Source organism: Dromaius novaehollandiae, chromosome 1 (genome assembly GCF_036370855.1).
Source record: "Dromaius novaehollandiae isolate bDroNov1 chromosome 1, bDroNov1.hap1, whole genome shotgun sequence".
NCBI lineage: Eukaryota > Metazoa > Chordata > Aves > Casuariiformes > Dromaiidae > Dromaius > Dromaius novaehollandiae.
In genome coordinates this window covers 46,676,546-46,820,724 of record NC_088098.1, presented here as the reverse complement: position 1 = coordinate 46,820,724, position 144,179 = coordinate 46,676,546, and the positions used below count along the sequence as shown (strand labels likewise).

General features: G+C 43.3%; 1 protein-coding gene across 2 annotated transcripts; it reads right to left on the bottom strand.

Moving 5' to 3' along the window:
* Positions 1 to 52,263: 52,263 nt before the first annotated feature.
* Positions 52,264 to 135,573, bottom strand: CRADD (CASP2 and RIPK1 domain containing adaptor with death domain). 2 transcript variants are annotated; one of them, XM_026123210.2, is made up of 3 exons: positions 135,448 to 135,573; positions 131,783 to 132,088; positions 52,264 to 52,768 (listed from the first exon to the last, which is right to left on the bottom strand). In XM_026123210.2, exons 2-3 carry the CDS (start codon positions 132,078 to 132,080, stop codon positions 52,473 to 52,475), a joined length of 594 nt encoding a protein of 197 aa, XP_025978995.2. In that variant the 5' UTR covers positions 132,081 to 132,088; positions 135,448 to 135,573; the 3' UTR covers positions 52,264 to 52,472. The 2 variants fall into 2 exon arrangements, with proteins under 2 accessions (XP_025978995.2, XP_025978996.2); XM_026123211.2 differs by lacking the exon at positions 135,448 to 135,573 and adding an exon at positions 134,832 to 135,125.
* Positions 135,574 to 144,179: the final 8,606 nt, after the last annotated feature.

The window sequence follows — 144,179 nt, the reverse complement described above, 5'->3', positions numbered from 1 at the left end:
CTAAAAATTATACACAATTACCTTTTTCCTGACAATTTTTAGTTGTAAAATATTTGCAATAACAAACAGTACTCTGTGTATATATATATGTGTGTGTATATATATATGTATATACACACACACACACACATATATATAATGTATGTGAGTATATAAAACATACAGTAATACACATATAAATGCGTGTTGGCCCTTTCACACAGAAAACCACAAATTATGCTTTGAAAAGGAGAACAGAAAAAGCAGCAAACTTTTTCCAGGCACTGGGTGAGCAATGGAGCACAGCAGAAGGAGGTGAAGAGCAGCAATGATGTTCGAAAACAGCAGTAAAGCAAATAATCAATCCTGTAAAATGTCAAGGAAAAAAATTAAACATGCAAGCTAAAGAGCGTTTCACAAGGAAGGATCTTTCCCTGCTACATACTGAGCCTGAGGAAAAGTCTCCAGATGTCAATTTTTTTTGGTAGTAATTTATTTAATCTGTTCCTGGATTTAGTCCATTTTAGGCTACTCTTACAAAAACTGCAAGTGTGTGTGTGTGTGTGTTTAACTTTCATATGTATGCACACATTCATTTATCTATATATCTTTGAGCACAATACTTTTTCACAGACAATATGCCTTTATAATTTAAGGGTAAACCAAACCATGTTTGTATTTAGAAAAGTCCAAGAATGTTGTTTTATTTTACACTCCAGCGCTGTTTTCCAGGGCAATATACCTTAAACACAATTGTTGAAGCTTGTGGCAGGTGAGCCAAGTTGTTGGTTACCTTGGGAAGAAAGAAAAAAAATCCCAGATGCTCCATGAAAGCCAAGCTAGTGTGCAAGTGAGAGGAAAAAGAAGTGCAGAAGACCAACAGAGCACTAAAAAAAAGGGAAGGTATAATTCCCTGACGCCATTTGATTGCACTCGTACAGCCCATTCTTGCTCAGCTCTCCGTGTACTTCAGGAGTTGTCCTTACGTGGTCCATTAGCTGCAGCAAGTCCCGAGGCTGCGATACGACCGAGATGTTTCTAGAGGATCGTTGTCAGTGACGGGGAGGAGCAGTTTTTCCAGGTCCTGAGGGTGGGCTTTGATTATAGCCGGAGGCTTTTCTTATTTAAAATAAATGCATTTTAATGTTTTTAGATTAAATACGTTTAATGACTTATCATGACCTATGTTAACTCCTAATCTTAAGAGATTAAAAATCTTTAAATTATGTAAGGAGAACTATTTCGGCTGTGTATATTTGCTTAAGCAGAATTCTTATAGAAAATCAATTAACTGATGAAATAACTAGCTGAGCTCTGGCAACAGAGTTTTCTCAAGTGTTAAATTTCTTTTTGGCAATCTGATGTCTCTTCTGCTGGGAGGATATTTTCTTCATATCAGATTCATTCACTTCAGTAACGTAATAGAATTTGAGAAACCAAGTGGGATTTGAAAAAAGCAGAAAAGCCAGGTTTTCTCTTCCAATTTATTTATAAAAATGAGGTGTGAGAGGCTAGCATCTAGCAGTGCTAAAATCCCGAAGAAGGCGGTGATGAGAATCCATCAGCTCTATGAATTAACTCTGAATAATGCTTTCTTTGTTTAATGTATCACTTCGTTCTAAATATGTACCATGTTCTAATTAATTTTTTTCTTCTGCATTCTGAACAAGAATTGTATTTTTAAGCTACGTACTTAATATGTGTATCATATATCATCTTGGCTACCAAAAAGGAAATACCAGTTTTCGTTATGGGCTACTTTTAGTAACAAACCAGCATATTTTAATAGCTACCAGCCAGTGAGAATTAATCTGGCTGTAGGAAAATAAATCTAAAATCCAAACACACATAGAAGTTCAAAATCGAATTTAGCTCGATTATTTGATTTAGGAATAAAATTAAGCCATTCCAAATCGTCATACACTGTGGCATCGTATGCGGGCACTGAAAGCACAGGCCTTCTGCTGGCTGCGAGCCCCTGAACCGGTTCAGGGAGAACCAGCGTACTCTGCAGCGGGCTGAGGGCTGAGGAGGGGAAGGTATTGCCTGTCTGTGGCTGCGGTTTGCTGGCTGCACATGCTGGCCAGCAACATTTTTGACTCCTTCTGTATAGCCTGTGCTGGTTTGAAATATCCAGAAGATAGAAAAACTGTCAAGTTAAGAGCTGTATTAAAGATTCCATAGCTTTTAAAGACACTTAGGTATTAGAAAGGTTAGCTGAGGACTTCGCTTTGGAAAAAATACATTTAAGATATAAATTATATTTTAAGGCCTATTAGACTTTACATTGTTTTCAGAAGAGTAAGTTGTTAAATTTTACTACAGGCAGCTAACGACAGAGTCACGGGTTTGAGGGCCAAAGAAACCAGCAGATGCCTAACTCTGTCCTCCCGTCTACTGTGAGCACTTTTATTCTGCCCCGCAGCTCGCTTTTTTGGAGTTCTCCAGTTTGTACTCGATTAAAAGATACAGTCTTCAAAGCCTTCCAGTTCTGCTATGAAGACATCAAGGGGTGAGAGCTTCACCCCTGGCCATGACAGCCTGTTCCACTGTTAAACAACCTCACTGGTCAGCATTTAAATATTATTTCCCATTTGAATTTATATGGCTTCAGCTTCCAGCCAGTGATCTCGCTGCGCCTTTTCCCACTGGAGTTGAGAGCACTTTTGTAGCTAGTATTTCCATCTCATGGAAGCACTTATATGTTATAATCAATTATTTACACGTTTGCCAGCCTAATTGTCTTTCTAGTAGAAGCTCTGCAACAGCAGTCAGGTCAGACGCTGACACTTCTGTACCTCCGACGGGGATGCAAACCCACACTTTCATCCACGGATTAGAAGCCAGATTGCTCTTGATAAAAGAACAAACCTTGACTATATGAAAGAGCACAACTCTCAAATATTATTTTCTGTGTTCAGATGGAGAGATGGATGAATCAGCTGGGTTGTGGCAGGCATCAAGCCACTTTGCTTTACTCTAGAAACGCTGCCGTTTACCAACCTTTTGGGATCGTGTGGAAATGTCCCCCTCGAAGGGGAGGTCTTGCCATCTCCTCACCCCAGAGGGGAGCCCGGGCACTGCTGGGGCAGGTGCCGTGCCCAGGATGCCTGCTGCAGCTGCCTTGCCTCCAAACGCCCTGCTTTTCCCTTCTTTTCTGATGCCATAGATAAGAAACCTGTTCAGACTGGATTGCCATAGTTTATGTATTGCACTTTACTACACTTACCCCCTTTAAGCTCTCTAAACAAAGAGGCATTTCATAGAAAAACTGTACTGGGTCCTCAGTCGGACGTTTTGACCTTTCACAGCTCTGTTATGTTTTAAGAGCATTTTCTGGGCCTGACGATCTCCCACAGGATCCTGACCATGGACCCACAGATCCCAGGGAATAGCCCTGCTCCTGCAGGGAGCCCGGGCAGCCCTTGCTTTTCCACTCTCTGCCCTCTGATTGAATTGGGAGCAGTTTGGTTGCTCTGATAAGTTCTCCAGAGAGCAATTCATTCTGCAAAGCCACCTAAATTAGCACTGAGCATGCACAAGTGACACCCATCGGCACCGCAGCAGTTTAAGGAAATGCATTTTGGGGCAGGGTGGGACCCCATCAGAGGGCAGACCCGGAGGTGAGGAGAGCCGTGGTGGGGCAGTCCAGCTCGGTGCCGTGGTGGCAGGCGCGGACGATGGTTGCTCCTTGCTGTTGGCTGCAGGCGCTTCGGGAGAGCATGCAAGCCCAGTTATCCTCAGCGCAGCATGTCCTGGTACTCCTCAGCAGCCACGATTGCCATATCAGCGCTGTTATACAGTACGTCCCTGCCTGTTCTCTTCAGCAGCCGTTTATGGACCTGATGCCCATGAATTTGTCTAATCCCTTTTTGAAGCTTGCTGGAACTGTCTCTCTCCATGCTTCACTGTGGCAAAATAATTCAGAAATTCACTGCCTGCTGTGTAAAAAAAAAAAAAAAGAAGAAGAAAAAAAAAGGAACCTACTTTTATCTGGCTTTAAACCAGCCCTCTATTAGTTCCTGCAAGTGCCCCCCAGTTGTAGTACTGTGGGACTGCCTTATCCGTCACCTAGATGATTTGGTAAATCTTGATCATCTCCACGCTCAGCCCTTCTCCCTCAGTCCATCCTCCTAAGGCAGCTGCTCCATCCCCTTAATCATTCACGTTGCCCTGCTCTCACTCCATTATGTCTTTTCAGGCAGGGAATGTTTTCAAATCTATTTAGAAGGAAGGTGTTTCAGTACACTCTCGCTGACATCTGCCACGGAGGCTTTTAGTTTTCCTTACGGGTAGCTAATTGCTTGAAAATGAATAGGGTAGTCTTTATACCATGTGCTTTCAAATTACTGTTTTTCTATTTCCCTGCAGCAGCTCCTTGATTCTAGCCACGTCCATGATCTTGTCTAATGTATTGATTTTGGTAGCATCCCTGAGTACAGTGTGTCCAAACTAAGCACAGGGGTAAGTGGCATACAGAACACTCTTTCAGCAGTGAATCACCAAATAAAAAGTTGTCTTGGCCACCTTGTTATCAAGGTAATGACAGTCCTGCCTTTTTCAGTGCAAGCTACCTTGCTCTTAATTACTCAGGTTCCTGGACAGTATGTTAATGCCCCTTGGATAGAGAGGAGAGCCAGTACTCATGATTTGCAAGGAATTGATTATACCAATCAATTACAAGCTCTCGGAGCCCCTACTGATTATTTACAAAGAATGCAATATTTTATGCAAAGCCTATTTCTGTAAACACCATAAAAACAAATAGCTGGCGGTTCCCTTGCTCCCAATTGCCAAGACTACTCTTCCAGGGAGGACACGCTCTGTGTATGCTTTCTCTTGAGGACATGACAATGTCTGTCATTAGTTGTTGGCTTTCTCTCGCTTGCTGCAACTTTTTCATGTGACATAACTGATGCATCCTGGGCTTGCAGTCAGTTTTTAGGGAAATCTCTGAGCTTCTGGTTGAGTCTTAGCTACTGCTCAGGCTTTGCAGTAATGGCTAGCCATTTCCTTGGGCAGTGGCTTCAGCTGTCTTTACGTTGATAGATGTTTAATCATCCCCTCTTATGGCCTGAGTAAAGGCATCAGTGCATCTAGTACATCCACTGATTTTTTTCAAGTCTGTGGTGAGTAATTGCTACTATCTGCCGCAGTGGTATTGTCAGAAGTCTGACACACAGCACAGTGACATTTGTTTAACTGCATAAAAACTCATGGCTGCAAGCTGCAGTAACGCTTTCATCCCATGTTCATTTCTCTTTATTGGATTAATGTAAAACTCCATTGTCACAATATATCTTAAAAACCGAAGCCAGGAGGGGGCCAGGTTTTCAAACCCCATTATCACCAAGGAGGGATTTGTTGCTGTCATGTCTAGACAAGCAAAATCACTCGTGCAGCTGCATTCAGTAATCCCAGCTCTGGGCTGGGAGCAGGAAGTCTTTACGTATTGCACATGCAATTTCTTTGAGAAGGAGCTTCAATCTGTGATTTAAACATTTTCCAGGAAATTGAGACATGGCACTGTGCTTCGAATGTAGTTAATGACTTATTGGAAGCTTACTGAGGTATGGAAAGAGTCATTAAAGACAGAGTTCATCCTGCCTAATTTAGATTCCTCTGGTGCAGCTATCCACATCTGAGAGAGCTGCTTGAGGAAATCATGCTCGAGGAAGTATTATTCATCTGGCCTTCTTGAGATGTTCCTTTAGTATGGTGCAAGTATATAGCCTGGAAGTTTATGCAAAATGGCCATCAGCTATCACAGGAGTGTAGATCCTGGTGTGGATGGTTAACATCCACATCAGAGGGGTCCACATCTGGTCAGACAAATCCCACTTTATCCAGTTGGCCAGATGAGAGTGATTAGGTCAGGCATCATTAGCATCTCCAAAGCATCTCCAGCAGTGCTTTGAAGGGTGGAAGATCCAGATCTTTTCCACCTCAATTAATGAAAGATAAAGAAAGGGGTGAGGAGTTAAACTCAAATAATTTCCAGACTCGGACCTCAACTACCAAAATGGCTGGTAGGGTTTGTTGCTTCCCAGGCCTAGGCTCTCTTACTTGAACATGGTCTGAGGAAACAGGACTGAGTGAGAAAAGGAGTTGCTGGCCCAGATGGGGTGGCCGTGGCAAGGTGCATCTCCTGCCCTGGGGAGGTGGGTCTGAGAGGTGGCAGTGCAGCAGTCTGGAGGAAACAAGGTCATGCAGTGGTCCTGACCAGGTCCCTGGGTTGTGCCAAAGTGGCAGCATGCACCTGGGCTGTGAGGGCCACTCTGGGACTCCCTGTAAATAAGGCCTGCTCCTCTCCTGTGCTGTTCTCTGCTGCTGCTGCTGCACAGCTTTTATGACAGTAGCCTGGCATTGAAATCGAGTATTAAACTAGCACAAAACTACTGGAGTGGAATGAGGAATCACGATTTCACATTTTAACAAATACAGTTAGTCCAAGAGCTGAAGTGTGGGTTTCAGATTTGAAGCTCTTGGCCTTAGGTTTTGTGTATGCTTTGCTGCTGCACAAGTGTAGGATTGATGTCTCTCTAGCTAGTATATTGACCAAGCACAGCAAAACTGTTTGACTTTGGGTACACTGTACAAAATAAGCCAAGCAGAGAAAGCACCTTTCTGGCTACGCTCTTTGCTGCTGAACAGGTCCCACCTCTTCTCATGCCCTGCTGCCACCACCGTCTGGAGGAACGGAAAGAGAGAAAGGATAAAAAAGTGAAGAGGAGAATAGCAGCCGCAGCGTCGGTACATGACTTCCCCCAGCCAGCTCCTGGGAGGAAGAGGGGAATGCACATTGCGAGACTGTTCCCTTAGGAGAGGACTGCAACTGCCTCCCGATTTCTTTGAGGCTCCCGGAGCCAGAGCACTAGTCGTTTCTGCTCCCTTTGCACCCTGAGTCTGACTGCTCCTTCTGAGCACAGGAAACCGGCACTTAGGCAATACGAAACCTCAAGCAAGATTTGGAGGCAGCATCCTCAGTTATTGTTTGTTCCTTTCTTTCTATTAAAGCTGGTCTGTCTGCTCCTCTGCCTGGCCTCTGTGCCACCGCGTCCCAAAGCCTGCTATGCCCGCTGTCTCCCAGGCTCTGCCACCTCCGAAATGAGGGTGGCAGCACAGGATCACTCAGCCTCTGCAGAGTCTGCCAGGGAGCAGGTATGGGGCCAGGACCATGGGGTTAATATGGGAACAAGCTTGTGTGTCCTGGAAGCTCATGGTAACGTCACGTATGTAGCAGGACCTTAACCTGAAGGTGTCTCAAGGCCTACAGAAGCAGAGGAAGGTGCCTGGAGTGTGTGGCAGTGCAAGACCGTGTCCCAGATGTGGCTGGGGGGATGAAGGGATGAGAAGGGTGGCGGGACAGGCCCATGGCAGCCGCTCAGCCAGTTTGTGCCCCAGGCCAGCCCCCAACAGTCGGATACCAAAGAAAGTCTTCGCTGGCTTCAGCGGTTTTGTTGCCTGAGGTGAGGAACGTCTCTCCCGGGATGTACTGCCAGCTTCCAAGAATGGCGTTACATGCTACCACGAGTGCTCTGGCATAGGAGAATATCATCGTGCTCTAGGGTAATTATAATTGACATTTGAATAAAAAAAACCCTCTGTTCCTCACCCCACTGATCCCTTTGCTATTTGATTCCAGTGTGTACTTCTAAAATTAGGCCTTTAAAAGTACTTCATGACAGGGCTTGTAAATGGTATATTTTCCTAAGCCTGCTTCTCCAGAGGCTTATGCTTTGCCATCTTATGACTTGGACTATGTCTGGCATTGCATCTGTGCAAATTCGGTACACGACGGCTCAGCAACACTCTGTGACTTCAATAGCAGATGAGCTGAGAGAATTCCATTCAAGTGCATCAGGTTCATTTAAAATAAATAACATTATCATTTAACCCTTAGAACTGCTCTAGTGAGAAAGCTGGAAATAAACCCCTAGCAATCCAGGATTTACCTGACTTTCAGTATAGCGTCATGCTCTGCTGAGGTTTCTTTGAGACAGCAGCTGTGACATTTAGACACATGCCATATTAGCTAGCTCAATTCAGAGCCGCATGGATGTAGCAGGACCTGCTGACACTATGTGTGCTGGAGAGGGAGAAAAGGCATTCTTTTTCACTGATAACTGTCTGAGCACCCTAGTCAGCCATCATTTTCGCAATGCATTAGTTAATTTTTCTGTGCAATCATTTTTTAATGACCACTGACTCCATGAAAGTGAAAAAAAAGTAGTCTACTAAACCACCTGCACAAATACGACAGCTTTTGTGTACTCAGAGATTTGGCCTCAAATCACACTTCATTGGGGCATTCCCTGAAGGGTATTTCAAAATAAGACTAATCTATTAAAAGAAAGAGAGTTTTATTTTTTTAACAGGCTTTCTAATTTTAGGTGTAAGTCCTCACTGCTGTCCCCAGACTTCTGTGAGTTTTGGACAAAGCAACGGATGATGCTAGAGGGTGAGATTCTCCCATGCAGTCTGTCTCCTTTAGCTCAGAGCTTGTTTACTTGGAGCAGTTAGTAAGGGATATGCTATGGGTGAACGTATGGGGCAGCAGCAGTCGCTCCTCAGTCGTTCTGGAAGTGTCTGACACACATGCCTTTGTGCAGTTTATGCTAATCTCTTTGAAAGTGGATTACCACAAACTGTGAAAAGGCACTTGCAGTGAGAAGAGTGAGATACACTTGCTCTTTTTGATTCCCTAGTTATACTGCCGTCTGTCCTCAGTCCTGCTTTTCTTCTGGCGTCAAGGTAACACCACTGTCATTTAATCTGTAGTGCACAGCACACAACAATATTCTCTGAGATGCTATACTAGCTCTCTCCAAACCTGCCTTTTTAGGGCTTCGCTCTGCTCCCTGCATTCTAGCTGCGCTTTACTGTGGCACCATTCTTTTCATTCCTTCTGATATTTTTGTCTTTGAGTCTCTCCACATCCTGTCATTAAGTGATTTCTTGAAGCCACACTATGCACCCCTGTTATTTTCTTTCCCTCTAAGTGCTTGTATTTGTCTACCATCTCAGCTAAGATAACCAGGATAATAATTTGATGTTTACAATAACTAAAAAAAGTGAAGACTGTAGAGGATTTAGGCATACCAGTGCCATGATTTCACTACCAAATCATTGATGGAAACAGCATGGCCCAAAGGACATGACATTGGACTGAAGGTAAGACATTTACCCTCATGTTGTTCTGAGTCCTGGAGAACTGGTGCAAAGCTTTGTGGAGAACATCACGCCAGTGGTTGTCACACAAACAAGAAAGAGAAGATCATTTAGAAGCACTAAAATAGTCCAAAAACAACTCTTTCCTCACCCTGCCCTAGCTCAGCTTGCCCTTGGAAGGAGGCCTGCTGAGCTGGGGAAGTCAGAGCTCCCCTCCTGTCATGGGATGCCCATGTGCAAAAACCCTTCTGTGGTTTCCCCACTGATGTAGAGCACTCCACGTCTTCTGGGGTGGTCCAACGTGCTCCTGCTGCAGCAGACTTCTGAGCCCAGCTTTCTCAGACCTGCCAACAGTGGGACATGCTTAGAGTGGGACTCCCACAAATGATCTCCTTGCTGCCCACACTAAGGCTATACCCATCTCTTTGGTGGCATAGAGCTGCCATAGCCCCTCTTCTAGCCCAGGATCCCATGTGCTAGACCCTGCCAGGGGGGTGATCGGGCTTTATTAGCCACTTGCCCTGCTCATGGTGCAGGCTACCTCAAAGCTGCTCTGCACTGTGGGCTGTGGGACAGGGAAGTTTGTTGAGATTTTTTGTCTTTCCTGGATACGTTGAACTTATTACATGTGCACCAAATGATGTTTATGCTCTGACTGGGCTGTTTGATATCTGGCCAAATTTCCCTTTTCCCATCTGGACAAGATTTTCAGGCAGAAGAGGCTGTTTGATTGAAACCCTTGATATATGGGCAGTCTTGGGCTGGGGAACGAGCCATGTGCCGCATGGGCCTGCAGGAAGAAATGCCAGGAGACAGTGCTGTGGGAGGAGGTGAGCAGACTTTGTAGCATCTGGGAGGATGAACAGGAGGAGGTTTACAGGGCCTTCACAGAGATCCTGCAGAGCCAGAATCCCAAGCCCGATGTTGCAAGCAAGGAAAGACAGCTAGAGACAACCCTCAGAGGGGTGGGGGATGGAAGCTCACAAGATGGGGAAGGCTGGAAACTAGTCATTTGGGGCATCCTGTGTAAGGCTCCTTCTTGGCTTGCAGTTCTGCAGTTACAGAATTGGTGCAGTGCCCTAGGAACCGGGGGAGGACATCCTCCCTTCAAGGAAGCACCATGGCCAGCTGGCCTTTAACCAGCCGAGAAGGAAAGGAGATAATTGCTGGAGACACCCTGCTGTGGGGGACAGACACTCCCATCTGCTGACCTCACCTGCTGTCTAGGTTTGCTAGGTTTTCTAGGGGCTTGGAGCCAGGATGTTGCAGAGACATGGCCGAGGCTTGTCTGGCTCTCAGACTGTTATCCCACTGCTCTTCCATGAGGGCACCAACGTTACTGCCAGGGGAGGCAAGCATATCGGGAGGGACTGCATGGATTTAGGGATGCTGGCTAATGATGTGGGAGTCCAGACAGTGTCTCCTCAGTCCTTCTGGGGAAGGGAACTACAACATGATCAGAATAACTGAGAGACATTGGACAGCTCACATGACTGGAGTGCTGTGATGGGCAGATACCAGCTCTTCAGGAGAGACAGGCAGGGCAGATGAGGAGGGAAGGTAGTCATATACATGAAGGAGCAACTCTGATGTATGGAGCTCCTCTATGGGATGGACAATAGGCTGGGCGAGAGCTTGCAGGTCAGGATCAGAGGAGAGGCCAGTAAGGGTGCCGTTGTGGTGGGAGTGTTATTACAAACTGCTCAGTCAGGGTGAGGATGTGAATAAGTCTTTTGTAAACAACTTGAGGAAGTTTCTGGATCACAGACCCTGGCTTTTATGGGGAACTTTCACCTCTCTGACATCTCCTCAAGAGTACCACGGCAGGATGCCGGCAACCTAGGAGGTTTCTGGGGGGTCTCAGGGAAAACTGCCTGACAGGCACTGGATGAGCCAACCTGGAGTTTGCTATTCGCAAACAAGGAAGAACTGGTTCGGGAAGTGATAATCAATGACAGCCTTGGATGTGGAGACCCTGAAATAACGGACTTCAAGATACTGAAGGGAATGAGGAAGACGAGTAGCACTATATAGACCCTGGACTTCAGGAGAGCAGATTTCGGCTTGTTCAGGGAATAAGTAGGTGAGTAGGTGGGAAACCCATGGAAGGCAGCTCAGAAGAGCAAAGAAGCTCTGGAAAGCTGGTAGGCCTTTAAGAACATCCTCCTGCAAGCATAAAAACATCCCAGTACTCAGGAAAATAGAGAGACATATCAGGAAATAGCTTGACTAAAGAGGGAACTCATGACTGAGGTATGACGCAAGAAGTATGCATCAACAAGCTGCAAAGGAAGAATTGTTTGGGCATGTAAAGATGGCATTAGGAAAGCCGAAGCTCACCTACAGTCAAAACTGGCAAGGGGTGTCATGGGCAACAAGAAGCACTCATATCATTACATCAGTATTAAAAGGCATATGAGGAAAAATGTGGACCTCTTGCTGAATGGGATGGGTGGTTTGGTGACAGTTGACACACGTAAAGATGCATACTCAATGGTTCTTTGCCTCAGTCTTCACCAGCACTGTCTCATTGGTCTCTGTGCTTAGAGACAGGGTTCATGGAGAAGAACCACCAGTGGTGGATGAGGGTTGGGTCAGGGATTGCCTCAGAGAACACAACTCACACACAAGTCCAGGGACCCAACGGGCTTCACCGAAGGATGCTCAGAGAGTGGCCAGTATCATTGCAAAGATGATATTATCTTTGGAAGGTCTTGGAGACCGTGGGAGGACCCTGATGACTAAAAGACTAACGGAAACCACAGTTCAGCCAGCCTCCCTTCGGTGCCTGGGAAAAAATCATGGAGCAAGTCCTTTTGAAGCACATTTCTAGGCACATGAATGTGAGGAAGGTGACTGGGAACAGTCAGCATGAATTTACCAAGCGTAGGTCATGTCTGACCAACGTGATTGCATCCTATGGTAAAATGAAAGGGTTTGTGGATGAGGGGAGAGTAGTGGATGTCATTTACCTTGAATGTAGCAAGGCTTTTTAAACTGTCCTCCACAATATTCTTGTATTCGGGCTAGTACATTGTGATCCTGATGGGCAGACAACCAGATGGGTATAAAACAGGTTGGATGGTTGGGCTCAGAAGGTAGTGGTCTATCTGGAGGCCTCTGACAAGTGGAGCACCACAGGGTCTGTCCTGGGATATGCCCTGTTTAACATCATTGTCAATGACCTGGAGGAGGAGAGCGAGTGCATGCTCACCAGGTTTGCAGATGACACCAAACTGGGGGGGATCAGTCAGTACACTCAGGCACAAGGCTGCTGTTCAGAGGGACCTGGACAGGCTGGAGCAATAGACCAACAGGAACCTTGTAAAGTTCAACAAGGACACATGCGAAGTCCTGCACCTGGGAAGGAAGAATGCCTTGCAACCGGACAGGCTGGGCCTGACTGGCTGGGGAGCAGCTCTGCTGAGAAGGACCTTGCGGGGGTCATGTTAGACACCAAGCTGAACATGAGCCACTGGTGTGCCCTGGCAGCAAGGAAAAGCAACAGCATCTTGGGCTGTACTAACAGGAGCAGAGCCAGGAGATCGAGGGAAGTGATTCTCCCTCTGTACTCAGCACTTGTGAGACCACATCTAGATCCTGTGGCCAGTTTTGCCCACCACCAGCACAGGAAAGACCTCAGTAAATTGAAGCAGGTTCATCGAAGGGCCACCAAGACGATTGGGCTGAGGCATCTGCCTGTGACGCCTGAGTGGCTGAGGTTTCGGGGCTGGTTCAGCTTGGAGCATGGATGGCTTCAGGGGGACCTAACAGCAGCCCCTCCATGCCTACAAGGAGGGTATCAAGGAGAGGGAGCTGGGCTCTTCACAGCAGTGCATGGTGGGATGATGAGAAACAGCTGGCATAAGTTGAAACAAAAGAGATTATAACTGGATGTAAGGAAAATAATTTTTCCCATGAAGACAGTCAAGCAGTGGAGCAGGTTGCCCAGAAAGGCTGTGCAGTTCCTGAAGGTTTCAAGACCCAATTGGATGAAGCCTGGGCAGCCTGGTATGATCTCATAGCTGATCCTACTTTGAGCAGGAGATTGGACTAGAGACCTCCTGAGGTCCCTTCTGACCTGAATGATGCTGTGATTACATAAAATAGGTAACAAAGTAAGACTATATCTGATTCTCCCTTCTTTTTCACCAACGTCAACACATCTGTTGAAGCCCAGAGAATTACCTCTAAATGTGAGCCTGAGATTTTCTTTTTAGCCCTTTCTATATGCTTTCAGCAAGGTAGCAGTTCTGGAAATGAAAGTTTTGATGTTGCAGATACTAATAACTGCCAGAAAAGTCCTGGAGTGACATATGTATCTATCAGTATACATCTACTCAGTCTCTGTCTTTGTACAGAAGTAGTTGTAAGCCCTACCCATAGCTTTAATGGAACAGTTAAAGTGACATTTTGGTTTAAAAACAAAGATTCATGACATCACTGATGTTATGAAGAGAAATCAAGCAAGGCTTTTATTACTGCCCTCAGCTTTCTGTGTTGAAAATCAGATCCTCTTTTTCCAAGAACAGCCCTACATGGTATTGTGAGATTTTATTTGTTTTTCAAGGATGATGGAGTAAAATTTCATATCAGTTCAATCTTTTTAATATTTGGAGATCAGCTTATCTTATTGGGCAGGCTGCCAAAGTGATTATAACTGCAGAAACTCTACATTTGAACAGGGATTTTATCAAATCACTCATATCTGGAAAAAGGCCAAGAAAAACAGTGGCTGGAGAGAGTGGAAACCATGCTTCAAAAATGGGATGAGAAGCTCTGGAATAATTACTCAAAAGCTATGTGAATTTAAATGAACATCTGCCAGGTGACCAAAATTGCCATCTGAATAAGGCATTATCCGTAGTCCAACCAGATTTAGCTAAACAAGCCATTCCACAAGAAATAATTTCACATTTTCCATCCTTAGAGTTTGTCTATGAAGTTCAGATACCCCAAGTGCACTATAAATTCACACCCTATCTTAATGCACACTAGCTTCCCCTTGTAGACAAGCCCTTAGAAACAGGGGCACCTCCACCAGCGTGAATAGAATAACGCTTGTTCAAAGGTACAAGATGAGGAAGCAAGCCAGTGATCGCTGCAAACAAAAGTGGGCAATTATGTTGCTGGGTATTGGAACAGACCTTAAATGAAGAAGGCATGCATTACATTTGTTTAGCCAGAAACACAAACATATGTCCATATGTGTCCACTTCATGTATCAATGTGTTTGTGCCCTTCACAGTCTGTGACTACACCATGTGCAGAAGTAATCTCTCAAGTATTTCTGAAGGCTCTTTTTCCACTAATGTGAGAAAAGTGGGGAAAGGAGACAAGACTTTTTCCATCCCGGTTGTGTTCCACAAAACAGCTGTCAACAGTCATAATCCTTAGGCACCCAGAATACCTGGGCTTTTCCAGGATGCATTAATCATGGCCAGTCGGCAGGAGAGGCCTTTGAACACCGGCGTCGGGAGGACGGGCTCTGTGCATGGGGCTGCTGGAGCGCTCTCTGAAGGTGCAGTGAAACGGCTGCTCCGCTTGCTTTTGGCTCGTGCTCCAGGAGGAAGTCCGCGCCAGCCAGAGCTCCTCCAAGGATTCGGGGGCAGCAAGGACTTTAAAAAACATCCTAGTTGGTTGCAGGCCATAATCTGCATCTGCATAGCAAGATGCTGGTTGCACATGTGTAAATTCAGGATCTTCACTGCCTTTGCTGCTTTGAGTGTAGCCTGTGAGTTCACAGAGTGAACCTTAAATGCAGATGTAGCTGGAAAAGAGTGAACACTTCTCTTTTGTTAATTCCTTCTGCAGTGTATTGCCTGAAGTAAAGAGTATACAAGTGCCAGGCTTTCAATTAGTTTGGCCTGCATCGTAAATGATAAATTAGAGATGAACCTCATGGGCAGCTCATCTAGTTTATCTGCTGGCATAAAGTTTCACAAAGAGAGGCTATAGGCTGCTTTTTAATTGCTTATTCGCTCAAAGCAGTGTACGTCATTTGCAGAAAAATAATTTCTGCAAATAATTTTGGTGTCACTTGAGCCACTCTGGACTGTCATAGATATACAAAATGGGAGCATGGGTGCATGCGTGTGTGTCTGTGTACAGACGTGTATGTATGTGTAACAGGAGAAAGAATCACAGAGAGGGAGAAAAACAAAACTGTGTGCTTCATATGCGTAAGGCATGTCTATGCAGATGGGTACAGACAGATGTGATCTCCTCTGCAGGGCATGATAGCTTGGGCGCAGAGCTGCAGGAACACGGCTCGATGGTTTCCGGACCAGAGCTGGCTCCTGTTCGACCAGCTCAGAGCATGGCAGAGGAGCATATTTGTCTGGGCCCATCTACGTAGACATGCCCAGACTCACCTCCAGACTTTCAAAATAACCCTGGAATGGAAAGGAGATTTTCCAGTTAGGACCTAAAATAAATGTTTTCTGGGATAACATGCATACTTGCTACAGCATTTGAAATGGGGAAAGACAAAAATGACAGTTGAAACCAAAATTAGATGATGATGAAACACCATTTCCTGGGTTGTTTAAGCAGGATTCACTAATCATGAAACCATGGCAGATCTCCAGCTGAGTGTCAGGTATTTATATCAGAAAACAAAGAGGGACATGAAATGTAAGGAATAACATTTGGCAGAGTTCAAAGGAGAAGAGTGCAAAAGGAGAAAAGGCAAAAATGAGTTCCCTTTATGAAGTTTACAGACTTTGCTTTCCCTCAGGCTCCTTGGGTGCCACTGACTGTGTTTCTCTCCTTTTCAGCTCTCTGGCTTTTGGGGAAAAAAGAAGTGTTAAATCATCATGGACACAAACATCATTAATCTGATCTAGCTTTAGCCATGTAATTTAAGTCATGGGTCCAAGCTCTGTCTGAAGTGAAGAGGAAAGTTACTTTCAGAGGCTATGTCTTAGGGTGAGAAGATAGAAATTTAGGATAAGGGGGATGAGCTACCCCCCCATCTGGGGTTGTTGTCTCTCTCCTTGTGTTGACTGCAGGAGATGAGTAGCTTAGTCTAAATCACCTAAAGTCAGAGGAGATGAATCCCAACCTAAAGAGCGTAACAGAAAGAAGAAAAGTAAATGACATTCACAGACTGTGCGCACACTGGGGCCAAATTTGCCTCTGATCTAAGCGTAAATGTGACCTAGTATCTCAGAGATCAATGAAGTTCAAAGTATGCAAATTTTGTAGCTGAAGGAAAGGCCTTAAATGAATAACCTCAAATAAAATAGGAACAGATAGAAACCTGGAGGTATCACTGCCAAAAGAGGCAGGCTCACTTTTGACCAGCTCCCCATTTGCAATCCACATTCCGTGCCTAAGTATGTATCTCAATCTATTGAGGTACTTCAAAGGCACAATTTCTTTTTATGCTGGTGCTAACACTTAGAGGCTTAATAGGAAATTGCAACTTGTATCATGTGTTTCCTCTGTTTATACAGATATCATCAGGTCAAATTGCAAAAAAACCCACCTCTCTTACTCTGCTTAAGAGTCTTAATGTAGGCTTTTTCCATTACCCAGTTTAGTAATGATTAAAGGTCAGATTCACCTCCAGGCTTCCTATAACAAACGCAATCTGCCCATGAAGCAATTGGACACGCTGCGGTATTTGTAATACAGCATATTCTAAAAATTCTTGATAAACTTTCTTGTTTTCTATTTCTTACCATTAACCCAACCAAATCTGACCGAAGCAGTGGCAGATGTAGTGGCATCCTTGACTATCCATAGGAAGGCTCTGGGCAAGCAATGGGCCCAAGTATTTAACATTTACAGCACGTGATGATCAGTGCACACCACACATCTGTTTGCCTCAGTGCTGTTCTTGCTGGTCCAACAAATGAACTCCTTATGTTAGAGAACGGGAGCAATAAGAAGTGTGCTTTAATAACACGGTAGAGAGGCTGTCCTTTCCCCTTTGGCCCATAGGCGAGATAAGAAAGTCCATGCTGTAATCCCCTTTCAGGTAAGAAAGAACCAGTGAGATTTTCATTGCCACCACTTGGTAAAGAGTCTAGCACGGAGAAGATGGACATTTGCCACATACTGTAGAAATGCTGAGTGTTAAAATACCTGGCTGAAAAAGACCATATGGCATGGTCAGTGCAACAAAGGGAAATCCCATCCGAGCAGCGGCTGCTTATGCTACTTGGAAGGCATCGCTGTGCCAGGGGGACGATCAGCCCAGACCCGTGTTATGGCTAGTGGTCTGTAAAGACCAGTCCTTTTCCATGAGCCTAACTGAAATCTGCCACAGTGCTCTTCGGGAAAGCAACAAACATTCAGCAATGAACCATCTCGCCACAGCAGACCGCATTGGCCTCCCACCTCACTCCCAGAGCAACTTCTGCGAAAAGTCACAGAAACATCAACATCATGGCACCAGGAATATTTTAGATGGAGAACATCTGTGATTAAGAGACGGCTATCATCTGAAAATTCATAATTATTACTAGAATAACTAATGTTAATGTATTCCACTTGGGTAGACCATCCGTGCCAGAGATTATTGCAACTTAAAAAAAACCAAAAAAACATAAAATGAGAAGCCTGAAGCAGTTGTGTTTCTCTAGGATTTTTTTTTTTTAATGAGTGTTTCATTTATAAAGTCCAGATTTTAGTATCCTACACAGTCACAAGACGACTAGGCCTACCTCAAACTGATCAAAATGGAATTTTTCCATTGGGTTCAGTGTTCAGTTGACTATCCAAACATCTGTTTTGTGGTTCATTCAACCTTATATGTCAATATGATGTTAATCTCCTTTATACACAAAAGCTGAAGCAGTGCCAATGATTTAACTTCCTAGGAAGATGGAAGATCCTTTCTCAAGCTGTAAATCCTTCTGGCCTATTCCCAAGGAGAAAAATGTAAATCAGCAGAGTGGAAATATGGCAAACACAATTTTCTGTCTAAACAAGGGCAGGCTTAACTTTGGAAATTACTCAGAGAAATCTGTCTTAGAAACACCTATAATGACAAAGAAGACACATCTCCCAGAAAGTTACTTGGGAAATTAATCAGGCTCTTTCTTGCGCATATTTTCCAGTAATTTTCTGCGAGATTTGTCTTCACTGCTATTATAGGTGTTTCTAAGTCAGGAAAAATATGTTCTTCAAGAACAGAGCCAGCAAAAGCATTTTTCTTTATGCATAGCAAGCTTTCTTTCTCTACACAGTTTTCTAAATATTTCTGTTCTTCCCTTTCCCTGAAACCAAAGTGCAAGTCGGTGCAGAGGTGGACTTACTGAGGGCGTAGAGGCAAGGGGATTTATTCCCACGTGCACAGTTGGCATTGCCCAGGGTGCACTCACAATTCTGCTTAGAAAACAGCCACCTGCACCTAGATCCAGCCAGTTACTCCCTGTGGGATAAAGAGCCTATTTTTAAAAAAAGAGATGAAGAACCTACTGAGAATAATGCCATCGTAACATCTTTATTTAGATGCTTAAAAACTCATCATTCACTTTTAAGCCTATTAAAATGTGCTTTAGAAAACTGCAGTCCTTTCCTTTCTACTGCTCCTTGGTGCATGGCTTGTGGGCTCCTTACACTACAGTGCAATTCCTAATTAACAATCAAGTTTAACCACCCGTGCACACTCCTTGCTTCCACCTTACTTGCAATTTTCTCCAATAAAACAAGCTAGGAAAGCCCCAGCTTCCCTTGACACAGATTTATTCACCTCTTGAAATCTGGGAAGCATCACAAGCAAGTTCTGTCACTTAGGACACAATGCGACTCCAAAGCTAACGGACAGCAGAGTTTGGGAGCACACATCACAAGACCAGCGGGAAAGGAAAGTCCAGAGGGACCTTGAAAATGCAGCAAGACTTCTGCAGAGTTTTGGAGGGATATTGGGGTGCATCGGGCAAGGAGCAATGGCAGCATATGCAAGGTGGAGGTGCAGAACAAGGCTAGAGGGAAGGGACAGAGGAAGGGAATAAACAGAGAGCTGTGGAAACGAGGAAGGATCTGAACGACAGGGGGAGGTGGGAGCACAGGGAAGACGTGGCTGCGGAGGAAGGGAATGTGGGGAGCACATGATGCCGTAAAACTGCCGTTTCTGCCGAAGGGCTCACGAGTCCAGAAGGGCAAGCCGAAGTCAATGAGTGACACGGGAAGTGGGATTGGGAGTGAAAAAGTTTGGAAACTGCTGCCAAAAAGTAATTGAAGTTTAAGAAGAGGAAAGCCGTGCCTGCTCTGATCCAGTCTGGCACCCTTGCCAGGCCGTCCATAAATTGTGGCAACAGAGGCTTCAGGGGAAGGTGTCAGAGCTGCATGTGGATTCAGAGGTAAATGCAGCTGTGGCCAGGCTGGAACAGCTGGACGGCATTGCCCTGATAGCTACTAGTGGTGGTGTCAGCAATGTACACCACATGAGCCAGAGCCAGCTCAGGGCTCGGAAACCTTAGTTACTGCAGAAGAAATGTCCACCTCAGGAAGGTGAGCACCTTTATCATCTCTTAAGCCACCTTGGCCTGCTACTGTTAGAAACTGGTGTGGGTTTTGGAGAACAATATTTAGTATCCTTTTTCGAAGCTGTTTTCGGTACACATTCTGTCTGTAAATGTACTCTATCCACCTCCATGCCCCATGTGGCTTTCTCAATCTTACATTTCAACTAAAAAGAGTTCCCATGGCAATGAATGGTCTAATGATAAGTCTGTGAAAAAACGCTTCCTTTTATCTGTCTCAAATTTCTTGTCTTTTATGTGTCAGTGGCCTATTATTAGAAAAGAGAAAGAAGTACCCACATCTACCTAACATAAACAATCCCGATCTCCCTTGTACTTTCACAGCCACAAAGTCCCAGAGTAAATGCAAAAGGAGAGGATTTACATGGGTATGAGAACAGCAGGATTTTACAATACCAGGAAAATCAGATGAATGCAAATTTTCTCAGCAGCTAACAGAACCATACAAAACACAAGACTTGATATTAATAAGAACGCCTACAGAAGCATTCACAAGAGGAATAACAAGATATAAGCTGTTCAGCAGGATCTTAGCATGTCTTGTGGGCAATGTCGTTGATAGAGAGGGTGGGGAAAGCAACTAGAAGAGAGGATCTTCTACTTCTTAGAAAAACCAGGAAGAGAAAAAAATCAAAATAAAGAGAATGACTTCAGAAAAGGAGTCCTGAAAATACTTAGAGAACTGGTAGGCAAAATCAATACAGAAAATAAGTCTAAGAGAGAAAGGACTGGGGGAAAGTTTGCTGTTCTTTAAGATTACAGTAATGGCATAAACGTGAGCTAGCCCTGTGAAGAGAAAGGTTTGAATTGGATGTCAGAAGCAAACTTGGATAAATCATGAGCCTTTCAATGACTTTAAAAAAGAGGTCAATACAGTTCTCATCTTTAATGGGGGCTGGAGGAAGTGGGGAATTACAGGGCAATCAGCTTTTCTTCAATTTGTAGGAAAATGCTGGGAGAAATAAAGAATTCTGGGTACTTGGAAGATAATAAGCAGATAAACAACACTCAGCATGAATCTGTCACATCAAACCAGTATAATTTACTTTCTGTGGTAATGCAACAATTTGATTAGGAGGAAGCAGCATATCTTTATTTTATCAAGACTTTCATCATCCTTGCATGACATTCCCATAAGTAAGCATGGAAAAAAAGGAGTAGATGAAAATAATGTTAGGAAGTCCTATAACTTGTTGAGAACCTGTACTCAGAGAGTAGTGGTCAGTGGCTCATTCTCAAAATAACAAAAAGAACCTGCTGAGGCTCAGCAGTGTCAGAACTTTGTCTTGCATTATTCAGGATTGTCAACAATTTTTTGGGTGGAAGAGCAGAGCACATGCTTTTTAACTATATGGATGACACCAACTTGGGGGATTCTGTAAGGATGACAGAGGACAAGATGGGAATGTGGAATAATCTTGAAAAATTGAAGAAATGACTCAGAAGAAATAGCATGTAACTGAAACAGGATAAATGAAAAGTTTTATATTCAAACAGGAACAGTAAACTCTAGAAACATAGGAGGGGAATGAATAACTACACGAAGTGCTGCAGATCACATGTACAGTCCACTGCAAATTCACTGATAGTCAAGAACTCAGACACAGAAAAGGCAAGAGCTGTATTATAACAGGTAAAAACGAGTAGTCCATTAAATATGATGCAGTTATTTTGCTCTGTGCAGTGCTGGTAAGGTTGCATAGGAGAATGTGTCCCATCTGGGTCACAGTGATTCAAGAAGGGTTTGGCCTCCAGGGGTGGGTAGTGAGAAGGGTTGGAGGAGTTTGGCTTAATCTAAGACGAGACTCCAGTGAGAGATGACAAGTCCTTAAATATCTCATAATAATTCCTTAAATGTGCGTAAGTCACTGAGCATGTAATTCCTTAAACGTGCAAAAGATAAATTATAGGAAATATACCGAGGAGAGCTCTCCTCAGTGTCTGCTGGAAACTGGGTAAAGAGTGATGACTGAAATTACAGCAAAGACAACAGGTTACTTGCCAGGAAAATTGCTCCAGTAGTAGGAATCGTGCAGCACTGGAACAGACTGATGAAGGGAGACTGTGAAATCTTCATCACTGGAGCATCTAAAAAAATGGATTGGGCAAGCATCAGTCAGAAGAACGATATGTATTTAATTAATCTTTCTCTACTTCCTCCTCTGAATCATGCATAACTTTTGTTACAACCCACCCTGGTTTCCAGATCTTTGATAAACATAGTGACTAACATGGGCTCCAGGACAGGATCTTCCGCTTTTCACCATTTTGTCATGATGAAAATAAATCTTTAGTCATACTCATCTGCACAATGTTTGGCTCATGACAGTGCTCCAGCTCTCACTTTTTCACTACTTAGGTGGTGGGACAAGGCTGACCTCATCTCTGTAGAAATCAAAACAAATTATTCTGGTGGCTTTTTGTCACTGGTGCTTTGGAAAAACTTTAAAGGTTTAGTGATTACACCCAGCAGAAACCATGCTGGCTCAGCCTTATCAAATCCTAATTTTCCAGATATCTCATTGCTCTAGTTTCACTGACGGTTTCAACCTGTTCTGAAGTACAAATGCAATGATTAGTGATCATCAGCAGATTTTTTCCCTGTGTGGGGGTTAATACTAGATGAGCTTGCCACTTGAAATCCTCAGGCACACAAAAAGCCTACTTTTTCCAGCCCATTAAGGCGCCTTCATGACTGGAGTGCCTTCCCAGTCTTGGATGTACTATCTGAACCTAGCAATATATAACTTTTCCAGTTTGTTCCAACATCTCAGTTGTTATAATCCCTCAGCAGCTTCAGCTGATCTTTAGGAGCTGGATCAACATCAGTGGAAAAGATTTAGACCAAAAGACAATTTAACTTCTGAAAAATACCCTTGTCTTCCTTCAGTGCCTGGTGCTCTCACAGTCCCCTGGACTCTTTTGTATGATTACCACCTCTGACTGAGTTAAAAAAAACCTTTTTATCTTCACTCTTTTAGTTATATTCCTTTGAAACTCATGTTGATCCTTCTGATTTCCTGGTAATTTATCACCTACCATAATTTATAATCCTGTTTATTGCCCTCAGTAAGGTCATATTTCTGAATACTGAAGGACTGGCTCAAATTACCTCTTAAATCTTGCCACTTGGCATTCCTCTGCCCCTGTCTGGTTCACTTTTATTCAACCCTGTGCATATCGTTTGACGCTATGTAACTGTGTTTTGAGTGGGTGACTTTCTAGGTATTTTATTTTACTTTTGAATTTAAAGTCTTTTAAGCTAATCTGTTCCTCTTAATTTCTAAAGCTCACCAGAACCATGACACTTTCTGGTGTTTTATTTTCCCTTAGTGAGTCTAATTATATGGTTATCTTTAATTATTTAGCGTCTCAATTACTGTCATTTTTTTTAAAACTAACTCCTGTGCTTTAATTAAGACTGAATGAGGAATAGCTTTCTCTCTGATGTGCAAGCTCTTGGCCTACTTATCCTCAAAACCAACAGCAGTATCTGAGAAATGGTCTCTCTAGACTTGGTGCAAGCTGTCCAGGCTGCAGGTAGGCTGCTGCACCTCCCCACCATTGCCTGGTTTCATTTTGCTGCGCACTTGTTTTCCTTCCTTTGATCCAGGGATGAGCAGCTTAGCCAAGGTCTTCCTATCAGTCCAGTGAAAAAATACCATGATTCTAGCGATACCATTTTTATTCACGTTCATGAGGATGCTAGAAGCTTTCCCTTCCTCTGTGGAGTTTGCACAGATCTGGGTCTTGCTCAGGTTGGCAATGTGTCCGTAACCTAGTGAGCTGTGTCCGTGTGGTCCTTGCTGTCACTTGCCCTGCTGGTGCCGGAGCCCACAGACTGCTGTCAGCGAGGATGAGCAGGCCGGGACATGTGGTTGGGCGGAGGGGACCCCACGTGTCCGCGGGTGCTCCGCACGTCAGGTGAGCAAACAGCAGGCGGATAATTAATAATAAAGTCGGGAAACACTCCCATTTCCCGTATGTGCCTTGCAGAGACCAGGGCAGCTGGAGGCCCGCAGGTACAAAGGCGTCTGAGGCGGGGCCTGGCCCTCGAACGGGGCAGCAAGGAAGGACCACGGCTCCTCTCAAGACTTTTCACCTGGACGAGAAGAAGTTCTCCAGGAGAACAATTTCCTGCTCTCGGTGGCTCAGAGGCCACTTGGGCTGAGGCATCTCTATTCCATTCCCCAGCAGATGATTTATCTCATAAAGGGGAGAATACAGGCAACTATTTATACACTTCTGTTGGAAGAGTTCTCATTTGGGGAATTAACCTCATTAAGCGCATCTGCACAGCCCGGGCAGTTACAAACATCTGCTCAACGGACTGCAGCGACGAGAGGATCACTGCTTTCTGCTCAGCTGCCACCAGCACAGCCTCAGGGCCACGCGCTGTCCCACACATATGGTCGGTGACACATGTCCATCTATCTTTGGCCAGAACATACTGCACAGTGTTAGAGGCTAATCAGGAGAACGCGCGGGCGCACGGACACCTAAACCCTCCCGGTGTCAGGTTACGTGTTACACAGCTGTTCAAATTGTTGGGAGGTTTTCTCTTGGTAGCTATTTTATACGGTGTGAAGGGGAGCATTATTCTTGAAGGGACTGAAAGATCTTGGCCCGGTGTGCCTGTGGTCTTTAAAGATCCCATGACACTTCTCACAAGAGCTGCAGAATTAATCTCGCTGCGCTGCTTAAATTTCAATAGAGAGAATTATGTTTTGCCTTTCTGTCATTTCTCTTTCTGTGCTCTGCTTTGTAGATTCAGGCATTATTCATGCCTTTTATAGCGTTTTAAATGTGCGCTGTGTGTGGCACCGTGAATGGAAAGCTGAGGGGTTAAACTGAAAGGAAAGCTGGGTCCTGGATGTTTTATACGGCTGGGAGAAACCCACAGTAACGGGCAACAGACAGCACTGCCAGCTAACATATGGACAGGGTGTATATTGAATTAGGTAGTATCCCATGTTGATCTACTACTACGGCAAGAAAGGCGGCCGGGTACTGATTTTCCCTGGTTGCCACAGCATGCTGCGGAGGGCGGGAGGTAGACCGGGAATTCAAAGCAAATGTTCCCCTTCTTGTATTTGCTCGTGCGAAGAGCATGCACGGCGCTAGGCGCATGATTCTGGAAAAGGTTTCCCGGGTGGAAGTGCCGAGCAGAGGCAGATTCCTGTTGGATTTTAGCACATCTGCGTCCTGAAACGGTAGGTGCAGGCGGCCAGCGCATCCTGCCAGCTTGGTCCAGGGCTGTTCCTTGGCCTCCAGCACGGGCCACGTGCACGGCTGAGGCTCTGGCACTGGCCGGCCCCACTCCCCTGTGGCAACCACCGCAGTCACCACATTTTGTGAACAACGTGTACGGCCTCGCTTTAAAAAAACACACAAAGCATGAGAACATGGGAGGCACATTTATATAGAAACCCGCATGCCAAGTGATGGTGCCCAGCTACACTTGAGGTATAAGTATGGTCAGCACCATAAAGGATTTTTTTAAAGGCACTAGCAAAGAGCCTGAAATTCAAATTGCATGTTCTCTCCACTTCAGGAAAGATAGTTGTAGGATCAGGGAGGTGGAATGCCAGAAACGTTACTACTTCATGTCTAATAGGCAATAAATGGATTTTATTGTTTGCCTTACATCATAACCCCTATGGTAGCTTTCAGAGCTGATGCAATCTGAAGTAGCCAATATATTATGTTGTGTCATTGGGGAAATATACGGCTTCCTGATGTTTAACCTGTCAAATCACACCCAAACACTATTGTTTGAAAATTGCATCAGGGTAATAACTGCAGCAGATGACATGGAGAAGATATGTCAAAGGGCTGTAGTCAAATATCATCAAGTAGTTGTAGTCACACGGTGGGGTCATTCTGATTTAACAGAAGCTGGAAATTAAGCTTGAGGTTGCATATTCTTAGTTCTCTTTGATTTAACATGGGCCATGACACATTTCATGAGCTTCTCTTCCAGACTGTGTGTATTAGAGGAAAGCCTTCATTCAATCTAGTCAGCTGAATAAAAACCTAATATGATGCGGAAAAACAGAAGCTTTTAACTGAAGAAACCTATAGTTGGGCACGGTTTTCAGGCTAAAGGCTGTTATGCATTCATAATCCAAACACACAAGACAACTATTCGAATATTTATTATGCAGATGGGGGTAACACCGAGAGGCGACGCAGGTTGCTCAGGCTGACACAGGACCTGGGAAGGGAGTTGCACCTGTAGCTTCAAAACCGTACTTTCCCACAGGAACCAGGCTGTCTTGAGAAACATTTAAAGATATGATTGTTTGCAGATTTTGCTTTGCATCTCAAACTTCTTGATGCACACATTTGACACAGAGTAAGAGGTATACACTTGGCAGGCACGTGAAGGAGGGGAGCAGGGCTCGCTGCAGACTCCAACGGAGCTTCTTTGTCTAATACGAGGGCATTTCCACTCAGAATGAAAGAGAAAAAGTATCAGTTCCCAAGAACCAGAAAGGAAATGAGAGATTATTCCAATGTTTAGGAAACTTCCTTAGTTCACTGGAAAGATTTCACGACTATAAACCCAACACCTTCCCTGAGTCTTGCAAAGCTCATAAGCCTTTCCTCCGCGCAGAGGGGCCAACTCGCGCTCCTGCAGAAAGCCAGCTTGTGAGCGAGGGTGCTGCTGCGGCTCCCCCAGCAGCAGCCTTGTCACAATGTAAAAAATAAAAAGAATTTCTGGATACTCATCAGCAGATTTTTCTCTAGCTTTATTCTAAACAATTAAAACATTACTGATTCCTCCAGCGTTTCCGGCAGAAGATGAGAGAGACATCTCTCAAAACAGGCTCAGGCCTTGCATTCAGTCTCTCCAATTTATGTGTCATCCATTTGATTTTCCTAAATGCATTTTCAAGTAAATGCTAAATACCATTAATATTCATTTTCTCACAAGCACAGCAGATACACACAGCTGAGGGTTTGTAACCTTTCTATGATTTACAAACCAGAGACAGTTAAAACCTTATTATCGTGCATTTCGAAGATCCTAGTCTTCCAAAAATTTCATTTTTTGAGACATTTACCCACAGCTGCTTTTAACAAAACTTGATTTGTGCATTTGAACAGTGTTTTCCCCAAATGACTATAAATGAAATGTAACTGTGAGGAGGAAATGTGTGCTCGCACGTCCTCTCTCTCTTTCATACCCATACACACACACACAGAATTAGGAAACTTTCTGAGGAGCCAGTTTGCTGTTAAATTGTTTCATTTGCATTTCCTTGAGGCTGAAGCATGTAAAAACGTGAATGCTGATAGCAAGTGTGCAAATTATCATACAAGAAAAATTAAGTTCATAATTATGGCAACCCTCCCAAAATACTCAGAATGCTAAAAATACTATGCATTGCTTTTCATACCCTGTGCTTTGCAATTGGAGAAAATAGCTAAGCTTTGTAGTTTTGATATGCAATACGGAAAGCATTGGAGTATCTGCTGCCAGTTATCCCTGTGCTAATCCAGCATAATTCTATTACATGCAGTTGTTTCATATTTGCTCCAGAACGTGGCCGTTAATTTTGCCATCAGGGAAGCTTACTGTCCTACGGGAATTTAATTTATGTTAGCATGGCCTTTACCACACCAGGCTGCACATCAGCGCAAGGGAGGAAAATAAGGCGCTCCAACCGCAGAGGACTGGGAAGAGCCCATGCAATGAAATAGTTTTGCATCAGAAAGCACCTGAAGCACCGATGGCAAAAATTGTTATATATCCTAAGGTTTCTTTATTGATTGAAACGAATGATCTCAGTGCGATTCGAAACAAAACTCGAAACGCAGTCTCTGCGGTAAGCAGCAATTTGCTGCAGCCCCTGCCCAGCGTGCTGCCGCAGCCGTTCGGTGCTCGGGAGCGAGCGGGTGCCGCGTGCGCCGGGGGGCTGGTGGCTGTCCACAGCCCATCGAGAGAGCAGCAGTGGCACGACTTGCTTTCTGCAAGTCGGACACATCCGAGGCAGAAGGTGGCATCTGGCGAGTCAAAACCTCCTTAGAAAGGAAAAAAGAAAAAAATCCCCTTCCAATACAGAGCACTGCACCAGACTGCAGCAACCCGGTGACCTGAGGGCAGGATCAGCAACAGGGGCTGATTTAACTAATTCATTAAAAGGCCTTTCGAGCAGCAGGTCACCTGTCTGCCTCAGCTCAGACACCTCTGCACGTAAAAAGCCGCCACCTTCCTCCGGCCCTGTCCTGCCTTGCAGGTACATTAATGGTTCTGCAGTTAATATGGCCAAAGGGCTTAACGATGAAAAGCGATTAGTGTTACTCAAGCCTCTTCCAGGCCTGGCTGACCCAATAACCTGAAGGGAGAATTAAATTACAGAGGGTTTTTACTACTTCGGCTACCGTGCGGTGGGGGTCTTGGGTTATTTTGACTCAGCTTGTTTTAAAAGCAGACCTCTGAGCTTTCACGGCGCCTGCCCCGTCCGCTGCCAGCCCTTCTGCCGCCCGCCATCGAAGCGACTTGCCTCCCCACGTGACGCTCATCTTCGCAGGCTCTCGCAGGGAGACGTCACCCCACTGGATTTTTTACGGCAAAAATTCGGAGCTTTGCTTGTAATCTGCTCCGCGCCCCACCACTTCCCAAATCTGCTGCTGCATTTTGCAGAACCTTTCATGAGGGGATGACAGTGAGCCATGCACTAAGGGCGCCATAAAGAAATGATGATTAAGGGCAATGTTTTTACCAGAACGCTTGTCTTAGCGATTTGTCACAGCTCAGGGCCAGCTGCCCCTCCTGACGCACTCTGGTTTCACGCTATCAGTATTGCAGCCTTAACGCTTTACCTCTGCGGGCTGCAGCGCTGCTGCTTGCAGGGGATGTCAGAGCTTTCGAGTTAGCTCCAAATCCGCCGCAGAGCCTAAGAGCCATTTTCAAAAATCGCTTCACTGCTTAAAGCCTTTCTGCCTGCATATTCCTGGTGGATTTTCAGCTTTCTCCCCCGCCTGTGAAGACGGGAGCAACACCTGCATCCGAGATCCAGGGCTGCATCTCCGAAACGTAGATTTTCAGTAACCAGCCTTAAGCTGGTAATTGCAGCAAAGCCCTAGACTCCATATAGTTATACTGATATCCAAGCGCTTAAAATAGACTATTTCACTGCAGTGCGAACGAATCTAAGGTATACCAACACAACTCTGTTCCTGCCAAAGCTTTTGCTGACATGAATATATATGAGGAGAGGGAAATCAAAGCCGCAAGAGGTGCAATTATATCCCAGAGGCCTGTATTTCTTAAGGAATTCAGGTGTGCAATCTCTTTCGAAACAGATGAATATTAAAGGCATGTAGATGCCCACCTCTTACAGGTTTGAAAGCATATTAGACACCTGCATATCTTCAAAGAGCTGGTTCTAGGGTTATTTTCAGGACTGCAGCGCTTCTGAGGATTTCACTCCAGCCTCTCTGCTCCCTGGCAAAAATCGGCATGCCTCTTCCGGCCTCGGCTGCCCTGTGTCTGGGCCGCTTGGAGTGAAAACAGCATTACATTTGCTGTTGGTGCTATCTGTTGTATTGGATTGCCAAAACCCGAACGTGTTCACAGTCAGCATGAATTAGAAAGATGAGGTCTCGGGCGACAGATGCAATCCATGAAATCCAGCCTCGCTGCTTCTCTCTGCTGTCCACAACACAGCACCGGCCTGGTTTAAGGCCGGAGCTGGGTTCGGAGGCGGTTAGATACTTCTCCTTGCTTTGCACGAGATGGGGATAGACTGTAAAGGTGATCGCTGCAGGAGTGCACAGGGTGAGCGTACAGCATCAAGTGCCTGGACCCGCTCTGGAGCCCGTGTCTGTCCTGTCGGGCCCCGGAGGGAGCAGCGGGGCAGGAACTGGGCAGGATTGCACCCCAGGCTGGAAACAACTCATTTTTTCTGGGAAAGGAGGCAGCAGGGGTGGCTGCTGCTTCGGGCAGCTGCCTCCTGCGCCCGGCTAGCACTGACGTTGGATGAGAGGAGCTTGTGTGGTGAAAGCAGCAATTTTTACCAGCTTCCTAAAGGGAAAAGAGTTTCTCGCAGTTTTGCATAACTGATGGTGTTATCTCAGAGGATAATTGTTGGGTGTGATGGAAAACATTCCTGTCCTCCGCGCAGCCGGCAGGTTTGGGGGAATGAATAGGGGATTCTTGTTCAAGCAGATACCACCGATGTGCTGCAGGTCCTTCTCTGCGGCGCGGCCCACTGCATGCTGTGTGACCCGGAGATGACTGCGCCTAGCAAAAGCAGCGTCTGTTTGGAGAATTTCTCAAAAAAACAGAAAGCCTGCGAGGCAGTGGGTTTGGCCCACACTCCTTCTCTGAACGCTTATGTGATATGATTCCCCCCCGCTTTGCTCTATGTTTTTTTAATCAGTAAGGATTATTTACTTTGTTGTGGCGAGGGGCGCTGTGAGGGCGAGCTACAGGACAGTCAGCGATGGTTTGGGGTTTTTTTCCAAAAAAACCCCTCAGGTGGCCCCTCAGGCCCTCTCTCGGCCCTCGCCACCCCCATACGCACAACCAGGGGGTGGCACTTGGCTACCATCATTCTGAATTAATCCAGGTTGGGCGACAGCGTGTGCCGAGGGAAGGTAAATAGTCATGGAGCAGTCATGGAGCGAGAGAGCAGGTCTGCTCGCGGGCAAACAGAGCGTATGTGAGGTTGCACACCTTTTCCAGCATGCGTGTGTCCGATGAGCAGGTGCAGACAGACTCCTGCTCCTCCTCCGGGCCGGCGCCAGCTCAGGATCGATACTGCGTTAGCGGCGCTGGCCGCAGCGCATGAAGCCGGCGGGGGCGCAGCGACGCGCTATGGTGGTAGCATGGCTTTTGGACAAGAGCTTCCCTGCACGCGCTGGCGCCCGACTGTGAAGACATGCCCTTGGGCTGCCACTTTGGCAGTCGGACTTGGCTTTCCTAAGATTTCCTGCTCCCTCCCGGTCGCTGTTTCCTGATGACTTTCACTGAAGCCCTGCGGATTTCCCCTGTCCGCCCGTGGCCTTCGGCAGGTGTGGGCAGCATGCCGGCTGGCTCACCTGCTTGTTATTTTTTCCACGAGCTACCCTTTTTCCCCAGCACCCTTATCAGAGCTGAATGGGAGCACAGACATTCAGGTTCCTGTTCGATAAAGGCGCTTGTGTTTCCTCCCCGATGAAGAGGAGGACAGGCGGGCTCCTGGCCAAGTGCGTGGGGGGACAGGCGCTAGCATAAAAAGCCTTTGTGCAGGGCAGCTTCACGTCTTCGCCGCCGCTGATAAACACCGGCCTAAATTTATCGGCAGTTCGGGTGTCTGCGGAGTTGATGCAGGACCCCCAAAAGGGGAAAGGCCCCTGGGTAAGCGCTTTGGTTTTGCAAAGTTGCTGCAGCCTACAGTTTACCCTGGGAAAGAGGCTAGAAAGGGTTGGTAATTGCAGATGTAAGTGAGCAAACAGGCAGCTAGAGCCCAGGATGTGTCGCTGCATGGCCTGTATGGCCTCTTTGTATATAGGACCGGGAGCACAGAAGATGCAGCCTCTTCTTAACAGGAGGCAGAGAGTCATTTGAGCAGCAAGTCTGCAAAAACTTCCTACTCTCCCTCTATTTGACAAGTCTTGTTTGCTAAGGGAGCAGCAACTGCATTTTCCTCGTGTGTTGTCTTGTGTCTATCTTGGCTTCATTTCTCTTAATCAATAACAAAGCAAATAAAGATTTCATTGTGCTGTATTCACTGTGCTGGGTACCTCTCTCAGGGAGTGAAGGAATGGATTTTGTAATTCAAGGATAATTAAGTGGCTACTCAAAGAGTGTGAGCAATAAACGAGAGAAACGTGAGAACCTATCAGTCAGGACTTGAGCACGAGAGAGAGGGGAGGGGACCGGTATGTTGGCTGTCAGTAATTTGAAATGGGAAGATGCTACCTTCTAGGGCTACTAAATATAAAAATCTCAAGGGATGGAAATACAGAAAAAAGACGAGTATTTTTCAGATAGGGTGTTTGTGATTTTGTGTGCTCATTTGTGGTACAATCTGTGCATATGCACACTCTTGTTAATAACATAATTTACACGACAGATCACTCTGCATGGTAATTCATTCCTCCAAAAAGCACACGGCAATGGCCTCAGGAGCTCAGGAGTTGCCTCCAACGGTGATCTCAGCTCAGTATCTTCTGCATCAGGCAGGAGCCTGCTGGGGTAGATGGAGGGGTCAGGAGGAGACCCAGCCCCATGGGCAATGTGCCTGGACATCCTGTCCTCTGTCTGCCAGAGGCATCAGTGCTGGTGCCGCGTAGCTATGATGGAGAGGGAGAGCATGGAGACAGGACGGGGAAGACATAGAGGGCCAGGATGTGGCTTTCGGGCGACGGTGGACAGGGAGCTCTTCTCCAGGAGTGTCCACAGCATGGAGGGGAGAAGACAGGCGGGTGGCCAACGGTGCGGTGGCCACAAGCCTGCACGGTGTGCGGCGCTAGCCATCCATGCTAGCTGAGAAATGGCATCGCAGCATCTGCTCTGGCCCTGACTCACCCTCCTGCGGCACCTCTGCAGCTCCCCCAGCACTGGCAGTTAAGCTAACGCTTAACCAGGGACTATAAAGCACAGTGGCAGCTTGAAACCTCTGTCCAAGATTTTATCCCAGAAGCCTCCTGCAAGAACCTGCTCTCACTGCAAACTCAAACCTCATTCAAATGAGCTTCGAGTCTGAAGCACTTCTTTTTCTCATTGACAGTGTTTGAATATCTCTGGTTTTAGGCCAAGCTTGTTTTAAAAACACCTTTTTGTTATTAGCACATCTCTGCAGTTCTTTCTAAGATACTTCAAACAGAAAACACTTATATGAGTGTATCAGAAGACAACTGAGTCTCAGAATTACTCTTTCAGCTCACCACAAAAAAAAGCTGAGAGAGGAAGAAAATCAGGAAGACAAAAATGAACAACCATTATATGAGCGGGCATGAGGTTACCATTCTTCCTACAGTTCTTAGCTCTTACATGAGCCCAGTATCTTCTGTGGAGCATCTTCAAGCCAAGCATTATTTGATTAGGAAGCTCGAATTAAGTGGCTACTACTTAAGAAGTAGAATACCAAACTAAACTCTGGGATTTTAATTAAGGCACTTTTTAAGAGGAACAGTTAGGTATCTGAATGACATTGGGAACAGGAGCTGTTAGTGCTTTAGCTCCCACACCAGGGCCAGCTGTCTGAAGGAGCATCTGCTGGAGGTCGCATGGGCTCGCCCTCTGCCCACCGGGACGCTTCACAGGCAGCCCGAGAGAGCCTGCCCATGGGGCGCTCCTCTGCTGCGCCTGCCACTGAAGCAGGCATGCTCTGGAGGAGCCCTGGCCACAGCTGGTGCTGCTCTTGCTGGTTCACATCCTGCAGCATGGGCAAGCCTGGTCTTGAGGCCAGCCCTGTGGCTGCTCGTCCCAGCCAGTGTAGGCACAACTATGATGGCCCAGAAAGGATCGTCTGTGCAGGGGAAAGCGTCCTCTCTAACAGAAGCAAGGAAAACTGCTGGAGTGGATGAAGAGGACCTCTTTGAGGCACTGTGGGCCCAGAGGGCTCCATGAACATCATGGTTGGTACAAAAGAGAAAAGCAAAAAGTTGTATTCATGGTCTATAAGATAGGGAGTGCAGGTAATTTGTTATCAATCACAGCTAGGCAGAGAAGTTTGGAAAATATTAAACTGTGCTAACAGGAGGTGAACAGGTAAATAGTCGTCTGATTCAGCAGCAGGGTCTACGTGCAATTACTGCTTGGTGGGAAGGAGACGCGGAGTGGAAGATTAGTGGTAGGGACTTTGAAGCCAAACACAACTGTTGCAGATGCAGCAGAGCGGAGGGCACGCAGCTCCCTGGGAACCAGTGTTCTGTGCCCCTTCCTTCCCCCACCTTCATCCCGTTATGCCAAAGTAACTCCAGTTCCTGTTTTCAAGCTCCCGTGACTGTCCCCTGCTACGAGACTTTCACTTCCTCTAGTGTCTCCTAGATCCCTCGCTCCCTTACACTCTTATCCCCATCTGCACCAACTCCTTTCCATGTCCCTTAGTTTGACAGAGGCCAGCATGTGCTGCACTGTACAGAGCTATGCAAGCTAGATCAGATAGCTGTTGCAGTTAAATGGAAGCTTTTCTTCCAGAAAGGTCACAAACCGGGGTCTCTTTCCTCTCCACCACTCTCTGTGATGACAAGACTTGCAGGATCTTCATCTCTTTGAGATTTCAACATCACTGTCAGATATGGTGGAACCTAGTCAAGCTGGTCAAATCTATGAAGACAGGACTGACAGACAGATAGGGACAGCACAACCGCATAAATAAAATTTCCTTGGGAAATCAGTCTATGAAAGAGGCTCACTACTAGACATAAAACGAAATGAAATGAAATAAGGAGCTTGTTTTCATTTGCAAAGCATTTGCGATCTGGCATTTGTGGTTTTCTGCAGGGAAGACTGATAAAGGTTAGAATTCCAGTCAGGGGTGTAGGCAGAATAAACGAATTAGTCTCTTCCTTTAACTGATGGGAAAAAATCAAACTGGCTAACCCAGCAGATTTCTACGAGCAAACAATTTTCACAGCTGTGCTCAAATAGTAATGACCCAGTCCATATTTCTGTAGTAAACATCAGTCAAGGATCTCAAAGTGCCTTAGAGCTTCTTGGACACTCCTACCTCCTGTTGAAATGCACCATCTTTTGAGAGGCATGCAATAGCTGTTTTGCACAAGAGCTAGCAGGAAATGGGGAAGACATCCATGTTACAGCTTTCCTAAATGGTGATGGTCAACATGCCGAGAGTAACGTGTTGTAGAGTCACTAAGTCAAGACAAAGAGTTGGGACATGGGTGTTACGCTTTGTGGGTTGCCTCTTCTGACCCAGCCAACTCTGCCTACGCATCATTTGCACCGGGTACAGAACAATCCCACAGAGCCCATGAGGATTTGGCAACATCACGTCACCAGATAGCAGGATCTGGGACTGAAAGCCAAGATTGGTTGGTGGACCAAAAGTTTGTCTGCCAGAATGGCTGTTTCTTCACCCGTGGGACATGAGCTGCTGATGTCAGTGCAGTTCTTAGTGAGCAGGTGATCAAATTACCAAAGCTGTCACCAAGGTCAGAGCAATTAGCTTCCTTGCTGGCTGCTTCAGAAACGGGCCCAAGGGGTGAATCTTGAGCCATCTCCCACTTAAAATCTCTTTGGCTTAAATTAAACCAGACCGAAACCTGGAGAGTCCCGGGGAGTGGATCTTCCTGCACCCTTAGGAAACAGCTGCTGAAAGATGTTTTAAGTACAGTAGTAAGCAGGGATAGAAAAGCTGCGAGTGCTGATTTTCACCAGCTGTGTTCACTCCGTCCAGGCGCAGCCTCACTCGAGCTGTACCTGAGCAGTCGCATCTCGTGCTCTCACAGCTGCCTCTGCCTCGCGCTCCCCCTTGCGCGCGCGGCGCAGAGCTGTGGGTCTGCCCCGCTTGGACATACCCCAGCAGGGCCAGACACAGCCTCCTGGCTCGCGCCTGGCCCGGAGGATCGCAGAGGGCTGCGGAGCTGGGCTGCCCCGAGGCCGAGCCAAGGTCGCGTGCCAGCACACTCCTGGCATTGGCCTTTAGGCACGTGTGCTGCCTCGTTACATGATCCAGTGTGCTGTGGGCGCCCAATAGCTACTACACCACCTTTCCCAGCCCCTTTTGGTGGTAGTAAAAAGGTGCGTGGGCAGTTTTCATCAAAAATGAGCACAGGGCTGTTCGTGTACTCATGGGTTAAGCTGCTGGTCTTCAGGTTTGCTCAGGCTGTTGCAAGGGAACTGTGCTATTATTCTCGAGGAAAGCTTCCAATAATAGCTTAATTTCGTACTCGTGACTGTGGCACAGGCATGGCAGCCTCCACAACGAATTGCATTTGCTTTGCAAGCTTTATTAAGCTTTGCATCCACTGAAAGGCTTTGTTTCTCTTTGTCATTGGGACAGGCATGTCGACAGTTGTCTTAATATTACTGCAATGGATCCATACACCTCGCAGCACCAATGCTTCCAGAGATACATTATTACCGTTACGTGGCACTTTTAGGTTTTCATTTGTATACTTCTAGCCCGGCAACTACAGCTGGTTTCCAGACTGCTCTAAGCTCCTGGCTATGCCCTTCCAAAATTTATGCCAGTCCGCAGTGCCATGTGCAAACCTCTGTATTATCCAAATAGCATCTGCAGTTGCTGCTCCAAAGGCAGCCTGAGCACTCGGTGTTTGGTGCTTGCAAGCGATCTGCTTTATTCCGTGTCCAGCTTAAACTGCTTGCACATAACAACTAAAAAGCTCCACCGTGTCTCACCTGGGCTGCCTGTCTGGGACAGCTGGCCTTCAAAACTGCAGTCCGCTATGCTGCAAGGCTGTTCATTAATACCGTTGCTAGTGCAACGAGAGTGCAGCTCTGTGGGGGGCAAAACGTGGGAACAGGAAGACTGAAAATCTCCCTGTGTTTGAAAGAAGGTCCCTGGGGTCTAACTCGCACGCCTCCCTGGCCCTCCAGCTATTCGACCCTCACCTGCATGTATTCAAGCTCAAGGCTGATCTCCAGTCCCCAGCGGACAGCCAGCAACCCTGTGCCAGGGTGAAGGGCTGGGGGGAGGCTCAGAGCCTGCTACGACGGACTGCACCGGTACCTACAGCGACTCCTCCTTGCTAATAAAACCGAGAAGTGCTAAAAGCAGCCCGTGCTGGCAGGCACCACGGCAGGCGAAGTCGAGTCACCCAGAGGGAGACACTGTACATCACACATTAGCCTGATGGCACTGCTCCCTCCGCTGCCGGTCCCCTCTGCCTTGGGCTGAGAGTGTCGGCATCTCATGTGGACTTGGCACGAAGCTCGGGGGCTCTTCGGAGCGGCTACAGCCAATTGCGAATGATGCGATCGGCTGGTATGAAGTGAATAATTCCTGCAAGCGGCATGGTGCGCCTGCCTGCTTGCCGCATTAGTCAGACACACGCTTCGGCTCGGCAAAGCCCTGCCAGAAACTCTGACCACACCCAGGAGGAAACATGAAAATATTCCTCCCAGGAAAACAGAAAGCTTATTTTAGTTAATTTTTGAAAGGAGATGGTGGCCAGCTAACTGGACCCTACACAGAAAGGGAAAAAAAGCAGTATAGCCTTCCTTCCTCACAAAGGAGTTGTAAATCAGTCAAAGGGTTTTTTTAATCACTGGGCCATTACAAAAATGCCGACAATTGCTGGATGTGTCAGAGCATGTACAAGTGCATGCGTGACTTTAGGGGCAAATGTGTCCATGTGCATAGATCCCATACAAGTGCACTACATATCACTGATGCCCCCTTTGAGGGTTTAAGAATATAAGAACATTAAAAAAAAAAATCCACATTAGGTCAAACACAGGCCCAGCCAGCCTGGCATCCTGACTGTGTGTGTGGCTGGTAACAGATGCTTAGAAAGGAATATAAGGAAACAAGCAAATAGACAGTGATCCTAAACTTTTGACAGTCAATCAGGGGCTGCAGGGACTGTCTAAGTTGGAGGCTACATCTGGACAACAATTTTTAATAGCTGCAGAGATGCCTATTGCTCAGGTGGTCTAGCTGCTCGCTGGTGAGCCTCACCTTGCAAAAAATGACTCAGAAAGCACTGGAGATGGCATTCGACTGTTGCAGAAAGAGCTACCACCTGCCTTGCACTCCTTTGCCCCCACTTCTCAAGTGAGCCCTCACTTTGGGGCATATTCAGTCCTTGGTGCCTTTGCTGAGACAGCCAACAAAAATGGCAATTGATACAAACTGTGGTGATGGACTCCCTAATTCTGTTAGGCTACACATACAAATGCAGCCACTACTGATCTGGGCTGGTTTGAATTAATGACCCAGAAATGAAAGATTTTATATCCTATTAACAACCTGCCAAGCCGTGCCAGCTCCCATTATTCTGGTTTATTTGTAACTGGTCACGAAGAACCCAATGTAAATTCAGATCTGGAGTCAATCCAGAATAACTCCAAATTGCAGCTACACTCTCTCTCACGTCATGGAGCAGAGTCTGGCCAGTTTTACTTGGCATGTGGCAGTGGGGCAATATTTATTTCTGTGGATTTTTGCTCACCCAGATACGTGTTGGAGGATGACGGAGGAAAGGGAGTGGTGAGACCTGAAGATGGGCTTGGACCTTCCAAAAGCCTTCTGCAGCAGAGGCACCGCATGTCATGTGTAAATATGAGAAAATGAGCCGAATTTGTAACTTGGGTGGCTCCAGTTTGCAGCCCACTGGTTCCAGTTAGCAAAAGAGCAGTGGATTGGGCAGTGGCAAAGAAACAGGCCCGCAGCGTGCCCTCTTGGTGACAAGCCCCAGTAGGTATCTTGTGTAGCCTCTGACTTTCCAAACTGTCCCCTGCCAGTTGGTCAGAGCCGGTGGGATTCTCCTGGGACTGGGCCACCGCAACCAGCCCGGGTGCAACACGACTCTCTCAGTGCTCATTTCAACCCTGCTCCCCACCCTGCTGCCCACGCGTGGCCCTACGTGGCACTTATTGCTGCGCGGAGCGAAACCTAGGTAACAAAGCAAACAACTTCAGGTTATCATGCTAATTTTAGCAATAAAACGATAAGGTAATACCAAGAATAACAAGCTGGGAACAAGTTGCAATCACTGGGGCCTGTTCTTGGAAGCTGATGCTACTCTTAGCCTATAGGACAGCCTAGGCACATCAGCGCAAGCAGGGCTGACGTCCTGGTCTCTCACAGCATGGTAGGCTTTCCTAGTTGCTTATGTGCGCAGACTGAAAATTTAGGACTAACATGCTAGTTGAATCGATTTGCAACAAATTGCACCTTCCCTCTCTATTGTTTTTCTCTGATGTGCAAGACTTGTAAAAGGCAACATGGAGAAAATGTTGCCCTCCGTCCGAGCGCTCCCAGCCTCTGTCCCTGAAACAGCAGCTGCAAAGGCATCCTGCGTCTCGGCATCTAACTATAGCCCTCGATCCAGTCCGGGCTTTCTGCAGATCCCTACTGGAAGGAAGCCATTTTTCTTGAGTGTATTTCCAAGAAACAGATGACAGGCTTGGCACGGCTATTCCTGGAAATGTTCAATAGGTCATCTTCTGGAAGAGAGCGCTGACTGATGGAATTGAACAGACCTTGTTCGGAGCTCCGCGCACCGCTCACCTGCCGCATCGCTATTCCTCGCTGTTCCCATTTGCCAGGCGTCTGGGATGCCCTCTGGGAGCAGGGCCCCACCGCACCGGGGCCTCAGCAGAGCCCCCAAGGGCCAGGCTGCACCAGCCTTATGCAGAACGGGCTCTGCACCGAGCTGGCCGCTGCGTCCAGCGTACTTCAGGTCTTATTTCCCTCCTGGCAGCGCAGCCCCAGTTGCTCTGCAACGCCAGAACAATTGCTGCTAAATGAAGATGACCAGCCCTAGACTATGAATTACAGCGCTGCCCGTTTGCACGCACAGGCACACAAGCCGGTGCGGTGGAAATCCTGCGCACGCACACGCACACACGCACAGCTGCAGCAGGGAGCACGGCGACGCGGGCAGGACACGCCGTTGTACCGCGCCGCCCCTGCTTGCCCGTGCCGAGCCCTCCGAGCCAAGGCATGCCCCGGGGACGGGTTTTAGCTTTTGCAGCACGTTGCTGTTTGACAGCAGCGAGAAAGCACGGGGGTGAAGTGAGGCCATGAGAAAGTGGCTCACGGTGAGGAATGCTAATGAGGAAAAAACCCCAAAGCCAAGACCCACGTTGGGTGGCTCCTTCAGTGCGTCTCATGCCTTTGACCCGTTGCTGGCTGTAATCACCCTGGCGAGAGGGCTCCTTCGCTGATTTGGGGGCGGATCCTGGCCTCTCCTGCTAACTGAGCAAAGGGTCTTGGCCGGTGGTGCCGGCCCAGCCTTCGCCAGGGCACGGGCAGCGAAGGGCAGAGGCGACGGTCGGCGAGTGGAGGGACACATCCAGCCTCCCTCATGGCTATTTCTTAGCCCCCGCATCTGCAAGGTGCCAGCAGCTGCACCAGCCCGGGAGGGGATTGCTGCCTCTATCCCTGTCCTAGGCAGCACCTTGCCGCCTTAAAAGCTCTCCGCTTGCGTAGCAGCACGGCTCAGCAGGTGCAACCAGCAGCCACCTAACGCTCCCTGTCTGCATCCCAAAACAGGAGCGAAGCGGCGGTTTTCTCCATGCCCCTCCGCAGCAGCGCGAGGGGGATGAGGAGCAGCAGGGACGGCCCAGGCGCTTGGCTAGGCCCCGGTGCCAAGGACCTGCCAGCCATCCCCCGGCGCCTGGGTGCAGGTTGAAGGCTGGTTTTGCCCTCCTCCCCGTGAGCTTTCGCTTTCTCTTTCTCTTCTGCAGTGTGCAAATGCAGCTGCTCGCTAAAATCAGTCTTAAATAAAGTTCTGCAGGTTCTGTGTTGTCTCTCTGCGTCTCCGTCCACAAAAAACACGCTTGCTCTCTGCCAGGAATTTAATTTCATCCATATCTGTAAAAAACATCAAGACAAAACACACTCAGCTCAAGTGGTTGCCAGAGCTGGCACCAGACCTGCCGGGTCCCCAGGCAGAGGCTCGGAGAAGCCTTCTCTTCCCCTCTCCTACGTAGCGGCCAAAATGCCCGTGGCTTGATTTACTCCCTTTCCAAAAATTCAAAGCACTTTATTTTGGAGCATGGTGGTCCTACTTCTGTATTTCTCCAGCTTGAGCACACTGCGCTGTGCACCTGCTTGGTAACATTGATAAAGCTGGGTTTTCTTTTATCGAATCTTTGTCCTCTAGACCGTTTTGGCTGCATAATAAACACCTCGAATCGTCGTCTTCTTACCGGCTTAGTCGCCAGTTCGGATGGCTCGGCAGGTCTTTCATCCAGCTGGCAGTGGGAAGAGCCCCGTCACGTGCAGTACAGAAGAGCTGCTCTCCAAAAAAAGTCCCTCAAATAAAAAGGCAGCCGTTCGTAAGGACACTTTGGGGGCACATGCCTTCTGATGGGTTGAGACGAAGAAAAAGCCGTGCAAAAATCTTTTTCCTTGCATTCGTTCGTTCTTTCCGAAAAGGCTCCTCAGGGCTTTCGTGTGATTTGGGCGGCTCGGGGAGGCCGGGGAGGCCAGCGGCTGGGCTCTCCGCGGCAGGGCGGTGCGAGGCCGCCGGGGCTGGTGCGTCCCGCCGAGGAATACGCCGGTCACCTCGTCTTCACAAGACCGCTTTCTTTAGCGTGAGCCGAGCTCTAAGCCTGCAGAAAATGCAGTTTAGGGCTGCAATGCAAGTAGGTAAGAGTAAGGAAAGGGGATTAGTTCTGTTTTTTTGGGTAGCTGCAGGACAACTCATCCTCCTCTGGCCGAGCGAGAAATCCCAGCTTACAGTTTTGGATGGGATTCATGTGTAATATTTATCTTTTAAATTGCACAGTATTTATCTGTAGAATGTGCCCTCCTTCCCCAAAGCTGAATTCCAGATAACTCGGTGTCTTTCCATGTTCAGCCGGCAGCCAGTGTTGCTTTGTCATTTTGGTTCAGAGCTGGGTTTTTTTTTAGAAGCTATTTAGCAATGTCTCTTCCATTTTCCTTTCCTGTATATCTCCCTGCTATCTGGCCAGCTTGTGGCTGATAATCCTCAGTGACTCACAGATAAAACCCATTAAAAAAAAACCCCAAGCTGTGACACACCAGATGTGCAGTGAAATTTTAAAAACATGCTATGACTTTTTAGGAATACATGCAATTAATACTAACCAGATGCCTGAAGTTTCCTGCGCAGCTGTTTCTCTGTTACGTGTGATGACTTTTAATGGCACTGAGGTGAGAGACACAGACATGAGGAAACGCGAGACTATTCCAAATTCAAGCTTTTAAAATTCTTGCAACAAAGAGGAAAAAAAAGCCACCAAACTTTTCACAAGGAGCAAAATGGAACATTTTTGATGTAGTGCTTCACAAAGCAGACAGTGCGGTGTCTCTGCAAAGGTAAGGTATAGGATATCTACTGCTTGGTAGTTTGTCACCTTTGTTAGACACCTTCATCTTTATTGGCGTCCTCGAAAATATTTATTTTTACAGCAGAGATCCACTCCGTGTTTATACACAGCGAGGGCTTGAACGGGATTGTCAGGCTGTGCTTTGTTCCAGAATCTCTCTCGCTGTGTGTGAACTGTTTATACAAACCAAGTAGGTCTTTTTCCAGGGAAGCTTGTCTACCAAGTTTCAATTTCCTTTTATTGGATACATGAGCCATTTATTACCCCCTGAAAGGCCTCCCTGAAGCTCATATTGTGGAGGCCTCCGCGGACCTCCATGGCTGGTGAGGTGGCAAAGTGCTGCAGGGGCCATCGGCGTTGGCAGCCCAAACTGCCAGATTTCAGCTCCTATTGGATCACGTTGCCTCAAGACTTTGGGTGGGATTCATTTAATCTGACATGAGGAATGGGATTCATCCGAATAAACATACACATCTACAGCTGAGCCAGGCATCAGTTACAGTCCCTGGGGTGTGATTCATCTCGTCCTAGCAAGCACATACGAATAGGGAGATGAATTGCACCCAAAAGATGCCTGTTTCTCTCCCTCGACTATAAAGGGATGTGATGGTGATCAGCTCTGATGTAGCCATCTGCACTGTAGATGCCTAAAGTTAGATGAATTCTTCCCTAGCTTTTTGAAGTTAAGTCAAAGCCAACTCATCTAAGTTCCCGTGATAGTGGAAAAGACATCCCACTAGGAAAAGTCATCCACATCTATCTTAAAGGTGGGCTGAGTTGCCCTCTAACAGTGCCCATCCTCATTTCGCTGTCAGTATGAGAAATGTAGACTGAGTGCCTGATTTTCAGATGGTAAAAGTTAGATGGGATGAAGCCAGGTCTTAATCTCATAGGGTTAGTTTGCTCCTGGAGCACACCCTCGCCATGACCTCATTAAGGCCCAGCTTGTCTTTTGGCTGGCATGGCCCAAATGTACCGCTGCTTCCACATTTCCTGGGATATCTTGTTGGGCACCAGGGTGAAGCGGTCAAAGTGACACGGGAAAGTCTCTGGATGCGAAGCAGCTCCATCCTGCGAAAGAGCCTTTGCCGTAGGGTGCGGGTTCTCCCTCCTGCCCGCTTGATAACCGGCCGTATGGTCCTGCCGAAGTCCCTGTCTCCCCTTCTCAAGGTGAGCTCCTGGGGTCCCTCCTGCAGCAGCTGCTGTCGTTCCCTGCCTGCCCCTTTGGAGGCTCCTACCAGCTGTGATATTTGCCCTCTTGCTGTTCCTTGTGCCTTTTGTGGGGAGGCACAGCCAGTTTATCAGCTACCAGGAGCATGCTCCGTGGGCTGAAAAGCAATTTCCTTTTCTCCGCTTATTGCAGGAGCCTAAGAAGGGTTTGATTTATGCCATCAGGTTCAGATTTAAAAATCTTCAGCTTCAGCTAGGTACATTTCATGGAGATCGGCAATGCTTCGTACAGTACACATTTAGTAATGCTTAACGGATGAGCAATTCTGTTATGCCATATGATCATCTCTCCTAAGCTATCTCTGGGTTTTTGCTACAGTATTAGCTATAGCCAATGTCAAACGGTGCTGTTCATCTTCTTTCCTTCTCTCACCAAGCTTTATCTCCAGGGGAGTGCCTGACACTTGACTGGCAACCCTTCATTGCTGCTTCGGATGAGCTGCGCATCTGGCTTACTTTTGTGCAACACTCCCATTTTGTTGCTGTAATGGCCCTTGAAAACATGAGCATTTGCCAGCATGCTCACATATGGGAGAAATGTTGGCTTTTTAATGAAAAACGCTGTTGTTTGCCAGGGGAAGTGGTGTTTACCAGCATGTGGATAACTCAAACTCAAAAGGCCAGCCTCATCGTTACGGGATTTCTGCTGGGCTCGTCAGAAGTAGGCTGCGGAGGAGTTTCCTCTGGCCGTGCTGGTGATGGTACCTTGGTGAGGAGCGGTTCTCCTGCATGCTCCCCGGCAGCACCGGCGTGTGAGACCTGCCCTCAGCAACCCGTTTTCGTACCGTTAAAATCAGCAAAGCTCAGGGTGCCCCCAGAGCCCGGCTGTCCCCGCAGCCAGCCCTGTTTGAATCCTCTTCTCCACGCTCCGGACACTTGTAACACGCAAGAGAGCAACCTGCATTTATAAGACGAGACACTTGAGAGAGGTTTGGGAATGTTTCTGTTGACTTCTCATTTAGTCTCCCGAGGACCTGGCTGTTTTGACTGTCAGCTTCTCCAACACGGTGACATATTAACTCGCGGCCCCGTACTGGTGCCAGGCAGGGAGATGTCCTCCTCTGGGGGAGCCTGCTCTCAACGGGATGGTTAAATGCATCTCCAAAACAGGGCCCAAAAGGCAGCAGAAGGCACCGTCCCGAGCGTCCGGGCCGTGCGGCCACGGGCCGGGCGATGCTGGCCAGGCACTCGCGTCCTCGGCGGCGGTGGCCGGGTACCCCTGCGCAGCTGCTAGGTGGGCGGCAGCCGCGGCCAGAAGCGCTTGCCGTCGGCCGCGCTTGGCCGGGGGCCTGCTGGCGTTTCTGCAGGATGACGGCTTCGCTGCAGTCGCTCATGGCTTGTCACCTCGCCAGGACGCACGCCTCGCGGGATTAACTTTTTGGAAATCGCAGCTGCTTGCCCTGTGAGCAGTCCCTTCTAGGAAAGCGTGTTAAACCTGGACCCGGGGGCTGCACAGCCTGTCAGTTGAATTTCAGGGTGAAATCTCACTTGTTGGTTGTGACTGCCTGGTAAAGAAAAAACAAAACAAAAAAACCCCTCTTACCTGCCTGGGCATCTGCTGGCATCAGAGGGCACGTGGCTGCAGGCGGGGCCGGGGAAGGCAGTGGGCAGGGAGCGAGTCCTGGCTCTGGAGCTCGTTGTCCCCCTCTGCTGCTGCCCTGATTTTTGTCCCCCCTGCTCCTTGTCCCCTACCTACCCTCACACGCATGTGTCCCTCTCTCCCTTGTTTGCCTTCTCCCCTGCCTCTAAAAGGAGCCGCTGGCACTGGCTGACTCACCAGAGCACCGAGCAGGTACCAAGCTGGAATGAAAGCAGGGAGTCGGATAACCTATGCCACAGAGCCCAGGCTGCATCTAAACTAGGGGGAAAAAAAAGAAAAAAAAATCACAGTTCTCAAATTCAAAATGAAATGGTCAGCCAGGCTCGGGTTTCCTTTCTGGTTTGGTTTTCTCCAGCTCTTCACTACTATTCTTGTGTGTTTTTCTGGAGCAACTTTTGCGTTAGATCGTAGACAGCTCCGGTTAATTCTGTTCAGATCCTGTGTGGCCCAAATACTCAGTGCTGGGCAAGAAAAGCAGCACGTATCACAGGGAGAAAAACCCTCTCTTCTGCCACTGCAAGATTTTGCACTGATGTGCTTTGCACAATAGCTGGAAAGCAAGCCTGCTGGCCGTGCTACTTCTCAGAGTCCGATTTTTCGGAGGTTTCTGCATTCCAGCCTGCTCGCAGCGCTGCGGCTGCTTAGTCAGACAGCAAACCCCAAACATCTATTAAGTAAATACTCTAGGATTTGCTACGCTCTCATCAAACTCTTTTAATAGGAAGGGCACATCGTTGTACGAGTTGCAGCCTGAAGTGGTTTCTCAGATTTTGCTAAGTCAGGAGCAGCAATGGACAGGAAGAATATTTAATTATTGAGGCTCATTTCACATGCAGGCACCAGACCCAACGGCAAAGAGCGCCCAGCGAGAGGCAAGTAAAATGCCAGGAGAAGGCTCGATTTCCCAGGTCCCTGTGTGGCTTGTTTGTTAATCCGGAGATTTTCTCAGAAGTCCGCATTATCGAGAAGAGGGGTGTGTGCTCAACGCACATTGCTTCTTGGAACTTACTGGGAGGCAACTCACTGGGTGGTAACTCGAGATGGGAATCTGAACAAAAGGTGTTGCTCAAGCATTTTAAAGAACGACCGAGCACTTGCTTTACAGTTTGTTTAATAACCTGAAAGAAGGATCCTTATCAGAGGTCCCCACGTTCTGGTTATTCACTTGCTTTCGTGTTTAAATAGAGCCCAACAAATGTGTCCATAAAAATAAAATTACCTCGTAAAAGACGGTATCGCTGAGGTCTGCCCACTCAGGTAATTGAAAGTTTTATTTCTCCTTTAATATGTCTTTATATGCTTTTTTACAGGGCTGTTGGATGCCCGCTGGGCTTCCGAGGGCAAAGACTGCGCTGTGTGCACCCAGGGCTGCTTCTTTTTGGGTACCACATAGCTACATGTGGTTACTGGCTTCTCCCTCCCAGCCTCAGCCGAGCGGGGACATGTGCAGCCCCGTCCTGGAGCTCACATATAGCGTCTGGGCGGATTAGCTAGGAAGCATCAAGTTGCCGGTAAGGAAAGTATTGCTCAAAAATCAAAATGAACGTCAGAGAAATGTAAGCATCTTGGAGCGTCTGTTTTCGAGGGAAGGGTGGGCAGGGTATGCAAAAAACAACCAGCCTGGTTTGCAGGAATAATGGAATGATTCCCTTAAAAAATAATCCAAAATTAACAGTGCAAAGGTGGAAGACTAGAGTGGGTAATAATCGTATAGATTATGATTTAAATCACAATTAGCCACACCAGGCAGATGCCCTAGGTGCTAGGAGAGTGCATAGATTTTTAAAGCCAGCAGGGCCCGTGCTGAGGGCCACGTCTGAGCTGTACCCCCTGGTGCAGGCTGGCCTACAGCGACCCAATGACAGTGTGCTAGAGCCCTTGTCCCAGGACAAAATCCACTCCACTAGCACAGTAAGCAAAATAGGAAAAAAGTGATAGATCGGCTCTGAACCAGGGGGAAAAAAAGGGCACCGTTAATCAGAAAGCTGACTCTGGAGACATACCTTAAACTAAAAACATGACTGCTAGGATCTGCACTGTGAGGAGCGCTGCCAGCTGAGGCATCGTCCTGCCCTGCCTCAAGCCCTCTGCTCTGAGACGATTCTGTCATGCAGAAACGGAGTTTGGGGCAGTTACATATTGTGTCTAGCTGCAGATTCCCAGGGAAGGGTTATTGCAGCAGTGACGAGAGAGGTCGGCAGCCCCGTGCATCTGCTGCAAGGCGCAGGTAAGGCAATTCCCATGAGCCTGCTCAGAGTGAGCAAGTTTACTGGGGGGGGTGGAGGGGTGGCATCCTGGGAGGATGCACACCAAACATAGCAAAGGCCACAGCAATGCGCATTTTCTACTTCGCCCTTGCAGGATATTTTGGGTCTAACAGGGTTTTCCCGCTTCTGGGCAGAGGGCAGTTCGAGCACTGACTCCTTCAAGCCTTCATGCCTCGTCTGAGTCCGACAGCATGGGCTGGCGTTGGGCAGGGCAGCCGAGCTCGTCGTGGAGATGGAAGGAGGAAAATGCTCCACCCGCTTTGCACAGGCTGCTACGCGGTTGTGTTTGTTCTGGGCCAACAGTGGGTTTGGAGCTTTGATTTTGAGGTGACAAACCCTACTAGGAATCCCCTGGGCCATCAAAGCCTGTCTTTGAGGGGATTATTCGCATTTCAGAACTCAAAATGATATTAATGGCTTTGAAGGCATACTGATATGCCTTGGGCCCTCTCGGTATTCGCTGGGTGGCTCCGCTCCTCCATGCTTTTCCTCCACCGTGACACGTCCTTTGAAGTGAACAGTGCGAAGTAGCACTTGGGGCTGTGAAAAGAGCCCCGCCGCCAACCCAGAGTGCTTGCTTCACCCACAAAACCCCCTTTGCTTTCTGTTGCCAAAAATCCATAAAGGCTCCTTTTCAAAGTGAGGTAGTAAAAGCACCACGCTTCAGCAGGTTCTCATTAAAGAGGCCTAATCCGAAGCGCATTGAAGTCAAGGAGAGATTTTTTTTTTTTCTATTTGCTTTGGGGGCTTGGGTCAGCCACCAGTGACAGAAGTGGCAGTGGCCACACGTGCAGAGGGCTCAGTGCAGTCACTGCTGCAGAAGGGACACAGCCCTTCCTGTGCCACTAGCTACGCAGCAGCTGTTCGAGCACGCTTCTCCCATCACTCAACCCCTCACAACAGCTTCAAAGAAGAATTGCCAATCCATCTTCTTCGCAAATAAAATGTGAGGTTCAGGAGGGAATGCTGCTAACACAGACACTTTTTCTTTTTAATCTGGGAAGACAGATTGAAAGATTATTTCTGTTTCTGGCAAATTGTTGTTCTTTCTCAGGAACACAGTTAAAAAGACATTGTATTCAGGCCAAAAAAGTCAAACCGCCAGCTTTATTCCTAGGTCTACTGTCCAGGTGACAGAAAGGCACCTTGAAAGTCAAAAATTTTTCATTCAGTGAAATCTGGACGAAACTTTTGAGTGTTCATTGTAAATCCACAAACCTTTTAGGAACTCGCTTTCCAGCTCTATTTCTACTATGTCTTAAGATCAGTTAGTCTATGGTTATCGAGAATATGGAAGCTTATAAATAGATGAGCACTCAGAGATTGTTTTTATTTCCAGTAAGAAACAAAAGTGGCAGCACGACCATATTTAGAATCAGGTCAGTGTGCCTTTTATATTCTCTGGATATAATACGACTTTGTTTATTTTTCCAGACTTTTGCAAAATGTTTTATTCCATAGATCAGTGACTGTCATAACAAATGACTCAAGATGGAAATTTTCTTCGCTTTATCTGGGAGAAGCAGCTCATAGATGATTGCATTGGAGTTTTACTGTACAGTGCAGACACTGCTTAAAGCAGTGCAAAGCCTCATTGACATCGTTCTGCCCCGAGGAGATCCCGTCTTTGTGATGATTCACATTGCTTTATACAGGTGGGAAGTGGTGGTCTTAGTCATGAGCTATTGCTATGGTAAGAGCCCACCTGTACTTTGCAGAGTATAAAGGAATTTTTACAAAGCCCACTGACCACTTAAGGAAGCTAAACAAGACCTCAAAGTCTCCATTATAGACCAAGAAAGGAAAACAATGACTAGTTTTCCCAAGGGCTAGAAGTTAAATGGTCCTCTTCTGTGGAAGGGCCAGCGGGGCCACCTTCACATTCTCTTCTCTCGGGGCTACTAAATGCTGCCACAAATGAGTAAATCGCAATAAAAAGATTTTCACTAGACAGGCTTTCTTGGCTTCAGTTAAGAAACCCAAATGCACTGGAAAATAGCTGTTGCTGGCTAAACTTTGCCCCTGACTCCAAGCCTGAGTGAGAAGACCAAAGAGGCCACAGGTGGGTAGTGGCAGAGGGCAGGGCAGCTGCCACCATCCTGCGTTGGCAGATGAACTTGGACGAAGCCTTGCAGGGGTGGCTGCCCCCATGCGACCACCGGGGGCTGAGCTGCCCAAAGAGCCCGGCACAAAACCCCAAACCTCTCGCCATTTTCCCGAGTTACCCAGCCCCATCTGACCCCATTTGGGTTTAAGCGGTATTTCCAGCCCTGACCACCATGCACAGACAAAGGGTCAGGTTACTGCTTATGCTCCTCCTCTGTGGTGAAGACGTAAACCCAAGCCACCGGGAGACCCCGGAGCAGGGAGCCTGCAGTCCGGCTCTCAGCCTTCCAGAAAGGGCTGACGGATGAAGGAAATCAATGCCATGAAGGATAAACCACAGTTTACCCACATGTCGTAGCTCTTCGCTGCAGGAGATCTGCCACTCTGAAGGGCCCCCCGTCCAACCCCGGAGTTACTCTGTGCTTTGGGAAGGGGCACAAAGGTGGCAGTGATGCTGCACGGGAGCACAAGGACTGGCTGTCCCAGGGACGGGAAAATTGGCTTACTCCTGAACAATACTCCAGTCCCGGGCTTGCCCGTGAGTGACATTTAAATAAATAGCATTTGGTCTCAAATTAGCCGGAGAAGAATAAAAATTTTAAGACCTTTTGGCTGTCCTAAGAGAGAATGAGAGGCCTATACATCTGAAGAACTAAATTGTCTTAATTGCATCCTTGTGTAAAATAAAGCATGACATATGGAAGAAAAATATTTTTAAGTGGATGGAAAAATCCACTGGGTTAAAGGAATACTACTGTCAAGTTAAATGTGTCCCTGTACTGTCAAGTTAAATGTGTCTTGTGTGGTGCAAGAATGAGGTTTAACAAAACTGAAGAGTCTAATAGGAACATTTCCATGAATTTAAAAATAACAGCAATGGAAACAGTCTCATAAAATAACTAAACCTCTCCCTTCAATACTTGCAGCTCAAGTATTACAGCATTAATTTAGGGCCTGGGAATGTGAAAGTAACTATAAATGAGGAATGAAGTGCTCTCTTCCACAATGCAAAGGGCCAGGTTTTAAATTCCTTGTCTAGCCATGGCTCCTGGGATGCAGAATTTAGCCCATTTAAGGAACAATTTAAAGACTATGCAGAAATTGCCTGATATGATAGTGATCCCTCAAGTTTCCGGTGACCCATACTAGATACAGAGAAGGATACCTGACCTATAAGGCTTCTGCCTATCCTCAAAAATTCTTATTTGGCATGAGGTTCTATAATTACCCCCAGTTGTGTTTTTTAAATCTTCATTAAAAATGCTCTGAATGTATTTGTTATGGGCAACCTGACATTGATGTTACAAATGCAGAACATCATAAAATGCAAAGTTTGTACAGAGAAGAAAGTAAGAGGGGTTTGTACCCCCTGTGCACTGCTCTCAGGCTAGGTTAAGTGGGGAGAACTCCCTTTGAACCCAAGTCTATGTTAAGGCTTGGTCTATTCTGGGTTAGAACAAGATAGGGTGCTTGCGTTTATGTGACTGAGAGCTAGCTTCTTCCTGTAAATCATGTTTTTAGTAGGCTCTCCTGCCCCCCATCTCCAGCTTTTGCTCCTCCAAAGTGCTGCAATGGACACGGCTTTGCTCCTTTTCTCTAACTCGCAGATGACACTGCTGTTTATCTCACTGAGAGAAATGGTTCAGAGTCTTCACACTTTCTACTTTAGGCCATGTTTTTCAGAATTTGCCAAATGTCTGGATACCTATACAACCCCATCTGCGCTCAGATGGCTTTCAAACAGAAAGAATATGCTGGCATTAAAGCATTGTGAAACAGTAAAACTAATAAATCCCCAGGCCTAAATTGATTTACATTGTTTATTTGGGACTTGTTGATAGACTTAAACTCTGTAAGTAGCCATAACAGGATATAATCAATTAAGATTTGAGTGAGGTATAACAGGATCATGATTTACTGAAGGTCAGAACTGTATTATAGAAGACTAAAAATAAAACACCACCGGATTGCTTCAGGGCCTGTAGGAGTTGATCCTGCCCAGATATATTCTCTGTTACCATGCTTCTGAAAAAACAGGAAAAGCAGGGCAGATGGGGTGTCCTTAAAATTTCTTTGTCCTTCCTAATTTCCCAGATGTTTCTGAAAATCTGGCTAGAGGAAGAATTTACACAGAGACAGTAAAGCTCATTCTTGCCTCCATAAAGACATCAGACAAGGCTGTGAAGCTATTAAATTAGATGGGGCAGATCCTGGAGGACAGGAAGTTATTTGGCAATGACTGTAGATGAAATGCTCTACTGGAACTCAACCTGGAAACCCTGCATCCAAACTTTGCTCCTCATTTACTGCGGAGTAAACCATCCAGAAAGGACTAAACTGTATTCTGCCTCTTATTGTCAGGTCCCAGAGAGCAGCTGGTCATTTCTGTCTTTGGACACCTACCCTGGGGACTGATACCCCTTTACCGGCTCAGCAAAAAGCTTAGTGGTTTCTTCCAGCAGGAAAAAAAACTCTTTGGCAGGAGGGAAGGAGGAGAAAAGCCCAAGCTTTACTATTCTTCTGGGTAAAATCTAACCATTACAGTGATATAGTCACAGCTGGCAGAGAAATGGGGACAGGAATAGTGAAGCTGCCCCAGTTAGATGCAGAAAAACAGGTGGGAAGCAAACGAACACGGGGGCTGGCACAAGCTGGAAGGAGAGCGGCAGGGATTGCTCTGTCGTCTCGGACAGAGAGGCTCTGCGAGCTTGGGCACACGCTTGGCACGCCAGGGGTTGAGACCGGTGCCAATGACACCACACCGAGCAGTCAAACTGCTCCTGTGGAACAAGACTGCCTGGATCCAGAGCACAGGAGTACAAAGCCTCAAGAGACACCAGCATTTCTCACAGTTTATTAGCTGAGGCAAAGTGAGACAAATACGGAGGGCTTAGAAGTTGTCTCACCTTTTAGGCGCCTTCTTGCTCTGTTTGCCAGTTCCTGCCTATCCTCTGCTCGCTTGCATATTGTGTATCTGCCCTGGGAATTCCCTACCCCTGCTACGCCTAGAGACGGCATATATACACCATGCCTGTCTCCTTGCACAAACCTACACCAATTAAATAATGATGGGAAAAACCCTCAGTGACATGCTAAGTTCCTATTACTTCCACTTACGGCCAGTTTCAGAGGTAAGCTAAGGTGGCAGCCATCTATCCTAGCAAGAAACTGTATGTGCTAAATCTTTTATACATGTGAAATTAGCCACCTGCAATAACAGTGGTAAAATTGTTAAATCAGTAACTGTGATTATTCTAATTTCTTAGTGGGATATCAGGGACTAGGAGTGAACAGCAGTAAAAAAAGCCTCTTACATAGTCCAGAAAATACGTTAAACCAAGTGTCGCTCCCATAATGAAACGTGAAACCTTGCTCAACTCACTGCATGCCTTCCTGCTTTCAAAGACTTTAAATTTCACCGTATATCCCCACTGGAATAGTACAAAAGTGAACAGGAAAGAGTGATCCATTTTTTTTTAATGCTTGCTAAAAATTCATCTGGCATGAAAAGTTAAAAGATGCCACAGAAAACTGGAATGTATAAGATTAATAAAATCACAGTTCTCAACTCTATTTTCTCCAGCTTGAGCAACCAGATCTATACACAGTTCAGTGAATCCACTTTAATTTAGCAAAGTACTTGAATGCTCCCAATCGATAGCACAGCTTCACTCAAGCATATACTGTATCACAGAAGGATCTGCTTCTTCGGCTATCAGAGTGGCTTGCAGACTTTGGACTGTTGCTTTTTTCCCGAAGCGCTGTCTCCACAGGACAAACGCAGCTACGATCTGTGACTGCACGTTGTGAGGGTGATTGACCTTACATCGATAGACGTCAGTATGTGACAAACCCAAGCACAGAACAATATGCTCCCATTCAGGCCCCAATTTCCTCGCAAGCTTGTTGATCTGCTGATCTGTTGGTGAACTCTTCAAAATACATGGTGCAATTTCTGTTACATCTGTAAAAAAGAAAGAAAATGCATAGACATGTCACTAGGCAATGCTGCAAATATTAATGTAAAACTTTGGCAAAAAAGAGAATAAGCAAATTTGAGGTGAAAAAAATAATTAACTTAAGAAACAGAATGCATCCTCAACCAGAAAAATGAATTACATAATCAACCAGAAAATTAATTACAGGAAAACTAATGCTGAATTAATCTTATTAGGAAGCTTTGAGCTTCTCGTTGTCAATAATTCAGATATCAGAATTCTACTCAGAAGCCAAGACTTCCAAAAGCAATTACAGCTTTTGAGGTAGAGAACAGGAGTGGTTTTAAAGGAACATGTTTCCAGCAGTCAGCACCCTCCGAAAATCAATCTGGTTACACAAGTTTGAAGTAGTGACAAACGCAGGGCCAATAATACCTATCACTCCTATTCTGTGACTCTCTGTTTATTTACATACCTCAAAAGTAGCTTTGATTCCTTAGCTATCAGGTGTTACTCCACTTTTTTTTTCTGATAGCTATTCACAAGAAATCGCTCTCTCCTAAGATGCTACTTACCAGATTATAGTCCCTATAGTGCCTTATCATACATGGAGGGGACCAGCTTTGGGGGCTTTTCTTCCATTTGGATGAACCAATATGCATGGTTCAGGTCAACCCAGACGAACAGGCCATCAACTCTTTTTGCCACTAACACTGTCCCGTAGCACAGAGCTCATCTTGCCTCATTTGCCATTCAGCCACTCTTGTGGCTTATCTGCAAACGTTACAATTTCTGCCAGACCACTGACAAAGCTCTGGACTAGCCCTGGGCCAAGAGAGATCTCTGATCAATGCTCCTAGAAATGCAGGGGCAGATGCATCCCCAAACTAAACCACAGTCACAGCGAAGGGTCTGCTGCATGGCCACAGTGTGTGGTGGGACAACGCTTGCTGTGCTAGCTAAGGCTACGGGGCGGGGAAGAGCTTTAGCTCGCTTTGCCTCTAGGGTAAATCCACTGCTGAATACCTGTGCCCCAAGCTGACAACTCCCAGCTCCTAAATCACTCTTCAAGACCCAGCAGTTTGCCATCTTTTCAACTGAAATCCCCCGCTCTTCAGTCCCTCTGCCTTCCCCACACCTCACTAGGCCACCTGGCCTTTACTTTTCCACAACTTCCTTCCTAACATAAATTATTTCTCCTTATCCCTCTTCCCAGATGTAGTAACTCTCCGGAAAACAGGCATGTATATGATACAGCTGCGTTCATCTGGCCTTCCTGAAATTGTTTTCAGGATGTGTGAGTTTTCAGGATGTGTGAGGAAGTCCCATAGTCTCTCAGAAATCCCTGCCCTAAGTCCCTGCCCAAGTGCCCACCGTGCCCCAGAAGGCACTCTTCATCCCAGTTCATCCCTAGCAGTGAACTGGTGCCTGAGTCATAGCTTACAAGATCAACACAACTACCAAAACAGCTGCCAGAGCAATTATGAAGGTAGCTGTAATTAGCAGTGGTAAAGATGTCTAAGGGATTGAGCCTGCTATTTCTTATTAATACAAGAGATCTCTTTGTGAAGTCGCTATGGTAATTTCTGGTCATTTGGGGGTGGGGGGAAGGCATTAACACACAAAATGAGAATAGTGCTATTCAGAAACATGCCATATGGGATTCATCTCACCTAACGACTACTAAAATAGATCGGATGAATTACTCCTCTAAAAATGCAAATTTCTCACCATTGACTATAAAAGGAGCCCTGGTACAAGCTCAGATCTTGACACTGATGCTGTAAATGTCCAGGGCTGGTGAGATGGTTTTCTGCTTGTACATTCAAACCACATATCAGTTGCTTTAGAAAACTGTATTTAGAAAACCAGCATAAGGTATCTATAAAATATACCCATTTTTCAATATCCTGTGAGATCACGAGCTGAAATTAAAGATCAATGCAGTCTGCAGTTGGTACTCTACTTTTATTGCTGAGGATTTTGCGTCAAAACAGAGCAAAAATATCCTGAAGAAAGTGCTAATTATAGCCTCCAATCTCAAGCAGCAGACTCACTACAGAAGAGCTGCTTTGCAAAAATCTAATTTATAGCTCCAATATCATGCTCACAGTCTCCATCACAGCAGAACAGCAACACTAGAAAGTACCACTCCTTCATTTTATCAGAAGTAATTGTTTTTGCATAGAATATCCAGAGCCTGCAAACATTTGTACTATTTGAGCCCAGTCATACATGAGTACTATACAAAGCTGCTTTGAGGAAAGGAGAAACTGCTTTCTGAAAAGTATTTCGGTCCCTTTGATCTGTCTGTCTCCGGATCGCCAAAGGAACCTAGGGCGAGCGGCTGGTGCAGGGATAGGGAGCAGATACACAGCCTTCCCCCATGGCCACCGAGACAGCCCAGGAAAGGCTGAACACCCCTTGGTGACCACCGGTGGGGTCTGAGACATGGGGGTGCACGTGGGAATGGGGTCCCAGGCCACATCACAGGGGTAAAAAAAAATCCTGCTTCTCTTAGGCCTGTTTCAAAGGCACTGAAGCAAACGAGTTTGGGAAGACAACGGCTCAGCGGCCTGTAGGCTGCACATTTTGTTGGTATTCTCAGCAGTGAAGGAGGCAGCCCCTAATTTTCCCTCCCACCTGTAATGTAACTCTCTCTTGAAGAAGACGGAGCAATGCTGGTGGGGCTCCCTTACCCTGTCACATTACACACGATACCAGTTACACAGGTAAGACAGGATCCGTGAGTGCCTTTTATGAATGCAAATATTTGATAAGAGCTAAAATTTAAAATAAACACAGTTACACTGTGCTGTGGCCAGTAATATCTTCTGATAATAAAGTCATGTATTGTCATTATTATGGACAGCTACTAAGCGAAAAGCACTGTGCCCAAAGGAGCATTACCTGCCAGCCTGAGCTTTTTGCTCTCACACTAGAGTTTTTACGCTTCATGTTCACTAGGAGAATGATTTTATGATACTGAAATGTGATCAAGCAGGGAGGCCTAACAATAATACATGTCAGCTTGTCCTTCTAGTCTTTGGTGTTAGGCAGCTTTTTTCACTACAACAGGCATCTTGCCTTCAGCCTGTTATCAGCCCTTCAGTAAGACTAAGAATAAAACCCATCAAGGAAATCTTTTCATCTGGACTTAGCATCTGATTCTAATATGGATGCATAAAATTCTGGGACAGAAGTCACATGTTAACTTTAATACAAAGGACTGTTATTTTAGTCCCATTTTATTTTCTGTGATAGCTCTTTTTCAGCTATGATACAAAGTCACTGAGAAAAATCTGAGATAAGTATTACCTGACAAGCAATATTATTTAAGGCTATATAGAAATATTTATTAAGATCATTTAGTTATGACAAATGCAAAACTACATGAAGAACTGGATATTTCCTAGGATTAAGACCACCCTTCACCTAATAAGCACAAGGGCATTTCAGGTAAAAGTGATATGTATTTTCTGTACTCAATACCCAAGCTGCTTTGAATACACTGCAAAAACATTAAACGTGGCTTCTTTTTAGTTATTTTTACTAAAGATCCTCACTTATAATCGCAGTTGGTCAGGAACCAGCTGAGGGAGGGAGCAAAAGGGCCATTTATGCAGATCCTGCAATTCCATTTGAAACATACTGAGGAGACTGACACCTCAGTTTTGCAGAAATTCACATGTTCCCTTAGCTTTAGGTGGATCCTGTGTGAAGATATACATGCTTAAGAGTTAGGTACATGCTCAGGCTTAGCGAAATTAGTACCGCACTGTTAAAAATGGGAAGAAGCAGGGCTTGGGGAAGTGTAATCAAACTTGCATGTGTCATAAATTTCTTCTTCTTAGGAACTGTGGACTTGACCTACGCTTGCTGCAACTAATGGTAAATTCTTACTGATTTTAATGGTGGAGGCTTGCAGCAGGCTTGAAGGACACAGCCAGATGATCAGTGGCCAGCAGTGCTGGAAGACTTCGCACAAGTCAACCACAGACCTGCTTTCATCATGTCTGGCTGCAGCAAAAGCGCTAAGGGACTATGGGGAGGGAAGCTAAGCGCCATCGCAGAGCGCTCCCTGAGAGCAGCCAGGGTATCACTGGGCTGGCCGTTCATTTCTGACTTGTTGTGCTGGTATGAAGTGCATTTTACAGGGAGACCAGGAGGGTGTTGAGGGCTTTCCCACAGAACATGATTAACAGTGCCATTACCGCCAGTGAGCAGATCTCGTGAAAAACCGTGACAGCTATGGACATGGTCTATGCTGTGAAGTGCCAGGGCTGCATGCTGTGGAGATTTAGAGGCTAAACTCACACTGAAACCACTAAGCCCCTGAGAAACGGAGAGCCGACAGCTTTGTGCTGGAGAGCGAGCCAGTCTGCTGCAGATTTGCCCTACCAGGTCTGCCTGCCAGATCTCTAGCATGGAAGCTGGGACCACCAAAATCCCCTTTCTCAGGGGTGGAAGTGGAGAAGACAATCTCCACCCTGGTTTTGGCGTTGGAAGAGCCCCAAAGACAGAGCTCCTGCTCCTTCCACTTGAGGCTGCAGCCCAAGGGAAGCCGCTTCTCCCCTTCTCCACCTCGTTCCTTGCCTCCAGCTCTCACTGGTCAGGGAAACTCATCCACCCTGAACTTTTCTCTTATCTCTCCCAGTTTAAAAAAGAAGGAGATGTTGACAAGTTCTGGCCTGTATACATGTGTGCTTCCAGAGCACTGACAGGCAGGGAGATATGACCATGCTGTTGAGTGCGGACAGGAAGCAGAAATGGATATAAATAGAAAGCACCACGGATATGTACCAGACAAAACAGAGTAATCCAGACACAAAGGCTATATATGCAGCAAAGACTGCCACTTTTGCATTTCCTTTTTCTTCAGGACCTTTCCAGCTTTGAGTAGGAGACTCTGAGAAGGTGTTGCAACCATTAGGGAGATGGAAAATAATTTCATCCCAGCTCTGCCCCTCTCAGCAGAAGTGAGAGGATGTAAGATAAAGCCCAGTGAAAATGGGCTTTGAATCGCTTAGAGACTTTTTATGCCCGGAGATTCTCTAGATAATGAGAAAAACTGAGATTACGTTGTAGGCCGTCTTGTGCCACTGGACAACCTTTACCAGAATCAAGGAACTGACCATACTAAAGACTGCTGGGACTCTGTGGTGAGTCAGTGAGTCTGGCTCCGATAAAGGACACAGTAGCAAAAGGTGCTGAAGGCTTTTTGGGTGATCTGTAAAGTACCCATTCGATTCCTCAGAAGTGCCAATAGTCTGAAGTGCCTTAAGATTTTGCCCAAAGTGCTCTTCTCTGTGGAAACATGATTTCTCGTTTCAGCAAAAAATAAAAAGATTTCCCTGGAAAGGGTCAAGAACATTTCCTAGGCAGTCCACAAAGGAGTCTGGTAGAAAGAAAATTCTCCTGAGAAGAACGGGTTATACTGAGGTAGAGGCGAACTGAATGTAGGAGTCCTTGGCAGAATCAGTGCTAGGCAAGTGCTCTAATTTTTATATTATCACAACACGGACAGGTAAGTGATTCAGGCTTCACACCCTGCATAGGTGGGTTGAGACCTCACAGAGGAGTAACACACATCACCTCCTATCAACAGGAAGTCTATGGAGTCCTTCGCTGACCTGGAATCAAGTCACTGACTTTTATTCACTTGACTCTCTTATTAGATCCTGCTCATAATTTCTAACGAGTTCAAAGCAAGCATTTCAGAGTCTTCTTTAATCACCTTTCCTGGCATCTGGAATATAGTTCTTCCCTGAGAAGTACTAAAATTAGATCAAGCAGTTCCACAAGCACCATACCAAAGAAGCCCGCTTTCCCCCAGGTGCGAGTCCTGTGGTTGATTGACTCGTGCTTCAGCCATGGTGCTCACAGGACCTCTCTTCTTCAGCTGGCTACCTTCAGCTAATTCTCATGAAACTCCTGAATTCCTCTTCAGAACAGCAACTATGCAAGCTTCTTGAAATGGGTCAACAGGTTCAATTACTAGGGGTAGATAAATACACACAATACACATAATGTCCCTCAGAGGAGAGCACAGCCTTGGCTACCACAGGAAACTATCCTAAAAAAGATTATGGGAGCTCTCAGTGACAATGAAACAATTCCACAAAACTATTGTAGCTAATGTACCAACAGCCAGTCATATTGGAGCACTTTATTTAAAGTAAAAAAACCCCATATAATAAGGAATCTAGCACCAGACTCTGCTTCCCTCCAACCCCTCTGAGCGCAGTGCACTTGTTCAGCTAGTCTGAACTACAGACTATCCACTATCCAGTAGTGGATACTGAAAGGGCATGGACATGGTTGCCAAATTGTGCTCTCTGTGTTCTCTGCGGCAGGGGTACTATGTTCCAAAGATTATGTAATGAGTGGATGTCACAACAGCAAACACCTTGCATATAACCATGCCTATTTGCTTCAAGGTGAAATCCCCTTGGCCTGAGCACAACAGAAGAACTGGGTCATGAAGCAGAACACCACTTCACAGATCAGGTTGGGACAAGCTTTCGAGAGTAATGAGGTGGGGCTGCAGAACCTGAACTGGAAATTAATGTGTGACACTGTCGGTACTGGAGGGATCAGACATTTCTGAGGGCTGCAGCTCCCTTGAGTTGCCAGCAATCTTGGATGAAAGCAAAGGCAGAGGCAAGGAGCCTTGAGGGATCCTGGTGGGTGCTGCAGTTCACCAAGGTCAAGGCCTAGATGAAGGTGGTCCTGGTGAGAAGTGTGGAATAAATAGAAGGTGCTGGATAACTGCAGGAGGTGGGTTGGCTTGATTCATTAGAAAAGGGGATGGGAGCTGATAGTGGGCCTCCTTTTGTACGGCCACTCTTCTACTTTCCTGCTCAGCTGTCCCAGCCTTATCCTAGCAGGCAAAACAGCAGGCAAATGTCTGTCCTCTTTCTATAGCACATCCAAATTCATGAGCCCTAAGCCAACTTGCCACAATGAGTGACTGGAGCGCCAGATGGACAAGTATCATGCTAGATGAACGACATTTGGCAGGTCTGCATGAAGAATACAGCATTTAGCTCATCCTGTGCAAATTAAAAATGACAATGAAGCATTATAAGGATATTTTATTGTTATGAACTTTAGAAGGGTCAGATTCTGGAGCCATTTAAATGTAAGAAACAAGTTCAAATTGCTGATCAGTAAAAAAAAAAAGAAAGGATAATAGACTATCCAGAAATCAATCCCTACTATGTAATTTCGGAATTTGCTTTTTTTTTTTCCTGTTGTTGTTGTTCCCAATTAAACACCAGACTTACTCAAAGTCTGTGAAAACTAGTATTTTGCAACAGCTCCAAATCCTGCACAAGGGAACCTGGAAAAATATTTCTCTTCCACATATCACCATGTACATATCTTTTCTATATACCTGCAAACAACATGGATAATGCAGCTCATCCAAAGTCTGTTCAAAACCATTGTGGTCCTCCTACTGGTGTCAGTGGGTTTCAAAAACTGTCTGACCACGGAGTGAGAAAAATGGAACCAAATGCTGTAATATTTGAAGACAGATAGCTGATCCTATTATGGCCAGCTTTGCTCGCATAAAGGGGGGAAACTCAGATTAAAAAACCTTACAGAATAAAACCTATCTTTGCCTGGTTTCAGCATGTGCACAGCTGTTTCTCTGTCTCTACAGCCAAATGAATGACTGACGAGTTACATGGGTAGATGCAAGCCGCAAGACTTTGGTATTCTTTCCACATACCTCTGCTTATTGCCTCCTCAGCAGGATTCTACCCACTGATTAGCCATGCCTTTCAACCCATCGGAGGAGATCAGAGACTGTATGGGAAAGTGCGGAAGAATGTCAAGGACATAGACGAGGGAAGCTAGCCAGACCGTTCTGTGGGAAAAGGAGCATCAACAGGGCATGGTGACCCATAGTCACGTAGTTGAGCCTGTGCCAGGGTGGTGCTGCACCTGGGCTTTGAATCGGGAATAACAATGAGCTCGACATGCTTACTGCACATGTGTATGGTACCTATTCTGCAGAATGTAGCTGATATGCAGTTAACTTGTAATGACACTATGGATATTACCTATGCGTCTGCTCACCTCATACTACCATTAGGGTGGTTCCTTCTGTGTGGCACTACAGCATATACATATGTGCCGGCCGATGCCACAGGTGGCCTATGCACTGTAGGTTGTGTTACTTTAAGCATCCCTCCCTTTATGACGGAGCGGCAGAGGACCCCATAGCTTATCCTAAGGTGCCGCTTGTAACCGCCATATAAGTTTATTTTCTCATGCAGAAGCTCTAGGCCTGTTGTTGAGCCTAGCTCGATCCCGGGGGTGGTGGCACATAATTGTAAATAGTTAGAGCATGTTACCTGCGCTTTGGCTCAAAGCTTAAACTGGACATCTAGAGCCACTGCCTCTTTAAATAGGGAGTTGGGAGCAGTGTAGCAAGGAACACTGCAAAACCACCTAGGGATCGACTGCTTCCTACTGCGAGATAACCACAGGCACCATGACTTCGCCGAGATGTGCTGTTTCAACATCACCGATGAATCGGCATCTATTGAGAATATCAGCCACCTCATACACAGAGGACTCTTCTTTATCTCTTGCTTTGTATTATGTTATGTTTTGATTTCATTACTTTGTAAACTCCCTTGCCATCATACCCCATGCCCTTCTGAAGATTGGGACGGCCTGTAACTAGCTTTCCATCATGGGGGTGGAGTATATGGGAAAGTGCAGAAGAATATTGAGGAGACAGGCGATGGAAGCTAGCCAGACTGTTCCATGGGAAAAGGAGCATCAACAGGGCATGGTGACCCATATTCACGTAGTTGAGCCTGTGCCAGGGTGGTGCTGCACCTGGGCTTTGAATCGGGAATAACAATGAGCTCAACATGCTTACTGCGCATGTGTATGGTACATAAAAACTTCCTCTAGTGCCCCCCCCAACAAGTGTTCCTCACCCTGGACCGATGCTCAGCGGTGCCAGGGATCCCCCGCTCCATCATTGCCTTGACCGGGAAAACGCCGGGGAACCCCCGTTCAGACGCAGAGGTAATAAATGCTCCATATCGACCATCGTATGCCTTGTGTTTGTGTATCCGTCCCTGCTGGGAGTCCAGGCGGTGCCCCTGCCTCACCCTTACAGAGACCATCATTTAATGATGACTGCCAAGAATGAGCTGATCTCCGCTTGGATACTCTCTCTTCTTCCTACCATAGAACTGAACCAGCATGGGAAAATCCTGGTGACAGAAAAGCAACACCTCCGTAGGAACAACAGACCCAATTACCTCCCCAAGAATGCCTGTATAAATCCAGACTAAATAGTATCTTCTGTAAGGTAATCAAAATCAAATCTTGGTCAGTTAACACTCAGACTCAACTACAGAATGGAACCTGTACCAAAAGCACATTAAAAAAAACCTAAAACAAGTATTTAGAAAGCTGCACAATTTTTCCACTAACTATGCCACAGTAAAACAAATTTGAAAGATAATTTTATATTCATCTGAGTATATGCTGTAGGCATGTTTCACAAACAGAGGATGTTGTAAAGTCCCTGTAATTAATAACTTCTAATCTGATGAATACAAAACAATCATTAGCATAAAGAATACGTATGACTCTAACTAACCTCTATCAATTAGAGATCACAAAACATACCTACTCATAAGCATACTTCTAACATGGTAACTAGTATTTCCATGTATTAAAATTAAATTATCCAGGACACAAATCAAAATGGAATCAAATATAAAATACATTTTTAAGATTGCCTGCGTTCTTCCATTTGATACTATTTTCTCACCTTTGTATTTACGGATGGGAAGTTGTCTTATTTTAAATAAACTGGAGCCTAATACCACGACAGTCAGCTCAGAATAATACCCAAATCAATGGCAACTTTCAGCAGTCTCCCTGAAGTGAAGCAGAATCCATGCATGATACCAAATTCACCTCCTTCCTGCCAAAAGCCCTCTGGAATTAAGCATTACTGCAGTAATTAAAAAGTACATATATCTACATTCATTGGCAATCTATTCTCCTATATGAGTTCTAAAGCATTAGGTTTTGTAACATTAAATACATTTTTGGTATTAGAATGGGAAATAAAGGTGGCATAAAATTTTCTAAATCTACAAGCAATTCAAGAATACAGATGTTTCTATTCTGGCTCAGTCCCAGCAGCTAATTTGTGTATTCTTTATCACTTGCTAATGACTGCATAGTAGCTTCGAATGTGGCAGCAGAATGTTAAAATGTGAGACATAAACATGCAGATCTTGTGACAGAAGTTTTCAATTGTATTCTCACTGCTCAGTTCCAGCAGATAAGCTGTTTTCCTGAACTATTCTGTCTTACATGTTTTGTATCTCCACAGATTTCTGCAATATCGATGGCCTTCCATGTTAAACAGATCATCAAGGAAGTCCCAAAATAAATTCATGATGCCTTAAGTCTTCACCCTTGTCAGATTGTAGGAAGCAATACCAGGACTTAGGGAGGTGAAGTAGGTTGCTTTTTCACTTATTCATTTGCTTTTCATTGGGAAGAGTGGGGAGGAAATTTCAGCAGTTAATACTGCAGATATTATTCTATTTAAAAATAAAATCTATCTAGAATTTCTCTGCTGTTGCATACCATGAAATCAGATAATTAATGTCATAAATAAAAGGGTGTCTACGGATGCATACCAGGTGAAGAATATCTATGCAAAGAAAACACAACTCATTATATATAATATCTGTTCTCTTCTCAAGCAGGACTACCTTAGCATTATAGACAGCATTGGACTTAATTGTACTGTGTTTTTGTACTTTTTATTTTTAGCAGTATTAGCACCAGTTGATATTGGTGTAGTCCTTGAAGTGGAAGTAAAATGAAACACTAAGAAAACTGCTTTGATATTTCCTATGGATTTCTATATTGTTATAAGTAAATAAAGCTGTATGCATCAACACTGAAGCCATAGCTAATGATGCAAGCCAAGCTAATAAATGCAAGAACAGGTTCAGTATGTGGCCTTACACTAAGGAAAGAAGAAAGAAGTATCTACTAAACCGGAAGGTTCTGAGGAACACCCGAGCTTTTAGGAATTATTTGGAAGAAATGCTTAAATATAAATATCAAGCATGGAGACCTTGGCCAAAGATTTTTCCAAATGAGCAAATGTGACCGGAAAAGTTATATGGAAAGAACACATACAACCACTTCTTTGGAAGCCAGGTGCAACTAATTGTTAGCCAGCACAAAGCTATCTGATTGCCTGACGGAGCAAAAACGAGTCTGTGGTTTGCATGCCATCAGTCACACCAGGAGTCAACTCTAGAAATAATGTTGCAAATCAAATTCTAAAGTTTGCCAGGAGATTTCTATATAATTTTGAATGCTCTGCAGTTCTGAGCGAATTCAGTTGAGTTCAATAATACTCAAGACATGCTCAACTGTTAATTATAAGTCTGAACCATACAGAGCCATCATTTCCCTCAATCAAGCTTCTTCTTGGCACTGTCACAAATAATAATTAACAATCAGCGGATGGTTGTATGAAGCCATGATGATCACAAAGCATATTCATATTTGCAGTAGACTTCTCATTGCTTCGTAGGAAGCGAATGTTTACCCAGGTGTGCAGGGCAGCTCTGACAGCCTAATTCACCCACTCTAAGTGCAAAACAAAGACAACTGGAGCAGTTAATGATTATTTTATCGTCTAGGTGACAAACTCCTCACGCAACTTTTGTCAGGGGATGGGAAATTAATTTCTTTTGACAGAATCTGCTTGAATGGTTATTTCAAGTAGCCTGACTTCTCTTTCAAAGCTCTGAGGCAAGTACTAGCTCTGCTGCTCCTTTGTCTGTAAGCATCGCGGCAGAATCCTTGGGGGGTTTATCTCCCGAGGACAATAAGCAAGCGAAATTTTTACTAGCAACTTCCCTGCAGAGAAATCTTTCTCAAGGCTGCAGCGTTTTGACAATAAGATCATGTGCATGGACTTTAGCTATAGATGTTGCCTTCATGCAGCAACAAAAATAATACTGCCAGCATGAAGGACTTTGTTATATAACCCAACTAATCTCACATTTTTCCCTTACGGGACTTAACCCAAGTATGACAACAAGCCATTATGTTTAGCCTTGATAAAACGGTCCATTCCTCACTGAGATTTTTCTTCAAGTTGGCTATTCTTTTTGCTTTGGCTTGAGCAGTCAGAAACATCAGCATCAGCGATCTGCACAACACATGGAACTCGGCTGAGAAGAATGCCTTTGGCTGGTGGAGGTCTTTGCATGGCAGGTGTCAAATCAAAACTAATACTGCACATATTATGCTTTACTGAGTTTCAGATTTTAGTGAAGTGAGACTGCGTTCCTTCCTGACCACAAACATATATTAATAGAACAAGCCATGCAGAGCAAGCTAAAACAGTACTATCATTATGCTGAATCCTCCACCACTTGGCATTTTATTTGATCGTATACATTTGTGCAAAGCAAGTAAACAATGCGAGCAAAAAGTTAATTTAGTGTCATTTTATAGACATTTTGCACAGGTGTAAAAGATGCCACAAAATGCCACAAGCAACAGAGACTTAGATCCCTCCTCTTTTTTTCCCTCCTTCACTTGTGCCAGTCCCTTTTTTCCTTAAAGGCTTACGAACTCAAGTAGATTGCTCTTCATTTCAAAATGCACAGGAAAAACAGGTACTGGGATGAAAACACTCTGCTCAGCTTCAGCAGGTCGCTATGCCTGGCTTCCCAAGCACGAGGTTCATCAGACTGAGTCAGAAGGAAGGATATTTCATAGGTGTCAGGAAGGACAGCTTCAGGTGTCATCACCTGCTCCTGTGCTTTTTCCAGCAAGTGGGAGGTTTAGTATCACACCAGCCCTCTCAAGCGCCAAGTCACTTGAAGATCAGAAAGAAACTAGTTTGGAATCTCATGACTGGACATATTTGTACTGTCCAGAAGCAATTTTAGCTGACTGATAGGACACTAGTCACAGGGCTTTTAATTATCTAGAAAACAAATGTGAGATTATATTTGCAGGTGTGTATGTGCATACATACATATATATATATGTATACATACACACACACACATATAAACATTTTCAAATTCTTCATTAAAAAGATGATAGCCTTAGAGATTTGCAAGTCACATCTATTCCCCTTCTGATTTCATTTCCAGAAATTCAGGTTAGGAAATTGTCACACCATCCTATGAGGAAAAGGAGGAAAATAGTTGGGTGTTGTCATTTCATAAACAGAGGACCTATTCCACAGAGCAATTTACATTAAGAGGGGTTTGATAAGTAGTTCTTTCCCCTCTGAGCCAGTACTGATCTAATAGCGAGTGTGATTTGTTCACTGGCATGGCTCTTGGCTGCCCTGTGAAACTGCAGTCTGACCAACTGCAGACATTAAAGATCCCAAGACGGTACTGAAAGCAATAAGATGACTCATAGCTGTAGCCATGCACTTGAAGGCTGCGGTCCCAATCACTCTTTTTCTCACTCAGGTACAGTATTTTGCCAAAGCAACTGAAGCAAGTTCAAAATCAAACAAGGGTATTAGCAAATATTCATATTACTAATGATATTTGTATTAGGGGGACGGCTCATATACAAAACCTAAACATCTGAAAAAAACCTTTTGCTTAAATGATTAATTTTAATGTCTCATGCACGCAGAACAATGTTTTCCCTCATAGCTATGTAGTCTACTAGCTGCCAGAATTTGGTCCAGGATTGAAATTTTAGTCATTTTGGCTTTCAGACATAGCAAATCAGAAATAAAAATGTCTTAACATCCGAAAAGAAAAGGCTAGAAGATCAGACAGGCCATAAAAGATTTGTTTTACTTGGTTTGGGATTTTTGCACAGCTATGCTTAACCTAAGTAAAACTGCAACGAAACTTTGAGGCAAAACAAAAAACTAGACAATTCTGTTGTGTCCCCTATGCTTGTATTCCTGCAGGAATCAAATTGGAAATCCTGCTATGAACAGGAGAGGAGGGCTGCTCTTTACTCTACAACTGTCATTGACATCATAGCTATCTCCTAGAGGTAACAATGGAAAAACAGTATTTAAAAAAATATGATTTTTTCCTCAAGGAAATGTTTTTCCATCTCTACAAAATCATAAATAAAGAGATCAAGGATTTTTTATAATGCTGAGAATTTCAGTGCTAAAACTGCAAACATTAACTCCTTTCTCATCCTTCCTTCTTCAGATGTAACTGCTATGTATTGGTTGACTTTACTGAAGAAATCTAACACCCTCTGCAATGAACTTTCAAATTGATTTCTGCGTCAGATGCGGTTAAATATTTTGAGCTTTACATTCAACATGCATTACTTAATTTTGTAACTGTGTTCTTCCGAGCTGCAACAAAAGCTGAAAGATTTCGAGCTGTGAGATTGATGCCCTCTGAGAAAGTGGCCTCAGATTTCCATTCGAGAAAATGTGACAGACCACATCTGCACACGCAAACTGAACTTTGCTGTGAACAAACCACACAAACAGTACTCGGCTACCTAATCTGACTGTCCATTTGTACTTTAGGGTGTATAAATATCCTAACCCACAGAGGGTTCATGTGCAAAGTTTACAAGCTCAAGTGCAGAAGAGAGCTGAAAGTTTGGCTGGGATGCTTTGGCTTTCCCTCATTTTGTGAGATTCCAGCCTTCTAAGTCTATTATCAAACCAAGGAGTTCTGTCTTGAAAACATAACACTGAATTCTTTACATACCTTTATTTAATTTTTTAAATGGAAAATGAGGCCTTCTTGTCTATTCTAAAGAGGTTGACAAGAACAAAAAGGTACCTCTGTGACTCAGAGTGACATCTTATTTACTAGACAGTATTTATCAATATTTATACAATATTTGAATTGTTTCAAACCCTTAGACACTCCATGAGAAGTTTTCGCTCTAGCTATCTTGGAGTTTAAAGACAGATGAAGGTACCCATTTTCAAAACTGCTGAGTGGGAAATTGCAGTTGAGAAACTCTAAAGGGCCTCGGTTTTTTCAGGAAGTTGTAAGCAGACGGATTGTGAAAATAGGGACAAGAGTCTCAGAATCAGCATAAGAAGTCATTAGTCATTTTTAAACAATCCAGGTCCAAGTTATTAGACAAATAAACCCAGCAGAAATAGTGACCTCTTCTGTAAACCAAGCAAGGAAAGCAGAAGCAATTTTTAATACTGTTCTTTGTGTTATGCAACCATTTCCACATGTAACTAGAGAAATCCAGTCAGCCAAGGATGCCTGTATCTGGAACACACCTTTTATAGGGAAGAGAAGCATGTCTGGAACTACTGAACGAAGCTTAATATGGTAATGTCAAGCAACATAAAATAGTCTCAGATACACAGCTTTTATAGACTGGTAGCTCTGTAACCCCAGAGACTGCTATTTTAAAGACAGTTTCATTAAGAAACACAGCTTGAGAATATCTATCAAAAAAGATCAGAGCTATATACAGGGACAGCAGGAGGCAGCTGGAGCAATCTGCAACACAGCTCTGGTGTTCATCAGTCTCTGACCCTGAGAAGAAGTATATTCACAACATGAATATACCTGCTAGACCAAAAGAGAAATTATAGGCAAAGAGTAAACTCTACTAGAAAGAGATGTTGAGAACTCCTGTGGTTTTATGCAAGCGTCTACAGCCCTGAATGCCCCAATCTGATAAACTTGGTTAAACTAATAACACAGTTGCGGCTTTTATTTTGAAATCCACATTTTTCTATGTGAATTATTAAATATGAAACACTTGTCCTGTTCTACAGAAAAGCATATCTGCCTCTATTTTTTATTGCTCTGAAGACAATTTAATTGCGCAACATTTGATTTAGAAACATATTTGAAGATGTTTTAGATACTACTTCATTTGTACACTGTCCCAGGCTTTCCAGGAACTCTGAGCCAGCAGCCTTCTATTCTTTCTTATATCTGAACTACTGTATTTTATGGCTTCCATACTGTAGCGTCTGGAAACTCCCAGTGACACTGGCCTCATTGTGTTAAACACAGACATGTGGGGGAGAGACATTGTGCTGCAGAGTCTGCAATCTCAGGCCTGGATCCCGAAAAGGACTTGGCATGTGTTAGTTTATGTGCTGCAGTCAAGTAACTCCAAAGAGCTGGGCCCACAGAGACAGAAAAGCAAAAGCATCGGAGGGAATCAGAGGTACAGTGAGGAGCAAACAGCCCGACACCAGGGCACTGTCAGAGCTCAGCTAAAAACCACATTTGATGCTCAGTCCAGCAGCCCTTCCACGTGCACTTCTTCTTTATGCACACTGCTTTGAAAGGTGCCCACGTTAGGGTGCTGATGGAGACCTGTGATAACTGCTGTTTTAATCAGAGAGATTAATTTCGCAGGTTCCATGAACATAAATTATAAATTGTCCCTAATCATCTTAAGTATGGAACTGAAAACAGTTTGAAAATCCACTGACCTACTGATGTCCAAAGGGGCCAGGCTGAAGCTCAGTAGCTAGCTCTTTGAGCTAGAAAGACTGAAATGATATGGAGAGAAATATGAAGTCACCTATAGGTGAGACACTCCTACCACAAGGCCGCTGTTCCTTGACTCCTGTCTGCTGTTCAGCCTTTGCAGGTAGCAGCTCCCCTGGATGCGACCACAGCGCTTGCTCTGTGTGATGGGTGCAGCATGGTATGGGATAGGTGACGTAGTTCATCCAGAATCCCGATAATTCTGGATTTTTACTTGTCTTACGAAGGTGATTGCAGGCCCTTTGCATCTTCTCTTAAAGGATGCCGGTCTTGTCATGACAATTTCTCAACAGAATTGCTGCCTTCAGGAAAAACTACACAAGACCATAGCTGATCCAATGTCATCGCTTACCAATGCGTTTCCAAATCTGCATCTCACCTATATTCGACCAGTTGCTTCTAGTTTTTCACCAACTGAAATTCCAGGTGTTGGGTTTAATCTGAAAAAACCTTTGAGTCAGATTATGTCTGCATGTACACAAAATAATTGATTTTCCCACAAAATTGACAGTGGATAAGTACAACTAGCTGCACAAGGAAGTGTATGTGCTCAAGAGAAAGGTGAAGGTAAATATTTAGTCTTTTATGATTTGGGTCTCATCTAGTTCTGTTCTTGGAACTTTTCACCGAACAGCTGAGCTTGAAAATCAGTTTTTTCCGGGTTCTGGACTATTCTTCCTTCTCTCACATCTACCTAGGAATAACCCAAACTAGATCAGCACTAAATCTCCCTCTGATCTCCCACTTTCAGCGCTGATTTAGTCTATGCCCACCTTGTGCCATATCATCTCTCTCTTCTGTCTTCCCTGCTTTGGGCTGCGGCTGACGGAGGATCCCGGAGCTGTGGCAGCGTGCTACCACCATCCCTCCGATGAGGAGTGCAGCCCCTTCCCTATCACATAAACGCAATATACCTATTTGCCCGTCACGGCCCACACCGACCAGATAGGCAGCCCTTCGATCAGATGGGTGGAATCTGCTGTGTCAAAGGTATGTTGCAAGCTTTTCCATAACAAATATCTCCTCTGACTTTTAAATAATGAATTTGTTTACGCTTTTTTCTTCCTTCTCTAGCTCCTTCTCTCCTTCCCCTCCCCTTTTTTCAAGTGGGAAGGAAAGCGACGGGGAGCCTAGCTTCTCTTGGAAAAAAAGCACAAACATTCCCACCAAGAGAGGAACTTTTTTTCTTCCAGTGAAGTTCAGTAGCCATTTTTGATTAAAAATTTCCTAAGTAAGTAAGTGTCCCGTTCCTCTTGGCATTTGGAGCAGAAGGCAGGAGGGGGCTGGTAGCTATCTACCTCTCCGTTTCAGTTCTGAGAAATCCCAGGCTTAAGCATGGCAAGAGGTCAGCTTGAATTTTTCGATTGAACTGTGTCTTTAAAAAATGTTTTTCAGGGTTTAGGATGCATAAATCAACCCCCATAAACCCAGCATGGAAGCACAGCTTGTGATGCTTTCCTCCTGCCAGTTGGCTTTTACACACCCCCAGTATTAATCCCCACTGTCTCCACATGTTAGGGAAGGAGGGCAAAAAGCACGCGTGAGTTATGAGAGGGCTGGTGTGGACAAAAGCAGGGCGGCCTTCCCATACGCAGGGGGAGAGGCAGAGAGAGGCATGACCAGCAAAGGACAAGAAAAAAGCAGGGAGGTTATTGATTTCTAAATGGCTTTCATGTGCGGAGTTTTGCTCAGGCCTGGGACTCCACAATCACTGATGAGAACTGTGTGTATACATTTTGCGTTGTCTCTGTTTCTACTCAGGAGTCAACCTTGTTTAAGGCTTGCTTTGTCTTAGCAGATGGCAAGCATGACGGCTGCTGGTTTAAGATTTTTCTGCCAAACCAGCCCCCGGCTGTTTTCAAAAATAAAGAACGCTGCTCTCTTTACCAATGCAAAAATAGCCGTCTCTCCAATTCTCTCCTTCAAACTATTACTTCATGTATTACAGACACAAATATCTAGCTGGACTACCTAATCAACATTGCACAATTTTTAATAAACTACCTACAACACCTGCTTCCTTTAATTTTTTTGTTGAGGCTACTACATAAATCTGAATTCCTAGCTAAAAAATCCCATGATTCAGAGCAGAATCTGCACTACCAGGTGCAAAATAAAGCCTGTCACTCTCGTTATACAATGCCCACTATGAAAAAAAATAGTTTGTGACACAGTAACAAGCCCAAACCTCATTTGCACTCGCAAAAATGTAAGGCACGACTATGTACCAGAGAAAGACAGTGATGGAAACACATATTGACTTAGTTTATTCCTTCAGTAGCTTTTTGGGGGGGTCGTTTTTTTGAGGGGTTTTTTTGGTTGAGGGTTTTTTTTTTTTGGCCAGGAACCTATGAAGCTTTGGCTGTTAACTGAACAAGCCCTTTCCAGCAGTGTCTCTGTGGGCATGATGCAACCACAAGGCAGCATGGCTTCCTTGGGTATCCTTCCATCCTGCAGTGCAGAAGGTCTCAAAGACACAGCAAGATGTAACTTAATGCCTCCCTGAACCAGTGGCAGGGTGTTGGCCTCATAATACTCAACAACTACCTAAAAAACATGAAAAAAGTGAAAGTCCAGTGACCTTCATTGGCACAGATGAGTTCCATGCAAACCAACCAAAATAAGAACTCTTGGAAATATCACAACTTTGGGGGACAAACTCTTTCTTCTATTACTTTGTATCTGCACCTGGAAATAGGAATGGAAGAAACACCCAAACTACACACACACATGCAACTTCCCAGCAGACCACCAGCAACTGTTGATCCAGAAAGTGCAGCTGGAACCCAGCAACACTACACCAGTGATAAAGCACTGATGGGCCACATTTTATGGTGTCAGCCCATACTCAGTAACAGTATCACAGAGTATACATCAGCCAAGCCAGCTGTTCTCCCAAGTTTCAGCAAGTCTTTTGCTACACGGCACGGAATTGCTGCTTCCCACATGTAACATGTCATTAAGAGCAAAGTCTGCCACAGCAACTGCAATAGCACTGCACATTTTTTCATGTGATAAGCTTTATTTAGAGTGGAAAAGGATGGCTTTGTGAGCTGAAAAGCGAACCAAACGATGAGTGATAAAGTCCAAAGTTTTGGGCCAAGTGTTTCAAAATCTGGTGTTGGTCATGTTTCCCAAAACAAAGGAGAGCTTGTGCATATGGTAGACAGGGGCTATCATTTTCTGTCTGGAGAAACGCTAGTACATTATCTCTTTATCTACACCACACAATAAAGTGTCCTCTGGCCCCCCCCACAATTTGACCAAGGGTTGCTCGTGCTTTCAGCGCTGGCTCTGGATCCACCCTGCTGTTGTTGTGGAAGGAAATCCAGGTGGGTTCCAGAGCTGCTGGGTCCTGATAATCTGCAGCAATATCACGCAGAAAAGACAACGTGGGTCCTTCCTCACCAGGCTCCAAGGTCCTCCCAGAATGACTTTAACATCACATAAATCTGTGGCAGAGCTGGAAACTCAGGATTTCTGGTGTCCCAGTCATACTCCGTAACTACAAAATCATCCTTCCTGTCTGTCTGCCTGCACACATGTATATAGCAAATCTTTTTTCTCCTTTCATCCTGGAGGGGATGAGATTATCAGGAAATTCCCTAAGCTTCACTTATTTTTTCTCTCCTCATTTCAGAACCTGACTTCAAAAAAGACCAGACCATTAAATGTAGTCTGGACTTTTGCTTCCAAATACTTCCTTCAGTATGGGAAAGACCAAAAAACTATGTAATAACCAAGCCTATTATGCAACAGCCTGTAAAACTGTTTGTGCCAGTTATCAGTTGTTTTTATTCCTCTGAAGGCTGCTTTCTCCAGAGAATTCCAGTAGCTGGTCTAACTGAAGTGCATTTTGACAAGTTATGACAGCACAGGAAACCCACCTATGAAATTACATCCTAATAGCATCTCCCAAAGTAAACTGAAATCTTGGTATCACAGCTCATTTGGGAAACTACTATGCCATGGCTTTCATTTGTTATGATAACATAGTTTGAGGCTTTTTTTGTAAACAAAAAGTGCTGTTATATCTAATGATGTGGCTTAATCTCCCCAATACTAGGTTTCTGAACTGGCAGGGGCCCCATAGGAGCATCTCCTGAAATTCCAGTAATAATAAAAATATACTGTCTTAATTTATTTTAATTTCATCTACTTTCTTTCTTTTTACCTAATTCCCTCTCAGATGCCCAAGAAGTGTTGTTCCTCCTCCTCCTCCCCCTACACACCAGTGCAGCCTCCAGGAGTCCTAGACATGGCCCAAGGAGCTCTGTCAGGCACAGCGCACACAGTAAATGTCCCATAGGTTTAATTGGTTTATTCCATTACTCCACAAGCCCACTGGTCTCATACTGCCTTTTGCTTGTCACTGTAACAGAGAGAAGACATTCGTCAGAGAGGAAGCTGTTATCTGAACTGAGTCAGTTCTCTCGCGCAAAACCTCTCCACCAGAAAGAGAAGAAGAATCAGAAGTGCACGACTTGCAGAAGTCCTGAAGTTGCTGACTAAAAGCAGGGATAATATTTAGAATGAGGGTCACTTTCGTGGTGCCTTGTTCCAAAACAATTTGTCACTGACTGCTCTTGTCCATTTTTATGAGTAGATAATCAACAACATCCATGACTGTGCTTTCTGCTGTCTTTGTCAATAAACATGTACCAGCAGGATTGGGAACAGCCTGCAGAGATAGGGGCAGGATCAAACCTAAATGGAGAACAACCAGTCCAATTCCTTCTTCTTAAAGCTGGGATTTCTTGCATCATGTCTGAGTTTGGACTAGAACCTCCTCAATGCGGGGCAATGACTTATATACAAATAATTTAGGATTCAGAGGGCAGATGGTTCTAAGTACCAGTAACCATCTCTCCTTCCTCCAATAATTTTTAAAATGCTTGTGGTTAAGGCATTTTGGAAAGTGAACCAGAAGAAGTGAGGATGGACTGACAACTCAGTTCCTGCTGAGCTCAGCTGTAGCCTGGACAAATTAGCACATACTATCCATATACATCAGGAAGACAAAGGAGACAGAGGCAGCTAAAAGGAAGTCCCAGACTAAAACATTTAATTTTTCCATACTTTTCTTCCTGATTATCCCAAAATATAAAGCAGGCAGATTTTCTGCAGAAGTGACCAGGATTTATTAAAGATAGGATATTGATCTGAAACATTCATGACCCTCAACTTAGCAGTATTTCTCTTGGATGGGGTAATGAAGCAAGCTTATTACTTATCATTGCCAAAAAGCTCATAATAAAAACACAGACTATAGTTCTCAGATTCATCAACTCAAACCAGATATTTTTGAAGAAATACATTACAGCAGCAGAAGAATGTATAAGATACTTGGGTTACCAAAGCTGCATATGAAATACATACTTTATCCAACAATAGGATACAAAGTGAATGATTTGACTTAAAAATTCAGAAACAAAGCAACTCTGCGAAGACAAAGCAAAGACCTGTGTATCCACGGGTGTGGGGCATGAGGAGAAGGATATATAGTTATGTTAGACACAAGCAAAGCAAGCAGAGATTTTATTGCATTGTAAGTTGATGATTTTACAAGACTTGAAATACAATAAGAAAGCACGGATAAAGCAAGATAGAGAAATACTGCAATTTCTTGGGAAGCCAGGCTTCTGCAAAGGTTCAAAACATAGCCGTATCAAACCTTTACATTGATGCTACTCTGATCATTTGTCTCCTATTCCCTTCCATTTCTGATTTTTATTTCTTTCTTTACTGGCTCATTTCTACTTGTGATTCAGCAAAGGAGAACCTCGTTATTAAAGTCTTAATACTGAGCTATGAATATTTCATTCTGCGTCTGCCACGCTCTCTGCCAAAAGGAGAGATCTGCCTTCACGACATTCCCAGAGTTCGCCTGCGTCTCCTCTGCATGGTCTGCACAGCTGCAGGAAGATATCAGTGTATTGTAAGAAAAGGAACTTGGGCATTTCCAGGTGAGATGCAAAGGCAATGTCACTACAGAAAGTTTCCATGAATCAGAGCATAACAGACTGACTCTTTAAACAACTCAACTCTGTTCAGTTCCAAACATTTTACCTTGGGGGAAAGTTTATTTTCACTTTAATGCCAAGGATTTCCAGGGTTTCTAATTCCTCATGTCTTCTAGCTCATCCTCAGGAAAAACAAAGCAAAGAAAAAAAAAGGCAAGGCTAAGCAAGCAAGTGTGAGGTGTTTCTACAAACGAAACACAAAAGAACAAACCTTCCAGAAAAGAACAAATAAAAAAGAACAAATGAAAAGGCATTGAAAACTGCTTTAGTGTTGGGAAATTACTAATCATGAGATCTCTAGTGCATGTCTGTGTTTAAGAGAGAATGTAATGGAAAAAAAAAAGAGCATCAGGGACCATCCAAGAAAGATTTCATAAAAACAGGGCGGAAGGCAGTTTGTTTGGATTTAATGTTTCCCCAGCAGCATCTCTAGTCCAAACATTACATCGCAGGTCAAATGGTGGGGAGCCAGAAAATGAAACATGTTAAAAATAGTCTTTAAAAAGGAAAGTGAAACTGTCCAGTATTTCCAACATTCGTGATGCGTGAAATGTGATATATGTGCTGAAAAACAACGCTGGGCACTAGTACCCTCCCTGATTGTCAGTAAATACTGGCAACCGATGCACGTGAAGTCCAACAGAAAGATGTAGATCCAGGTTATAAAATTCTCCCAGACTTAGAAATCTAAGCTGGTACTACTACTGGTACGCAATCCTGTGTTAAAATACTTCATTTTTAAACTGACACTACTGGTTTAAAAATCATTTTATATTAAAAAACTGTTAGATGTTTACAGTTTTTAATACGCCAACTTAGTTCTAAGAGTGAGTACTGCAAAAAATGTAACAACTATGCAACATTTAAAGTACAATTAACTATCCTGAGCCCTTTGTCCTCACTGTTTCAAGCCGCCCTCTCCCAGACACAGGAGTCCAGCAAAGCTTTCTCGGAAGACTGCCACCAAGAGCTGAAAAACAGCATTTGGCAGCAGCATTTGCAATAATTTATAGCAGTAAGCTCAGTCTTAATATTTCCATATCCTATCTAACAGACTGTTTCACACATTGCAATGCTCAGTTTATTTCTAGACGTTCCTTTGAACTGAAGGAAATTAGCCTTTTTAATGTTTGATAATGCTCAGACTTTGCATCCTGATGCCAATGCAGGCTCATATCTCCTTTATGGCATCTCATTAGGCCTCAAAGTTTACGCCCTTGAGGGAAGAGGGAAGGCTGATGATGAGAATTAAGGCAATGGAAAGCAGTCACATTTTCCCTAGTGGATTCTCACAGGCAGGTTAACCACAATCTCGCTCAGTGCCTCTCAAATAGGCAATGCAGCAAAATGCCAGGAAGGCAATTTTTCTCTCTTCTCCAGCTTCACTTTGAGAAAGAGACACGCACCATTAAACAGGGAACCACAGGGTTAAGCAATAAATTGCCTGAAAGACCGCTGGGCACTTGAGGCTCAAACAAGCAAAAAGTCTTAGCCAAAGAAAAGGCAATTGCAAACTTCTTGTCAAGTGTCATTGAGGAAAAAGTGATCTTACTTGAGGATGGAATGACCAGCTACTTGCAGCAATGAAGCCAGAAATACAAAGTGTGGGAGAAAAATCTGACACATTCTCAGAGGACACTGACACAGCTTTAAAAAGCTCATCTCTCCTGAGGCCAAGGAAGCTGAAGGGAAATTCCCTTAGAAGGCAGGGGAGGATGCTGATATGACATCTTGTGGGAAAAGCTGTAGGGCTATGAAGCAGCAAAGGAGAAAAACTGAGAAAAGACAAGTTCAGTATTTTGGAATCCACCTGGAGGGGGAGAAATGTTCAAATGCTGCAAGCTGATCACTGCACACTTTCCAAACAAGCAAGCTCGGCATCTCTTAACAGGAGCAGTCAAATGTAAACAGCACTCCAGGGAAAGAAGTTGATGAAAAGCACTGTACCATTTGCTTAAAAAGAAAACTGCTGCAAACAGCTAAGGGCTCCACAGAGGTGTGAACAAAGGTAAAGAGGAAGGCATGAACTTGCAAGATTTCCAAGACTGGATTTTCCTTAGCCTTCCTGAATGCTGAGGCTCCCCTAACACAGTGCATGGGGAGAGTTAGACTTCTGAGAACAAGATCCACAGTCGCCAGCACACTGAGCAAGAAACGGCTTAAAGAAATGAGAAATGCCAAGCCATAAGTCTTCTCGAGAACATGGATGCCTAACACAGGGCTACAAGGAGGAACGTGTCTCCATCCAAGGTTTGCAGTCTAGAATCCTCTACTAGAGCTGTGTGTCTAAATCCTTCATTTCAGAAGTGAGCAATGTCATGTCCTCTCCATGAGTTTCAGATACTAGTGCTGCTGCTGACACATTTCACCCAAATATCCCTAGGCACGCACAGTTCATTTCTAGGGAGGTTTGAATCCACACTTCTCAGCTCACAGAGGAATGCTCTTACCTCTTGGTCTCTCCCAGCACAGTTGCTCTGCTGGCTGAATTCAGCCACAGGGAGCATGCACGGCTTTCTAGCCTCTAGCCTATGTCTTGGGAGTCTTCACTTCCAGCTTTTCATTTGCTTTCCACACACTGAGCTGTACAGTTCTTCCTAACGACAGCAAAAGAGTCAGTTCTGAAGTCTCCTGGGCCAAACTGTCCTTCCTGACCAGTGATTTCTCAAGGGTTTGCAAATGAGTAGTGCAGCTCGAGGCCAGAGCTGGAGCCAGCGGTGAGTCACAAGCACACCACAAGGCAACTTCCTGCTGCCGCAGCTCCAGCGGAAGCCTGGGACGAAACGGGAAAATTCAGTCGACCGAATGAGCAGTCATAGCCAGGAACATCTTAGGCTTCCGAACAGCCCGATTAAAAAAAAAAAAAAAAAAAAAAAAAAAAAAAAAAAAAAAAAAGCTGTGGTAGAAAAAGCCCGGTCAATCAATTAGTAGGTCATTTCCAGTTCAAATATTTCCATAAGCGCTTGGCAGTGTTTTCTATCTAAAGGATGTCTACTGCTGGTGAAAAGATTTCTTAAATGGCAGCGAATTCCCCTTGATGACAAACTCTCCTCAGACAAACTCCAGTCTGGGCAATTTCCCTTTGGGAGCCCTCACAACTTGTTAATTTGCTCAAGCATTTTGAGCCTTTTTAAAAGAAAAGCCACTTGGCTATCAGTTACATTTCTAAACCTGATATATTCAAAGAGAAAGACAGTGCTGAAGTGTAGGAAAATTCCTAAATTTAAGACCCCAGTAGCATATTATGCTTCTGACCTGAATACCTTCAGAGAAAACATTTACACAAGTCCTTGATGTGTCCCCAACAGCTTTACAAACAAGCTGTGTTTAGGGATAAATTTGTCTATTACTGAAACTCAGCCTCATCTGAATTAAAACTTGACAGCTGAAAGATGGCAGCTCTTAAACAGAAAAGTATACAGCTAAAAGTAAAGACAAACACTGTAATCTTTTGTATTCTGATAACCTAAACTTCCCCTGAAGTACCAAAATCTAATTAATTTGAGATTTGGCTGTGATATTTGAATTCTGGCATCTTTTCTTACGGAAAATATTGTGGGTTTTCAGTCAGTCCCCTGAGCTCAATAGAGATTTACCAGGTAAGAAGTTCATGATCTGGCTCTGCAAGCAGGTAGCAGTACGTTCCACTTATTAAAGCCATTAAAGCGTTTATGAACATTGTGACAGTTCCACCACCTTCCACTCTGCTGCTGAAGGGGAATCCTTTGAGACCCCCTTCTCTGCTTTGTGTATTATTCAAATTGGCCTTGCAGGTTTTTTGAAAATCCAGAAGGCTTTTCCAAGAATCGAGCTGTTCTCCCTAATCCCTGGGCTTCCCTTTGATCCTTCACCACAGCCAGACAGCTGCGTTACAAGTCAAGCGATGTGCATATGAACATAATCCACCTGAGTGCCAACTGGCGAGCAGCGTAGAGTCAAGCTCTGATTATTAATCCCAGGTCAGACCATACCCCCACAAAGGGATGCACATGACAGTAAGCATGCAAGCAGCATTAAGAACGTTCATGACACAAAGACAAATTTCAGTTATGCTGTATAAGTGTCTCCACAGGGCAGAAATTTTGACAAATATCTATCCATTTATTCCCAAACTTCAAAAGGGTAATTACAATGCCAGTAATGGAGGATATGCAATCGCAGCATTCAGTGGCTTTGTCTTATTTTCATTTATTGGCTCCATGCTGGCAAATCACATATGAGGGCAGATGTTAAACATTCATCATTCAGGAGAATGTTCTAATGCTGCCTTATAAAGAGATCCGAATTATGTAGTTTCTCAGTTTTTTTTTCTTGAGTTTTTTTAACTCTGAAGATCGGAAGTGCTCATCAGCTGCAAAATGCTACTTTGATACCACCCATGCAACAGTTACTTCTGCCATAACCTTCATTATATGAAATTACATACTATCCTTCCTCAGCTCACTGTGCAAACTTGCTGGAGAATGAGCGAAGAAAAAAAACCCAACCCACTGGAAAGCCATTGTACAGTACTGTACCTGCACAAAGCTGAAGATTCTTCCTGCAGGAAAATTATGTATAACTTAAGAGCTCTCAGCCTTTGTTTGAAGTCTTAAATGAAACTTAAGTGAAGCCCCTCACCTATGCAGGTATTCATTTCATTGTAATGATGCAAGGCATTGCTGAAAATATCCACATATGACTGTGTAATTCAAGTGTTGCAATGACCAGGCATGAGGAGTTACACTGTAAAGACAACTCTGCTCTCAGCATTTTCTTAATTATTAATGATTCTCTTAGCAACCCAAATATCTCATGAGGTCTCTTTCATTATAGAGCAGAGGTTTATAAATTCCATTATTTTCTCTGAATAACCAGAATTAGCCTGTTTTTGTTTTTGTTTTTTATTTCTATTCTAAAAATATCTGTCTGCACTTGCTGGCATTTAACAAACACATTTATTTGTTAATTTTTTTTTTAAGTGTAGCTTTGTTCTGATCTCATCAAAAGAGAGATCATCAAAATGTCATTACAATTCTGCATGGTTTAAGTCTCAGTGACTTCCAGAGACAACTAACTCTACTTACAAGCTATAGAGTTGGGGGGATTTTTTGGTGGCGTCTTTCCTTTTCTTAACTGTCAGCCCTCCTGACTGCCTAGGAGCTGAAAGTTCAGCTGCAATTTTTAGATTTAGTCATTAACACTAGTAACAATAACTGTGCAGGACAAGGCATGCATTCAAGAGAAGAGGACAGTGCAAGTAAATGCAGAAGGTAATAACTGTTATAAAAGAGTCAACTCAGTACCACGAGACTGATCAGAAGACAGTCTTCATAGCTGCCTAAAATAATCAGTATTCTGAAAAATGTATCAAAAAAGGGACCAGTTAGCTTCCAGATTTTTTGGGCAAGGCACATTCCTCATTGATGGATAATTCTGTAGCAGGGCCATGAGCAACTGCAGTCTGACCGGTGGGAGGAGGTTGAAAGACAGTGCAGAACAGAGGTGGACTCTTAGTGGACCTGAAAGGAAGGACAGTGTTTTGCACTAGGATCTCCAATCCTAGAGCATGACTTGCAAACCACATAAGGAATCTGCTCTGTATCCTTCGACAGACAACGCCCTGTCCCACAGCAGCATGCCTCGGGGCGCACTGGTGTGGGCCCTGTCTGTGGTACCTACCTGCCCCACACCAGCACTGGGCTCGGCGGTACTCACCTGCTTGGCACCGGGCTCAGCACTGCAGGGGCTTTGGGATTGACCGATGCGCCTGATTATAACTCTGTGAAGTCCAGGCTAAGCTGGACCAGTAATACTGATCACGTTTGTAGTCTGTATGTTTGTTGGAAAGAATGGAGATCTACTTAAGCTCTTTGACATATGCTAACTCAGTGAAGCAATGTACCAGGCTCTCTCTGTATATTCGAAGTCTCAATGGAGAGAGCATTTTGCCAACTCTATCCTATCCTGTTCAGAACTGTGAAAAACATAGTGGCTTATTCTTTTCAGCCTCTAGAAATCTCGTTGGAAATCAGGAGAACTTCTAGAAAAATAAAAGGCGACCACCAAGCAACAAGACAATGGACAGTATCCCTGAACTCACGCTCCTAGAATTAAGCTGCTGGCATTGTTAACACCTTTTGCAGTGGAGAGATTCATCACAGGAATCCCTACCAATAGGGCTCTGTATCAACTCCTCCAGGGGAACTACCCTTCCGCTCTGGAAGTTCACAAGCTTATTTTTACCTCCTGAAAGGTGAAGAGCTAACAGAGACACTCCACACTGACAGCATCATTCCAGGAGTTTGAGAGTTCCTGGGTAGAGAAACAATGAATCAGCATCTTCATGTTTTTCTTGTCAAGCATCACAGAGATAATGTTGACCAAGATCTGCATTGTGGATTTGCGATAAAAATGAGAAAACAGTTTCATATTTATGGTTCACAGTTCTAAAGCATTCATGGGATGTGATGTCTTCTAGATATTATGTCTGGAAACTGTAGGTATTCAGTTAGGCTCCCCAAATTATTATGGAAACATCTATGATCAAAATCTCTGTTGGGGATCTGGTGAGTTGAGAAGGAAAACGTGACTTGGGAGTTTAACTCATCTGTTAACTGAGAGGGCATGAACTAGCATCAACCCTTTTCTGAATATCTAATGTTAAAAATACGAACAGGTGCACTGAAGCCAAAGCTTTAGGAACCTCAGATGAAGTCTAGCAAACAGCAGCATGTACACAAATGTCAAAATATCCTACAGCACGATAAAGCAAATTTATGTTGTCATAATTGCATTTGATTTCATGTGTAGCACTAACAGCAACAATCCCTAATAAGTACACTCTCTTAATCGTAGCTCCTACAAAATTTGTCATCACTGGTGGCCTTAGAGACTACATTAGTGCAGTTTATTAGGACATAGCACATAGAACAAGAAGAGAACATATTCTAGGCTATTTGCAAATTCTTTTCTTTCTCTTGGGCAGAATTTCCAATGACTATATTGCAAGAGAGCAGGGACTGAACTGTATCACATTTGCAACCCATGTTGAGAAATCATATACAAACTGTACTGAGGAGAAGTTGAACAATACTTTTATTTATTTATTTGCAAAATCCAAAAATAAGGAAAACAAAGGAGAAAGGAAGATAACTTCTATTCACGAAAGAAGTCTAGAAAGGACAAATTTGAAGTCTGATAAAAATAACTGGTTGGATACATTTCAAGTTTCATCTCACCACTCTAGCCAGAAAATGGGAACTGTAGGAGGACTGCATTTACTTTATTCTTTTATATCCTCATTGGAAACATGAAGAGACACAAAGAATATGAGTGGCGTGGCAAACAATACAATCAAAAAAACCTTGTCTCTCAAGCTCACACGCACACCTACTGCAGGATGGGACACTGACACAATTAAGGAAAAAACATAATTTGTCCTCTGCCTTGTAAAGAAGCACACATCATACAATGACCTCATCTTTGTACGAATCGCATACTGCTTCTGCTAACTGCCCTTAACACACATTAATCATGCCACTAGTTGACATATACAAATGCAGCCTGGGAGGAATCTTGGCTTCACTGAAAGATCGCATCATCATAGAATAATTGCATTTGGAAGGGACCTCAGGATGTCTCTAGTCCAATCTCCTGCTCAAAACAGGGTCAGCTGTGAGATCACATCAGGTCATTTCGGGCTTTAGACAGTCAGGTCTTGAAAACCTGCAGGGACAGACCTCCAAGGAGAGCCCAACCTCTCCAGGTAACCTGCTCCACTTCTTGACTGTCCTCATGGGAAAACGTTTCTCCCCACATCCAGCTGTAACATCTTTTGTTTCAGCTTACACCCATTGCTTCTCATCCTCCCACCACTGCGTACCACTGTGAAGAGTCTGGCTCCTTCTCCTTGATACCCTCCTCATAGGCACTGGGGGGCTGCTGTTAGGTCCCCCCAAAGCAGTCTCTGCTCCAGGCTGAGCCCAGACCCAGTCCCTCAGTCACTCAGAGCTCACAGGGCAGATGCCTCAGGCCCCGACCATCTTGGTGGCCCTTCGATGAACCTGCTCCAATTTATTGAAGTCTTTCCTGCGCTGGTGGTGGGCAAAACTGGCCACAGGATCTAGATGTGGTCTCACAAGTGCTGAGTACAGAGGGAGAATCACTTCCCTCGATCTCCTGGCTCTGCTCCTGTTAGTACAACCCAAGATGCTGTTGCTTTTCCTTGCTGCCAGGGCACACCAGTGGCTCATGTTCAGCTTGGTGTCTAACATGACCCCCGCAAGGTCCTTCTCAGCAGAGCTGCTCCCCAGCCAGTCAGGCCCAGCCTGTCCGGTTGCAAGGCATTCTTCCTTCCCAGGTGCAGGACTTCGCATGTGTCCTTGTTGAACTTTACAAGGTTCCTGTTGGTCTATTGCTCCAGCCTGTCCAGGTCCCTCTGAACAGCAGCCTTGTGCCTGAGTGTACTGACTGATCCCCCCAGTTTGGTGTCATCTGCAAACCTGGTGAGCATGCACTCGCTCTCCTCCTCCAGGTCATTGACAATGATGTTAAACAGGGCACATCCCAGGACAGACCCTGTGGTGCTCCACTTGTCAGAGGCATCCAGGTTGACTATGGCTCATTGACCACTAAAAGAAGTCCATTCCAAACCTCATACAACCACAGAACAACATGAGATTACATTACCTATGCAAAAATGAGTGTTTTCACAATAGCAGTACCACAAACTGCTCTACAGGCTACAGTAAGTTTCAAAAGAGCGTTAAAAAAGTATGTTCTTATATTATTTGGAAATAAGTTAGTCTGTGGCTAGTAAAAAGCCACCATCCATGCTGAAAGTGTATAATCTTCCTGAAAAGATTATTTTTCCTCATACTTCCCATTTGGTAACCATCTCTTTACATATAGTAGCTATCACCATGTCAGCAACACTCACTGAATACAAAGGAACTGAAAAACAGATTTAAGCCACCCCTGAGTACTGGTGCTTACCCTACATACCTTAACAGACTGCTTTTAACTAAAAAACAGTAAGGAAAAAAATAACTTTTTTCCTCACCCTACAGTTTGCCAAATTCATCGACACAGGATGTTCTGGAGGCCAAATTATAATTGGTTTCAAAACAGACTGGACAAATTCAGAAGATAAATAGTCTCCAGTGACTGTCGAACACAGCGATCCAAATGCAGCCTTTGGCTCACTCTGTACACATTCAGGTCTTACACTCCTCCATCAGTATCCCATACAGCCTCTTTCAGAGAAACAGCACCGTGCTAGGCAGGCCCTTAGTCCAAACCAGTTCACAGCTTTTATGAAACCTTTTTCACAAGGAAAATGTTTCAAATTAGGGCCTCCCATAAAAAAGCAACCTTCTCATCAATGGCCTCGGAGTTTCATCTTAAGCTCCAGCAGCAAGATCCTACCCTTTTGTCTTAGCTGTCATGGTACCCCAGGCTAATGCTAAAGACCTGTAACGTGCTATCAGTGCACACAGTATTGGACCCCAAATGAGAACAAATCAATCTAGAGATCCAAGCCCAGATCATTTACATATCTTGAGCAATAACAGCTATACTTTCAGAACTTCTAGAAACTGATATCTATATACGTCAGCATATTCTAACATACGCTTCCCATTCCTAAAGGATCTGGCTAAACTTGAGAGAAAACCTGTAGTTTGCTTCAAATAATCTTCCTCCAACTTGCTCTCCAAAATTCTCCTTTGCTGCGCTGCCTACAAAGCCTCAATAATACTTAGAGCACTGAGGTGCTGAGTGCAGTACATACCATCTTGCTGACAAATACCATTTTTAATGTGCTGTGGGCCATGGTGGTTTGTTTGCTTGTTTTTTAAGTAATTGCAGTGGTGTAAACAAACATTGGGACCTCTGAGAGGCCTGGAAGATTAAAATCTTTGTTGGCTGGCTTAAAAGACAAATCGTTTCTTTTTCAGAAGAAGGAATTCTTTTTTGCTAATTAGGTAAGAGGCAATGAAACTGTGCTATGCTAACTGGACAGTTCCGAATGTATTGAGAAAGTGGGAAAGATTATATGACATGAGATAATGAAAAGATTTTGGTATCAAGTTTGTGAGGCAGGGCTGAGATAAAAAGTTTTGGTAAGATATTTGTAAGGTCATTGTGACCCTGTTATGTTCAAAATGCCAAAGTGGGGTAAATATAATAAAAGGATTAATATTTAATGAACAGAAGAGGCCTTGTTTAAGCTGTGACTTTTATATAAAATAAGTGTGCAAATCTGATAGTGTGATTTATATCATTTATAAAAGGACACATATGAGGAATCTTTCTTGGCGCTTCCTCCAAGATGATAACTCTACGTCTTTATCTCAACAGAACAAGATGACCAAAAGATATTTATAAGTATGAAAGAGATCTCAAACTGTCAGTGGAGTTTTGCATTGTAAAAGAGTACCCCTTCAATTTTAGTAGTAGAATCTGAATTTCTGCTTATGTAAACTACCAACTTTCTATACGTATCAAATGTTAATTAGGATCTATTTAACACCAATCTAATCTGACAGTTAAAAAAAGGCTCTGGCATCCCGCTCCTTGATTTATTCCATGCTATGACAATTTATGTCAAGTACGACTTAGAGCAGGAGCCATCTGTAAAATGAAGATGACACTCTGTGTTCGCATAATTGTCCCTGGTTAGTCCCTAGGCCCATAATAAAATGCAAATAATAAAAATAACTACAAAAAAGCACCAATTAAAGCAATGATTTGCAGTCAAAGAACGAATCTGACAACAAATGCTGATTTTCTAACAACATATTACTTCCTACCTACCTTATTACTTCCTACTTCTCCACCCTACGCAGAAAGATCAGAGCCATTCCTGTGTTCTGAACACAAGTCCCTAGGAATTATAATTTATTTATTTCTCTACTGCATTAAAAATGCTATTCTTATTTTTAGGGCAGTTATTTGAATAAACAACTTTTCTCACGGAGTTTCTTGGAGCTTCTATATTTCTTGGAGTTTCTATAAGCAGGTCAGATAGCAGCAGGTAATCTGCTTACATATTTGTGCTTGGCATTTTCAGAGAAGACCAGGAGGGTGAGGTGCCTGGCTCTCCGTGGAGTTCACTGGGAGCAGGACCCCCATGCTCTGGGGTACTCGCATGCTTTGGTAAGCCCCAGACCTGGTTCGCAACGATCTGTTACTTCTGATTCACAGGACTGGAGACAATTCAGCAAGATGTCACACACACGTTCACTGTCACACTGATTTCAGTGGGAGGATCATAAGTAGCGACAGAACTATGATATAGAGACAAGAGTTAGACTGTACTTTCTGCTGCCATAAGAAGATAATTTCACTAAATTATATGGGTTTCCTAATTGCTCCACACAGTATTAATATGAATTAATAATGAGCTGACTCATCTTCAAGGCCTCATGAATGTCTATGACCACAAGAAAAAATTACTTTGTTTTTGTTGTACCTTCCATCCAAGGATCAGAGGGTACCCTACCCACACAGCTAAGCCTTTGTGGATTAGCTAAATGTTTTCTCCATTTTATAAATGGACATGTTGAGCTACAGTACTTTTGCTTCTTGTCCATCCTTGCCTAACAGTAGGTGTGACTGTGTCTGTTCTAGAAAAATCTGACTTCACCAGAAGTTATAGGATTCATAGAAGAATTGCCATGCAGGATATGTGAACTGTAATGTGGGAGATCAGGCTAAACAGTACCTTACAAACCTCCAATTTTCCCCACAAATACCGGCCTTAAAACTGCATTGACAAGATCCTTACCGTCTAAGTTTCCTGTCTACACCTTAATCACAGGGCCTTCTTTCCTCTCCCTTCAGGACAGTTATAGGGTTCTTCAGCCCTATTCCTGTAAAATTGCACTGTGCCACTTCAGAGAACTTTTCTAGGGTAGTTGCTATGAGTTTGGTGAGATTTTCCAATCTCTGAATTTTGAATGTGGGTCAATTGCCTCATCTTTCTAAATGACTGCATCCACTTCTGCCCTATTCAATATTTGCTGCATACCTAACCCCGTTTAAGCCGCCTTTATACAAATGCAGCAAAGGCTTAATTTCAAGGGCCAGTGCTAGACTGATTTTGCAGTGGTACAGCTAAGCTCCTGCATACTCTTGACTGTTCTCAGACAGAGGGGGCTGCAAGCAGGTTATCACCACCAGAACCCGCAAAACCTCAGGAGCAGGTGGAAAGTGGACAACAGGCTGGAGAAATGTGTGCCTTGGCAGAAGCTACCTACCAGCCACAATTTTTCCCAAAGGTCTGCGAGTTTTTGCCCTGTCTCATGACGGATGGGAGGCCGTGGTTCCCCCAAGAAGACAGAGGCATGGAGCATGCTGCCACTGGTGCAGTGACAAGGTGCCTGCTCTGCAGCACAATCGCCCCCTGCTCCTGGCTGCCACGAGGGAAGAGCGTGTGGCAGGCTGGAGGGAGATACCATGGGGGGCCACATACACACCGTGAGTTAGATGCCGAACCCCCCAGTCTACTCTGATCTTTAGCATCTCACAAACCATTTCATTTCCGTTTGTTATTCTTGCACTAGTAACTGTTTGAATAAAGGATGAATTTGTGTTTGGCTATGGCATATCATTGAGAAAAGCCTCTAGTCTTTACTTGCAGATATCAAGAAACATTTAAGTTGACAACCAGCAGTTTCCTCCACAGGTTATACATCCCTCTTATGAAAGATATGACCTCTGCTTCTAATTTGAACTTTTCTGGTCTCAGCTTCCAGCCGCTGACTCCTGTTACACCTTCTGCTCCTGTTAAAGTGACCTTTTAGCAACCCTCTACTTTAGCATCCAGTATTTTCTCCCCATGAAGATACTTACACATTACAAACTACCCTTCTCTCTAGTTTCATTTTAACAGAAGAATTACAGCTGTTAAGTTTGACTCTTTCCCTAGGTAATTGGAGGTCATGTAAAAAAAAATCTTGTTTTATTTTCCCTCATTTCTTCACTCTCTTAATTAGAGCAGAACATTAAAAACACTCTTAGAAAGACAGAAATAGGCAAGACATCCCTACTTGGCCTAGCCATGCAGCATGACTCAACAGTTGCCACAGACTTGCAGCATATTAAGACTTAAAAAAAGACACATAGGCAGTGAGCCAAAGTTACTCCCTCTAAATCTAGTATAGTATTGAACACTTACAAATGATTAACTAGCACAAAGGTTAGAAAGTTAAACTACAACATGAGAAAAAAAGCCCTCAGCCTGAATAAGAAAACACTACACAAAATTCCAAACTCCAGAATTTACTCTGGTTTAGCATATACTATGAAAAAAATTAGTCACTGTAGTATTACATGGACTTGTCCCCTCTAATACCTAAAGACTTCATAAATTATTATTGTTAACCTACTTGGTCCAAAGTTCAAGAATATTTTTGTACTGATTTTATGTCTTTTTCGCAACTAGAATATAAACCCAGCTTAAAAAGCTTTACTGATTATTTATTAAACTCAAATACACTTTTCCATCTTAAAAGTAGCTGGCTTCAGGCTTAAAATTGCATCTCAGTTTCACAGTCTATTTGAGAGATTTGAAAAGCTAGCTAGAAAATTCACCGGCTGAGAAAACAATGCCACTTTTATCCTTAATTCTTCAAAGGCAGCCCTTGGATGTAATGTGACCAACTGATAGCCTTTTACAATGAGGTGACTGGCTTGGTGATGATGGGAGAGCAGTGGATGTTGTGTGTCGTGACTTCAGTAAGAATTCTGACACTGTTTCCCATAACATCCTCATAGACAAACTGACGACAAATGGACTGGATAGGCGGAGAATGAGGGGGACTGAAAAGTGAATGAACTGCTGGGCTCGGAGGGTAGCGATCAGTGGCAAAATGTCCAGCTGGAGGCTACTCACTAATCATGTCCCCCAGGGGTTGATACGGGTGCCAATTCTGTTTAACATCTTCATTAATGACCTGGATGGTGGGACCGAACACACCCTCTGCAGGTTTGGAGATGACACAAAACTGGGAGGAGCGGCTGATAAACCAGATGGTTGCGCTGCCATTCAGAAGGACTTCAACGGGCTGGAGAAATGACCTGACTGAAACCTCATGAAATCCAACAAAGGGAAGTGCCAAGTCCTGCCCCTTGGGAGGAACAACCCCGTGCACCGGTACAGGCAGGGGGCCAACCAGCTGGGAAGCAGCTCTGCAGAGAAGGCCCAGGGGGTCCTGGTGGACAAGAAGCTGACCATGCGCCAGCAACGTGACCTCATGGCAAAGGGGCCCAACAGCATCCTGGACTGCGTTTGGCAGAGTATTGCCAGCAGGCTGAGGGAGGTGATCCTTCCCCTCCACTCGGCACTGGTGAGGCCACAGCTGGAGTGCTGTGTCGAGTGCTGGGCTCACTAGTATGAGACAGACATGGACATACTAAAGTGAGTCCAGCAAAGGGCCACAAAAACGATTAAGGGACTGGAGCATCTGTCATATGTGAAGAGGCTCAGAGAGCAGGGACTGTTCAGCCTGGAGAAGAGAAGACTCAGGGGGATCTTATCAACATATATAAATACCTGATGGGAGCAAGTACAGAGATGGAGCCAGACTCTTCTCAGTGGTGCCCAGTGAGAGGACACGAGGCACTGGGCACAAACTGAAATCCCAGAAATTCCATTTAAACATAAGAAGAAACTTGCTTAATGTAAGGGTGATCAAACACTGGAACAACTTGCCAAGAGAGGCTGTGGAATCTCCATCCTTGGAGATATTTAAAAACTGACTGGACACGGTCCTGAGCAACCCTCCCTGGTTGACCCCACTTTGAGCAAGAGGGCTGGACTAGGTGATCTCCAGAAGTCTCTCCCAACCTCAACCATTTTGTGATTCTGTGATTGTGCACGTGAAAGTAGAAATTATTCTTGTTAGGGATATCATTTTGCCACTCAGAAAAATTACTTGCTCCTAGATGTAAATTAATGTGTTTTGAAACATCCATGCTTTATAAAATTACGTGCTCTTGGCTTTTTTGATGAATATCTTTTTCCATGCCTCGTCCCCACAGTCATGAGGAATGAAATCGTTCCAGTCCGAAAGGGTCCGTTGGGGCTGAGAAAGCAGGAGAGGAAGATTCTACATGATGATGGTCAAATACCACTTCCTACGCTAGCAGCAAACACAGTAGACTATATTCAGAGAGGTCAGCAAATGGACTCTAGGAGATGACTTTTTCAACAAACATGGTAAGTGGGACCATCCATATGCTGGAAGTTAGGTCTGTGATTAAGAACCCTGTTGAATCAGGGCCAGAATATCAAACAAGGAAGCCCCTTGAATCCTGCTCAGCATATGGACAAGGTTCAAAGCAATAAAATCAGCGAAACAAGCAAGAACAACTCAAACGCAGCAGTACCTCTTTCTGACTTTTAAGGCACTAATTCTCCCTCCTAATGAGGATATATCTATTAGCCTGATCTTCTCTGCCACAGATACTAATTTACAATCAGTTGGGTACATGCTCACAAAGCTCCTAACAAATTCTTTCCATTTCAAATTCCTAAACACAATTCATTAGAAAAGAACACGAAGGTTCTTGGACATGTCCACTTTGAACTTTGGTAACAGGACACGTCCACTTTGGTAACAGGAAACCGAGGTAATTCTCAGACACACACATATATTCCTTACAATGCAAATTATTTCGAGATATCCACCGATGTGCACAATAGTCACTTATGGACAGAGCAGGCAATATGCATGTACAACATGCCATATTGGAAGTACGATGAGTAGTTTTATTCATTTTAAGGACATTTAAGCAGAAATAGGGCATCAGTGGATCACAAATGTAAAATACTCTAATCTCTGTTGTGCTTTAAAATCAAATGGGCCCTTGAGGTCAAGAGGCCTGAGGGAAGAAGGACAAGGCAGCACTAACCAGTTTCACTCACTGATAAACCAGCTTGGCAATTTGTCCTCATTTTATTTTAGATATTCTGGAGGGAAAATAAAATGATAATTTGGGGACAGAAAAAATTCAGAATAGGTAGCTGTGTTGCTAGGGAGCCCCATTGCGTCTGTAGTTTGTTTTGGGGAGTCATTTGGTTTCAGCTTTTGTGCATGCAAATTTTTTTTAACTTGGAGAGAAGTACCTGATAACTGTATGCTTTTACATGGCAAAGAAAAATATCACTTTCTACAGGGCTAGTGAACAAATACGTTCTAACTAGATTCAAAAGACTCTTTTTTATTATCATCACAAATGAAAGAAATATGGAAGGATCAGTTTCTTCCTTGCTTGTTTTCTCTCTTCACATAAAAAACAAAACAGACCAGTCCCAGGATGAATTTTACTGTTTAACACACAAATTCAAAACTGCAGCTTTTTAACTCTCCTTACCATGGTATGTGGTTCCTTACCAAAACCATTATATTTTCTAAAGAAAAGATTGATCAGCTCTCCCCACCTTCCACAAATGTGAAAGCCTGCCATTCACTTCCAGGCCCCAAGAGGCCTCCAGTTCCCCTCATACTCTGTGAAAAGCAAACCCCAGTTCAGATAGGAAAAATAGCAATGTATAGTATTTTGGCCTTGATAGATTCCATTAAAATGAGCAAACAAACCTTGTGGAGGAAAGAATAACAGGGGCGGGGGGATACTCTGAACACTCAAGGCATGTCCTCTCGTCTCTCTAACTCAATGACTGTACCTAACTTTCAAGAATTTCATTACTCATGTTGGCTTTAGAAAGCTCTGATTTACCACAGACAAAAACTAGTCAGTCCAGTCACTTAAAAGGCCTATTATAAAAAAAAAAGGAGACAGAAAATCAAAGCACCGACTACTTCTGATAGTCACTGGTTTCTGCAAACCCCTCTGCTGTTTGTATCACTGCACCAAATAAACCTCACACCAAATGGATGCTTTGGCAATGGTCCCAGATACACCTGTCACCAAGTCACAAGCAGCTCACTGTGGCACTTCCCTTGCTGATGAGAAGGCGTGAGCTACAGCAGCAGTTTGTCAACATTTTTCCTCCCTGCTCTCCTGGGATGCCTGCCTTATACCCTCTCCTGGCTTCCCCAACCAGTTTGAGAACCACAAATCCTGGGAGCTGCAGGGAATGGAGAGAGAGGTCTTGCAGAACATGTCCTACAAGGAAGGGGCAAACCTTGGGGAATGCAGCTAGGAAGGAGTGGCTGGGCAGGGATCTAGGGAGGCAGGTACACAGAATTGATTACAGCTAGAAGAAGGTAGGCTGGCAGCTCCCATCAAGAAGAAGAGAAGCTGCACTGGCCACTAGTTACTATGAGGTGCTGCTTCTTGTGCTCTCTGTGCTCTTTGCCCCCTTCCTTCAAGTCTGCCAAACCCCTGGAGTCTCCCCTACCCCTGTCCCAGCCACTTCTTCATGTGCTCTGCTCCTTGAAATACATCCTGGCCCGGCCCCCCCTCAATGTATTCCACACTCCCTGACAGAGGTGTGTCCCAACTTGGCAAACCACCGCGCTGCATCACTGGGAAAGGAGAACAGCCAAACATTATACGGTGTGAAAAGCTGCTTGGATAGCAGGGTAGGCAGCTGGTATGCGAGAGCAGGGAGATTGGGAAGGGAAAGTTTTGCTGAGCAAAGCCAAGCCCAGTTGAGAGACTGAGTGGCTGGCACAGCAACAGCAGCAGAGAGAAAAAGTAAAGACAAAGATCTTCCTTCAAAGGGGACGGAAAGGATTATGTAGGATTGTGATATCTGTCCTCAGCCATTCAAGCTCGCCATCCTGCTAAGTAGAAAAAAGGAAAGCTCGTTTTTTATTATGCATAACAAAGCTCTTGGAAGCTTCTTTTTGAGTGGGTATTCCTCATTCAGGGGACAAGAAACAGATTCTTCTTTTGCAGATTGCTACGATTATCCAGGCACTGGTTTCTTCCTGAAGCATGGAAAGATCTGAAAGTGTGTGCAAAATGCTCATAAGCAAGACAGTCAGACCATCCTAGAAAGCAATGGGAAGGAAGAGCAAATAGGTCCATCAGATCGTGACAGTGTATGTCCATGATGGAAAGAAAAGTGGACACTTTTGGGAGTAGTTAGAAATAGAGGACAGAGGCCTTGGCCACACTCAGAGCCAACAGAAGGTCTAATAGGAAGGACTGAGCTTTTGGAAACCAGGAGTGGAAGCATGAGTAGCTTGAGGTGTCTAAGAGGAAAACCAGGAAGAGAATCATGACTGGAAAAAGTTGTTAAGATGAAAAGAGCAGTCTAAGGAAGGTACTGAAATATAGGCCCATCATATCATTATTTCCTCCTCCAAGGAGCTAGCATCTCTTTGCTTTGCTCCACGGTGGGGTACATGGGTGGCACTGAGGGTATGCAGTATGTCCAGTAGGAGCCATCAAAGCCCTGAAGCCAGATATACCATTCTGCTAGATTAACATCATTTACATCACAGGTAAGCCAAAACAAAGGAAGAGGAAGGTAGTTTCTCAGCGCTGTTTTGGGGTGAGCCATGAGCCATGCTACAGTTTTGAATCAGCCTATCTCCTTCTGCAGGAGAGAGGTCCCTCTTCCCAGCAGGCGTGCGAGCAGAAACAACGGGCAAACGAACCCTTCCAGGGGAGAACAGGCAACACAGAAAATCACTAAATGTCTCTGGGTTAAGAAAAGATTTTCAGAAGGCTTATCTTACCCGACTCTGGGGTTCACATTTCTGAATGGGAGAAAATGATGCAGTGTGATGCATCATGATGCAAGTGATGCAAGAAAAAGGAGACTCCAGTGGGAGAGGGGGATGAGCAGCTGCCAGAGGCAGACCTCGCAGGTGCCAGCAGAGGTACTGCCCACACAAGGACTTCACAGTAGTAGCAATCTGCTGCCTTTCCCTGGTGGATGTGCGAGTCCACAGGGCTGTGATGATGGCAGCCAGCACCAGGTCTTATACAAGGCACTCGGGAGTGGTGCAGCTTCAGGGATCCAGAGCGCCCCTCCCTTGAAAGGTGTTGCACAAGTTGCATCACATTTTAGCTACGTTTCATCACTGGGGCATTCACTCTCCTTTCTGATTTTCAGTTATCTACCAATAAGTCATTCAAATGAAAAATTACTCTCCAAAGCCAGGCCAAGACAGCACAGGCATTTACCACACCCCATTTCAACACCTGCTCCCAGCAGCGCAAGCATGGAGACATTTTATGGAGGGAGCTGCTTTTTTTCTCATTATTTTTATGCATTTCAGTTAGCCAGAGACCTCTGACCAACAGAATCATGATACTGAGAAAGCTCTTAATTAAGATCTAAATAATTAATCTTTACTATTAAAAGCTTAGTTCTCGAAGTGAAACTGATGAGAAAAGTGAAGAGCTAGGACTGCAAAGAGCAGGAAAGTCAAAGAACACATCTAATACCAACATTATAAATACATCTGCACTAAAAGACCAACACTGCTGCTCCCAAACAGGGAGAAAATTGCAGGTTAGGAAGAAAAAAATACCTTGAAAATACAGAGGTACACTCGAGTTAGCTGTTACAGTGAAGTGAGAAAATGAATGTAACTCCTGTCGCCAGTAACTACTAAAGAGTGGACTCAAGCCAGTCTCCACACAGATATGAGTGCCAACAAGCCTAGCAAAAGCATATATATCAAAAGGAGTGTAGTTTTCTATCACTGAGAAGACTACAATTTAATTCACAGTGGTCGACATAAAAAACACCAGCTATTGGAAAGGAGAAAGAATCAAGTATTGTTAGGATCTACAGAAGAAACTCAGCTGGAGAGAAGGAAAAGGTTTCACCCAGGAAAAGATAAGTGAAGAAAAAGGAGTGCAAGACAATAGTCATAAGGTAAGAAGGCAGTAAGATCAATTATCTGGCCCGCCAATCTAAAAGAGCAGCGTCAAATCTCAAAATAGGTAATCATATATATACGGGAAGTCGCTGAGAGCCAGGTCTGATGGGAAGGGAAGCGGTCACCCCTTTGCGGCGCTGTGGAAGACCAGGGCGTTTAATAGGAAAACGATAGGAAATGAGAAACATTACTTTCACGGAATCCAGTAAGAATAAAAAGTAGATATATTTAATTCAAGCGCCGAGGAGAATGTCAACAAGCTATTACGTAATTTCTGTATTTCAAAAAACTCGATTTTTATTATTTAATTACCTTTTCCTTCCTTCCTTTTTTGATTTGTTATTAAAATCACTCTTTTGGATGGCAATGTTTGTTTGTTTAATGTAGCAATAATGTATCTTCAATTACTGTTTGTGGTTTTTTGCTCCATGATCTGCAATTAAATTATATAAAACATGTTTACAAGATAGCACATACAGTAACAAATCAGAAACCTCTATTCTACTGCTCTTCCAAATTTAAAACCAAACTCACTGAATTGAAGGCTTTATGTTTTCAAATTCTAAGTAGGACATTTCTTAGTTCCAGAATTCCTGGAAAACAGTAAGAGTAACTGAGAAAAAAACTAGGAACAGTAAAAGCTCAACAAATAGCAACTGTAACTTAATTAAAATTTACTTAATTTCATAGTTAGTGACAAGAAACATCTGAAATTTTAATAGAAATTCTGGTCTCTTACTCAACTGTCAGACTGAAATAATCAATATTTTATACTTTAAAATGTTTTTAACATAGATTTTGCTGGAGAGAGAGGATCATCTACTAATTTTTCAAAAGCTTTAAACTATGCTCTTCTATAGTAAAAAAAAAAAAAAACCTTGATCCTGAGATAGAGTGAAAATATAAAGCCCTGAAGATCAAAACTGTGAGTCCACCAACAAGTAAGTTTTACTGAAATGAGGATTTAACAATTCCCCAAACAACCACTGTAAAGGATTCACATGAATGGTAAGATATTATTCTGAATGTTGCCTGTATTTTTTTCAGGCTCCAAAAAATGCAAATTTATTTTATTAGAATTAGCTATATAAAAGAAACCTGCTGCTTTAGTCTTTTAATTATAGAGCTTCAACTGGAAAAAAATATAGGAGCATCTCCATTTTTTAGGAAAAGGAAACATTCTTTGAAAATGCAACTTTAATGTATTTCTGTTAATATGTACAGCTCAATATTAAGAGGCTTTTCTACAATGTTGCTACACTTTTTTTTTTTGGTATGCACTGTAGTCAGATGTTTCTTTAATACAGTAACAAGCTATATTAAATTCATCAGCTTTCACTACACTGTGTGCAATTCCTCGATGTGAGTCTTTCTATTAAGCAACTGATTACAGTATGTATTTTCTTGAGAAAGAAGCCAGTAACCATGGAACAGATCCAGCAGCCTTGGAACCAGCAACGGAGCGCAGTAAAGAGGGCAGTCTGTTCAGGATTTTGGAAGAGGAAGGTTTTTCTTATTGTTGCTGTTGTTACGAATTAAGGGCAAGGATGAGAAAACAATGCCGGTGACTATGGCAGCAGTGGGACAGACCCAAATAATTACAAACCCAACAAAGACGATGGGATATAGAAACTGAGATGCCCCTTTTCCTTGACTGGGTATTCGACAGCTGCTTTTTTTAATGCAAGATGACTACTGGTAGAGCTCAATACAGTGACAGTGACATGGAACAGATTTGCAGGGGAAGAAAAAAAAAAGGAATAGGTCTGAGAAGCAACCTCTAGATGAGGATGACCCATGTAAGCCAAGAATGAAACCTGCTAGCAGTGGAGAAAAACAGAACAAGAGAAAAACAGCACTACAAGAAGAGAAAAGAACAGAAATACTGAGGGATAGGATACTGAGGAACAGCCTGATAGTACACAGGGGACTGCAAGTAAAACAGAAAGCGGATGATCCACAGACAGGAGAAGGAATGGGAGAGAGAGGAATCAGATTCACATCAACACTTCAAATAATAAGAAGATATACATGATGAGAGACTTTTTAAGAAGAACTCAAAAACTTGTCATCTGGCTAGATCTAGAAAAAAGAACAGTGCACAGTCTGTCAAATGGATACGGGACACGGAGCTAGGTCTAAAAATGATCATGAAAATTCTTGGCATTACAGATCTGTCAATGGGCAAAGGAATGACAGTGAGTAAAAGGACAGATCAAAGTGAGAAAGAAAACAAATTTAATACTGCGGAGAGCAGGAAACACAGGACTATGCCTAATCCAGTGAGGAAAATGGAAGTGGTCAGTGAGAAACAAGTCAAATGTTTGTGTACTAATACTTAGGCCACAGACAAAGATAAAGGAATTTTAATCGGCAGTGCAAAATGCAAAACAAAACATTGCAGGAATAAGAGAAAATGCAGTCAGGACTAGAACACGACTATGTTCAGCAAAGGTAAAAACAGAAGGAAAATGGTGGGGAAGAACTGAACATAAATAACATCAAAGGTAATGTTATAACAAGGAATAGTATCGGTAACACGGAATCTATTCGGGGAAAGGAGGCTGTCTGCAGCAGGCTCAGAGTTCATTTGCAGTATTTTTTTTCCATTTTTCCCCAGTGAAATGTTTTACCTGAATTAGATCAATATTGACACAGCAGTATCTGTAATGTTACCAAAGGGATTCAAGGGACACAATTCCTAGTAGAATATAAGATTTTAAATTCTGAAATCCCAATAGCAGAGTAAATGGATCTCATAACAAGCAGGGGCCCGGTTATTTCCAGATGCAAGATCCAGTGTATTTCTTTACCAAACCACTGCTTAAACAAGAGGGCTTGTGGATTTTTTTAGGCTTCATTTTGGAAGTAACAAAGGTATCCACAATACAATTGCACAAAGAAAATAATCACGGGTTGAGAGACCATTATTTGATTTTGTTTAAACTAAATTAGACAGATAAGCAAAATGCCTGTGATAAAAGTTTGGGACTTCAAACACGCAAGTTTGATAAACTGAAGGGAACCAGTTTATTAAATAATCAGCTGGACTGAGGAGATAACACATAGGAAGAATTAGCTGACTGTGTGACCTATAGCTATAGAAATTCCATGGAACTCAAATGAAAAAGCAAAATCAAGAACAAAAGGACCAAAAGCAAAATTTCTGCTATAAACTGGGAACTCATCAGCTGGAAATGTCAAAGATGACTAACCCATAAAATCACACAAAGAATCACCCTGATGAAGTCATAAAAGCCAAAGATACTTCTGAAGCGTATCAGATGTGCTTCTGCTAGATAAAGATCACTGCTGTCCTACAAAGCTCTACAAAGCAAGACCTTACCTGGAGCGCTGAGCCAAGTTTTTATTACCTATACGGAAGAAAACTGGCCTCAAACTGGTGCAGAGCAGGGTAATCAGAATGGTTGAGGGAATGGAAAGCCTGTCATACAAGAAAGGGCCCAAGGAGCTTGGCTTGGTCAGCCTCAGAAGATGTAGGCTGAGAGGGAATAAGATCTCTTTTTACAAATACATCACAGAGGAGGCAGAAGACCTACTTAAGCAAAACGACAATATTAATTCATGAATAAGTGGATATAAACTGTCCATAATGAAATTCAGCCTGAAGTTAGAAGAAAGCTTCTAGCCTGACCACACTGAGGTTTTGGAACATATTTTTAATAACAGGAGGGAAGACAAAGAACAGGATTTTGATCGCTTTGCAAATGGAATAGTATGAGGAGGTTGTCTGGAACAGTAAGAGAATGAATGCTAGGTTCAGGAAATCTTTTCCATTCCTAATTTAAATAAAAATTTGTTCACTGAAACTTGGCAGTAGTTATTCAATACTGTCTTTTAATGCATGTCTTTGTTACTTCATAAAGTGAGCTTAAAAGGACTGTTAAAAGGAAAACCCATTTGTTGAAAGACAGCATTGTATTTTTATGAAGTACAAACAATAAGCATCCTGTAATCCTAATAAGTACATTGAAAGCCATTAAAATAAATTGCAGCTAATTCATTATTGACAGTCATAAGTATAAAAATGAGGAATTACTGAAATACAGCTTAAAATTCATGCATTCTACAGTTATGTATTTTGGTAAAATTCCCCAAATCCAATTCCAGATTCCAAGTGAAAATTCAATGCAAATAAGGTGATACCTATTCTTTATACCCACTGGAATCTCATGTTCAGACATGCAGAACGGTAAAGGAAAAAAAATTTTTTTTTTTTTAATCCATTGATCTCTGTGCCTCCTAATCCCTGCAGCAGATGTGAGTCCCTGGATTTGTAAGGAAGGGTGCAAGAATGATATGAAAACATACTGAGACCTAATACAGGGTTGCAATATGCCAGGAAATTAAAAATTTATTTTACCAGGTTTTCGAGAAAAGATACACACTGATGATTTTGAATTACTACCTCGAGTAACTCTCTACAGGGAAAAGTAGTTTCTCTCTTCTTTTAAGACTACTGAAAGATTCAAAGGTGAGATAGCAGGAGAATTTAATCTCAGAAGTCAAATTACTGCAAACCTTTAAGTAAAATGAATACTAGTCATTAAAATATTTACAGGTTAAGGTGGACCAGTGCAGCCAGCTCTGAGGTATCCCTGAAAAACAGCCTTGAAAGATTTAAAATTATTTCATTTAATTGATGATAGGAAAAATGGTCTGTGGTTAGGACAGTGGACTGGGACTTAATCGTTCAGTTCCTGAATCTGCCATAGACTTTGGGGAAACAATTTATTTATTCTGCGGCTTAATCTGTTAGCTGGAAAAACTAAAATAATCATCTTTTTTCCTTGCCCTACATAATCAGGCCTCCACACCTGGAGACAGTGACTGACTAGAAAAATAGGGCCTGTTCTTATTTTAAGTTTCTCACACTACTGTGACCAACTGATAAATAATACAGGATGACTTTGACTCCACTGGTTTATTGCTAGGGTATCAGCTTGTAGTGACTGACGGGGCTTCGCTGCTTAATAAATCAGGCAAGAACCTGGCACTGAGCAACTGCAGCAGTCAGCAGAGCTGCCCTCCCTCTTGTTTGCAGGGCATCTGTGAGCAGAGAGCAAAGCAGCTCCATTCAGACGGCTATTTTATTTTTTGTGCCAATTCCCCTTTGGCTTAGCTTGGAAGGTTCGTAAAAGAATTACTCTTCTTATGTTGCAGCTATGAAATTGCAGCTTGTCACAGAAATTACCGGCTATGCTATAGCTGAGGAAGAGAATGCAAAGAAGCTGAACAGTCTCTAAAGGAGGAAACAAATAGGCATATGCAACCCCCTGGTCAAAGTACTTTATTCCTTTCCGTGCCCAGTTCATTTGAGAAAGAAGTCTTTTACAGCTTTCTGCTCGACAGCCTAGTTAGCTCAAAATGAGAACGTGTTTTCAGCTCTGCAAGTACCCACGCATTGTCCAGAGAGGCCACTGGGGCCAGACAGGCCTCACCCGGGGCATCTTTCCAAGGAAAAGAGGCTGGTATGAGACCTGTTAACTAGGCACAGATGAAAGTGAACTCGAATCAGGCAATAGCTCATTCACATGTTTTATCTGAAGACCAATTTGCAGTGAGTGCCTGGATCCTAATCTCTTGCTCTCTGAATCTCCTCTGTGCCCAGCCTCTACTGACAAGTTTAGAAATCCTTGGCTTTTCTGAGTTGTGCCGCAACACCCTCCTTAGGAAGCACGCTCTTTTCTGGACAAGCACTCACACCGACGAATGTATTATTTTCTATCCACAACGTCCTGTAAGCGTGAAATGATTTTATGAGAATAAAAGACAAAGTAAACTCAGAAATGCAGGAAATCATGACAGTGGCAAAGTCAATTTTATATTTCAGCAAAAGCTTGTGGCATGTATCCAGTTTGGGTATAAACTAGTCACTGCTATTCCACACGAGGACTTTCAGTATTGTTTAACAGTGTCACAGGCTCCAGTCCATAGGCTGATCTATGTTGGTCTGGATCGACCCGAATGATCAAAGCCCTGGCTCGTAAATGAGTTATATGTAAATGCAAGACAATGCAATCTAACCACTCTTCAAATGGGTTCACACTGCAGTCACAAACCTTCACATTAATAATGCCTAGTCCTCAAGTTCAAAGGTCCAACTCAGTCATACTGTTACTCATTTCAGAAAAAATGACAAGTACAGCTTCTTCCTAACTGTTAATAACTTTTATCTTTACAGAATATACTCTACATTTAAGAACCTCTCACTTAAAAAGCCGGTTTATTCAACTTCAGTACTACCCAACAACAGAGCACAAAAGAGAATGGGACGGAAAACAGTTATATAAATGTGAGCACAAAATCCTGCTGCAGGTCTTAAGCAATTTCTGTGAAAACAAGTATTACCATATTTGCCTAAAAGGTCAGTTGGTTTAATCCCTATTTTGTAATGAGAGTCTGTTTATGACTTTCTTGCTGATGATTATTACTCCTAAAACCTGTATTGTGACATGGAAACCCATTCCAACTCCTGTAAATTAAACACCCATAAACTGTCATCTCCATTAAAAAAAAAAAAAAAAAAGAGCAGCTATGAATTAATAAGCACTATTCAGTAGGACACAGGACAAATTCTCACTCTCTGGCATGTGGAGAGCAAGTTTTATTATCTTCCTCCTGACTTCCAAGAAAATCAGCTAACAGATAAAGCTGCAGAGCAGACAGAGCAGCTCTTTCCGTGGATGTACAAGATCACCAGTGTAAGCAAATTACAGCACATATTATTTCACATTATTGCTGAATGACTGTGCAAAAAGTGCAGATTAATCCTACGCAGAATAGAAATAATCAAAGCCAAAGGTTGCGCCAGCCAGAACGCAGTCACTCCTAGTAACACTACCGTGGATTATTTTATACGGGGCAGATAGCTAGCTAACAAAAGGAAACACTTCAATTCTTTGTGCAAGGCTTTATGCGAATAACACCGAACTGACACCCTGAGATAGGCAGGTGCCATTATTTTTATTCAGAAGTATTCATTAATAAAATAATCTCATTACCTGACTACATAGAGCCAATCAGAAAAGCAAAAAAGGCTCACTTCAGTCTCCTGAGTCTAGGAAGAGCCCCAGTGAATGAACAAGTACCAGAGGGGAGGGAGGCCAAAAAGAAAGGATCTTCCTCAGTACCTCTATTTGTAGATGTGGAACTTACCTTTGTGCTCGAAGGTATGTGTTTTTATTAAATGGTTATCCTGGGCTACATTCTTAGTGTGAGTGTATTGTTTTCTCTCCTTTAATTCAACATAGAAGAATTGCAGAAGTGCCTGCTCGTTGCCAAGAAGGTTCTACAGAGGCGTCAGCTCAATGTTTAGGGAAAAGAAATGCATGTCAGCTGCTAGTCTGATGAAAACAGAAACAACCCAGCAGAATGGGAGAAGTAGATGAAAGTTAAATCCGATCACAATTTCCAGATATGGATGCCAAATTTCAACAAGCAACTTCTCAAATTAAGGGAGAAAAAATATCCATGAAGGGCTATGAAACATAAAGATACAACCTCCAGCTCATGATGTTTCTAAGCTCCAAATTGCTGGAAGAGCATGGCATATAAGTACTGCTATGGGCATGTCCTGCTTACACACCTTTCCATAGGCTGCAATTGGAAACAGGTTACTGAGCCAGATGGACTTTGGTCTGGCTTTCTGTGTGTTACACTTACAGTATTTTCATGTTCATGCTTTCTCAAAGTCCATTTAAGAGAAAATTATACTTACAATATGCTGTTTCAAAGAGTTAAAACATGGACTAGAAGAAATCAGTGTTATTTTGCACAACACAGCCAATGCTGAACAGCTTACACACAAGGAAGACAAAACAAAAGAAAAATCAGGAAGTGGCAGGGAGGGGAGAGGAAGTTTATTTTGCAAATTCTTGACACAGTAGCCAATTTATTTTTCAAAGGTTGCTTCCATAATTGGTAGGGACAACACTCCTAGTCCACATTATCAAGAATTCTTGGTAGGATTCAGCTATGTTTTCGAGAGGATCCAACTGTGTTTTCAAAAACGGAGTGAGAAGCTCTGAAGTGCTACAGAACTGAGCAGCACGGCGTTCAGCATGTTAACACCCTCTGAAATCAGAACTTCCTTGGTTTTTTTTTCTCTCCTGGTACTCCTCAACATTAGTTCATCTAACACATATTCTAAGTGCACACCGAGCCTGCTGACGAAACAAATGCAGAGCTCTCCCTCCTGTAACAAAACCCAGGAAAGAAGGCTTGGAGAGAAGAAAGTCAGTGCGACGTTTTATCTACCGGAGCATGAGATTTGTCTCCCTCTGTTTATGTGGGAGTAACAGCTGTCCCTGAAGAGGAAGATTCCCAAGCTAAGTCCTTAAATCTTGGGAAATCTCTAGAATGCCACGACATCCCACTCTGGTGTTGATTCCAGGAACTGCCAATTTCACAACCATAATCCTAAACAATGCCTGGGCCTCTACAGCAGCCTGGCAGTCGTGTTCGCAATGTTACACATGCAACTATTTGCTAAATTATCTTTCGTAAGCCTTACGGCACTGGAGGAGGGCCTGCAGCTAAGAACGTACGGTTCAGCGCAACGTTCTTCCCTTCCGCCAATCTCTGCTCCCTCTGCATGAATCCCAGATGCAGTGAAAGGCCTGCCCAGGGACTGGGAGAGGATACAGCTAGACCTTTGGTACTATCTCTATCTTCATTTAGTAATGAAAAAAACCATCAATCAGAGAGAAAACATCAGTCTATTGGGATGAAATTCCAAGAAAACGAAATTCTTGAAAATCTCCTCCCAAGCCAGCCAAACAACAACTGAAGAAAGGAGAGGCTGCTGGTTATAAAGGATGCTGCTTAATTTTTGCTTTTCCCTCCTTCAGCACTGTGGGCAAAACAGTCTCAACTTGGGGAATTTAATTTACTCTCTTGCCAACTAATACTAACGTTTAGCTGCTGATTCAAGTATTGAGAAAAAAAGAAGACATAAACAGGGAAACACCTTTCTTCCCCCTTCCCTAAGCTCAACTTCAGTCAAACACCTCTTCTCCCCAGCTCCTACCCAGGCTTCCCTTGTTTTTGTCATGCATTGCACCCAGTGCATCCGAATTCCTCCAGCGAGGCAACAGGCAGCACAGGAGGTTGAGGTCATGTTCGTAATGGTTTCTTTCTGAAAGCTTCTTTCTTCTTACTTGTTCTCCTCCACTGCTCCTTGATCTATGGGTCAATCAGCATGGGTCACCCATGGCCACAGACCCTTGGGGGTGTCCCTGCTCTGACATGGGTCCCCCACGGCTGCAGTCTCCTCAGGGGTGTCCCTGCTCCAACATGGTTCCCCCACAGGCCACAGTGCCTCAGGGGTGTCCCTGCCCTAGCATGGGTCATCCGTGGCTGCAGTCCCTGGGGGTGTCCCTGCTCCAGCGTGGTTCCCCCATGGGCCACAGTCCCTTGGGGATGTCCCTGCCCTGGCGTGGGTCACCCACAGCTGCAGTCCCTCAGGGATATCCCCGGTCTGGCGTGGTTCCCCCACAGGCCACAGGCCACAGTCCCTTGGGGATGTCCCTGTCCTGACGCAGTTCCCCCATGGCCACAGTCCCCTCGGAGATGTCTCTGCTCCGGCGTGGGTCCCCCACGGCTGCACTCTCCTCAGGGGTGTCCCTGCCCTGGCATGGGTCCCCCATGGCTGCCGTCCCTCAGAGGCTTTCCTCCTCCAATGCAGGTCACCTCCAGTCATGTGCCCCACAAAATCTCCTTCCACATGTCTCCTCCCACTCGTGGTGCTGCTCCACCTGAAGGCACGTGAGTGGGTGCTGCAGGCTGCCCCGTCCGGCTGACGTTTCAGCCAGGGTGGCTTGTTGGCACTGGTGTCAGAGCCAGCTGGACATGGCACAGGGTAGTTGGTGACCTTCTCCTGCACGGGACGCCCCTGCAGCCCTCTGCTACTGCAGCCCTGCTGTTTATGCCCATAGCTCACTACTAATAAAACCCTGGGAAGCTGTAGCTGTTATAATTTTGCAGTTCACACTGTGAATCCTTTTTTTCAACCAGCAGAATGAAGGAAAAAAAAGCACTGAGAAGCCAAAACGTGCACTACCCAGACATCTCCTAAAGCTACAACAGCAAGACACCTCATAAGCATACAGCTTATATCAGCCAGACTGCTCTTGCTAGCAGCTCATTCTATTTTTTTGAACAAAAACAGTTTTATTTGCAAAAGAGAGTTTGCCAGGTGGGTCTGGTGTTCTTTTTTTTTTTTTTTTTGGGGGGGGGGGTGGGAGAAGGTGGTTAAGAACAGGGAAAACCTCCTGATAGGGTTTGGGAAGGGGCAGTATTTGCTTCTGCAGGGGTTTTAACTGGCATGGCCATATCGGCAGGAGTGTGAATGCTGTGCCAGTAAAACTTTTAAGGTAATGCTTCAAAAGTAATAGCTGTAAATATTTACCTTTTAAGCTTAACAGTCGTATTGTTACAAAACTGTTAGATGTAAATGCATATGCTGGAGAGGCAGGAGAAGGGGAGGGGAGGGAAGGCCCTTAATGTTGCCTGCTAAGTTCCTTCTAAGGTAAGTTTTCTGTAGTATGTTCACAAGAAATCACCAGCTTGCGAGAGAGCTGTAGCGAGAACACACATTGGCGTGTTTTGTTTTCTCAAAGAAGTGTGGAATTTGAAGCCAGGTCCTTTGGCTTATCTGTTGTAAACCATGACGGCTTCTCAGCGCCACACCACTCAGTATTTCCTAGAGGAGGGATTCTGAGAAAAAAGAAAGAGCCCCAGTTCCCTAGAAACATTAAATTAACACAAGGGATCTGTAAACGAAACAGCAGAGGTCTGAAAGCCTTACCCTTTACTGTTTCCTGCTTTCTTGGAAAAATCTCAGTATTAAAACAGATTGGATTACATTACAGGACTAGTTGCTGCTGAAGAATTTTATTTTGGGTTATAAAATACAATGTTTGCTGTTTTTCTAATTCGATTTGCTTTTACCTTCATTATGTCACACCGTTACTAAGGTTCCTGTGAGAAAATGCAGGTTATTATTGCCTGCAAACTACCTCAGTCATCATCTGCTCTCACTTTGCAAAGCAATCTTGGGTAGAAACTGTGTAGTAAGTATAACGCTGACCTAAAGAAATACATCGTATTTTTAAACCCATTTGGAGCTTTTGCTTTGAGCATATAAAAATTACATTAAGAACTTGTTTCCCCTCAAAAGTTGTAAGGGTAACATCTCTCTAAATTAAAACACTGAGCATAACACCATCAACCAGTTTATACCTCTGAATTACAAAATGTAAAAAAGTGATCAAAATTAATCTTGCAAACTTTATTTTCAGGAGTTTGTGCCTTTGGAGTTAAGTTTTCAGTTAGAGTAACAACACCAACAACCTAGTATGGTCTCAGAATAATTTTGCCACGAAGGACTGATTGCAACTCTGGACCTATTCCTGCAGTCCTGACAGAAGCAAAACTCGCTTTTAATACAGTGGGAATTTTTTCTAGGTGATAGTCACAAAATCAAACTTCTTGGATAGAGTAAAATCTAAAACAAATTTTATATTCACATTTAAATGTTTTAAGTAGGTGAAGTGAAAATTCTTAGCACTCTCAAATGACATCAAAGATTGAGGGAGGAAAAAAAGAGAAGATTCTTGGTAGCAATATATTTAGCACCTTTCTTGGAATGTAATTGTTACTGGAAACTTTGGGGGTGTATCCATATGCATTAACCACTCTTGTACAGTACGGTCCTGTCTCGGAACTCATATAACTATTATACAATATTGTAACTACCTCACAAGGCCTGATAGTAATCACAAAATCATAGTGTTTTACAATAAACCTAAAGATAAAGAAAATAATTTGTACCTGGAAAAATATTCTACTGCATATGTTACTGCAATAATAATTTTTCTACATACTGCAGTGATGCTTCTCACACAGCAAATAAGAGCAGAGTTAAAAATAAAAAGTAGCAGGCCCAGACAAATAGCTGACGTTGCCAAATCTATGGATGCATGTGAGAACTTGATTTAACAACGTTTTTTCCAGGTATTCATGGGTTCTGTGAAAAATGGGGATGAGAGGGGGTTGGTGTTACAGCGAAAACAAGGGATGAAGGTCAGAATCGGACTGCTTTTCCTGTTGTCTTTTGATAACATTCATCTGTTTGGTTTAATCTTCCTACTGCCACCTATATGCTAAAACACTGAAGTTTTAATGGAGAACATTTCGTGGCGCCATAATGCTCGTAATGAATATTATCTCTTGAAATGACATAGCACAACACTATCAATTTTGAAAAAAATGCAATTCTCTGAGTGAAAACCTATAACCAGTGTCCAGTCTGTCTGCTTGATCTTTAGTGTTTGTCAGCATTTTTGTTTAAGGGTATGGGAACAACAGTACAGTACTTCACAATCCCCTACAGATTACTTGTGGCAAATATTTTAACACCACTACATTTTTATTTAGAGAGGACGTACATCAACGCAAAACCAGACTGTGGAACCATTTTTAGAGTAGACATGAAGAAAAATATAAATGACATGAACTAACTAATGAAAATGACACAAGGGCTCTAAGGATTCTTAAATTATTAATTCTTGTTCCCTTTCACATACTAATGTAGTTTCTAATACCACTAGCAGAAAATATTAACGTCAAAACACACACTTACTACAATATTACATAAATACCTAGGGTATAAAATATTCTGCATTTCAATTTGAAATATTTCATTTTTTTCAGAAAGTTAAATACAGAAATTATAGCTCAGACCTGCCTACAATTTGCAGGCAACTTGAATGATTTGAAAAAGAAAATAAATTAATGTACTATTCATCCAGATGAATTCACAGTTGAATATTCAGATCAAATAGCAACAAAGAGAGTAGCTCATATAATCTTTAGGATGTAATTTAAAAAACTCAGCCACAGAATTATAGCAATTTTGACAGCACAAAGAATAAAATTATGGTTCATACAGAAGCCTTTTTGTCTACCAACTTCACTATGTGTCTACTAAGTTATAATAAGGTAAAAAGATATTTGATGAAGGAAAAATTATTTTAATTTTTGTTGTTCTTTATGCAATATTACTGTTCAGCTCTCAGGTGATTCAGCTTTCAGAATGATTTCCTTTCACCCCATATCTTTCTGAGTACATTTACCACTGACCATCAGATTTTTCTGAGAGCTACCACTGTCTGTCTCCAGGCACGAAGGCTGCTCCTTATTCTAGTAATTAAGCTCTAACTACATAAAAATGCACATTAGTGGACTAAAAAGTATTTCAGGCTGTCAAAACCAATACATTTCCATGTCTAAATGTCTTTAAAACAAGTTAATGTTAAATCAAGGTACTCTTTTCAAGCCACAAGCAGATCTGATATACTACTGTTGAAGTAGAGTTCTAAAGGAAACAACCCGAATCCTTCTCCCTCTCCTACAATGCAATCCCTACCGGCTGCAGGGAAATTTCTGATTTCAGTAAAATCATGCCAATGTTAAATTAGTATATTTAATTTTATGGAACTATGCATTCAAACTCTCTGTAAGGTTATATGCCCATTTCTTCTTTTTAATATAAAGATATACATATACACATCTATTTTAGACATATGCATACATCTGACTTCTTCAAAAATCTTAAATACTGACTGCATGTTGTGAGATAACCATTAATTGCTAAGACAACAACAATAACAAATCTATTTGCAGAAAAGATTCTTGCTGTATTATTATTTTGCTATTGTAATAGTTGCAGAAACAATTCCATATCGTTAATATTTATAACTAAAAATTAATCCACTAGCAGATTTGTATGAAAATACAGATATACTTAATACTTGGTACAAATCTGCAGAATAAATCCAATTAATAAATATGATATAATATCAGATTTTTCATACAAACATTCTGTTTTTCAGGTTATGATATGCTTTTTTTTTTTTTAAAGCTATGCTAGCAAATAGATTTTAAGAACTTACTCAACATACAAAGTATATTTATCATGAAAATTATATGCTTGGAAGAGTTACTCTGATGAATTAAATGTAGAGATGTGACAAAATATTTGCTTTGAGGAGACAGAGGGACAGAAGTAGAAAAGCAAACTCATTCTGTCTGAATGAAATATTTAAACAATTTACTGAACTTCTTATTATAAATCCTCCTCATGATATTTAATATGAAACCAAGTAGCCTGATAATAAAACCAAAGGTAGAGCTGTAATTGGTAGGCTTAGGGTACAAATTAGTATCTAGCTCAAGTGTAGAGTGAGGGACAGGTTCTCAGCTGATGGGCCACTGATTTAGCTGCATTCAGTGGGACTATGACAATTTACACCAACCACCATTTTGTTATTCAAACAATGCAATATGACGCTTGCTTTAGAGAGAGAAAAGGAGAGCAGGGTTTCTAATAAAATAAATACCACCACTTGATTTCATGTTTTCTTTCATTTTGAAATAGGCAAAACTCAAAGTCAATAATAATATCACACTGTAGATGTGGGACTGAAGTCAATCAGACACAGCAAATTCAGTTATGGGAAACAGCTCTGAATGGTTTTAATTATATTTTCCTAGAAAGGCTTATAGAATGTTATTGATATTTGACCTGGATAGTTCTGTTTTCTATTACAACATACATAATATCAATACAGCAGGGTATATGTCTGCATACAGCAATGCTTAACCCTTTACAGGCCCCAAATGAAAGGGAAGGCAGGTGGTTTTTTTTTTTTTTTTTTTTAATCTGAGCGAAGCAGATGTCATCAAACCTGTCACCTGTCATAAAGCATTGAACATACTACAAAGTAAAAAACAGATGAGGTTTGAAACACCATCATATTCTAGCATGATGGAGGAAGAGAGCAGACTACTCATTCTCTGTAGGGTACTTGTATGTTAACTACATCAGACATCTTTTATTTTACAGTTGCCTCATTCTTCCTCTCTCCGAAAACAGAGTCGCACATCTGGCCCCCTCTGGGAACCTTCTGCTGCGTGCCGCTTTCAGACGTGCATACTCCAGCTGACTGAACCTTTTAATAAATTAGATACCCTCATGCTGAAAAAAGAAAAGAAAAGAAAAAAGGCCTTATGGTATGAACAAAGGACTCCAGCTTCTCAGAACTATAAATTTCAAATCCATCTGGCCTGGGAGGGGGGCAATAAAAATACACAGCAAGTGATTAAGAAGTCCTCCATCATACCCACCACAGCTAGTTACTGCAGGTCTGGTGGGTCCATCCACCCTGTGTAGTTGTACCACAGCTGAGTAGCTCCAAGAGATACATAAATGAGTATCATTGCCTCCACTGCACATAATGGGAAGCAGACCAACAGTCACTCGCCCAAAGGCCATACATTAAATCAGTGGTAGAGCTGGGATTAAAATTCCCAAATCATTCTGCTTTCTGGTTTCAGGCACAACTCAGTAGGTCCCAGCACACAAACAAGCACACAGGCAAAATTAACAGTTTGGGGTAAAGGGAAAATTATTTCACCATAGGAATTTTGTGATAAAGCTAACAGCAGCTGAACAACATGTACTTGAGCTCAGTCAGGGCACCTACCTGAAATGTGAGTGCTGAAAACCTCAAAGAAAAGTGAGAAATTTTAAGAGGTCTGGGCATCATCAGCATACCAGTTCAAGGAAAAAAGCAGGATTTTAACAGGCTATGGCCAACAGTAACAACCACACTGCTTACAATAAACACATATATACATCCACAGAGACAGAAGACTGCTCTGCATGCTAATTCAGTAAGTTTAGAACTAAAAATGGGCTATACAGTATTCAACACGACAATCAGAACAAGCAGAGACAGCAAGGCTCAGATATGTGCCTGCATCATAAACCAGCAAAATACAGAAAAACTGACCAATAAGTCTGATAGCAAATATAGGTTAGAAATACATGGAAGAAATTGGTAAAATTGGCCAGGAGAGTTGTTTCAAAGACCTGGCATGCTGCTTAGAATGATCTTTAAAATCCATTAAAAAGAGAACAGTGAAGTTGAAAAGGCAGCAAATGTAAAAGATTAAAGGAAACAACCTTCTGCCCAGTTAACACTCTGCTAGACTGTGTCCGGCACTGACACAAAATCAAACTGAAACCAAGAGGGCACCAACACACAGAGGAAATTTTTTTCCTTTTTTTTTTTTTGCTCGTTTTAAATGACAGTACAAGCTTTCTCATGCTCCACGAATTAAATCCAACCATTAACTGTAAGAAGGTAGGGAAGGAATTTTTCACGGGAGAAGTTTTATTTCTAATCCAATAATATGGGGCTTCTTTTACGCTTCTCAAAAAGACCTAAGCCAGAAGGAAAATATGGGACTAACTGGCCCTATCAAAATACACCATCACCCACTATGGCCTTTCTGACACTCTTACGTAAAAACAACCGCACGTGCCATAGGATCTACCTGGTCTTGGAAGTGGTGGTACCCGAATGCTAACATCAGTTCAGATTATCATGGATATAATTCTTTGTGGATCACCAGACTGAGATACCATAAGCAATTCTGTGCATCAGTCTCCTCTGTCATTATATCAAGTGACTTTGAGCAGCCCAGTATTATTTGGGTGTGTGGCATGTAGTGGAGGGGTTTGAGGAAGCCATCTACTGAAAATGTAAGGAAAAGACTCTTGTAGGGTTGTTTATTGATGCTCAAAGAAGCAGGTTTTTAAGAGACTATACATAGGGACTGAAATGTAGGAAGTAAATACAGCAGTCCTAAAGGGATGGGGAAAGGGAGTTCACTGCCCTCAAACTAAGACTTGGGCAATCTTTGGAAACCAAAGATGTATGGCATTTGGGTAACTGCACCAGATCGGGCCAAAAAGCAAACCAAAACATACAACAGACCATGTCGGGGTTTAGAGACAACTTGACAACAGCATGTTAAGAAATGGCCTGTGACCGACAAGACGGGCAGTAAAAAGGAACAGTTAAGCCTGGGTGAGTAACCAAGAATTATGAATGCATGAGAGCGAAGAAAGTGTTCTTTAAAAATGCTGCTCACCGCCACAAATAAACTGAGACCTACATATCAAGTAAGGCATGAATTGAAAAGGCCGTTGGAGAATGACGCTGCAGTCAACAGTGGGGAGCTAACAGGCAGGTCTCTGGACCGTGACATCCACATTTACCCTCAGCTTTGCTTTCACTCCAGCACTGCCAACCCTTTTTCCATGTGTATGACACTATTTGCTGTTTTGTCTAAACGCCCAGCACCCAGAGTCATGCTGCCAAACCTGCTGTTCTTAGTTTGCGTGAGGGAAAGAAACAATTTTCACGATGAAGGCAGAGGGAAGACTTGAAGATGTTAACCCTCAAGGCTTAGAAATAAAAGCCAAGCATTATCCACTTCTCCATGCCTGCGACTGGAGGTGGTGTGCTCCACTCACTCCCCGAGAGACGCAGACAAGGGAGCCATGTGATCTCAACCAGGGCTGCAGGAGACATCAGATTTCTGGGATCTTGGTTTAGCATCCACACAAAGTTTAGTCATGGTTCAGATCTAGACCGGAGTCCACCATTTAAATCTCTCTTCGCCAGACACAACTGTCACATAAACAACATTTTCTTCGGTAACATTTTTTCAGAACGAGAACAATAAGATGGCATGTGTAACTGTAGCCCATCTCAGCCACCCATGGGAGTGGAGCAGACAGCTACATTAACTTTTTTATATCATCTCTGCTATTGAGTTGAAAGGGGAAATTCCTTCTCCACACACATTTTGCATGGGTAGTCAGCAAGCCCTGGACAAAGATTAAAATCCACATGGAGTAAATTACAGAATAGTGTGGGAAGTTCAAGCACCACAAATCACTTTGATCAGAAATTCTGAAAAAAGTACTGTAAAGCAACAATGATGCTGTTAGAGCAAACTGAACTCTTTAAAAGAGAACTGATCCTGAATAGTCAATTATGTGGTACCATTTTTAAAAATAATCAAGTCGAGGCAGAACATGACAATTAACACACCAGACATTACCAGCACCAAGCTTATCTCAGTTCCAGGGGAGCAGGGCAATACAAAAACATTAGGATGAGCATAGTGTTAGACAGTCAAATCAAAACAGGTTAAGTACAGGAAAACTGAGGTTTGTGCAGCTACTGAAACCACGAGCTCAGCTGAATGACTACTTATACTTTAGACCAGTTTCCTCTTCTTTCCCAAATATAATACATTTGCTGATCACAGTCTGCTGAACCCCTAGAAAAACTGTGATGTAGTAAAAGATCTCTACCATGGTAGGTTATGAACACCTGGCACTTTCAGGCTTCACTGCTGGTGTTAACTCGCCCTCACCCCAAGCAGTGAGAGGTGCCTCGTGAGAAAGGCTCAGATCTTTGGAAAGTGCTTCCTCTGAAACGTAATGCAACTGGGTCTCTGGTATTACACAGGTCAGCTGTAGTTTCTTTTACCAGTTTTAAACTTGGACTACTACAAAAGCTTCAGGGCCTAAGAGTAAAATGCTTATGCAAGATCAAGGCTTTCATGGATTTTTTATTTAGGCACTTTTTAATAGCAAAAATATCATTGCTAGCCTTTAGGAAGCCTGGGAGTTCTGTTGCTGTTAACAAGAGCTCTCTTGCTAGTCCTAGTGCCTGGTAGGAATACGGGATGTTTCTCCTTTTAGGTGTTACACCATGCCATCTCAGTCTGAAGTTCAAATTTTTCCTGCATAACCTTTAGGGCAGGTCACAGAGGAGGCCTGAAATCTAGTGCCTTCAGGCTGGGATGTATATGATAAAAGTCAGTAGGTGATGCAGTGAATTCTACTTTATAGTTTACATAACAAGGTTTTTTGGAGCTATTTAAATCAATTATTAGCAAACCAAATGGTTTTCATGTCAGTGTTTAAAAGTGCTACTATATACTTTTCTTTACAGATTACAATTCAATTGTTCAACCACAGCTAAGAAAACATACCTTGGAAAGGGCAAGGGAGCTACAAAAAGACAGACTTGCTTAGTTCCTAGAAGTTTGCTGGTTTACAAAGAAATCTTTGATATAAAGCTTTTTCCACCTGTAGCTCACAGACATCTTTCTCATGGTCCAAAAGAAAACAAGAACTAATAAGAAATATGATGAGAAAACACAGAACAGACTGGACTGCACACATCAAGAACACCTTTGCCTTAAACTTTCATAATATTAAAAGGATGATTTGTGTTCAGATCAAAATGAAAACAAAGCAAAACTTGCATCTTCAACTTGTAGCAAAAAGGGTTATAATTGGCTTCATCTCCAAACAGGCATCAGCTTTTAATGTTCCATTTCAAGATTTCATAATGAAACTAGGCCAATTATTAGGCTTTGCGGATTGATCCACACGCTACACAACAGCTGCAGTCTATACAGAAAGTGAAACACAGAAAGTAAATTTCATCTTTTGCTCCGGATTTAGTCATGTAGAAAACTAACCTGAAATTACGTTCTCAGATGCTGGTGTGTTATATAGCATAAATGTAACACAGACTTTCGGTACTGGGACAAAGCTCCAGCTGCAAAGTGCGGCTTGTTCAAAGCGCAAGGAGCTTTTCTGAGCAGACTGCTCAGCTGGCTGCTGCTTAGAGCTTAACACCCAGCTTGTACGGAGGGAAAAGAGTTAATGATTTAAATTCTCAAGACAAGCAATTTAGCTTGCTTCTGTACTAAATATAATCCAATCATGCAGTTTTCCCCATGAAAAAGCATCAGGAAAAGCAACGCTTTTCCGCGTTTTTTCTTTTTCTCCTGATTCCAAAGATTCACCGCTCAGCATGGGAACATCATAAGGTAAGGGAGAGCCTGCCAGAAGTACCAGTTCTCTACAACAACCTATTTTCAACTACCTAAACATGTATGTTTCCCATAGGAAATAAACTAATTACACATCCATGTATATTTTGAATTCAAGGTACCAAAAAAGGGTGACCCTCTGAAAGCTGAGAGCAGCTCTCACCACTTTTTCATGATCTTTAGGCAAAAAACAAGTGCAGAATTGGTAGTAGTTCTGTCAAATAACTACACCCTCTTTGGCATTCCTAAAGCACCAATCACCTTGGTGTGCACATGCCAATATTTATTTTATAAACCTGGAATGATGGGAGAAGATTATCTAATAGCTTATTTTCCAAATCTGACTATCTTGATCCTAAATCATACTTTGTTTTGAGTGACTGCATCCTGCCTCTACATCTGAGGTAATTCATTTCAGTGCTCCAGGCACAGCATATGCCATTTCTTCAGATACACATTATATGATCACTTTGCATGAAAATAATTATGTCTGGGGTGCTAAAAGATGTAATTTTGACTAAGTAGTTCCCAGCCAAATTAAAAGATCAAACTGAGTATTAAAAACTGCGTGAAAAGGCAGTGACTGAAAACCCTGGAATGAAATGTTCACTCTCAACTTCTCCTTTCCTAGGCATCTGCTCCTGCCCACTGTTCTGACCAGCCTTCCCCAGCTGGCACAGATGTCAGAGAGCAACACATGGGAAAACCAGGAGAATTACAATAAATGGAAGCAAGGGAGAAGCTTGAGGGTCGAGGAGTTAAAAATTTTCAAAAGGCGGGGCAGAGAGGAGCCCCAAACAAGGCTTCACCGACCCCACTTCCCAGACGCATGTAAGGTGCCAACAGATGCCACCTGGCACCTCTCTGCCTGGAGACAGGATAGCGAGAGCGAGTGGCAATAGGTCCTACCCCACTGTTGGGATTCCCCTAGTCAAGCTTCCTCCTCGTGGCGCCGTGGGAGGCCAGCTTGACAGAGCCTGGAAACAGTTAACGATGAGTTGCTGTGACTCACTGGGGTATACAACACATGACAGACCTCAGGTCTGACCCAGCACAGCTGTCCTTTCAACCTCTCTCATCCCAGTGGCTAATACTGAAATGCAGAACAAAACCTCAGACACCTTTCCTTTTACTGCTAAGACTTTACAGGCAAGGAAGCTTTCTGAGCATCTACAAGTCAACTACAGGAAAAGGAAGATTACTAATAACATAATGAATCCCACAGAACAAAACCTTCCAAGCCTTTGTGCCTCTACAGCTCAATGGCAAGGCAACGATGTGCCTACCAAAAACACTGACCCTAGCTGGCAAGTTCAAAATGTGGACTGAGTAAGGGTTCGACAGCATTCCGACAAAGTCTTCAGAAAGCCCCTTTTTCAAAACCAAAGTGGGTAAGTCTATAAAACATAGCACAAGCAGTAAGCTCAACAGCCGCAGTAGGAATGAATGGGCATCTACTGCACAGCTGAAATGACCTAAGGACAAAGCAGGAGTCACAATTGTACTTTAGGATTTATAGCAGATAAACTACAGCCTGGAAAAAATAGGAGACCATGATGGCAGGAATGAATGTTCTTTGCGAAAGAAAGATGAGAAGCTTTTGTAGGAGGAGGACACTTCAGGGCTATTTTGATGTTGCTGATTTTTTAGTTCAAGGAAGATATGATATACAAAAAAACGAATATGACAGTCGAATTTAGTGGAATGCAGAAAACAAGTGTGTAGATACGTCAACAGCAGTTCACTATAACAAGGCAAAGCAGCCAATGCTTTGTACCTTCTCTATGTATTCTATGTGCCAAGAAATTTTTTTTTATCTTGTGATACTGTTGGACCCAGAAGCTGATCAGAAAGGACATGAAATAATAACACACCCACTCCAAACATCTTGACAAAGGCAGAACATCCAATCCTAGAGCAAGGTCCAAATATGATTTAGCTTTTAGATTTCTAAAGAAGATATTACACAATGATGTTCAGTTTGTTCTCAGAAATGCTATCAAACTCCTTAATGGTATGTATGACCAATGTGTTTTGTGCTTCAGAGTTAAATCAGCTATATGTTGTAATGTTAACTGATCTATGAAAGCGTTACGCATAAGGAAATAATAAGCTGAGACGGAAAAAGATATTCGGAATGGGGAAAAAGCACAAAAGTTGTGGCTGAAACATGACTAGAACCAGATAAGGACTGGAAAGAAGCAGAAACATTTGGAATCAGGCCTACACAGAAGTGGTGTGGGAATACAAGTGGCTTCCCAGTGGATTTTATACCCTGCTCCTGTACTACCATGCTCAATAAACCAAAAGATTTAATTCATTCAGAGAGTAACTCTTCATTAGTAATATGACATTGTAAATGCTATTTTTGATGCACAAGACTAAATTAGCAGTCTAAGTAACTAAATTAATGGTGGTAGTGCTATGGGAGGAAAAAGAGCTAGAGCAATGACTTGTAGAGTCAATAGGAACTGAGTACTAAAACAGCAAAAAGCCACACTTTTGGCGTACAACAGGAGAAAAGGACTTTGTTTATTAGTGCAAAGCCTAAAAGTGCACAGCTGTTAGCTGGGGCCAAATCAGAAGGCTAATTAACACCTGGCAGTACCGAGCTTCTTGCCACCTCCCACTCCCCCCATCAGGAGTTTGTATGCTTTGTGTCTGTGCCCATTCTGATGCTACAGGATTAAGTTACTAGAGCCCCAATTCCAGGACTCCTGTTTAGCACATCGGTGTTCTCCAACATTCCCGAGTCTTGTGTGGAAAGAGTTCATAATCGCCCCCCAGACAGTAATGCAAGACAGTGATGAAGTCTGAAGAGCTTCAGGCTTATCTGGATATGTATAACTCAGACAACGTTGCTGACATGATGACAGTTTCCCAGAATGAATCCACAAGGTAAAGACAGCAAACATAAAAAACAGTGTCTTAATCTACACAGATTTGAGGGTTTGCAATTTTAACTGGACAGTATATTACTTAGTACAAGAAGCATTAGCACAGCTGTATCTTGCACAAGTAATTCACAACCTTTCCTCAATTCATGCTAGGAAGGAAGGAGGTGTCCTGAAAGCCATATCAAAATGTGGACACCCTGTATATTTCCTTAGCTTAGACCTCTGAAGTTTTATGGACAAAAGTACCCAGTATTTGATAGAGTTCAGCAACAGAAAGCTCAAGCTGAAGAAAGAAGCTGAAGAAGCATACAATGGGGAATTTCACCTTGGAGGATGCTATCAGGAGGGAAAGAAAGTAAAAGGAAACCCAACTCTTTAATATTTAAGGCCAATTCGAAAGGCCTATGCACAAAAGCAAAAAGCTAGGTCAGTCTTTCTGAACATTTGCATGATTACAGATGATTACGGAAGACTTTACAATGAATTTCATGATATTATTGTTGCTATCATTATCAAGATTCATTTTCTTTAAACAAACTCAAAGTGATTTCAGCATAGACTCACCGAAGAGCTTAATATGAAGAAGCAATATATTTGTACAGGCAGGACAAGAGAAGAAAAAATAGTGCACTGCTTGCCTAATCAGAATATAATGCCTCTCAACAAAAATACCCAGTGATACAGAATGAATGTTACCAAGTGCAAGAGCCACTGAGCTGTGGAAGTACTAGCTGTTCAATCATAAATTCAAGGCAATAAAAACCATGTAAAATTACAATCTCCTTCTAAAGACTGAGGAGTTCCTTTCAGGCCTTTAAAGTGGGCAGTATATCAGATTAATGCAATGTCACACTAGTGGCTAGGCATATTAATTTTATATAAACACAGATCTGGTAACAGTCATTAAAAGGTAGACGTTTGTGCTAAGCATGTATCATGCATCTGTCTTACCTACGGTCTGTGTCTGCCCATTAACCATGCTGCATGTTGAAAAATCCCTAATATACGTACAATTTCAAATAGACAAGCAAAACAGCAAAAGGAAGATCACATACCTACTTGAGCATTTTTAAACAACAAGAATATTGTTATCTATGATAACTAGGATTGCTATAAATGAAAATGAGACTCTCAGTTACAGGGTCATTTCTTCTGGATTCAGATGGAAGGTGGGGACAGAGGGTTATCATCAACCCCTTTCCCCCAGAATAGGTGTGAATTATTTCACCAAAATCCATGTACAATTTCTGGGGGAGCTAGGTGCATTAAGGATAGGATTCACAAAAGCCAGCACACCAAACAGGGAGCTGCCTAAATTAGCCCATACAAAACAAGCAGGAAAGGAGCTTAAGCCCTATCTTATTTCTTTCTGGGACTCAGATATGTTCCTTTCAGCTACTGGGAAGCACTTTAGTCCAGTGAAGATTAAAGATTCAAGCCCTCTCTTGGAGTGAGGCCTCTACCACAGATTTACAAAACAGCTGACGGGGCAGTGGTCATATGAAACATAGACATACTGACTAAGTCACAAGGCAGTCTCCTTGCTGTTACACTGTGGAGTCATATTCAATTATTCCACGCAAAAAAATCTCCAGAGATTTTTTTACAAGAGGATTTTTTAAGAGAGCATTGAAATCACACTGCTATCCATGTGTCAGAACACCATGACATGTACCAGAGCGGGCAGCGAGGGAAGCACCCTAACCACGGTGCTGCTGGCTGGCAAGGAGGCACAGGCTGCTCAGCTCGCTGCCAGCTCCTGGCAGAAGACATCACCTGCTCTGCCGGGCTGTGCTGAGAATGCCCACGGGCTCGGGGCCTGCAGGCAAGAGCGGTGGAGAAACACCTAGCTGTGTACCCTGACACTAGGCAGTGCCGCGCTGCTCCATACTGTTAAGACAGAGGCAGCCTGGGACATGCCCAGAGCAGCGCTTTCAGCGCCCGGGGAACTTAGATTGCAAAAACGGCAGCGCCTAGGGACTTGGCTCTGAGCGTAGACAGCAACTCAGAAGAAGATTTGAGGATTCGCATTTTGGAGTCAGGTGCCTGCAAGTGCAATTTCCTACGAATCCTAAATTAATTTCTACTATGAGCAGCCAGCTAGCATTTCTACCTATAACCTTATGTGACTTTTAAAACAAGTATTTTACAGGTGAACTTCTCAGAATATCAGAACATGTGAAACAAGGTGGCAATGATAAGAGTGTTTGGCAACCCTAACTACAGCAATCACTGTTCAAGGATAGAAGGAGAAACTGATCTCATGTAGGATGTGGCAGAAGCGGATCACAGAGAAAAGGATGACTTTTTAATTAAACAGAAGAAGAGCTAAGCATAAAGAAAATGTCTTGTCATTTTGAAGAGCTAAGTAAACATGGTCATGAACCACAGTAAAGAAAAACATATTTGAAGAAATCCTTTCTTTACACAGGGAGACTGGAAAATACTGTTTTTCCTTTTTATTCCAGTTTCATTTCCTCAACAGTTCTTTTGCTGAGGATACACGTAGCCCTGCCTAAAGATGGAATCAGCTGTCCATTAAGGAAGCTTACCTCCTACTAGAGCAAGTCAGAAAATCCCAGTTCTGGCAGCTTAGTTAGTTAACCCTTTACCTGTTCAAAACTACACATAGTCCCTTCACTCATTCATAGTGCATGTTTTATTAGAAAGAGCCAGAACTGAAACAGGCTGTTCATCAAAGAGCTCAACACATCATTAAGTACAAATGAAAGGTAAGACTTTCAAAAGCAGCAGCACAGGACTAAATCTGCCTTCTTTAAAGCCAGGGGAAGCTTACCCTTGATCTTGAAGGGGAGGAGGGCTGGGGTTGACTTGGGTTAACAAGAAGTAGTTTAGAAAATCCCAGACAAGGTGGTGAAACCCTCAGATTAAGAAGGCTGCCAGCAGAAGTGGTGCACTAATGGCAGTTTATTCCCCTTGACCTGATGCATTAAGGCTTATTTTCTGCACACACCAACTGTGTAATATAAATCAAATCAGCTCCTTCTCTAGAGGTACACTGGAAGGAACACTGAAGCTTCGCTTCGTCCCAATGTTGTGAAATAGAGGTGCTTGTCAAAACACATGTACAACTCCTTGCCAATGCGTCAGGATATGCAGGAGCACAAATCTGTTCACAGACAAAGTAAAAGCAGGAAGAAAACTTTAGAAAGAAAATCTGACAGTATACTGGAACAACGGTTCAATTGCTCAGAGAAGCAACAAAATAGGCTTTCTGTTTACACAGACAATTGCCAAACAGTTAACAACTGGCTTTTCAAGTCTTGTATATAAAGCCTTAAATCTCCTAACTAGGTAGACTGCAGCTGCATCCCTCTGAGGTTACAATGAGTTATACCTGGGTGCTCCCATTCTTACTTGTATAAACATGTATCAATAAAAACAAGTAAACAAATCTGGAAGGAAAGCTTAGCTGCACATGGCAAGGCAGGGAGGACCCTCGGGATATAATAACCACAAGTTAACTGTATCTTAGAGGAGCTTCATGACCTGTGTCATAGAAGTCCATTTCTCAGTGACAAGGTAGCCATAACATTGCTGATATTCTCAGGCAACAGGAAAAATGCCATAGAAGCCCGCAGTCTGCAGAAATGATTTTTCTATGAGGGTCAAGACATGCTGTCATGTCAGTGAGGGAAGGTGGCAGAGTATCCATTCCTTCACACACAAAAAAACCAAAAAAAAACCCCAGCCATCAGTGGCAAAATCTTTGTCCTACTCAAGTACTCAAGTCAATAGGAGTCTGGCTAGTGACTGCAGTGGAATCGAACTTTCACTACAAGACACAAGTCAACATTTTTACTGACATTGGACAGCAATGCAACCTCCACAATACACGCAAACTAAGGTGGGTGTATTTGTTGTTTGGCTGCTCTTTAAAAACAGCATTCACAGTCTTAAATTATAAAAGACAACAGATTGTCTCTCTGCAGTGGGAATACAACAATTAAACAAACATTTTCAGATGGCGCTCCAAGGCAATTCAGGAGGTGTTAAAATAAGAGCTGGCCAGCTCTGAAGGAAAATATTCATGAAGAAAAATTTTGTGAAAAGAAGTCTAACAAGTCTTAAGTAGGAAGTTCTCTCACTTACTCTGGAGCATATATTAGTGTAAACATATAGGCCACAAGGGGCATTAATTAGTATCAACAGAATGCCTGTACTGGTACATAATGCAAAAATAATAACTGCATCTCACTTTTTCATGTTTACCCACTGTCTATATCAAATCACAGGATCACATCCTGCAAAGGAAGATCACAGAGGACCGCAACTATTTTTATGGAAGTAAAAGACTCTGGCACAAGTTCATCATACTATGGTGCAAGTCAAGGAGAAAAATGGACAGAGAATTAAGATATATGGTCTAATGGAAAACTGCAGGTAGTAAACTCCATAAGCCATTTAGAACTGACATTCCCAAAGACAAGAAACAGCATTATACCTAAATAAGCAAAGAAACTATGCATTTATTTGCAGCAGCAGCAGCTCTGGTATCATCTACCTCTATATTTATGTATGAATACAGTGTTTTGGAAAGAAAAGATTCCAAGACTGCAGGTGTTTATGGACAAAACCACCTCATCCACTGGCCCGAAAAGGTTACATCTATATTAGCAAGCAGTGCAGAGCAGTAGGAGAGGACCTATAGACTGATAGAGTGTGTGTTGAGGATCTGACATGCAGCCTTTACACAGTTGGGAGGTTTCACTTCTGACTGGCTCTATTCTGCTTCCTTAGAACTTGGGGCACATTTTCCTGTTTAGTTTCACCTGAAAGAAATCCAATTCAAATGTTCCAGTTTTAAAAAGCACATTCCTAACCTGAACTAGACATACCCAAAGTGCCCTATGTCAGCATCAGTTACATTTTGGATTCAAATCCCACAGTTTATACTGAGTACACAGAATGTGGTGCCAAGCTTATAGAATCACAGAATAATTTAGGTTGGACAAGACCTTTGGAGGTCATCTAGTCCAACCTCTTGCTCAAAGCAGGGCCAACTTCGAAGTCTGATAAGGTTGTTCAGGGTCTTCTCCTACCGAGTTTTGACTGCCTCCAGGAATGGAGATTCCACAGCCTCTTTGGGCAGCCCTATTGGGGCCACAACATTTGCTGGCCAGTGCTTAACCTCTCATGAATTTTTTTTCCATATATCTAATCAGAATTTCTCTTGCTGCCTCTTATGGCTGTTGCTTCTTTTCCTTTCGCTGAGAGTCTGACTCCACCTTTTCTATAAACCCATATTAGTTAAAGACTGCAGTCAGAGTCCCTCCCTGGCCTGCTCTTCTCTGGGAACAAATTCAGTTTTTTCAGCCTTTCCTTGGACATCATGTTACACCAACTATCTTAGTTGCTCTTCACAGGACTCTCTCCAGTTTGTCAATACCTCTCTTGTATTGGGGGCCTGAAGACACATACAGTATTTAAAATACGGTCTCTTGAATATCAGCTACTGGGGAATACTCACTTCCCTCAACCTGCTGGCTTTGTTCTTGCTAATGTGGTCCAGTATATGGTTAGTTTTGATTATCACACTTGCTGTCTTCCAAGACCCCAAGCTCCTTTTCTGCAGAGTTGCCACTAGCCAGTCAGTGACCAGACTGTCCTGTTTTGTGAGAATTTTGTATCCCAGGTGCAGAACTTTGCACTTATCTATACTGAACTTCGCGGGGATCCTGCCAGCCCATTCCTCCAGCTTGCTGGGATCCCTCTGAGAGGCAGTCCCAACTCTCCTGTGTCAACAGCTCCCCAAGGTCTAGAGTCATTCTGCCTTCCTGATCCAGGCACAATTCAGAAGATCCCAGAACACAAACAAATGTGCAAAGTTAATTCACCTACAGGCGTCCTGAAGATACATTCCCTCCTGGTCACTCAGGTCACTGACAAAAAGATTAAACGGCATTGGTTCCCCATCAATCCTGAGGAACACCACACGTAACTAGCCTCCAGCTGGATAATACTGAACCACTGACCGCTAATCCTTAAGCCTGGTGGCCAAGCCTATTTTCACTCACCTTGCAGTCCACCCATGCAGTGCATACCTTTCCAAGTAGCCACAGGAACGCTACGGGAGACTGCTGAAAGCCTTGCTTAAGTCAAGGTAAATGCAATCTACTCCTTTCACTCACAGAGCCAGTCATTTTGTCATAGGTGGCAAGAATCAAGTGGATCATGCATGATTTATCCATGGTAAATCCATGCTGTCTGTTCCCAGTCACACTGTTGTCCTTCGTGCACTTGGCTTACCATAACCTATCAAACATGATAGACAGCAGCCTCTCAAAGACATTGGCTGACTCTCTCAGCACCCTCAGATGCATCCCGCCCAGTTCCATGGACTTGTATATGTCCAGTTTACTTGGGTAGTTCCTAACTCTACTCTCTTCTACTATAAACAGCATCTCCCTCACCCAATCTCCATCACTTGGCACAGAGACCAAGGAGACCTAGAACAGACCTTAAGTATGAAGACCCAGGCAAAGCTGACACTGAGTACCTCAGCCGCTTTTGGGTCCTTCATCAGTGGTTGCCTGCTGCATTCAGCAACAGGCCAGCATCTTCCTTAGTCTTCCTCTCCCTGAAGTTTTCCTGTAGAAGCCCATCTTGTTGTCCTTCATGTCCTTGACCAGTTTCAAATCCAAATCAGCTTTTTGCCTTCATAACTCTATCCCTACACACCCACACAATGCTTCTACATTGCTCCTGGGTAGTCTGTCCTGGCTACTTCCCGGACCACCTTCCCCCTCCTAGGAAATTCCTCTCCGAATTTGAACTCAGTTGCAAGTTCCTCATTCAGCCAAACTGGCCTCCTACCATGTCTGCTTATTTTCCTGCACACTGGAATGGACTATTTTTGTGCTTTAAAGAGGTTGTCCGTGGCGACCAATCAGGTCTCCTGGGCGCTTTGCCCTTCAGAGCTGCCTCCTACAGGTTCCCACCAACCAGTTCCATGAACAAGCTGAAGTCCAGGATCTTTACTCAGCTACTTGCCTCCTTCACTTCCCTCAGGATCTTAAGCTTTAGCACTCCATGGTAACTGCAGCCAATACTGATATTAACAACCACATCCCTAAACAATTCTTTCTTATTCATGAGTAGCACAGCCAGTAGTGCACCTCCCCCTTAGTCCACTTACCTAACCCATTCATAAAGATAGTCTCTTCTGCACTCCAGAAATCCCTTGGATTGCCCTACTGTGTTATGTTTCCAGTAAACAGGTTAAAGTTTCCCTGAGAAGCAGGGCTTGCAACAGGGGCACTCTTTAAAGAAGGCTTCAAAGGATCATAGGACAATTTAGATTGGAAGGGACCTCAGGAGATCTGTATTCCAACCTCCTGCTCAAAACAGGATCAGCTGTGAGATCAGACCAGTTTGCTCATGGCTTTTTCCAGCTAAGTCTTGCCAACCTCCAAGGATGGAGACTGCACACCTTCTCTGCGCTCCTGCTCCACTGCTTCGTTGTCCTTATGGGGAAAAAGTTTCTCCTTATATCCAGCAAGAACCTCTCATCCTCCCACCATGCACCACTGGGAAGAGCCTGGTTCTGTCTTTTCTTGATAACCTCTTTGTAGGTACTGGATGCCTGCTATTAGGTCCACCTAAGCCTTCTTTTCTCCAGGCTCTGCCTCTTTTTGATCAGGCAGTCTTAACAGATACCACCACAATGTACCCCTTAGTGGCCTCCCCTCTGATCCTAATTCATAAGTTCTTGACCAGCCTGTTGACCATACCATAGCAAAGCTCTGTGCATTCAAGACACTCCTCTGCATAGACTGCAACACCTTCCTTGTCTTCTAGGAGCCTAAAGCCATCCACTACACCACTGCAGCCATGTGAGCCATCCCACCATGTTTCTGCAAATCCAATGATATAGCTCTGTGACCGTACATGGACTTCCACTTTCTCTCACTTGTTTTCCATGCTGTGTGAGGGGGCACTTGAAATAGTTGCCCCACTTTATCGAAGGCAGTGCAGGAGCAATCCCCTGTCATGCTGTCCCTTGTCTGCTTCCCCCATTCTCTGTTCCAACGTTTATATGCAGGTTTTGGTCTCCATCACCTGATGAACCTAATCTAAATCCCTCCTCATGGTTAACAAGCCTGCTGGTAAAGATGCTTTTGCCCCACACTGTCAAGTAGATCCCATCTGTTCCTAGCAGTCCTCATTTCTTGAAAAGGGTCTTGTGGTTGTAGAGTCCAAAGTACTGGCCATGCCACCAGGTGCACAGACAACCTGCAGGATGCATCAGCTCCTGCCCAAGCTTTTCCCCTTGAATGACAGAGTGGAGGAGAACATCACTTAGGCTCCATCCCTTCACTCCAGCTTGCTGAGCCCTGTAGTCATCCTTAATCTGCTGAAGGTCTACCCTGGCAGTATTACTAGTAGCAAAGTCTGTAGGCTGGACAGGCCTTAGCAATCTGTGATACCTTGGATTCAAGCCCTAGGGCAGCAGCAATCCTTGGAAGTCATGAGATCTGGTCAGCAGATGGATGGCTCCATTCTCTGCACGAGGAAGCCCTCAAGCCCTATTACCCATTGCTCCCTCTTAGTATCAGTTAAGAGTTATAAGCACTGGTATGAGATCAGACACGGCTGGTCCAATAACTTCCCTTGCCAGCACTTAGTCCTCTTCTCCTGTTGCCAGGGCACTATACCTGTTATTAAATCTGTATTATTATTAGCCTCACGTATCTGTGTCATCAAGGCTGATATCAACTATGGTTATCTCCTTCTGTTAATTTATCTGAAGGAAACAGTTCGAGACAGGACAGGAAATACTACAGTTCTTATCAGTGTTGCCTACGATCTAGGCTCCCCAGAGCAAAAAATATAAATGTAAGTAGCATAAACACAGCTGCTTATTAACATGGCAAAAAAGCAACACAGCAAATATTCCCTAAGCTATAAAAAAGATCTTATGTTCATACTCACACGCATTTAAACTGACATGCATACACAGAATACTCTGTGGAACTGGAGAAGTTGATTACTTGTCCATATCGTGATTCATGCTGTTTATTGAGTGTGCGCACAGACCTTTAATGCCAGACTTCACAGATCTCACTGTGGTCAGGAGCAAAGCCAAAGCCATAAATATAACACCTGATTTTCAGGGGAGCATGGAAAAGAGTTTGGGAAATTCTCCTGCAAGGATATAGCTGAATCTCTCAAGAGAACTTGGGAGCATTTTCTACAGCCTTCAGGGACTGGAATATGACACAAGGGCATTCCTTCATCTCCAGGTCAGTCCAGTGCGGCCAAGGCTGCTAAGCCCATCCCTTTCCTTCAGACAAACATGGGAAGAAACTCCCCCTTCTGTCACTGGGCCATACAAGAGAGGGGAGGGAAAGAGAAGAAAGAGGAAAAAAAACACCCTCTTCTGTCCACCATTTTAGAGAGAGAAAAAGAATTCATCAGCTGCTGTCCTATCTGACATCTAAATGGAAAAGGAAAGAGACCAGGCTGTTTCCTCACATTAGGGGTCAGAGGAAGCAGGATAGGAAGAGGGCAGGAAGCAGGCAACAAAAGGTAAGAAGAGATGCTAAACTTCCCCATGCCCTAATACTATTGCATTTGAATCAGAATTCTTAGAAACCTACAACCCAGCTGCGGAAAAAGGACTTTGGTAAAGCTGGGGCCGGGTGAGGGGGAGAGAGCGGGGGAAGGAAGGAATGCTTCCTCAGCAAAAGCACATGTTTTGCTTTGTTTTGTGTTTGCATGCTTCATCCAAAATGTTACACAACATGAAGCTTCATATAGGTATACAAGAACACTCATTCCTCACATGCCCATGAGAAAACCCCGATCACATCAAAACAGGACAAAAAACCCCCACCCCACTTACACCTACAAGACCCTAATGCAGACTCCTGGTGAGGTACCACAACAAAGAGATCATGCATTAGAAAATATCCCTTGCTTAGCTGCGAAACAACAGCCTTCTCAAGATGATCCTGCGTGATTCCATGCCCCAAATTCACTGACGTTTGCCAGGACAGCAACTGCTGCTGCAGAATGCCACTGCAAAAACTCTGTCTCAGATTTTTCTCTTTCTCACCATGCTGTTATTTCCTGTGAAGAAATAATGTATACTACAAAGACGTGCACTACTAACACGTCTAGAAATAAACAATTTTATAGCAACATATAGTTTATGTAGAAACATAATACTTGGGCAAAAAAATTCCTGAGCAGGGAGAGATCAGAAAACCACTCTGATAAATGCCTTCAAAGCTTATATTTTTTTTGCTCAGTGTAAAAAAATATTGAGTAACTGTTTGCTGTTCCTAGAAAGAATGGAATTTTGTTGCCAACAGCTGTAGTCTTGCATAGGAATTAAATACTATATTGAAGATTTATGCTCCTGACAAAGGCATAAAGTTAGCTGAACTAGGGCAGAAAAAACAGAACAGTCTTTTCCTAATGGAATAGACTTGCAGTACTTTTGTTAGCTCTTATCACAGCAAAAGTTTTTATCTTCAAAAGCAGAAACTCACACTGTGGTTTGATGTTTAGAATGATTTATAAGTCTTGCAAGGCTACTATGCACTGAGTGAACCGTTTTATTCTAGGTTCTTAAGCAAGAAACGTACCCTGTCATCTTGAAATTGGACTATTTTAGGTCATTAATAATTACCTCCAAAGCACATGACTCTGAATTTCCATCCTGACAATTTTTGGTTTTGTAATCCTGTTTTCCCAACCTTAAGAAAAGGTTTTCCTGAAGTTGTGACCATCTGACAGAACCACACAAGAGAGAGCAGAAAACTGATGCTAGTCAACAGGCTGTCACATGTACGTAGCAAACAAACAAGGGGAAGCAATCTTGGGTCTCTTTGGTGAATTTATACAGATGTAAGTAGCCCTACTTGCCTGCAAGTCACTCTACTCATTCCAGTGGGAACTCTGCTCCTTGTGCTCTGCAGGATTAGGGCCTTCTGTGCTCCTTGTAACAACAGCAGATAACAGTACACAGAACTGTAATTTTTAAATCAAATTGACAATCAGCAATAAAACTCAGGATATCAAATTTTTTCAGGTTCATTTATTTGCAAACAGCCAAACAGCATACTCTGGGCTGAATCCTGGGCTGATTTACAGACACACTCTGTGCTGCTCCATGAACATTATACTGAGTTACACGAGTTGTGAACTGATAAATCCATTGGCTCGGAACAATCTGCCCAAAGCCTCACGATGGGTCAGTGGCAGTGTCTTGTTTAGGTCTCAGACTTTGGCTTTCATTCCATAGCTGCTCAGTCCACCAGATCATAATTACAGGGCTCTTAGAATGTTACTAAAAATGTTTTTATTTCTGTCCTCCTCCTAAAATTTCTGTGTTTGGTTTCTGTTTTTTAACTAGTGGAAGAAAACAAATTAAAAGCTTCTTAACAAGTACAGTTGTGATTTTATTTGACTGGAATCCAACAAACTATATTTCTCAGCTGAACCAAAGAGAGCAAGTCTGATCTCTTTGAACAAGATGCACAATAATCCAAAGACCTACATAAAAATCACTGTGCAGGTGCCACAGTTTTCATGCTCAGACAGGGAAAAGCTAATACTGAATTTAAAAGTCCTACATGTAGTCCTTTAGAAGTGAAAGAGACTATAAAATAAAGCCTTCCTTCAAGGAACAACTTGCCACCAGTCCTTCATCCTGCAAAAGATCTGCAAAAACTGAGGCTACTTTGCTTGAGTAAACAGAATTTTAACTGAGCACAAACAAGTGAACAGCAGGCAGGCGATTTCCATAAGTATGCATGATTCAGAGGAATAACGATTTAAAAACCTGAGCCCATAAAATCAATTTTCATTTTAAAAGTATTATGGTTTTAGAAAAGGTAATGTGTATATAGTAGGTTCTTTTCATTACAAATGGATTCTTTAAAACAAATCGCCAGTGACAAATCATCATTTATAAGAACTGTTTCCAAAAAGGTAGAAGTTAAGTTATCTAGCACGGCACTAAAGAATATACTTAATTTTAAGTATGCTTATATTTTTATTAGAACCAACAGCTTTTTCAATGTTTAAAGTCAAGCATATGCTCAATACTCTACTGAGACAAAAGCTTACAAGTTTGTTGTTCGGAATGCAAAGTGAGGCTTTTTTATCCCAATCCACATTTTTTTTCATGCAAACAGCACTGATGACATCACCATAATTTTCAGTTAATTTCAGGATGCATTGATCATTTATTAAGGTACACGTGGTGCTCCCAAAGAACAAGCAACAAATATTAAAACTGACTTGGTCATTTGCCTCTAATCCTGTTTTTACATTTTGTATTATCACTGTAAAAATAATGCTAACCTTTGATCTAATCTGGAAGTCTTTTCTAGCTTACACACAAGATTTGGCAATAGGATTATCAGGCACAGTCAACCCACTTGAAACCAGAGCACCTGATATGCATAAATACACCATGTTAGTCATAAACCATCAAGAATGGGAAGAACCAATCCACAAAAGAATAAACATCTGAAACTATTTTTCGAGTAACAAAATATGTGATCTTGAGTGTACTTGGTGGCCATGTGTGTGTGTCTGTGGAACTGTAGACATTATTCAAAAGCTTAACGAGCAATTAGCAAACACACTGATTTGCAAGGCAAATACAGAACATTAACATGACAGGATTTGTCATATCAACAAAGTCTTTTTCAACACTTCCAATACCACAAGATTGCATTGTGCTGAGAACTCACAGTGTTTTCACCTATGGGAGGCATGTGGTATTTATTCTCGAAAAAGTTCTATAAGGTTTTTTTACCCGGTTCTGCAGCTGGGGAGCAAGCATAAAGCAATCTACACACACGTCCAACAGAAAGAAAAGCTGTCATAATATTCCATTAAAAATGTCCTAAGGTAAGATAATGTCCTATTTGTCCAGCAGATCTTCACAAAACATTCTCGGGTGTGCAGCTAACTCAGGTGCAGGCATGCATGATGTTCAATAGTTCTTAGTAACACATCTTCACAAGTTTAGAGTCTCATGCAAAACACACTGACACTGGAAAAATCACATCATGTGCATCATAGTAAGATCGAATCCAAATCAGGTGAGATTTGATGGGAAAAGAAAAGCCGTTAATCAGACTGGTCAGAAACAATGTTCCCAAGTGAGGACTACTTCACTATTTAGCTGGTAACATTAGGATAACAGCTCAGGCATGTTTCAAAAAATCTTTACTAGGACAGGAAAAGTGTATTTTAAGCATTTTTCCTCGTACTTCAGAACAGCTCAACAATTGCATATGTGTATTCAAAAAAAAAAAAAAAAAACTTCAGCGCAAACATCAAGCTCAGAAAACTGTTTTAGAAATACATCTAAATGTCAGAAAACAAGAGATTTGACTAAATAAGATTATGTAACATCCACTAAATCTGTTCGCTCCTAAGCTCTTTTTAAAGTTAAGCAATGGCTAGTAATTTTGGAGGTGACAATCCTAGACATTTGCACTCTGATAAACATGATAAACTACATAATTCTAAATTAGTAGATACTAAATTAAAACTATTAAAACCATAATAAAATCAAGTAAATAAAAATCCTGCCAATATCAACAATACAGAAGTGAAACACTGCAAAATATGCATAAAACATAGATTAATTAGGTATGGATTGCGAAGAGACTGCTGTTCCGCTAGTTAAAACCACTCTTTACAGTCCGACCCTTTTGTGGTAAGGGAATCCGGGTCCCACATCTCAGACCTTCCAAATGCAGCCTTTCCGTATGGAAGCTGCTGCCTCTCAGTATCCAGAAACTCTGCCTTGCTCACTCCCCAAACTTCGCAACACTCCCTGGCATTTAGTTGGCTTCCAGGAAATTCAGGCTGTGCCCTATGCTGGTATCATGCTCCCTATCTGTATGATGCATAACTTGAAATTACTGGTACACTTAATACATTCAAAATTACAGCTGAGAACAAGCTTCAAAACATCAGCAATAACAATTCTGGCCTTACCTGCAGGATCTTCTACTGTCATTTCCTTACGCTTAGCCTTCAACTTGTCTTTAACCCATGGGAACTCCTGCAAGGAATCCAAGAATACATCAAATGCCTTGGGTCCTCTAGTAGGAAGAATATCAAGCAGCATCATGGTTTTCCTTTGACTGGTATTTTGGGATTTTATTTCTTGAACATGACTGTCAGTGAGAATGCCTTCTTGGTAGAGATACTGAATAACAAGTCCATCCACGAGCACCTCTGTGCAGAGCTCCAGACGCATGGAGCGTAGAAGTTGCTTGTCTCTGGCATCCATTTGACAACCTAGAATATGAGAAAAGGAGTAGGAACACGCATGGAGATTAAAATACTTCAATCTTTAACATCCGGAAGTGATGTTTGGTATCCGGCAACCTTTAGAAAGAATGCCAAACTTGGAATCACTGACCTGGGAAAACTATTAGTGATCCCAGCCATCTTTCTGCTCAGATTTCACTGTCTCAGAAACTAAAATGCAGCCATTTCTGGGAAGTATTAGACAGGAGGGAACCTTTGGCATTGTGAAGGCCAGTCCTTTGTTGGAACAAACAACCATGCCAAATAACACCATCCATTAACTGGTCAAGGTCCATACTAAAAGCAGCTAGAGTATTCGCCAGTCCCTAAGAGACTCTACCCCCCCAAAATTAAACAGATGGCACAACTGACCTCTATTACCACTGTCTCTGACATTGTTGCTGTTGCAGTACTTCTGCCACAGTAGCGGAAAAGCAGCAGCAGGACTGACAGAAACAGCACAGCCAGCAGCAAGGGTGACAGAGTCAGCAGGTAGCTTTGGCTTATGCAATGCGTATTAATTTTAGAAGGACTAGAAGTGCATCTTATACACCAAGCTGTTCTCTCCTCTGACTTATCCCGGAAAGCTGTTCTAGAACTTCACTGATCTGATGATGAGAAAATTTCTTCGAATTTCCATTTTAAAATTATTCATCTTCTATTTACAGGCATTTGTTTTTCTGCCAAAACTGTTCTTTAGCGTAAGTAGATCTTCTCCCTCCCTGGTATTTACCCTTCTAATGCGTTTATAGAAAGCAATCGGATGCCCTCTGTCAGCTTCCATTTCACTCGAACAACACTCTGACTAGACAAAAGTTGGAAAAGATGCATTTTATAGCCACTCTACAGGAGAGGACTCAAGGCCCAGAGAGACTAAGCAACTTATCCCAGATTATATCAGGAGTTAGTGCCAGAGCTGTGAACTGAATCAAGACATCTAGCCTAGTCATTAATAACAAACACATCCTTAGGTCATTAATGGCACTTGAAAAGGAAAATGACAGAGGAACACAATTAAATACTTTCTCATGACTAAATCATGAAGCCGAAAAAACTGTAGCAAGTGTCAGCTGTGATTACTGAGAGAGCTTCTGATAATTAAACTAGAAGCTGCTGTCCTGACAGCTAGACCTTGCAGAAACCATACTTCAGCTTGAAGATACAGGGAGAATCTGAGATTTTCAAAGCTTTTGTAGGAAACCTGCTCATGTCTTCAAATTGTCAGAGATGCCTACTGACTCCCAAGGCCCCATCAAAGACACACCTAAATGGCTTGGATGTTAAAATCCAGGGCAGGCATTCAACAAAACATGTAGGCTCCTAAATGGCATTTTGGACAGAACGTAAGAGCTTATGGCCAAAAGACAGAGACAAGAAAACCCCATCTTTGACATCCTGTGATAAAGCCACTCTGACAAAACTTTCCCTGAGTGCTGAAAGCAATGTTAGAGGGCACCTTCTCAGGAGGACTGCATCTTTACTGAGCTTGCCAGTAGATTTCTGATATCCTGAACTGAATTTTGAAATGTCTGCCTTCTGCCTAGGGTCATCTGGGAATCAAGCAACAGCCATCCCAGCACAGATGTTCTTAAAAAAGCCTAATTTGCTAGGCATAGCTCAGACTGTATCAAACTCCAGAGACAATAATGCAGGCAATGTGACAGAAGAACAGCAAATGAGACAGAGAACTGGATTCTCTAGGCTGATGTTAGGATGCTCATTTTGGACGGATGAAACTGAAGATTCTGGTCTCTACATAATACTTTTTCACTACTGGGAGCAATCACCAGATTAAAACAAAACCAGATACAATTTAGGAAGCAGATCCCCACTATTTCTCAATAAAGAAACCCACTATTTTCTCAATAAAGCTGATAAAGTGCTTGCACAATGCAAGAGAGGCATCTAACCACAGCTCTGAGAGAATTATCTAAACCCAGGCAGAAAAGAGTTTCTCACGCTATGAAGCCCCGCTGTCTCACATTCTGTGTTGGTCATCAAGGGGCCAATCTAAGAGGCTCATCCATGCACTGAACAGGGAACACTAAGTCAGTTCAAAACACTTCTTCAGTTTCCCTTCCTCATTACTGGTCCAAGTGGTCAACACTTTTCAAAAGTGAGGCCTTTTCAAACGAGCTCTGTCTGCACCTTCTTGCACTGAAAAATGCCTTTATGGTTACGAATCTGAAAGGAGAATTTCTGTTCAAACAGGCATTTGGCCCACTGACATTGGTGCGAGCGCAACCAAGGTTTTGAAGTGCATCAGGCCCCTTAACAAAGAGGTCACTGGCACAGAGTTTCCTGATACTTAAAGCTTTTTTTTTTTTTTTTTAAGATTAAGTATTTCTTTATGTGTGTTTACTATGAGGAAGAAAGGGCTGGTTCAGAGTTAGGAACTAAGCAGTTGGACATGGAAGTTTATCAGGATTTTGGTGTGTAATGCTCCAGGGCCAGAGTTTAATGCAGCAAAGAACTAATTTCAATCTCAGCCTATATCTAAGGATCCAGAGTTAAGCACTAGGATAATTTTCTCTGCTAATACAGGTGCTAGAAGGAAAGCAAAAATGAGACTCCAGTTTACTTCTGCTTCAAAAATGAAAGGATGATGCAGCTCAAACCTTCCCCAGGTACACTCCAAAAATGTATCTTTTCACTGTCGATCCAAACTTTAAGAAATATATCTCCTTCTTACGATGAATGAGCACAGCCCTTGACTTATTTCCGTACTCACATGGACAAGTTTGGATTCTTCTGGATCCACTGATGTAGACTCTTTCCAAGAGCAGGGATAAAACTTTTGAAAACCTGGATCTACAAAAAACTTCCCAACCCTACAAGGAACATTTACTTAGTTTTTGCTAGAAACACATCTGCGCTTTCCCAAACGCCAAGGGGACTGGGCTGCTTATGCCTGCCTCGGTACGATAAGGTCAACCCTACCAAATCCGTGAGCGGTGCGGTCAGGCGCAGCGTGTCCGCATGTTACAAAAATCCCCAAGAAAAAGGAGAAAAAAAAAATCAAGTTGCGCTTGCAACCGCGCTGCGCACGGGACAGAGGGGCGGCTGCTGGCGGGGAGGCGCCTCCCCCCGCCCCGCTCCGGGCCGCGCCGCCGGCGAGGCCTGTCCTGCCCGGCCCGGCCCTGCCCGGCCCCGCCGCGCCACCGCCGCCCGCTCCGGCCCCTCGCACGTTTCGGCCCGGTGGGCGGCGGCGCGGGGGAGTCGAAGCCCTGGCCAGGCCCCGGGGCGGGCTCTCCTCGCTCGCCGGCGCCGCGCGGCTCCCTCATCCCCACGAGCGCGGCGCAGCGGGCGGCGGCGGCGCGGCCCCTCGGCCCCGTCCCCGTACTTACGGGAGGGAAGCGGGAGCTACGCGCGGCGCCTTCACGCCCGCGGAGCCGGCGCGGGCGGCACCATCTTTGTTGAAGGCGAGCGGGCTTCGCCGGAAGCGGCTCGCGGCGCTGCCGCCGAGGAAGGGCCGCCGCCGGCCGCGGTGAGGGCGAGGGGGTGCCGCCGCCATGTTTGTTGTGGGCAGCGCCGCGCGGAGCGGAGTGTCCGTTAAGTCAGTTAGCCCGGCCGTTAGTCGGCCAGGCGCGGGGAAGGCTGTCCGGCGCCGCTGCTTGTCCTAGCAGAGGCCCTTTTTTTTTTTTTAAAAAAAAAAAAAAAAAAAAAAAAAAAAAGCGAAGTGCGCCGAGGGGCCTCCCGGCAGGAGCTGTTTGTCTCGGGGGCTCGGCTGTTGTGTTTTGGACGGGAGCAGAGTTAGGAGACCCTAAAATCAACTGTGTGTGCTGCTCTCGTGTCTTTTTTTTTCCCAAGGTGGGGGAAAAAATTAGCGTTCCTCTATAACGATAGTAAGTTAGAGGCTTCAGCACTGCAGACACGCAGCTAAACCACCTCTATGCCAAGGCTGATTTGAGCCTTCAAGAAAAAAAAAAGAAGTAGATGTTGCCACAAGCAAAAAGAAAAAAATGAATAGGACTTTTAATGTTCTTGAGGCTAGCTCTACGTGAGCTTTAGCCTGCTCTGAGCAACATGGACTTGTGTCCTGCGCAATTACAACGTTTCTCAAGCTATGTGGCCTTGTCCCACATACACGGCGAAACCCTTGGGGTAAGTCTGTGCTGGACTGGGCCCTGCAGCCAGCCTCAGCAGCTGGGGTGAAATGAGGGCTCAGGCTCCCTTGCTAACAGCTCAGTATTACTTCATGTACAAAGGGGCTGTAATGAGAAGGCATTTCCATGAGGAAGGCTCCCTCCTGAGAGCTAACATCTTGATTACCTACTGTTCTCCTACCATCCGGACCTTTAGAAAATGGAAGAGTTGTATCTAAAATAAACTTACAAAAATGAAGCTTTTGTGACATTAGAAACAGGTAGTCTCATTACTTGCTATGGGGTGCTGGTTCGTATTTGCAAGTATATGCTAAGTCAGACCTCATTCAGATGCTGGTATTATCTCAAATATACAGCAATACTATATTGAATACTGTATATATTTGGTTTCACTACTTTCATCTGAACAGCCTAAAAATGAAACTTTCATATCTGAGAAACATTTAGTTAAATAAGGTCCAGCCTGTTTCTACCACGTTGCACGTGCTATGCACAATCTGGTATGTTTTCATTGTTCTTTTCTTGTATTATTGAATATGAAAACATCACTTTCAATAGCTTGTTTTATATGAATATTTGAAACCAAATACTGTAGAAAAGAGAAAACTCTGATTCATAGATCTATTGCAATGACTCAGTGTCATTTTCTGTCACATATCACTGTAGAACTTTTTTCTATCGTAGTGTAGGTGTCAGGTGTCATGGGTTTCAGCGATGCCTTTTCTTTAGTGTCTGGGGATGGCAATAGCGGTGAAGGAAAAAAAATCCTGCGGAGCTGGAAAGCGCTACCTTGAAGTAGCAGGCAGCCACAGGAAGTTGGCTGTGGTCTGGTCAACTTGCTAGTGCCTGCCCTTCGGAAAACCAGGAAAGGTGGCTCCTGCAGCTGCTGCTAGAAATGTTGCCACCATGTGAATCCTATTTATACATTCAGTTTAGACTATTCATACAGATTTAAGTATACTTGAAGTTATTTATGGAAACCTTTACATGCCCTTGTTAGATACTGTACCCAGGACATGCTTGCCATGGAAAAATACACCTGAAAGTATTACTGGTAGAGCTAGTATGCTGCATTTGTTCAATACTATATTTACCTTCAGGATTTTGCATAAGGAGATGCATTTAGTGACATTCAGAAAGTTTATATCCTTTCCCTTTGATTTTCCCGTGGTTGACAGCAAAGTTGAGAATTTATGTGGACACAGAATGTGAGTCACAGTCTAACAGGCAAAGTTTGATGTACACTGGATTTAAGAAGTGTTTAAAGAAATTATATACATCTTATTGTGTGGACAGTTTCTGCAGAAATGCTATCTATTAGGCAATTTTAAAACAGTGTTTTAGTTTAATTGACCTTGCCCATTTATTTAGGATTATTTCCAGATAAATAATTTGATGCAAGGGATTTAAATTGGTTTTAGATAATTGATAAATAATCTCATTCCAACACATCCATTAAACCAAGGTAAATATTTTTGCCTCAGGCACACATGTTAGTCTTCTAAGAACACAGACATAAAAATTTTAAATAACATCATTGGTTGTTTCAAACTGATGCGTTAACATAATATTTACTGTGACATTAATAAGATACACTGGAAACCACACAGTAAGTCATCATCAGCAATCCTAACCAAAAAGAAGCATGCCATGTTGTAACCAAAGTACAACTAAGGTGTTTTTAAATTTTCATACCTTACGGAAAGTTTGTAATACTGGCTGTGAGAAAATGCAACATCTGTAAGCAATGGAGACTGACACCAGGGAGCAGAGGACACTACAAACCATCTATATGATCATTCTTCAGCACACAATGCACGGCTCCTGAAAGTTTTCTTTCTTAAGTTCTATTTCTTATTTTCAATTTCTTTTCTTTTTTTTTTTTTCCAGATATAGTCACAATCTAAGGAACTGTGTTATATATATAATTGGAGTGACCCAACTTGGAGACTTACAATATCACATCATTGTGATCCTGACAGCTGTACTTAATTGCAGATAATGTACCTACTTTTTAAAATAGAAAATAAATACAAGCAATTCCATCACTTGCATTTACTGTATCTTTTTGCCAGATCAGGCAGTTATGGCTATTTGTTTTATATGGTCCAAGGAGATCTTAGGAAGTTAACAGCATATGGGTATGTACTGAGCAACTCTGGTTCCCACTGAAGTAAATGGTTACAGTCTTGCTGTCTTAAATATAGCCAGCATTTAATCATGTCTTTGCTTACAGTCTAAACAGAGACATCATGCAAAGAAAGAAAGTGGCAAAAAGAAAATAGATAAGCTTAGGAAGGATGAGGATAACAGCAGAGATCTAAGTCTGATTAAAGGGAAAATCTGATGTTTTTTTTTAATATCAATTGACTAATGGAAACTGTACATGCACTACTAGTGTTTTATCTTTAGCAATACAAATCAGCTGTTGATTATGCTCTGAGTTTACCCTGCAGCTACAGAGTAAGGATGCGCACAGGTGATGCCTTACATCCAAGAAATAAAACCCTTGAACTTTTCATTTCAATTCTGTTTGGGTTCAGCTCTGACTAAAATTGTTCCAGTTCAGTTCTGGTCCAAGTTCAACAAAACTTCAAAAGAATAGTTCAGTTCCATTCCAGTTTTAGGAAAAAAAATATTTTAGCCAGTTTGTGTTCAGCTCAACTCCCTAATCAATGTGCTCAAATCTGAAAGCTAACCTTAGCTAAACTCGTAGATTAGAACAGTATTTCACAGGCTTTTTAGATCAATAGACCGCTGTTCATCCTGCACGTTTATCAGAGGTTACCGCATTATCATCAGACTTCTAACTTAAAGCCACATTAAGTGTGGTTCTGTGGATTGGGGAATCACCAGTAGTCTTCAGGCCACAGTTCTGTGAACTGCTGAATTCAGGGTGGTGAGTCCAAGTCTGTGGGAACCAAGCTAAGCAGCATCTCTTCTGACAATACTATTCTCTTTTACATGTGGCTTATTACAGATCAGAATGCCAGATATTTAAATTAACCATACACTTAAAAAAAAAAAAACACCTCAATTAAAAGTCTCAACTCTTTTTAGAAACACTGCACGAGTATAATAAGATTTTTTAAAAGCTGTTGAGAGGGTCCTCTATGCTAATTAGAGTCAAGCTCTGTGCTAGCATGTACATATTTTCTTTGTTTTCTACATACTAATTTGTTTCTGCTGATAACAAGAGCCAAAATGTGTTTTTTAAAACTCGTGCAACCAGATTTAATCTATTAGGACTATGCTGTTTTCAATTGTCTGTAGGACAGCATTCCAACTTTAAGGACAAAAGAAAAGAAATATGAGTCTTTAGATTTGTTTATTAAAAACATATCTAATGGTTAAATCTCTCACAAAACCTCTGAAATGAAGAGGGGGGAAAAGGAACATATATTATATGGTTGCCTGTCATTTTTCTAAAGAAGAGCACAGAAAACATTTCTGAATGTGGTGTATCTCGAAAACACTGTTAAAATGCAAGTCAGCGTGGCCGAAACTCAGTGGCCTGAGGACCAGATGAGGGTCTTGCAAGCCACTGCCATCCACCTCCTTCACATGCAGCAATCCCTTCTCTCCCTCCTCACCTTCATCCCAGTACAAGGCCCTTGGCATGCACAGCCCTCCCAAATGCAGCCAGCCCACTTCCCTGAGCCTGCCACTGAAATTTGGGCTGATGCCAAGGAGGGGACACTTTTGGTGTGGGAAAGCTGCCCAATTTGCAGACCTCGCTCTACCGGATCCTGGGAGGAACCCATGAGCTCCTCATCTTCCCGACAGCAGCTGGACTCCAGCTGGGGAGGGGGCTGGCATGGTCCAGGTTGCGTTTGCTATTCCAAAAGCAATTTCTCATTGCCCTGGGAGAAGATGATGGACAGGACTGAAGTGTGCCACTGCCTGGGGTCAGCCCCTGGGCTGCCGGTTAGATTACTCTGGTATTTCATAACTTCCCATTCATATAAATAGTAAAAGCTTTAAATTTAATGCAGTTCAAAGACAGCAATGAATATAAAATGCAGGTGACACTTGTCATGAGCTTTCTTAAAACTATTATTTTATTAAAGGCACATCCAGCATGTGGGTAAAATACAGTACATAAAGTTTCAAAACACATATTAAAGCATGACGTTTGAAATGACCATGTAGTGCCTATGCATTTACATTTCTTTTCATAATAAAAGTAACTATTTATTAGCAGTACTGGAATGAATGAATTCTTAATGCTGTTTACTTTGATACAGATAATCTCTAGCTGAAAATTATATGTAAAATAGTTCTAAGAAAAGAAGCAGGCATCAAATGTAAAACTGGCCTGCTCATTCTGGAAAAAAAGGAATCTCTGCAATGAATTGTAATAAAAAAACCTGCAATGAATATTTGTAAAATGTAATTCCATATTTCTCCTACAAGGAATTTTTACTCCATTCTCTGTAAGTATATGAATTAACGTAGTTCTCTGTTTTCTTAATTTTCTTATGTGTGAAACACAGAAGTTTAATTTAAGGGTGCTTTTAGTAGGCAGATGAAATACTGAAAGCCTCTAAATGTTTATTCTAGACTTATAAAAACATTTTTAAAATATAAAGCAATTGTCTTGCTATTGTGAGAACAAACCAAGAAAATCCACAAATTAACCTTAAAACCAAACATTGACAAATAAGTAAAAGGAATTTAAGAATCAAGTCTGAAACCGTCTCACAAAACCAACTTCTTTTGTTTGCAAATTACAGCGTATGAACAGATTGTCTAGTACTTTAGATAAAGACTGGGAGGTTTTAGATAAAGACTGGGAGGTAAAGAGGAGAAAAAGTACTACTTTTGGTCATCTATTTCTTTCTTGAGAAATCTATTCTAATCTGCTATTCTAAATCTTCCTGAGAAACTTCTATTTCTATTCTCACATGCAGTACATAGATCTCTGAAGGCTCTTACTTTCAAGTTAAACTTTTAAGGAGCTAGTGATGATTCATGGAAAGTTTTTACAGGTAGCCTATCAAGGGATTTGCCACTCTCTATATTTCTTCCTTAAGCCCCGATTTCAAACAGAAAATATCATTTGATTAAAAATTCGCTTAGTCCATTTTGTTCCCTTTCAAAATGAAACCTGCATCCGTTCGTGGTTACCGTGGGCTTGTTAAGCAGCCTGACAGAGGCACTACATCTTCCAGCGGGGGACTTTAAAGAAACAGATGAGCTTCCAGAAAACAGTTATCTTCTTACAGTCAGTTTTCCCTGCAGACGACTCACGTCTGTAGTGCTTCAGCTAATTTTCTCACAAAGGAGCTGTGATGCCACTTCCGCTGCGATGTAGTTACATAAGAATCTCGGTTTCCCAACTTACTTTCCTCTCTCTACCTAGCAGTGCAGGCATTCAAAGATATTACCATCATTGTAGCTTAAAACCCTATTGACGTTGATTAAAAAAAAAACAACTTTTCGCTTTACCCTGGTGCACTCCGAAATGTGAAGTCCACTGCCCACACTAGAGATATGCAAACTGCAGCCAATATCGGCTCAGTCCTGTATGATAATTTTCTTCCTAAGAGGAAAAGAGGCAGCTAAAAATTGCATAAACAGTAAACACATGAGTATTGGTCCACAACTTATTCCTCACTAAAGACTGTGTCAATAAGCAACATGTTAGGTAGGAAAAAAGCAAATGCATGAGATGTGTTATTGAGGTGTCCTGAGCAACCCCTCGAATTCAGAGATTCCCACTGAGAAAAACTGAGTGCAAGTACAAAACATTCAGCTGAACAGATGCTATTTCAGGGCTGAAACCTAGAGAAACACAATTCAATTTTAACACAGCATAATTAAAAGTGATTTCATAACATTCGAATATCAGTCTTACAACTGTTTCTCATACAGTTCTTATTAAGCCTGGTCCAAAGCGTAATGAATAATAACTTGAATAAACTCCAAAGAAGAATGTGGATTGGATTTTGGATTTTTCCCACATTTAACGTACCTCTGCATTTACTATTTGTTAACTCACTGTACACCAAATTACAACCCTCAGCTATGAAACATCAATTATGTAACAATTTGACTGAGAACAAAAGGATTTATTTACATAAACCCTGCCTGCCAATGAAAGAAAAACTAAGGCAGGCACATTGAATTTGGAGATTTTCTAAAGTATTTTGTTCTGTGCAACATTCAGCATTCAACATTTCCTGGATATTACCTATTTGAACTTCTTCCTACCAAACGCCAGTTTGTTTTTTTATGCTAACGTAAGTAGATTTTGCTCCTGCAGTTTTTCCTCCTCAATGTCATAGAATGCAATGATTTTATTTTGGTGTTTCAGTTCCTGGAGTGTTAATGGCTCTAAGTCTGGGGGAAAAAAAGCAGGTGCAATTCCTTTTTTTAAATAGGATTTAAGCAGAATAAGATCCACAGTTTATCGAGGAAATAAAAAACCATAATTATAGTAATACATTTTTACATTTCTGCGGACTCCCTCTGAGGAATGGGCTATTTCAAAACCCTACAGATAACTTGATTAATGAACAGAATTAATCCCTCTCACCCTTGGAAACTCTGGAACTATGACAGACTGGTTTTGCTATAAGCTTTTTTTTCCCCTGATGTTCAATCGTCTAGCCAGACTTTGTTTTATATGTGGTTTATAACTGGGTGTTGATATTAGATACTCCCCCATGATTTTGAAGGTCTGCTAATATACTTTTCACCATATTAATGTCTGCTCTGATTTAACTATGCTTTTTCTAGGCATAATGCTTAGTCATCTGTATACATCTTGCAAGAAATGCCATCTCTCTTGGAAGCTGACTTTTCTGTGTTCTTTTCCTGCTGTTTCTGTGAAAATAAAGCCAGTCCCTTCTCAGACACCAAAAGGCAGACAGATAATTCCCTCCTCAACAAGCTGAGTAGTTTTTCATCTGGTTTCCCGGTTGCTATGCTTTTCCTCATTTGTAGCAAGCCCCTTGTCTAATAAAACAGATAGTGGCTGGTAATGTTTGGCACAGACGGACTTCACAGCACCTGATAACAAAGACTTTGGCTTCCAGTTTCTCTGACTGATCTTCAGCCCATAGTAGAAATTACCCAGTTTGAGCAATACTATGGCAAACCGCCATGTCGTAGTAAAATAAACTCATGTCTTGATGATTTGAGGTAATGTGTCGGTGGAATGGTGTTTCCAGGCATTTCAGTCATACTAAAGGCTTAGCAAAACGCTGGGAGCTGCTGAAGTTGACACTAATACAAAAGTTGTTTTTAGGAGCTAAACCAAGATGCCAAAGCAGCTTGTCATCCCCACTTCCCCTGTGTGTACTGCACTAACTAGCTCGGTTCTTTTAAGTAGTTTCCAGTTATTCTGTTTGGAAACTAAGAAAGTGTTTACTTGTGCTACAAGTTCCCTTTACTTCTGTTGTTTTTCAAAAAAAAAAAAAAAAATCTCCCTCCCACAGAAAGGTTTCTTGCTATTATTAAGAATGAATAATGTAAATTTAAGAGTCCCTCAAGCCATGATTTCCTCTGGTAGTCAAGTTGATACTTAGATTTATTTTAATGATAGCAAAATCCACGGGGGGGGGGGTTGATTTTAAATGACTGTTAGACACAACACCCACATCTAAAGCTATCTCTTCCGCTTTCCATCATACATGTTTTGGATTAAGAGGAACAAAGCAGTGACACAATTCAACTTACTTTCTGCTAGAACCTCAGCATATATCCAAAGGAAAAATCCATAGGAATTTTATCAGGAATACCAGAAAAAACCTCTTGAATAGAACGTCTAAGTAAATACAGATTTTCTATGAGCTTTCCTAAGACAGTGGAGAGGTGGCTAAGATATAGGAACTCCTACAATTATAGATCACTGTCCTTTATATTGTATTTAGGGCTAGGTTTGGTTTTCTTAAGATGATGGGACTTAATAGGATTCTGAGATCCTGACGCTCCACAGTCTTTAGTGAGGAGTAATTTGTAGATCA

What these genes read in the sequence shown, in the direction of transcription:
- CRADD (XM_026123210.2), bottom strand. Translation starts at nt 132,080, where the DNA reads ATGGATGCCAGAGACAAGCAACTTCTACGCTCCATGCGTCTGGAGCTC. An exon ending in GACAGTAGAAGATCCTGCAG is followed by an intron (nt 52,769 to 131,782) that starts GTAAGGCCAGAA and finishes TCTTTTTTACAG; the next exon opens with ATGTAACAGAAATTGCACCA.